General features: G+C 37.6%; 2 protein-coding genes across 2 annotated transcripts; both read right to left on the bottom strand.

Annotated features, from left to right (window-relative positions):
- Positions 1-27,477: 27,477 nt before the first annotated feature.
- Positions 27,478-107,410, bottom strand: TMPRSS11F (transmembrane serine protease 11F). Its single transcript, XM_055297446.2, has 10 exons — positions 107,351-107,410; positions 74,689-74,840; positions 67,259-67,377; positions 46,341-46,408; positions 44,489-44,652; positions 42,136-42,174; positions 40,785-40,986; positions 38,549-38,808; positions 33,841-33,983; positions 27,478-28,342 (listed from the first exon to the last, which is right to left on the bottom strand). Exons 1-10 carry the CDS (start codon positions 107,359-107,361, stop codon positions 28,184-28,186), a joined length of 1,317 nt encoding a protein of 438 aa, XP_055153421.1. The 5' UTR covers positions 107,362-107,410; the 3' UTR covers positions 27,478-28,183.
- Positions 37,059-37,761, bottom strand: LOC129492307 (putative synaptotagmin-14-like protein). The gene is given in 2 exon segments (XM_055297451.2): positions 37,059-37,356; positions 37,358-37,761. Coding segments are annotated over 2 exon segments (561 nt in total). The 5' UTR covers positions 37,621-37,761.
- Positions 107,411-144,179: the final 36,769 nt, after the last annotated feature.

Here is a 144,179-nt window from a genome sequence, read left to right as displayed (position 1 = left end):
TGGGATCTCATTAAACTAAAGAGCTTCTGCACAGCAAAAGAAACTATCATCAGAGTGAACAGGCAACCTACACAATAGGAGAAAATTTTTGCAACCTACTCATCTGACAAAGGGCTAATATCCAGAATCTACAATGAACTCAAACAAATTTACAAGAAAAAAACAAACAACCCCATCAAAAAGTGGGCAGAGGACATGAACAGACACTTCTCAAAAGAAGACATTTATGCAGCCAAAAAACACATGAAGAAATGCTCCTCATCACTGGCCATCAGAGAAATGCAAATCAAAACCACAGTGAGATACCATCTCACACCAGTTAGAATGGCCATCATTAAAAAATCAGGAAACAACAGGTGCTGGAGAGGATGTGGAGAAATAGGAACACTTTTACACTGTTGGTGGGACTGTAAACTAGTTCAACCATTGTGGAAGTCAGTGTGGCGAATCCTCAGGGATCTCGAACTAGAAATACCATTTGACCCAGCCATCCCATTACTGGGTATATACCCAAAGGACTATAAATCATGCTGCTATAAAGACACATGCACACGTATGTTTATTGCGGCACTATTCACAATAGCAAAGACTTGGAACCAACCCAAATGTCCAACAACGATAGACTGGATTAAGAAAATGTGGCACATATACACCATGGAATACTATGCAGCCATAAAAAATGATGAGTTCGTGTCCTTTGTAGGGACATGGATGAAACTGGAAAACATCATTCTCAGTAAACTATCGCAAGGACAAAAAACCAAACACCGCATGTTCTCACTCATAGGTGGGAATTGAACAATGAGAACTCATGGACACAGGAAGGGGAACATCACACTCCGGGGACTGTTGTGGGGTGGGGGGAGGGGGGAGGGACAGCATTAGGAGATACACCTAATGCTAAATGACGAATTAATGGGTGCAGGAAATCAACTTGGCACATGGATACATATGTAACAAACCTGCACATTGTGCACATGTACCCTAAAACCCTAAAGTATAATAAAAAAAAAAAAAAAAGAAATTAAAGTCTAGTTTCTCTTGCAAAAAAAAAAAAAAGATGCTGTCAATGAAAACATGGTGATAATTTGAATAATTTCATGACTTTGCTTTCTGCAATCTTATAGACTGAAAGACACATTCGTTGAAGAATATATAAAGCAGTATGGATTGTTAATGATCAGAGCTGGGAATTGCAGTTTGTCAGTAACAAAGTTCTGAGCTGGAAGCTTCTGTGTATGTGAGTTCAAAGATAACTTGAGTCGAGACAAAGACGTTGTGAACCCTTTACTTCACAAGGATCTTACTTCTCCTAGAAAAGCCTTCCCTGAAGGCAGCCACTTTGGCCACTCCAAGATCAACCACATGCTTTTATCATTTTATCTCTAAGCTCCAAGTCTCTTCTTTTGGGGGGATATTTTTTTTTTTTGCTTTCTTGTAGATATATATTAACAGTGTATAAATGTAGATGCATGTGACTATTACACAAGTGCCAATTTACAGACAGGATATTTTTCCACAAGTCTTCATAAAGAAATCCAAAATACACTACCTGATTTTAAAAGGATTATTGGTCAGCTGTCCAGGCCAAACTACAAGTCTACTTAACTCCTAATGTAACTGAATAAAGGTGCTAAGGTACTAAATTCCATGGAGCCATTTCACCCAGAAAGCTTTGCTTCCCTTTTCCTAGCCTAGGACCTATTTCTGAAAGAAAGTTCTTATAGAAGCAGAGTGATAACTCTCCTTTTACTAAAGGAAATTGTGGTTCTCTTTGAGGGACTGAACTTAGTCATTTGCTACAAGGAAAGCAACCTTTCATGGTGACTTAATATACTCTGATATGTGGATATCTGTCTGGGTATGCTATGACTCTTTTAGAATGACCATTTAATACCCAAAATGATAGAATATAGAACTGCTATTTAGGAAGTGCTAACGTTGTAGGGATTGTTGATATATTTTCCCATTTTATTCTCCAAACACTGCTGTCAGTAGAATTATTTGTCATCATTTTATAGATGAATAACTTGCTCTGAGAGCAATAACTTGCTCAATTCACGCAGCCAGTACGCAGAGTTAGAACCTACTGTGGCTGCTATGACTTAGAGCCTGTTTTCTCTGTTACGTCAAATTGCCCTTGAGAAAGATTCTTTTTCCTTCTTCAGAATAGGCTTCCTTTTAACCCAAATGAATAACTGTGGAACTTCAAGTAGCATAAAAGGTTAAGTGAAAGGTTTTATAAAATGAGTGTAGAGGTGGTTTTACTGATGTGAAGCTCCACCAATCTTCATTGCGATTATGTTTGAAATTTGATTTTGCTTTCATATCTCCTCCCTTTCCAAGGGCTTTAAATTCTTACATACTTTCAAAAGGTTAGAATTCCTTTCCTCCCCATCCCCACAGAGGTTCCCATAATGGTGGCCAAAGTAATGTCATGGAAAGGAGGCCTGTGAGATAAGTGTGTATGGAAAAATTAGTGACCATATTTGGGGTTGTTTGCAAACTTCAAAGGCTTTTATTTAATTTGATGCTTTTTTCTATGCTTCCAAATATTCTCTATATGTTTTAATTCTTGATATGTTATGTGTACACATATCTTCTTCCCCCTAAGTGTGTAAGATCCTGAAGATGGTGAATAAATCATACACAGCACTGGGGCATTTCTCAAATAGTGTTTCCAAGTAGTGGAGGGAAGAGAGGTTTCACGCATTCAAATAGATTTGGAAAAAATGGTTTAAATCAGCAGCCCCAACCTTTTTGGCACCAGGGACTGGTTTTGTGGAAGACAAGTTTTCCATGGACGGGGGTAGGGGGGATGGTTTGGGAACGAAACTGTTCCACCTCAGATCATCAGGCATTAGATTCTCATAAGGAGCATGTAACCTGGGTCCCTCGCATGTGCAGTTTACAATAGGGTTCATGCCTCTAGGGGAAGCTAATGCCTCTGCTGATCTAACAGGAGGGAGAGCTTGGGTGGCAATGCTCACTTGCCTACTGCTCACCTCCTGCTGTGCTGCCTAGTTCCTAACAGGCCATGGACAGGTACTGATCTGCAGCCTGGGACTTGGGGATCCCTGGTTTAAATGACGTTAAACAGAATCCTCACTTATGCAAGTCTTAGTGCCTTTAATGGTTTCAAATGAGATTAAAGATAAGCAGCTTTTCTTAGTTTTTTTCTATATCTGATAACTAATATAACCCCAGGGCCTAATACACCACCTAGCTCTTACAGACTTGAAAACTACTTGTTGAATTAGATTGAAATAAGTTTTCCAAATGTACTTTTTTACCCCCATCTCTACTGGGATGGGGGTAAAAAAGTATTTCTTGGGGCCAGGTGTGGTGGCTCACTCCTGTAATCCCAGCACTTTAGGAGGTCGAGGTGGGCAGATCACGTGAAGTTGGGAGTTCGAGAACAGCTGGACCAACATGGAGAAACCCCGTCTCTACTAAAAATACAAAATTAGCTGAGTGTGGTGGCACATGCCTATAATCCCAGCTACTGGGGACGCTGAGGCAGGAGAATTGCTTGGACCCAGGAGGCAGAGTTTGCAGTGAGCCAAGATTGCACCATTGCACTCCAGCCTGGGCAACAAGAGTGAAACTCCATCTCAAAAAAAAAAATAGGTATTTCTTGGGATGCTTCTGTTCCACAGAACAGTTTTGAAAAGGTGGCTCCAGATGTACTCATGGGATATCTCATGGTCAGATAGGTCAGCAGAAGAGGAAGAAACAAAGAAAACATTTTCTATTCCTTCTGCCTCTAACTCCCAGATATGAGTAGGGGTGAGGTGGAGCAAAGAGGGAACTGCAGCATTGAATAAAATACCACTGTGAATCCAGACCAAAGGTAATTCTCTGTGGAAAATGATAAAGAGATTCAGGCTGAGCTGAGTTCAAGGAACTCAGGGAAGGAAAGTTAGGAACCAAGAAAAGAAAATACTTCATTTCCTCACCTATCTAGAAAAATACCTTCATCCTGGTCCCAGGGACAGAAATTAAGCAAACTAACCAAAACAAAACAGAAAAAGGGAAAAATTAAAGCATAACTCGGGAGATTGAGGCTGAAGGGGACTGAGAGCACCTTTCCTGGGTTCCCCATGGATGTACTTCATCCCAATGGAGGGATACTTCAATCCCCTGCCACTTCAGGACAAACACACAGATACTCACTGTTGATCACATCTAGCCTGCCAGGCTGGAGTTACTCCAAGTTCCTGTAGCCCTGTCTTCCCTCTAGCATCCATCTGACCCTAATCAGTGAAATTAATTTCAGTTTCTTATCCCTTCTAGATCTCCCTGCCCTCACTCAGTTAAATGTCCCTCTCTAGATGTATCCTGAGCTATGACTGGCATTTAACTCCCTCTCACCTTGAGATATTCGCAAAATACAGAGTTTTATCATCCTAGCTTATAGCTGCAGAGGCTTTATTAAATAGCATTGAACTTAGAGTTTGAATTAATGTTAGAGCATAGTCACATATTAGTTTAAATTAATGTGACATGAGTGAACTGACTTCTGATTGGGAGTGGTATAGCATTAACAATAAGAGCCAAAATCTGGAGCCAGACCGCTTGAGTTCAAGTCCAAGTTGGCCACTTGGTAGCTTTGCAATGTGAGGCAAAGCATTTGGTCCTTTTGTGTCTTAGTTCTTCCATTTGTAAAATGCAAATAAAATTGATACCTATCTCATAGGATTCGTATGAAGATTAAATGCATGAATACATATTAAATGTAACCTACATAGAGTAAATAATATATAAATGTGAGATGTTATCATTCTTTTTATTGTTATTATTATTACATACTTGATAGAAATCAGCCATGCTGAGAAAATGAGCATTTTAGTGTGAGGATACATTTTTGTATGTAATTTTGATGACAGTAGCATTTTAGATTTTAAGATCATCTTGTCGTTGCCCCACAGGAGGGAGTTTAGATAGGAAAGGTATCAGGAAGTACCGGAACATTGTTAATGCAACACTAACCAACACAAAGTGTACTGCAGTGTGGCTTAGAATGACATAATAAAAGGAAGATGCTGTTTAATTAGTACAATATTAAAAATGGAATAAAGGGTTGAGCCACAAAGTAAAACTTATTATAAAATGTTCTACTTTTCTAGAAATGGTAGGTAGTGCTTAACATCATACAGTGTGTGTGTGTGTTTGTGTATGTATGTGTGTGTATGCACACTTAGCTTTAACATGTTTTGGCACTAGGTACAGTATCACCTATTAAAGTTTGTACGACATGGTATCAGGTTGGAGGTTTAGGCTCATGCTGAAATGATATGCCTGCGTGCAAAAGGAATTGTTTGTATTCAAATGCCTGTGTCAGCGTCCTGTACAACATAAATATGCCTTGACAAACTACTTCTATGAATTTACCAGCCATTACAATATTTATGATTTCTTCTTTGTCCTTTCTTTTGTCTGTCTCAGGATCCATTCAACTGTCCATCTATGCATCCATCCATCCATCCACTCATCCACCCATTTTTGTTTCCCACAATGTTTTAGTGGGCCTCTACTATATCTTAGGTGCCGTGTATGCTTAGGGAGGCAGGGATGAGTAAGACATGGTTTCTCTACCCTTATGCAATTCATGGTACAATCTTTAGTACTTTTGTCTCAAGCTGTGCTATGACATTGAAACTCATGAAGCATTGTAAACTTATTTTCTGTAAATATTTAAAATAACACAAATAACAAATTTCCATTAAGTTAACAAAAATGAGAGTTTAAGATTTTAAAAAAGAGGCCTTCTATAGGCATCTTGGTATTGCAGATATGAAACTACCTTTTAGGGTCAGTAGACTTTGGTGTCAGTCCTTGCTTATGACTCTAACATGTATCTTGAGAAGTTTATAAAACCTCTTTGATTTTCAGTTTTCCCCCCTGTAAACTGGTGATAATAAATGCTACCTAGAGATGTAAAGCCATGAAATGAGTAAATGAGGGACTCTAGCATAAGTCCTACTCTGGGTCAGGAGTTGTCATATAGGTGATCTCGTGTAATTGTTGCTACAGCTTGATGTGGTAGGCTTTATTATTAACATTTTACTCATGAGGAAACTTGGGTTCAGAGAGGAAAAGCAACACAAGTGACAGAGCTAAGGTAAGGGAAGGACTTATCTGTCTGATTTCAAAGCCATCTGTTCTGTTTGTAACCAGATCACCTTGATAATGGTGTAAAAAAGGCTTTAATAGTGTATATTCAGATCTTGCTTATATTACTTTCATATCTCCAGTGGGTCAATTTCTTGTCATTGCCAGAGATATTTTGGAAACATGTCTATGAATCTGTTGGGAATAGGAAGATATGGATAGCTTCAGTTTAATGTCCATAACTCTGTGATCTGAGGCAACATTTTCCCCCTATAAAATAGGGCAGGCATAGGGACTAACTCACATCAAGATTGTAAGAAATAAATGAGATAATCTGCACGAAATGATTCAAATTTAGTAAGTGTATAATAAATGGTAGCTGTTGGTGCATTAGAAATGAATCATCACCCACTGTGGAATCATAAGCTTCTCTGATCATAAATTCTTACAAACTAGGCTTCCAAGTACTTTATACACATTTCTGTCATCCTCTCTCCTTTATCTATCAAATTTTGTTCCTTATATGGCAGTGATATAGTTTGGCTGTGTCCCCACCCATATCTTAGCTTGAATTGTACATCCCACAATTCCCATGTGTTGTGTTGTGGGAGGGACCCAATGGGAGGTAATTGAATCATGGGGGTGACTCTTTCCCATGCTATTCTCATGACAATGAATAAGTCTCATGAGATCTGATGGTTTTATAAGGGGGAGTTTGCCCAAGCTCTCTTCTCTTGTCTACCACTATGTAAGACATGCCTTTCATCTTCTGCCATGATTTGAGGCCTCCCCAGCCACATGGAACTGTGAGTCCGTTAGACCTCTTTCTTTTGTAAATTGCCCAGTCTCAGGTGTGTCTTTATCAGCAGTGTGAAAACGGACTAATACAGTAAATTGGTACCAATAGAGTGGGATGCCACTGAAAAGATACCTGAACATGTGGAAGCAACTTTGGAACTGGGTAACAGGCAGAGGTTGGAACAGTTTGGAGGTCTCAGAAGAAGACAGGAAAATTTGGGAAAGTTTGGAACTCTGTAGAGACTTCTTAAATGGCTTTGACCAAAAACCTGATAGTGATCTAGACATGAAATCCAGGCTGAGATGGTCTCAGATGGAGATAAGGAACTTGCTGGGAACCAGAGCAAAAGTGACCCTTGTTATGTTTTAGCAAAGAGGCTGGTGGCATTTTGCCCTACCCCAGAGATTTGTGGAACTTTGAACTTGAGAGAGATGATTTAGGGTATCTGGAGAAAGAAATTTCTAAGCAGCAAAGCATTCAAAAGGTGACTTGGGCACTATTAAGGCATTCAGTTTTATAAGGAAGACAGAGCATAAAACTCCAGAAAATTTGCATCCTGACAATGCGATAAAACAGAAAATCCCATTTTCTGAGGAGAAATTCAAGCCAGCTGCAGAAATTTGCATAAGTAATGAGGAGCTGAATGTTAATCACCAAGACAATGGGAAAATGTCTCCAGGGCATGTCAGAGGTCTTCAAGGCAGCCCCTCCCATAACAGGCCTGGAGACCTAGGAGGAAGAAATAGTTTCTTGGGCCAGGTCCAGGGTCCCTCTGCTGTGTGCAGTCTAGGGACTTGTTGCCCTGTGTCCCAGTTGCTCCAGCTGTGACTAAAAGAGGCCGAGCTATATCTTGGGTCATGGCTTCAGAAGATACAAGCCCCAAGCCTTGGCAGCTTCTATGTGGGGTTCAGCCTGCAGGTAAACAGAAGTCAAGAATTGAGGTTTGGCAATCTCCACCTAGATTTCAGAGGATGTATGGAAATGCCTGGAAGTCCAGGAAGAAGTTTGGTGCAGGAGCAGGGCACTTATGGAGAACCTCTGCTAGGGAAGTGCAGAAGTGAACTATCGAGTCAGAGCCTCCACACAGAGTCCCTACTGGGTTGCTGCCTAACGGAGCTGTAAGAAGAGGACCACTGTCCTCCAGACCCCAGAATGGTAGAATCACCAACAGCTTTCACCATGCACCTGGAAAACTACAGACACTCAATGCCAGCCCGTGAAAGCAGCTGGGAGGGAGGCTATACCCTGCAAAGCCACAGGGTTGGATCTGCCCAAGACCATGGGAACCCATTTTTGCATCAGTGTGACCTGCATGTGAGACATGGACCCAAAGGAGATCATTTTGGAGCTTTAAGATTTGACTGCTCTGCTGGATTTCAGACTTGTATGGGGCCTTGAGCCCCTTCATTTTGGCCAATTTCTCTGATTTGGAATGGGTCTATTTATCCAGTGCCTGTCCCTCTGTTGTATCTAGGAAGTAACCAACTTGCTTTTGATTTTACAGGCTCATAGGTGGAAGGGACTTGCCTTGTCTCAGATGAGACTGTGGACTTTTGAGTTAATGCTGAAATGAGTTAAGACTTTGGAGAACTGTTGGGAAGGCACGATTGGTTTTAAAATGTGAAGACATGAGATTTGGGTGGGGCCGGGGCAAAATGATATGGTTTGGCTGTGTTCCCACCCAAATCTCATCTTGAATTGTAGCTCTCACAATTCCCACGTGTCGTGGGAGGGATCTGATGGGAGGTAATTGAATCATGAGGGCAGATCTTTCCCATGCTATTCTTGTGATAATGAATAAGTCTCAGAAAATCTGATGGTTTTATAAGGGGGAGGGGAGTTTCCCTGCACAAGCTCTCTTCTCTTGTCTGCCACTGTTTAAGAAAGATAATCATGCCTTTCACCTTCTGCCATGATTGTGAGGCCTCCCCAGCCACATGGAACTGTGAGTCCATTAAACCTCTTTCTTTTGTAAATTGGGTAGTCTCAGGTATATCTTTATCAGCAGCATGAAAATGGATTAATATAGGCAGAGATTTGGAAAAGAAGGAAAACAAATCAAGAAGAGGATGCTACAAATCAGCCTTTAAATCTGAATGATAAGCACATATATTTCAATTCATTGACTATAGACAGAACCCTATGGAGTGACTAGTATTGTGAATATTTTACTCAAATTATAGAAAACCTAGGAAATAACCTTCTTAACATCAACCCTGGTGAAGAATTTTTGGTGAAGTCTCCAAAAGCAATTGCAACAAAACAAAAATTGACAAATGAGACCTAATTAAACTAAAGAGTATCTGCACAGCAAAAGAAACTATCAACAGAGTAAACAGACAATCTACAGAATTGGAGAAAATATTCACAAACCACGCATCTGACAAAGGTCTAATACCTAGAATCCATAAAAAACTTAAACAAATCAACAAGCAAAAGACAACCCCATTAAAAGTGGACAAAAGATATGAACAGACACTTCTTAAAAGAAGACATACAAGTGGCCAACAAACATGAAAAAATGCTCAACCTTACTAATCATCAGAGAAATACTATCTCACACCCATCAGAATGGCTACCATTAAAGAGTCAAAAAACAGCAGTTGCTGTCAAGGCTGCAGAGAAAAGGGAATTTTTATACACTGTTGGTGGGAATGTAAACTAGTTCAGCCACAATGGAAAGTAGTTCAGAGATTTCTCAAAGAACTTAAGACAGAACTATTTAACACAGCAATCCCATTACTGGGTATATACCCAAAGAAAAATAAATCATTATACCAAAAAGATACATGCACTCATATGTTTATTGCTGTGTTATTCACAATAGCAAGACATGTAATCAACCTACATGCCCATCAATAGTGGATTTTTAAAAAATGTGTTACATATACATCATGGAATACTATGCAGCTGTAAAAAGTGAAGTCATGTCCTTTGCAGAAGGTGGAGGCCACAATCTTAAGCAAACTAATGCAGGAACAGAAAACCAAATACCACATGCTCTCACCTATAAATGGGAGATAAACATTGAGCACACATGGACATAAACATGGGAATAATGGACACTGCAAACTACTAGAGGGGGAAGGTTGGGAGGAGGGCATAGGTGGAAAATCTACCTGTTGGGTGCTATGCCTACTACCTGAGTGCAATATATCTATGTAACAAACCTGCAGATGTATCCACTATAGTGAAAATAAAAGTTGAAATTTTAAAAAATTAAATTAAAAAACAGTTATTCTTCTCTTAGAAATTACTAAAAAGAAAGTTAAGTTACCCTATTCGTTAAACTCAGGCTCTGGCTCTATTTTTCAGGTTGAAATTCCAGCTCCTTCACTTATTGGCTTGTGATATTGGGCTACTTTCTTCACGTATAAAATGGAGATAATATTACCTAAGTCATAGGATTGCTGAGATAATTAAATGCACCAACATAATGTAATATGTATATTATAGTTTGAATGCTTATTTATAGTAAGCACTATGAGTTTGCTGAAAACTAACCCAAAAAGTAATTTTTAATTGACAATTTATAACAAGTTTAGTAATTAATAACTAACATGGAGAGTTTGCTATTTTTATTTTAATTCTGAAGGTATAATTTTAGAATATATTAGGAAATGCTCATGGCAAATTAGAAGTTGATTAAAACAATAATCTGAAGTGAAATTAAAATATAAAACATGAAAGCTTACAAACGACCTGCCCAGGATCTTTTTCTCTAAACATGATGAGGAAGAGAATTCTGATTTTTTGCATTTATTAAACAATACTGAAAATAAAGAGCTATGGGAAAAACAGATGCCAGACTTCTGGGAACAGGATAAGAATCTCACCTGAAGAAGTCATTTGGTATTTTATCTTTTGTAAGAAAGATAATTGAGGTACTTAAGTGAATGAATCATTCAATTAACGAAAGTGTAGGAAAAAGTAGGTGTATGGCTATTCTTAAAGGAAAATTCAAACAGAGATTCACACCAAAACAGAAAGAATCCCTGCAATACAGAGAAGAGGGTGACAGGACCCACAGAGAAGACATACAAGGTTCATGATGGCAGAAAGAGCAAGGTTACAAATCGAATATGTTTGACGAGGCTTCCAAATAGTGTTTCTTGTTAATGGAGAAGTACGAATGGAGAGCATGACTGTAGAACATATTGTAGAATGACTGTAGGTGACACACAGGGTATTGTAACAATTGTTAACCATCTGCTTTGCCTCAGTCCTTAAGCCTACCTGTTGGTGTGACCTGACATCTGCAAATCTTCCAAGTCCTAAATTAATATTGCATGAATTTGGCTTAAAGAAACCATAACCATTCAATGTTTCCCACCATTTCCTTTCTTTTTCTTTTCTTTTCGTTCTTTCCTTCTTTCTTTTTTTTTTTTTTTTTTTTTTTGTGAGACAGAGTCTTGTTCTGTTGCCCAGGCTGGAGTGTAGTGCCATGATCTTGGCTCACTGCAACCTCCAACTCCCAGGTTGAAGTTATTTTCTTGCCTCACCCTCCGAAGTAGCTGGGCCTACAGGTGCATGCGCCACCATGCCCGGCTAATTGTTGTATTTTTAGTAGAGATGAGGTTTCACTATGTTGGCCAGGCTGGTCTCTAACTCCTAGCCTCAAGTGATTTGTCTGCCTCGGCCTCCGTAAGTGCTGGGATTACAGGCATGAGCCACCACGCCCAGCCTGTTTCCTTTCTTTATCAGCAGGTGTCACTGATGCCCGGAACAATGGCACTGACCACTGATTCTACCCTTGTAACTTACTTCCCTAAGCTGCAAACACTCCTATATATATATATATATATATATATATAAATGTTCATACAAAAGGACAGTTGGTGCCCATAGTTAGGAGTTTGATAGTTTAAAAGAATGATTTGGAGAATAGGAAATATGAAAAACTGGAAATCCTGTTTTACAATATCATGATTCTATAAACATGGATATGCATTTTCACATTCAATATACTTTAATAATTTAATAGTAAATTATTAATTTTTAAAATAATTTTTTAACAGTAAAACATTAATGCTAGATATTTACATCTGCTTGCCCATTCATTTGTTCAATAAATATTTATGGAGTACTGGTTATGTTTGAAGCATTGAAGACCCTTTCTGAGGGTCTCAGAGACTTTTTGTCAATTACTATGTGGTTACTGAAGGACTGATGCGAACATGCATTTTATGAGTGGGGAAGAAAGCCGAGTGAAGTTCACTAACTTAGTGGCCAATCTCGTATCAAATTATCATCTCTGAAATTCACCGGATGGAATCCTTGCCACCCAGACAGGCTGCAGTAGCTGATAAGGAAGACTCGATTCCAAGGAATTATAGCCATGATTCTGGCTTCTGACAGCCCTCTAGACCTGGAGACGTCCCCTAACTTCTGTTTTCCTCAAATTCCTTGCTTTAAAATGGGAGTTAACGATACTCGCGATACTTGTTCTACTTAGCCACAAGGCTGTCTTGGCTATAAAGGAAATAACATACATAAAGATGTTTCAAAAATAGTACAAGTCTAAACAATGGTGAAATATTATTATCATCATGGCTGTTTAAAAATCACTATTTTAACTGTATATAAAGTTATGCCAAGGAATCTTATTTTTTCATATTCTTTGCACATGGCATACCCCATTTTGAAAAACAATATCCAAATAATTCATGTATTTTTTCTTCAAAATGCAACAGGAAGAATTGTAGAGAATAGGCATGTTTTCCCAGCAGTGAGCTTGTTTTCTCATTCTCCCACGTGGAAGCCCTGGGTCTTCTACAATGCAGGCAGGTGTCTCTGCAGCTATTTACCTCTCAATCTGCATTAGTCCCACAAGGACCCACCATAAGGGACAAGTAAACACAGCAAAAGAGAGAACGCTATAGAAGCTAAATTTTGTCAATATTGCTGAGAGGAGGCTTGTTTTAAAACACATAAACACCCTCCTTCCACACGCACAAATATCAAAACCAATTAAGACACAATGTAATATAGTTTTTCATTAACCTTTTCTAAAATCTTAACTATTGAACTTGGCCACATGAAATAATGCTAACAATTTTTATACAAAAACTTTGATTTCAAACACAGAAATTAGTTAATCCAGGATGCTATAATAATTCCAGAAATTTTAAAAAACCCAATGCAGATTGAATCCTCTAAAGACACCTCACTAGCAGTCCTCTGACACATCAGGAATCTGGCCACTGACAGAGAGTACATCAAACAAGCCATCTATAAAACAGAATTGAACTTACCGATACATCATGTACAGGAGGAAGAGTATGATCTTGCAGGTCTGCACCCGCTGAACTCAACTTTCTAATCAACTATATGACATCTCTAGATGTATTAGAAGTCTACGGCTCCAAGAAATAAGGAAACAAATTACAAGTAGTTGAAATGAAACTAGTTTGACAAGTCTGAGCAGAGAAGTTTCAACCCATAGCAGGCCTTGAAGAAAGCCAGAGACAGCATAGTCCCAACAAGAAAGCAATATTTTTTTTGGTATGGACTAATTTTGTTAAAGGAGGAGAAACTGGTTACAAAGATTAGAATGAGAAATACCTTAGGAATGTACTAGAATTAAGAGTTTAAAGAAGATAATGGTAGGTGTATAAGTATCTTAAATAAACCGTCACGTAAAAGCTCTAGATAAAAACAAACAGATCTTAAAATCTAAATACATAATAAAAATATAACTCAGGAAATATTCCGTAAATTCCTGTTGAACAGCAGTTATCTTACAGAAGTATAGTGAATTTACTAGCATATAATAATTTTTTTAAATACCTACTTCTGAGAGTACAGGCAAATAAATTAATATAAAACTATATGTTTCCCCAAATGACTTAATGTGATAAACATTGAGAGACATTTACCAGAATGAAAGAGAAGAAATGAGCTTTTTCAGTTAGACAAACAACATATGAATACATGCTGTTCGTAAACAAATGAGACTAAAACCATGTTTGACCATGGCCTCATCTTGGTCCCTTTCCTTCTCCCTCAGAAGCAACCAGTGTTTGGAGAAGGGGTATTAATGCTTATCATGCATAAAAAACATTTATCACAATGTATACATTATAGTGCAGTTTGGTTGTATTCGTTTAACATTGTGAAGATCATTCCGTTTTGGGGAACACAGATCTCCTTTATTCTTTTTATTTTTAGAGACTGAGTCTCCCTCTGTCACCCAGGCTGGAGTGCAGTGGCGCGATCTCGGCTCACTGCAAGCTCTGCCTCCTGGGTTCACGCCATTCTCCTGCCTCAGCCTTCCGAGTAGCTGGGACTACAGGACCATGCCCGGCTAATCTTTTTTTTTTTCTATAGTTTTAGTAGAGACGGGGTTTCACCGTTGTTACGCAGGATGGTCTCGATCTCCTGACCTCGTGATCTGCCCGCCTTGGCCTCCCAAAGTGCTGGGATTACAGGTGTGAGCCACCGCGCCCGGCCCAGATCTCCCTTATTATTTTTACCAATTGCATGAAGGATGAAAATATTTAGTGTTTAGCCTTGATCATACTCTCATAACCAAATGGTACCCATTTAAGGGGGAACACTACTTTAAATAGAGGTTTTCCACAGTCGTTGCTTCTAGCACTTGGAGAAAGCACATTTGAAATCTTTTTTTTTTTTTTTTTTTTTGAGACGGAGTCCCGCTCTGTCGCCCAGGCTGGAGTGCAGTGGTGCGATCTCGGCTCACTGCAAGCTCCGCCTCCCGGGTTCACGCCATTCTCCTGCCTTAGCCTCTCCGAGTAGCTGGGACTACAGGCGCCCGCCACCACGCCCGGCTAATTTTTTGTATTTTTAGTAGAGACGGGGTTTCACCGTGGTCTCGATCTCCTGACCTCGTGATCTGCCCGCCTCGGCCTCCCAAAGTGCTGGGATTACAAGCGTGAGCCACCGCGCCCGGCCGAAATTTTTTTACACAGTACAGCAGAGAGCTTTAAGTGCATAGGCTCTCTAGGAGTGCCAAGGTTCAAATCTCAGAAGTTTCCATGTCTGTAAAATAGGAATAATACTAATTATCATCTTTTAGGGTTTTTGTGAAACATGTGTGAGTTAATGCTGTGCATGTAAAATATTTAAAATAGTGCCTCATGCAATGGAAGCACGACAGAAACATCGGCTATTATTATTCGGACTGTATTTCATTTGCATATGTTTTCTTACCTGATATTTAACAGATAAAACCTTAGTGAAGGTTATTCTATTGAACTATACAAGGAACACACATAGGAACATTTTTTTTTCCTTTCCCTCTTTTTCCTCCTTTTCTTCTGGCATAGTGCTTCATGGAATAGTCAACAGGGCATGGACTTAGAATGGAATTCTGACTCTGCTAGTTAATTTGAACAGGTTACTTAAATCCCTTGAGCATCAGTTTTGTCCTATTTAGAATGGGTTGATCCCATCTATATGCAGGACCTTTGTGCGTATTAAATTGCATAATGTATATGAAACTGTCTAGTACAATGGCAATAAACAACAGCTTCCACTGTGAGTGGCAGAAGTCCTCACAGACAGAGCTCTAACTTTGGAGAGAGATACACCTGTCTGCAAATCCTGGCTTTACTCTGTAGCTGCTGGTTGGCCCTTTTGTGTCTTAACTTCCTTGTCCGTAAATGGAATTAATAATAGCTTTCCAGACTATTGTAGGAATTATAGGAAACAATATATGCAAAATGCCCCTCACACTATCTGGTACAAATAAGAAGGGAATCATGGACTATATTAAGGTAAAATGATGACTGCTCTGAATGTCACTGTGGCAGAACATAAGAATTTTGTTCAGAATCTCTCTGTGCATCCTAATGCAATCTGGCTTCTTAGCTTTCTGTGTATTTCATTGCAGGAGTGTAGAAGACTAAATGTCTGAATATCAGCATAAACTCCAGAATTGGCAGTGGGAGTTTAATAAGCTATAGGCCAACAGGAGGCAATATGACATAGCAAACAAGAAACATACAACTTTGAAAGAACCAGAACCACATTTCTGTCTTCTAACAATTATGGATTTGAGTAAATTACCTAACTTTCTGTACTTAATTTTTCTGCTCTAAGAATAGTAATATATGTACAAATTAAATGAGAATAGTTCAATGGTGTTATGCTGAGTAAAAGAATCCAGATTCAAAAGGTTGCATATTGCATAATTCCATTCATATGACATTTCTAGAAAAGGCAATACCGGAAAGACAAAAACAAATTAGAGGTTGCCACAGTATGATGATGACAAAGAGGGCCTTTATCACAAGGAAATTTTGGGGGAGAAGAAATTTTTCTGTATCTTGTGGTGTTGGTTTTAAGACTATATGTGCCTGTCAAAACTCACAGAACTATTCACTAAAAAGGTAAATTTTATTTAATGTAATTTATACCTCAATAAAATTTACATTCAAAATAGAAAAACAAATGAAATTATAATTATTGCAAATAAACAGTACTCATCAAAGGCTAGCCATTGCCATCACGACTTTACATGCATTATTTAATACTTCACAACAGCCCTTTGGGGAGGAATTAACCTCATTTTACAGAAATAAAAACTGAGGCTCACAGATATGAAATAATTTGACTAGTCTCATATGTCTGTAAATGATAGAGCCAGCATTTCCTTCCAGGTCTTTCTGACACCAAAGGCTCTCCTCTTTATCATTTAGAATTACTATGTGAATGGTGCTTCATATAAATCTAGCTCTAAAAAATAATCGTTTTTTTTTTCCCCATCACCAGCTGATTATGGAAGTTGGTGGTGGGGGGGAATAGCAGCCCTTGTCTACTATTTATGTTTATCTTTTATGTTGTATCCCCTCAAACAACTACAATGTCCCAACATAACTTCCCTGATGTGATGGGAACAAAGATGTAAACTGGCATGATGGTCAGCAATCACATTTTTAGTATGGAGGTAATTATTTTTTGTTTCCCTTTAGGCATCTACTTGAGTAGCTCTCAATAATTCATAATATGTATAAATCGCCTGGACTTGTTTATGCCCAAACCTTACTTGTACAGTTGAAATTTATTGCAGAAAATCCTTCTTAAGATTGTTTTAAATTGTTAATAATGTAAATAGGCATGCTACTGCTTTCCTATTATCTCGTATTAATGTGCCATTATAATGAAAAGATACTACAGTGCATAGGAATTATGTCATGAGGCAATAGCAACATACTTTCCTTGAGGAAGATGTAAGATGCTTCTCTGACTGAGATTTTTCTTCAACTGATGTTATTGTCGTCCCTGAAAAGGAGAAATTACAAAACTGACACCAGGTAACAAGTAAGTATTGTCATGTCGTGAATGAAGAAGTGGGAAATAGAACATAGATTAAGAGTCATTGCACACAGTAGCTCAGACCCTATTGTGTTATGGTATTTCAGAGAAGCCTAATGTGGTAAACGTCATGGCATTCCACAGATTATTTGTTCAGTTCCTAGGGTATTCCTATGATGCACTTTAAGATGAAGACAGTAAAACAAACATCATTAAGATCTGCTCGTTACATGTATATCATCAACTCTTTTTTTCTTCAACTTTTATTTTATGTTCTGGGGTACATACGCAGGACGTGCAGGTTTGTTACTGAGGTAAATGTGTGCCATGGTGGTTTCATGAACAATCAGCCCATCACCTAGATGTCAAGCCCAGCATCCATTAGCCATTCTTCCTGATGCTCTCCTTCCACCCACCACCCCTGACAGGCACCCATGTGTGTTTCCCACTATATGTCCATGTGTTTCCATACTTCCATTTCCACTTATAAGTGATAATATGCAGTGTTTGATTTTTCTGTTCCTGCATTAGTTTGCTGAGGATAATGGCTTCCAGCTTCATTCATGTCCCTGCAAAGGAAATTATCTCATTCTTTTTTATGGCTGCATAGTATTCCATGTTGTATATGTACCACATTTTTTTTAACCAGTCTATCATTAATGGGTATTTGAGTTGATTCCATGTCTTTGGGCCATTGTGGATAGTGTGGCAATGAACATACACATGCATGTATCTTTATAATGTAATTAAATCCCATTTGTCAATTTTTGCTTTTGTTGCAATTGTTTTTGGAGTTTTTATAATGAAATCTTTGCCTGTGCCTATGTCCTGAATGGTATTGCCTAGATTTTCTTCTAAGGTTTTTATGGTTTGGGGGTTAACATTTAAATCTTTAATCCATCTTGAGTTAATTTTTGTATAAGGTGCAAGGAAGGGGCCAGTTTCAATTTCCTGCATATGGTTAGCCAGTTCTCCCAGCACCACTTATTAAATAGGGAATCCTTTCCCCATTGCTTGTTTTTGTCAGGTTTGTCGAAGACCAGATCTTTGTAAGTATGCAGTCTTATTTGTGAGTTCTCTATTCTGTTCCATTTGGTGTGTCTGTTTTTGTACCAATACCATGCTGTTTTGGTTACTGTAGCCATGTAGTATAGTTCGAAGTCAGGTAGCATAATGCCTCCAGCTTTGTTCCTTTTGCTTAGGATTGTTTTGACTATTTGGGCTCTTTTTTGGTTGCATGTGAATTTTTTCTTTTTTTGAGACAGGGTCTCATTCCATCCCCCAGGCTGGAGTACAGTGACATAATATCATCTCACTGCAGCCTCCACCTCCCAGGTTCAAGTGATTCTTCTGCCTCAGCCTCTGTAGTATCTGGGACTATGGACTATCTAGTAGGTGTGATTGATGTCAAATTTTGTTGAAGCATTTTCTGTGTCAATTGACATGATTCTATGTTTTTCCTTCTTTAGCTTGTTAATATGGTGTATTACATTAATTGATTTTCAAATATTGAAACATCCTTGCATACCTGGAATAAATTCCATTTCATCATGGCATATTCTTTTTAAATACTATTGGATTCAATTGGCTAAAGTTTTGTTTAGAATTTTGTGTCTAAATTAATGAGAGATAGTTGTCTGCTGCTTCCTATTTTTGTTGCGCTGATTTTAGTATCAGGATAATACTGTCTTCATCAAATGAATTAGAAAATGTTTTCCTTTCATCTGTTTTTTTTTTTTTGGAAGGGATCATGTAAAATTGGTGTTAATTATTTGAATATTTTGAAAAATTCTCCAGAGAAACCATTCATGCCTGAATTTTTTTAATAGAATTTTAATTACAAATTCAATTTATTTAGTAGTAGGAATATTTAAGTTATCTATATTATCTTTGCTGAGTTTTGGTAGTTTGTGGTTTTCAAGGAATTTGTCCATCTCTTCTAAGTTGTTAAATTTATTAATGTAAACTCATTTCTGGTATTCCTTAATTAACATTTGAGGGCTGCTAGCTCTTTTGTAATATTCCATCATTTCATTCCTGATCCTGGTGATCCCAATCTTCTCTATTTTAATCTTTGTCACTCTTTCCAGAAGTTTATCAATGTTATTGATTTTCTCTTAAACAGTTATTTTGTCACTAGTTTTTCTCTGTTGTTTCTTTGTTTGCAAATTTATTTATTTATTTATTTACTTTTTATTATACTTTAGGTTTTAGGGTACATGTGCACAATGTGCAGGTTTGTTACATATGTATCCATGTGCCATGTTGATTTCCTGCACCCATTAACTCGTCATTTAGCATTAGGTATATCTCCTAATGCTGTCCCTCCCCCCTCCCCCCACCACACAAGAGTCCCTGGAGTGTGATGTTCCCCTTCCTGTGTCCATGAGTTCTCATTGTTCAATTCCCACCTATGAGTGAGAACATGCAGTGTTTGGTTTTTTGTCCTTGCGATAGTTTACTGAAAATGATGTTTTCCAGTTTCATCCATGTCCCTACAAAGGACATGAACTCATCATTTTTATGGCTGCATAGTATTCCATGGTGTATATGTGCCACATTTTCTTAATCCAGTCTATCATTGTTGGACATTTGGGTTGGTTCCAACTCTTTGCTATTGTGAATAGTGCCGCAATAAACATACGTGTGCATGTGTCTTTATAGCAGCATGATTTATAGTCCTTTGGGTATATACCCAGTAATGGGATGGCTGGGTCAAATGGTATTTCTAGTTCGAGATCCCTGAGGAATCGCCACACTGACTTCCACAATGGTTGAACTAGTTTACAGTCCCACCAACAGTGTAAAAGTGTTCCTGTTTCTCCACATCCTCTCCAGCACCTGTTGTTTCCTGATTTTTTAATGATGGCCATTCTAACTGGTGTGAGATGGTATCTCACTGTGGTTTTGATTTGCATTTCTCTGATGGCCAGTGATGATGAGCATTTCTTCATGTGTTTTTGGCTGCATAAATGTCTTCTTTTGAGAAGTGTCTGCTCATGTCCTTTGCCCACTTTTTGATGGGGTTGTTTGTTTATTTCTTGTAAATTTGTTTGAGTTCATTGTAGATTCTGGATATTAGCCCTTTGTCAGATGAGTAGCTTGCAAAATTTTTCTCCCATTCTGTAGGTTGCCTGTTCACTCTGATGGTAGTTTCTTTTGCTGTGCAGAAGCTCTTTAGTTTAATTAGATCCCATTTGTCAATTTTGGCTTTTGTTGCCATTGGTTTTGGTGTTTTAGACATGAAGTCCTTGCCCACGCCTATGTCCTGAATGGTATTGCCTAGGTTTTCTTGTAGGATTTTAATGGTTTTAGGTCTAATATTTAAGTCTTTAATCTATCTTGAATTAATCTTTGTATAAGGTGTAAGGAAGGGATCCAGTTTCAGCTTTCTACATATGGCTAGCCAGTTTTCCCAGGACCATTTATTAAATAGGGAATCCTTTCCCCATTTCTTGTTTTTGTCAGGTTTGTCAAAGATCAGATAGTTGTAGATATGCGGCACCATTTCTGAGGGCTCTGTTCTGTTCCATTGATCTATATCTCTGTTGTGGTACTAGTACCATGCTGTTTTGGTTACTGTAGCCTTGTAGTATAGTTTGAAGTCAGGTAGCGTGATGCCTCCAGCTTTGTTCTTTTGGCTTAGGATTGACTTGGTGATGCGGGCTCTTTTTTGGTTCCATATGAACTTGAAAGTAGTTTTTTCCAATTCTGTGAAGAAAGTCATTGGTAGCTTGATGGGGATGGCATTGAATCTATAAATTACCTTGGGCAGTATGGCCATTTTCACGATATTGATTCTTCCAACCCATGAGCATGGAATGTTCTTCCATTTGTTTGTATCCTCTTTTATTTCATTGAGCAGTGGTTTGTAGTTCTCCTTGAAGAGGTCCTTCACATCCCTTATAAGTTGGATTCCTAGGTATTTTATTATCTTTGAAGCAATTGTGAATGGGAGTTCACTCATGATTTGGCTCTCTGTTTGTCTGTGATTGGTGTACAAGAATGCTTGTGATTTTTGTACATTGATTTTGTATCCTCAGACTTTGCTGAAGTTGCTAATCAGCTTAAGGAGATTTTGGGCTGAGACAATGGGGTTTTCTAGATATACAATCATGTCATCTGCAAACAGGGACAATTTGACTTCCTCTTTTCCTAATTGAATGCCCTTTATTTCCTTCTCCTGCCTGATTGCTCTGGCCAGAATTTCCAGCACTATGTTGAATAGGAGTGGTGAGAGAGGGCATCCCTGTCTTGTGCCAGTTTTCAAAGGGAATGCTTCCAGTTTTTGCCCATTCAGTATGATATTGGCTGTGGGTTTGTCATAGATAGCTCTTATTATTTTGAGATACGTCCCATCAATACCTAATTTATTGAGAGTTTTTAGCATGAAGGGTTGTTGAATTTTGTCAAAGGCCTTTTCTGCATCTATTGAGATAATCTTGTGGTTTTTGTCTTTGGTTCTGTTTATATGCTGGATTACATTTTTTGATTTGCACATGTTGAACCAGCCTTGCATCCCAGGGATGAAGCCCACTTGATTATGGTGGATAAGCTTTTTGATGTGCTGCTCAATTCAGTTTGCCAGTATTTTATTGAGGATTTTTGCATCAATGTTCATCAAGGATATTGGTCTGAAATTCTCTTTTTTGGTTATGTCTCTGCCAGGCTTTGGTATCAGGACGATGCTGGCTTCATAAAATGTGTTAGGGAGGATTCCCTCTTTTTCTATTGATTGGAATAGTTTCAGAAGGAATGGTACCAGTTCCTCCTTGTACCTCTGGTAGAATTCGGCTGTGAATCCATCAGGTCCTAGACTCTTTTTGGTTGGTAAGCTATTGATTATTGCCACAATTTCAGAGCCTGTTATTGGTCTATTCAGAGATTCAACTTCTTCCTGGTTTAGTCTTGGGAGGGTGTATTTGTCGAGGAATTTATCCATTTCTTCTAGATTTTCTAGTTTATTTGCATAGAGGTGTTTGTAGTATTCTCTGATGGTAGATTGTATTTCTGTGGGATCGGTGGTGATATCCCCTTTTTCATTTGTTATTGCATCTATTTGATTCTTCTCTCTTTTCTTCTTTATTAGTCTTGCTAGCGGTCCATCAATTTTGTTGATCTTTTCAAAAAACCAGCTCCTGGATTCATTAATTTTTTGAAGGGTTTTTTGTGTCTCTATTTCCTTCAGTTCTGCTCTGATTTTAGTTATTTCTAGCCTTCTGCTAGCTTTTGATTGTGTTTGCTCTTGCTTTTCTAGTTGTTTTAATTGTGATGTTAGGGTGTCAATTTTGGATCTTTCTTGCTTTCTCTTGTGGGCATTTAGTGCTATAAATTTCCCTCTACACACTGCTTTGAATGTGTCCCTGAGATTCTGATATGTTGTGTCTTTGTTCTCGTTGGTTTCAAAGAACATCTTTATTTCTGCCTTCATTTCATTATGTACCCAATAGTCATTCAGGAGCAGGTTGTTCAGTTTCCATGTAGTTGAGCAGTTTTGAGTGAGTTTCTTAATCTTGAGTTCTAGTTTGATTGCACTGTGGTCTGAGAGACAGTTTGTTATCATTTCTTTTCTTTTACATTTGCTGAGGAGAGCTTTACTTCCAACTATGTGGTGAATTTTGGAATAGGTATGGTGTGGTGCTGAAAAAATTGTATATTCTGTTGATTTGGGGTGGAGAGTTCTGTAGATGTCTATTAGGTCCACTTTGTGCAGAGCTGAGTTCAATTCCTGGATATCCTTGTTAACTTTCTGTCTCGTTGATCTGTCTAATGTTGACAGTGGGGTGTTAAAATCTCCCATTATTGTTGTGTGGGAGTTTAAGTCCCTTTGTAGGTCACTGAGGACTTGCTTTATGAATCTGGGTGCTCCTGTGTTGGGTGCATATATATTTAGGATAGTTAGCTCTTCTTGTTGAATTGATCCCTTTACCATTATGTAATGGCCTTCTTTGTCTCTTTTGATCTTTGTTGGTTTAAAGTCTATTTTTCAGAGACTAGGATTGCAACCCCTGCCTCTTTTTGTCTTCCATTTGCTTGATAGATCTTCCTCCATCCCTTTATTTTGAGTCTATGTGTGTCTCTGCACGTGAGATGGGTTTCCTGAATACAGCACACTGATGGGTCCTGACTCCTTATCCAGTTTGCCAGTCTGTGTCTTTTGATTGGAGCATTTAGCCCATTTACATTTAAAGTTAATATTGTTATGTGTGAATCTGATCCTGTCATTATGATGTTAGTTGGTTATTTTGCTCGTTAGTTGATGCAGTTTCTTCTTAGCCTCGATGGTCTTTACAATTTGGCATGTTTTTGCAGGGGCTGGTACCGGTTGTTCCTTTCCATGTTTAGTGCTTCCTTCAGGAGCTCTTTTAGGGCAGGCCTGGTGGTGACAAAATCACTCAGCGTTTGCTTGTCTGTAAAGTATTTTATTTCTCCTTCACTTATGAAGCTTAGTTTGGCTGGATATGAAATTCTGGGTTGAAAATTCTTTTCTTTAAGAATGTTGAATATCGGCCCCCACTCTCTTCTGGCTTGTAGAGTTTCTGCCCAGAGATCAGCTGTTAGTCTGATGGGCTTCCATTTGTGGGTAACCCGACCTTTCTCTCTGGCTGCCCTTAACATTTTTTCCTTCATTTCAACTTTGGTGAATCTGACAATTATGTGTCTTGGAGTTGCTCTTCTCGAGGTGTATCTTTGTGGCATTCTCTGTATTTCCTGAATCTGAATGTTGCCTGCCTTGCTAGATTGGGGAAGTTCTCCTGGATAATATCTTGCAGAGTGTTTTCCAGCTTGGTTCCATTCTCCCCGTCATTTTCAGGTACACCAATCAGACGTAGGTTTGGTCTTTTCACATAGTCCCAAATTTCTTGGAGGCTTTGTTCATTTCTTTTTATTCTTTTTTCTCTAAACTTCCCTTCTCGCTTCATTTCATTCATTTCATCTTCCATCAGCGATACCCTTTCTTCCAGTTGATTGCATCTGCTACCGAGGCTTCTGCAATCTTCGCATAGTTCTCGATACTTGGCTTTCAGCTCCATCAGCTCCTTTACGCCCTTCTCTCCATTGGTTATTCTAGTTAGTTATCCAATCGTCTATTTTTTTTTCAAAGTTTTTAACTTCTTTGCTATTGTTTTGAATTTCCTCCCGTAGCTCGGAGTAGTTTGATCGTCTGAAGCCTTCTTCTCTCTACTCATCAAAGTCATCCTCCATCCAGCTTTGTTCTGTTGCTGGTGAGGAACTGCGTTCCTTTGGAGGAGGAGAGGTGCTCTGCTTTTTAGAGTTTCCAGTTTTTCTGCTCTGTTTTTTCCCCATCTTTGCGGTTTTATCTACTTTTGGTCTTTGATGATGGTGATGTATAGATGGGTTTTTGGTGTGGATGTCCTTTCTGTTTGTTAGTTTTCCTTCTACCAGACAGGCCCCTCAGCTGCAGGTCTGTTGGAGTTTACTAGAGGTCCACTCCAGACCCTGTTTGGCTGGGTGTCAGCAGCGGTGGCTGCAGAACAGCGGATTTTCGTGAGACCACAAATTCAGCTGTCTGATAGTTCCTCTGGAAGTTTTGTCTCAGAGGAGTACCCGGCCGAGTGAGGTGTCAGTCTGTCCTTACTCGGGGGTGCCTCCCAGTTAGGCTGCTCAGGGGTGAGGGACCCACTTTAGGAGTCAGTCTGTCCGTTCTCAGATCTCCAGCTGCGTGCTGGGAGAACCACTACTCTCTTCAAAGCTGTCAGTCAGACAGGGACATTTAAGTCTGTGGAGGTTCCTGCTGACTTTTTGTTTGTCTGTGCCCTGCCCCCAGAGGTGGAGCCTACAGAGGCAGGCAGGCCTCCTTGAGCTGTGGTGGGCCCCACCCAGTTCGAGCTTCCTGGCTGCTTTGTTTACCTAAGCAAGCCTGGGCAATGGCGGGCGCCCCTCCCCCAGCCTCGCTGCCGCCTTGCAGCTTGATCTCAGACTGCTGTGCTAGCAATCAGCGAGACTCCGTGGGCATAGGACCCTCCGAGCCAGGTGCAGGACACAATCTCCTAGTGTGCTGTTTTCCAGGCCCATTGGAAAAGCGCAGTATTAGGGTGGGACTGACCCGATTTTCCAGGTGCCGTTTGTTACCCCTTTCTTTGACTAGGAAAGGGAACTCCCTGACCCCTTGCGCTTCCCGAGTGAGGCAATGCCTTGCCCTGCTTTGGGTCGTGCACAGTGTGCTTCACCGACTGTCCTGCACCCACTGTTTGGCACTCCCTAGTGAGATGAAACCGGTACCTCAAACAGAAATGCAGAAATCACCCGTCTTCTATGTCGCTCAGGCTGGGAGCTGTAGACCGGAGCTGTTCCTATTCGGCCATCTTGGCTCCACCCCCCCCTTTAAAATCTTAATGGATTTTCAGCATCATCTGAAATGATATCAGTTTACAATGACGTACTTTGCATTTTTGAGTAAGTTTTGAACATTAATAGAATTTTCAACTTTATTATTCATCTCAAAAGTCTCACAACAATGCCATAAGGTAGACAGCTTATGGTCCCATTTGGAAGATGGAAAACATGAGGTAAAAAACATTACATGATTCCTACAAAACCATTCAATAAGTCAGACACCTAACTAGAAATAGGACATATAAATTCTGTTAAAAAAAATCCACTTTTCCATTATTGGATTTTCTTATAACATTGCGTATTTATTTCTCTCATTTGTGCTTAAATATCATTGAACTCAATTGAATTAAGCACAGAAATATTTAAATCAGTATACACAGTTTCACAGATACTTATTCACAAAAATGTATCACAGTCTTATTAAATATAAATAAAATAACACAAAACACATATTCATGGTTATAGAAATTACATAGAGGAAAGTAATTTTTTGATAGACAGATATGCTTTCCTGTATCTACTAAAGGAAGTGTTTAGCTTTAATATAAAATATGTTCATCATCAATCAAGCCCATATTTAATATGCTAAACATTCTCAAAAACTTTAAATGTTTCTGTGCTATATGCAAACTGTAGGAGTTTAAGTGAAGGACGTGTAAGAATTTAAGTTTTTACTCTGCTTTCTCTGGTGGTATTTAGCTACTCCCAGTCATTGACTCAGAAATTCGATGACATTTCATTTTGAAAGAGGAAATGTGTATGATAAGCTTTTTGTGTTTATATCTTACTGAGATGTGAATAATAACCGGGAGACATTTTTAGTTGTATTTCTCTCATTTACATATATTACACATAAACACATGTACTTGTAAACTAACAACATTTTCCAACAATCACTAGGGAAATGAATAGTCTAGATTTTTCTCTAATAAATCAGAGCAGCAAATCTAATCTCACATTTGAGGTGTATAGATGAATACAGATGCATCTCTGTAGTCAGAACCATGGTGACAGATGATTGTAACATCCTATGACTACTTGTCTATAAGCAGACATAGTGCAAAATATATTAATGAGGCATAAAAGTGATTTTGAAAAAATTATAGTAGTTCACCGAATTTGCCTTACCATGTAATTAATTCAGAGTACTTTGAAATCAATTACATGGCTTTAAAGAAGCAAAGATCAATCTTTTAAAAGTATAGTAAGTTTTATTGACTCTAAAGCACATTATTAATGATAAATAGTAGCTAATCCATGAGAGACTACCGTGTGCAGACACTATTGCAAGTGTTTTACTTGTTTTAATTAATTTAATTCTCAAAACAACTATATGAGGTAGTACCACTTTTATTCCCATTGTAGAGGTGAAAGAGTTAATGAAGAGACATGTTAAGTAACTTGGGCAAGGACACACAGCTCCTATGAGGCAGAGACAATGTTTCAGCTTGAGGAGCCTGGTTCAAAGTCCATTTTCTATCACTATTGCCATAATTAGGATTTGGGCCATATGTAACACTTATTTGAAAAAAATTGAGCTCATTTATCTTAAAGCTTGCCAAGGCATTCATTTCCATATAACAAAGATTTATTCACTTCATAGTATATGCCAGGCACTGTCCTACATGCTTTACACTAAGCTTTACACAGATCAGCTCTGATATTCTGATAGACATCTGACCTGATACTATGATGGACATCTGACTTGTCAGAGAGCTAAAGACTTACAAAAGCACCAGTTGCCATATACTGATATAAATATTTCTAAGTAAATAAATAATTGGATAACTCATTCCATCAAAAATTAGAGTGCTTGTCCTGTTACTAATTATTTGAAACCAACTCTCCTAGCCTTCATCTGCTTCTTTTTATCCTCTTGTGCTCATGGAAAAACGTTCCCAAGAGTCGTCTTCTTTTTTTTTTTTTTTTTTTTTCCTTTCTGGGCCAACTGCAACTAACATATAGATGGCAAGATGCTGTTAAAGAACGAATCAGAAAAGCTTCTTAACAATACAACATGCTTCCTGAAGCTAGTGCTTAAGTGTATAACACTGTGTTAACAGCAAGTTCAGATACATTTAAAAAGTCAACTGTTGAGGTTAGTGATAGTGCTCTGTATTATTAGATATAAGCCCAGCTCAAGTCATATTGCAAATCCCATGCTTCTCCTTTCTTGCCCACTGAAGGTCCACTTATCAGTTCTAGAATGTTGAAGCCCTGAGTCTTCAGGGAAGACTGTTCTTTTTCACTAGAAGAATCTCACGTGCTCCAGGTATTATACAAGGTAAGATTTTGGCATTACTGGCAGCTCTTCATATCCTGTGGAAAATGATGTTCCCATCTTTGATTGAGGGAAACCACTTATTTATCTTACTAGGAAGTATCACAAGCAGTTTCCCTCGTGAGTAAGGAATAGGTGCTATCTGTCATTTGCTGTGTCTTCTTCCTTCATGGTAGAGGGGGTTTGGTCCTATGTACAAAAAGGCCACCTCAGGATATTAGATTTGTCTAGGTCTGAAGGGCTTCTTGACATCTAGCAAAAGCACTAATCCAAACTAAATGAATTTAAACAATACAAAATATGCAGGAGTATCAGCTTCGAGTGCCATGTGTGTAACTCATGGACAATCCACACTACATACCAGTCTTTGAGGCAATCCAATCTCGATACTTAGTTACTCTGGTGTAGACTCCAGGTTTTTTGGGAAGTGCACATGATTGTCCCCAACTTACTATACCTACAACGTACCAGATGTCATGATTATCATAAACCAGAGGTCCACCAGAATCTCCCTGAAATAAAAACATATTTTAAATTGTTAACTCTACGTTAATTCAGTAGGAAGGTATTGTAATCTGACGTTCACAGAGAAAAAAGGAAATTGGTACACAGACCACAGCCAGACTACAGACTATATAATGGGTCTCTCAATTGAATTAAAATTTTTGCTAAACTTTAAAGGGCATTGTTTTTCTTAGGAAGGCTAACATTCATTCACAGGAAATGGTTACATTATTTCTGTATCAGTATCCTTAGGTTGTTTTTTTTTCTAGTTTGACCAGGCCTGTTTAGTATGGTTTAGTAACTATGTATATAAATTGTTAAATGTGAGATTAGCATTTGGAAGCCTAGGTATACAATTTCAAGGATCTCTTCCAAATGCTGTCACCTTGATCGTATTTTATGGACCTATTCTTGGTCTCCTTTTCTTTTACTCACCTATTTCTAATTAGTTTTCTGGCTAAATTTTTATAAGCTCCTTTAAATCTCATTTGGAAAACAAAAATAAGAACAAAGAAGATTAAGTAAATAAACAAATAAACATGTGGTCGTTGTTAAAAGTGTGGTCTCAGCAGCTGAACTGCCCGTTTCAGGTCCAGCTCTATTAATTACTGGCTGTATGACCCTAGGTAAGATACTTAAGCTTTCTGTGCCTCTTCCTCACTTATTTATTTATCTGTTTCTTTAATTAACTATTTATTGAGTTCCTATTCTATGTCTGAGGCAATCTGATGTCTATTAGGGATAAAATGATGACGAAAATGACAGGCCTCTGTGCTCATAGAGTTTGAAGTTTAGGTTAAAAACAACAACAACAATATTAAAGAAGCCTAAAAACAGATGCAAAATGACCATTATGATAAGTACTATGGTAACATACAACAGGGAAATTTGACTGATAAGGAAAAACAGGAAAGTTTCCCCTGATGAGTATAATTGAGCTGGTATCTGAAGGAAGAACTGAGCACAAGGGAAGTGGGGGTCAGGTGTGTTACAGGCAGAGGGAACAGTATTACAAATGCTCTGTGGCATGAAGGAACCTGGCAAATGCAAGGGCCTAGAAAAGGAGGTGGGTGTAGAGGAGTGTGATGAATCTGGAAGGTAAGGAAAGACAAGTCCATGTAGAGCCTTGTAGGTCTTGTTTAGAAGTTTTTGTTTGTATCTTAAGACTAAAGGTAAGCCACTGAAGTGTTTCAGAGAGAGATCTGACATGATTAGCATTTTTTTTGGAAATGGTTCTGGCTCTTATTTGCCTAACGCACGAGATGAGCATAAGAGTAAAAATGAGGAAATTAGCAAGACAGCTAGTGTAGTTGTCTGGTCAAGGGAGGAAGGAAAGGAGCATGAACGAGAGGCAAAGAAAGGAGAAATGGTGATGCAGAAATATTTAAGAAGGTAAAACAACCTATTAAGACTGAATCATGAAGAAGTGGAAAACCTGAAGAAATGGAAAACCTGAACAGATCAAAAATAAGTAAGAATATTGAATCAGTAATTAAAAAGTCTCCCACCAAAGTCAAGTCTAGGACCAGATGGCTTCACAGTTCAATTCCACCAAGCATCTAAAGAGCTAATACCAATCCTTCTTAAACTCTTCCAGAAAATTTAAGAGGAAATACTCCCGAACTCATTTGACAAGGTAAGGATTACCTTGATGCTAAAGCCAGATAAGGACCCTACAAGAAAAGAAAATTATGGGTCAATATTCCTGATAAACATAGGATGTAAAAATCCTTAACAAAATACTCACGAGCCAAATTCAAATAGATTAAAAGAATCATTCATCAATATCAAGTGGGATTTATCCCTCAGATGCAAGAATGATTCAATATATTCGAATCAATAAGTGTGATTCATTACATTAACAAAATGAAGGCTAAAAACCATGATCCATTCAACAGATGCAGGAAAAGCTTTTGAAAAAATTCAACACGCTTTTGTAAGAAAAACTTTCAACATAATAGGTGTATGTCAAACACAATAAAAGCCATATATTGGCTTTTGTTATTAAAGCCATAGTGAAAAATCTAAAGTGTTTCCTGTAAGACCAGGGACATCAAAAGGATGTCTACTCTGATTTCTTTTCAACGCAGTTCTGGAAGTTGTCGCTAGAGAAATTAGGCAAGAGAAAGAAATAGAAGACATTCTAATAGAAAAGGAAGAGATGAAATTGTCTTTGTGTGTTGACAACATGATCTAATAGATAGAAAACCCTAAAACCAACAAAAAGCTGTTAGAAGAGATAAACAAATTCAGTAAGTTTGCAGAATACAAAATCAATATACAAAACTCAATAGTGTTTCCATACACTAACAGTGAGCTATCTGAAAAGGAAATTAAGAAAACAATCCATTTACAACAGCAACAAAAAATAAAACACTTGGGAGTAAATTTAACTGAAGAGGTGAACGCTTTGTATACTGAAAACTATAAAATATAGAAGAAAGAAGCTGAAGAAAACACACAAAAATGAAAAGATATTCCATGTTTATGGATTGGAAGAATTATCTTTGTTAAAATGTTCATTAAAATGTTAAAATTGTCATTGTTAAAATGCAATCCCTACCAAAATTCCAATGCCATTTTTCACAAAGAGAGAAAACAATCCTTAAATCCATATAGAAGCAAAAAAACCTTGAATAGTCAAAATAATTTTGAGCAAAAAGAACAGAGCTAGAGGCCTTACACTACCTGGTTTCAAAATGTCTTATAAAGCAATTGTAATCAACATAGCATGGTACTGGCATAATAACAGACTCATCAACTAATGGAATAGAAAGCCAGAAAAAAACACATATATTTATGGTCTATTGATTTCTTGACAAAGATGCCAAGAATACACACTGAGGAAAAGATAGTCTATTCAATAAATGGTGCTGGTAAAATTGGTCATCTACATCAGAAGAATAAAATTAGGTTGGGCGTGGTGGCTCATGCCTGTAATCCCAGCACTTTGGGAGGCTGAGGCAGGTGGATCACTTAAGGTCAGGAGTTCGAGACCAACCTGGCCAACATGGAGAAACCTCGTCTTTACTGAAAATATAAAAATTAGCCAAGCGTGGTGGCACATGCCTGTAGTCCCAGCTAGTCAGGAAGCTGAGACAGGAGAATAGCTTGAACCTGGAAGGCAGAGGTTGCAGTGATTTGAGATCGTACCACTGTACTCCAGCCTGGGTGACAAAGTGAGACTCTGTCTCAAAAAAAAAAAAAAAAAAAAAAGGAGAAGAATGAAATTAGACCCTTACCCTTACACCATGCACAAAAAGAAACTCAAAATGGATTAAAAACCTAAACTTAAGACCTGAAACTATAAAACTACTAGAAGAAAACAGAGGAAAAGCTCCATGACATTGGTTTGGGCAAGGATTTTTGAATATTACCTCAAAAACTTGGGCAACAAAAGCAAAAACAGGCAAATGAGATTGTATCAAACTGAAAAGCTTTTGCATGGCAAACAAACAAAACAAAACAACAATTAATAAAGTGAAGAGACAACTCACAGAATGGGAAGACATGTTTGCAAACCATATATATATGGGCTTATATCCAAAATATATAAAGAAGTTTACACAATAGCAAAAAACAAAACAAACAAAACCTGATTTTAAAAAATTGGCAAAGGACTCAGATACCTCTCAAAAGAAGACATACAAATGACCATCACGTTCATGAAAAAAATGCTCAGCATTACAAATCATTAGGGAAATGAATTTAAACCACAATGAGATATCTCTTTACTCCTATTATAATGTTTTTTATAAAAAAGATGAAAGTCAAGTATTGAGGATGAAGAGAAAAGGGAACCCTTATATACTCTTGGTGGGAATGTAAATTAGTACAGATATTATTGAAAACACTATGGAGGCTCTTTATAAAACTAAAAACAGAACTACCATATGATCTAGCAACCCCACTTCTGGGAATATATCCAAAAAATTAAAATCAATATGTCAAAGGAATATCTGTACTCCCATGTTCACTGCAGCATTATTCACAATAGCCAAGATATGGAATCAACCTAAGTGTTCATCAATGTGTGAAGAGATAAGAAAATATGGTATATCTACAAAATAAATATTATGCAGCCATAAAAAGAATAAATTCTGTCCATTTGGGACAACATACGTGAATCTAGAGGACATTATGCTAAGTGAAATAAGCCAGAAAGACATACACTACATCATTTCACCTATATGTGCAATCTAAGAAAGTTGGATTCATGGAAGTAGAGAGTAGACTGATGATTATCAGAGTCTGGGTGAGCCTAGGGGGGTGGAGAGTGAGGGAAGGGGGAGTTGCTAGTCAGAGGGTGCAAAGTTTCAGTGAGGAGGAATAAGTTTTGAGATCTACTGCAAAGCAGGGTGACTATAACCAATAATACTGTATTATAGATTTCAAAATAACTAAGAGAGTAAATTTTAGATGTCTATCACAAAAAAAATGTTAAGTGAGGTGACAGATATGTTAATTAGCTCTACTTAACCATTCCACATTGTATACATGTATCAAATGTCACATCGTACTCCATAGATGTAATACAATTATGATTTATCAGTAAAAAATAATGGACAGTGAAATCTGAGATGGAAAAGTAGAAGATGGAAGAAAGGAAATGATTAATGAACTGTGAGAAAACAGAGTAATCAATGGACAATAGGTGTCCATGAAGTTGAAAAAAGACTGTTTTTCATTCAATCAGTCATCACATATTTTCACTAGTCTATTTCAGGTGCAGTAAATAAAATAGATTAAAATATGTCTTCCTCCATGAAGTTCACATTTTAGTTAGTGGAGAAATAGGCAATAAACTAGATAAATACTGGATGGTGACAAAGGCTAAGGAGAAAAATAGAACAGAGAACAGACACAAGGAATGTACATGTAGGTTGTGCGTGCTGGGAGCGAGAGTGGGTAGACTAGGGTATAACATAGTGAGTGTATATAGGGAAGCAGTAGTTAAAAAGCAGGGGGGAAACACTGGGGGATGGTAGTCAAAAAGGAAGATGCAAATGAGCATTTTTGGAGATGGAGCAGCTTTGGTAACGAGGCCCATAGTGTGACTCTAAGAGGACGGTCTGAGGTCGCTGAATAGTATAGAAGATCACTGGAGAAGAGGAGGTCCAGGAACTAGAAGTCCAGCGTTTAAACAGGTCAGTGTTGCTAATGCAGGGCTTGGAATGGAAAGAAAACCTGTTTCAGCTGTCGCTGTCATTAAAAAATGTGAGGGGCGACGGGAAATGACTGGGAGGCTGGGGGATGAATATGGATAACTATAATATTGCTTTTATCTCATTACATTAAATGAAATAATGTATAAAAAGTGCTAATTTTTGGCTTAGCATATATTAAACACTCAGCACAATTATTGTTATTGTTACGATTATTAAATAAACTCAGTTCTCGGTGTAAGAGATGCCATTTTTTTTCTCCTAGGTAAAATATATGCCAAACACAGAAATAGCTAATGGAAAGTTTCCTCATAAACTTTTGGCCTTGACTTTAAACTTACCTTACATGCATCTATTTTTCCTTCCATGAATCCAGCACATAGCATTCCTGGAGTTATCAGGCCATCATACACATCCTTTCTGTTACACACATCAGTGCTTATGGTTTCCACTCTGGCTTGCCGAAGTGCATTTTGTATAGGTCCTATTGCACAAATGGACAAACAAACAAATAAACGGTATTCCTCAAAAACGACTGCATCTGAGACATAAAAGACACATAAATTGTAGCAAAAGCCAAAGATTATTTTATTAACATTAGCTATCATCTTATTTTCTGTGTCATAAATGTCTGCATGCAAGGAACCATAAACATACATGTCGTAGTATTATATCACCTCTGTAGATCTTTCAAGGATATTAGGAGCCTTAAAACTACATGCAAAATATTACATATGCATGCATTTTTTCATGAGGAGAGGGTCCATAGTCCTCATTAGATTCTCATAGAGGTCCATAACACTGATCTTGTCCAACTGCCACATTTTCCATATAAGGAAACCATGGCCCCTGGAAGTTTATTGACATTCCTAAAGCTATTCAAGTAGAAACCAGCAGACAGCTGCACAGATCTCTTCACCCTACTCTACTCTGTCATGTACTATTTAGGGGTGTCTCACAGCATGGGAAACAAAATGAATGCCCAATATGTGCTAGTGATCTGATAACAACACAGAACAGGGCTGGGTGTTAGGAGGAGAGGATACTGCACAGTTGAATACAGAAAAGAAGTAGTTTAGGGCTCTGGGTTGAAGCTGTTGGTGAGTAGCCCTGAGCTCGCTGTAAGAGACTTTTAAGAACCTCTCACAAAGCCAAGTTGGATATGCATGGAGCATTTGGAAAACTTTTCATATAATAAAATTCTGTCAAAAAAAAAAAAAAGCTAGATTAAGATAGATAGATTAGCAGTAGTTGGCTGGGCGCGGTGGCTCACACCTGTAATCCTACCACTTTGGGAGGCCGAGGCAGGCGGATCACAAGGTCAGGAGATCGAGACCATCCTGACTAACACGGTGAAACCCTGTCTCTACTAAAAATACAAAAAAAAAAAAAAATTAGCCGGGCATGGTGGCGGGTGCCTGTAGTCCCAGCTACTCAGGAGGGTGAGGCAGGAGAACGGCATGAACCTGGGAGGCAGAGCTTGCAGTGAGCCAAGATGGTGCCACTGCACTCCAGCCTGGGTGACAGAGTGAGACTCCATCTCAAAAAAAAAAAAAAAAAAAAGATATATTAGCACTAGTTTTTTTTTTTTCAGGATATCCTTGATAGAAATATAAGTATCTCTTTTTTTTTTTTTTTCAGGTTCTAATTCTTACTTGTTTATTTTAAAAATCCTGGAGAAAGCTCATTGATGTAACAATAAAAGATGAATTTTTCGCTTTAATGCAGCCCTGTAACACACATTCTCAAACCTCATGTCATCCAATATAGCTTTTGTATTTTTTCTTACAATTCATGTGTATGAATGCATACAGCTGCCTTTTTTAAATGAAAAAATACAGAATTTCATGGTCTTTTTGGATTTCTTTTAAGGCCTTTCAGTATAGCCAAGCTGAAGTAATATCTATGCATTGTTTTGTTATTACGGTAATAACAAGTTCTAGTTTATAATAATATATAGTACTTAGTTGGGACAAGGAGCAATGATATACTGCTTTTTAGTAACTGGTAAATAGTATGTTTTTGTCTATTTTAACTAGAAATGAGAAGGAGAAAAAAGAAGCTATTTTGAATATATATAAAACATACTCTAATAAAGTATATGCATAAAATGATATATTAGGTAAGAAGCAAAATTATAAAGAAAACAGCTTATAATATTCCTGATTGATTAGAGTTCCTAAATATAAAAACAAATGAAAGTGACCTGCCATTAAAAAATTAGCACATTATACAACTTTTACATACTTCGGAGGAAATAAAGATCTTGCCACACTGTTCTGAGGAATCATTGCATTTATAAAAATTGAAGGCTTAATTTTGCAAATACAACTTTCAAGCTGTGTGAGCAAATTGAACTTACATGAAAGGTACAAGATAACATCACGTTGAAGAACGTTATCTGTAAATTTCATAAAATCTAGTCACAAGTTACTGGAAACTTCATAAGGAATCTCAGAACTGTTTTTAACATGATGTTCCGATTCAAACTGAGAACTGCATAGTCTTTATATCACAAATATAAATTGAAGTAAGAGTGAAGATTTAGAGGGAGAACAGTTTCTTATTTTAGATGCTACCTGCTTTACGCAGTGTTGGTTACTAAATACTCAGAGCAGAAAATTAAAATTGAATTGTTTTTCATTTTCTACAGTTTATCTGCTGTTTTCAGTTTGTAAAAAAAAAAATGTATTTTCACATTACTGCAATTTTTGAAGAGTAAATCACTGAAAGAAATTTTAAAGTAAAGTCCTGCTCTACTAGCTTCCTACATTGGAATACAAGAATACAGGAAGTGCTTTCAACAGAAAGTTACGTAGTTCTACAGTGCAACCTGTCTAAAGACTTGCAAGGGACCAGTACTGTGACTTTGTCTCTTTGGGTCAGGCAAAAGCAGAGGCAAATGAAAAATGAACTTTGAAAAAAAAACACATTAAAAACATTCCTGTATGAAAATGAATACTTGTTTGCACTTAGATTTAGTGCTATAGAGAGGAACTGAGGCACAATGAAACTAAGTGCACAAAGGGAACATGTCTGAAATAAAACAATTTTCAATGTGACTGAAACCCTTCGCCATTAGATGCGATAGGGTTGGAGGACTACTTTTTCATATCAAAGAACATTACAAACACCAGGGACTGGCCAAACTATGTTTTCTAAATAGTATGTAGAGTGATATTAAAATTACATTGCAACTAAAATTCTGGTTTTTAAAATCACTTATAATTTTGATTTTTCATAAAATGACTGGCTCTTTTGCTGAATTAAAATTAACTTCAAATCAAAACCATCTCATTAAACTTCTGGAGGACTGTTAGTTTAGCAATGATAATGTATGTTTCTCAGTTTCCTAAACAAGCTCTACCAGACACACATATTTTCCTCATTTATGTCAGTATTACATGTTCTTTCCATAGAACTTAAAGCATTTTGGTAAAAGGTTGAATATGATTCTTCAAAGAACAGCTCTTCTAATGGTGACTTGGTAGAAACAAACAGTAATGTTGTAATTAGAAATATGCTGCCTTGGATGGTAACTGTTTGCTTATTCTATTCATCATGACTCTAGCAACACCTGCCATCTACCTACTTGCCGTCCTTTTGACTCTTTCATTTCAGTCCAGTGATTGAGTTCTTCTCCAGAGCCGTTGAGACCTACATAAATCCAGCCTATCATCTCTTTTCTTCTCATGCTGCTTTTGTTATACACAGACAGTATGAGTGTCACATCAGAAAGCTGAAACAGGGCCACTTGAAAAACAAAAGTTTCCGTGTACACTGGCTTTGGCTGCCCTCTGCGGATGGATATCTTGCATTTGGACATCTCTTGATATATGGATTTCAGTAGAGTTAACATATGTATTGGGTGGTCTGTTTGCTGCCACGTTTTTTAAGTGGCTGCCTTTTATCACTTCTGCTGATAGCCTTCCATTTGTGGCATTATAAAGCAGGCTAATGAGAATTTCTGGAACTGAGCCGTCTTCAAGAGACTGACATGCGGATGCACTTTCACTACACGACATTTCTGACACGCTCATTTGGGAGTCACAGCCAAATTTTATCTTGTGAATTGTTCCTTGTACTGTATTCTGAACCAAGATCTGGAAGCCCTCTAACATTTTCAAAACAGAACTGCTTATTAATATAGAGAAAAAGAAGGAGCATCAAGATAATAAACACCCCAACAGCTGACAAAAATGCAACTGCCTCTGGAGATACTTTTCTAAAACAGGTAAGTTCATGTACTCCACAGGTTCTCTCTCCCTGACTTTTTTTCTTTCCACTGCTCCAGTTGAGCAGTTGAGATTTCTTTCTTTCTTTTCTTTCTTTTCTTTCTTTCCTCTTTCTTTCTTTCTTTCTTTCTTTCTTTCTTTCTTTCTTTCTTTCTTTCTTTCTCTTCTTTTTTTTCTTTCTTTCTTCTTTCTTTCTTTTGTACTGCACAGGTTCTCTCTTCCTGACTTTTTTTTTTTCCACTGCTCCAGTTGAGCAGTTGAGATTTCTTTCTTTCTTCTTTCTTTCTTTCTTTCTTTCTTTTTTATTTTTATTTTTAGTAGAGACAGAGTTTCACCATATTGGCCAGGATGGTCTTGATCTCCTGCCCTCATGATCCGCCCGACTCGGCCTCCCAAAGTGTTGGGATTACAGGCTTGAGCCATCACCGCTGGCCTAATCTTTTTCTTTAGAGTGAACTAGTACCTAGAAATCTTAAGTTCTGGTGTTTAATTTATACAATTACTAGACTTGATGTCTTTTAACACCCCTAGCAGGTTGGACACAGGAAAAAGATACAGATTTTATTGACTAATCAAAAAAAATGCTCAAAATATTTACAACCCATTTTAATATTTATGATCATCATAAATTGTAAACTCAAAAGACAGGGCCTGATTTTTACTTTTTAACCCACAGCCCCTGTTCTGCCCAAGGCCACACATATTGGAAAGACCATTACTTTCATTAAAAGCTTAAGAGGGATTCCTTAAGATAGATAGCTCGTTTGATCTCAAGACATTCTTGTGCTAAGAAAATTAGGTTGAAACTGCTCACCATCATCTACAATGGATCCAAATCCTGTGACGAACACACTTGTTTTAGGTGGCAACTTTATAGACGAATCTGGGAGGCAAACTCTCTGGACTATATTTGAAAACTCAACTCTGGTAGAGAGCTGAACCAAAGCAATGTCATTTTCATTTGTTTCTCTATGGTAATTCTCATGAAGAATAACTTTCCTCACGTTTCGTTTCACTGCGGGTGGTGTTATAGTTGCACCAAAAGTAGCAATCCATTGAGTTGGGTCTTTATTTCTGCAAAAAATTTAAAAGTAATATTGTGATGCTTGACTTAATTCTGTAAAAGAGACTGGGACTGTATTTCTTCCCAACTATCAGTATTATGCTCCTGAAACATTCTTTTGGTGAGAAAGTTTGTAGTTGATAAAATAATAGGAAAAAATAGTTTTTAAAATTATTACAATTATGTACAAATAATTAATAACTATGATTAATTTCCAATTTTTAAAGTTCTTGCTTGCTAGGAACTCTCCAGGTCCTTTTTTCCTTAATTTCAACAAACTGTGTAGAAATTAATTTTGATTTGTTTTGGATAATATACGTACCAAGAGGCATTTTCTCTCCATGTCATGTCTTCCACTGATTCTTATTTTATGACTCACTTTTTCGTTCTTATTTTACTGGGTTTTACTGTGGTCTTTGAACTGAAGTGTAATTTGTCTGCTTTGCAAACTTTCATGTATACACATGGTTTTTCTCCGCCCTATGCTCATATCCCTCCCTGATATACAAGGGCTAATTAATCCCAACTCAACGTCAGCTCCTACCGCCCATGGATCTGGCCTGGTCAGTCCCTCTTACTAGACTTTCAGTTCTCCTTTCACATAGATGCTTTTCTCTCCCACAAGGTTTATATCACCAGCAAATTCTGGCTAGTCCTATTATCTCTTCTTTACTTCCTTTATCAAGTACTTCTTTTATCAAGGTCACCAGTAATCTCTACTTCATCAAGCTCAATGGCCAATTCCCATATAGGTCTGTGATTACCCAGAACCTGCACTGGACCTACTGAAACAAGAATTTCAATCGCCACAGCTTGTATTCTTCACTAAATATTAAGTTGGAATTCTGGATTTATTTTTAATTTACATAAAGAGAGATCAGTTATAAACTAAAATGGAAGACATTCTCACAAAAACGGAAGTGCAAAGATTGGAGGATTGTGTGAATATGAAAAAATTAGAAAACCTTCACAAGTGAGTGGGACTCAAATTTACCCATAAGGCATAATGCCAGTTATTTCGGGAGTTGTAAATACACATATATAAGTCAGTCCCTTTTCTCTTCTCTTCTGTGAAGAAGCAACACATAATCACCTTAGTATCTTGGAACCATCTGGGATGTTACCCTTAGAAGGATGATAAAGCACCTCCGAGAATCACCAGGGATAGGCTCCTTTAATAAGGTGCAGGGTGCAGAAGCAGTGCCACTGGCCAGGCAAAGGGTCTTTATTTAGAGTATTGTCTTTGAGAGTTTAAAAGGAAAAGCTTTCTGTACCATGATGGTAAAACCTCAGAGAAGAAAGATGGTGTGTTCCTGACCTCTTGGGGCAGTAGGGTGCCTATGTATGTCTGTGTACATGAAGTGACACAGCTGAGTTTTAAGAGGTACAACCATGAAAGCCCAGAGAGATTTTGCTGGGCTGTACATAACCAGTCTTGAATACCGTGAGGGGAGTAAGACAAGGTAGCAGGTCTCTCCCACCTTCCACACACTTTTCTGGACCATACAGGCCTGCAGGGTTCCTAGAGAATGCAATGAGAAGAGAGAAGTTCAAGAGGGATACCTATGATTCTTTTCTTATTTGTAAAGTGATGGCAATGCTGACAGTGGGAAGTTAGAGGGATTAATTGGAAAAAAACAAAACAAAAGTAGCTGACTTTCTTCCTGAATATGTAAAAGAGATTAAACTTGTTACATGTGTAATAGTCTTTACACTAAAATAATCTACATATCATTTTATATAATATATAATAGGAAAGACAGCACTAGGTTCATGATGATAGAGGAAAATATATAAGAACTATAAATGACAAAAACCAACCATCAAAGACAGGGCATAGGGGAAGCATTATCCATTTGGGGGACAGCTGGGTCTACCCTGAATGGAGCAAAGGATAAACTGGCAAGACTGGACTCTTCTGACGCACTAAATCAGTGGCAGATGAGGACTGTGAAAAGAAGGCTCACAGCAGCCTTGGTTAACTTACTTCCGAAAGCAGTGAGCTGCTGTGAGCAGCCATGTGTTACTGATGAGGCTGGCTCCACACTGATGGCCTGACCCTATGAGCTGGAGGCTGGCCTGCCATGGCCATTCCCCTTCCATAGCTGTTTCCCGTCCTTGGACAATTCTTTGAGTAGAAGAGGATGCTGGTAATGGCATGTTTGAAGACGTCATCCTTATTCCACAGCCTGCCACAGAAATACATGATCATTCGTATTCATAAAAAGGAGGAAAAAAGTATATTCTGATTTGCTTTGGTTATAGACAATCCTTTGTCCCTGCTACCTTGTGAACCATTCATAGCACTCAGCCTTTGAGCTTATTTGATACAGGTCTTGCTGATCCTACTGAGGTTCAGAAGAAATGTTTACTAACATTTCAAGGCATTCAGTCCAGGAATTAACTTCTGTCTCTCCTTATAAAGCATATATAGATAATTCATTGAGCACCAAAAATGCATAGATCCTCTGCTATGTGTTTTAGATGTATTTATAGAAACATACCTTTTAGATGAGAAAATTAAGACTTGAAGAGGGAACATTGCTGGCAGTCACCCAGCTGGTAAGTGACAGAGTGGGATACAAAATTACGAGGATCCACACCAAAAGTAGCAGCAGGATCCTTATTACTGAGAGAGAGCCCAATACTAAATGTAGGTCATGATTTTCCCTTAACTAATGACTAAAGAGAATCAATTTATTGTGTTTGCAAAGCCCTGTATTTTAACAGATTTAAACAATATTGACTTTTTTGGTCTTTTAAAACTTGAAAGGCTAGTTTAAAAAAAAATTCTTCTTCCCTGATTTCAAACCCTCAATTGACTAGATTTCAAGTCAATCTTAAAGGAGAACTTAAAGTGTTACAACATTTTTAATGGGCGTGTTTGTCCACAATAGACCTTAACTATGTACCAATGCTGGAATGTGGGGTGCAGGGCAGGAAGAGGAAGAGAATGTACATAACAGATATTTCAATAAAAATGCAAGCAAATTAAAAAAAAATTAAAGCCTAAATGTTACCAGTTTAAAACACCCTCTTGAATTGGTAGATAATATTAAAACAATTATTTATAATGAATATTAATATAATATCTAGAATATTATGTAAGGTGTTTTTAACCACATCTCATAGGTCATATAAACTTAAAATTGTATTTGGTATAAATTTATAAATTTAAATACTTAAATACTAAAAATAATAAGACTAAGTGCTTGGTTTACAAAAATATAAAATAAGTCTTAAAAAGTTTGGTAAACTTTACTGCTAACTTTTCTATAACTTTTTTTCATGATCTTTTACTGTGAAATAAACAGTTAATTGTGGGTTTTGGAACTTACGACTGTTGAGAAGATTCCTCATCTTTTTGCTGTCAATAGCTGGAATAAGCAAAACATGAATTAGTTGGCAAAAGAATATATTCCCATTTTCATGTTACGTTGTTCAACTGGTCATTAATAGAAATGCAAATTATCTAAAGCATACATATTTCAAGAGAACATGAGATTTTTCATAATCAAGTAATATATAAATAACCTTTTACTCTGATTTTATTTTTGGTCCAAATTGTGTAATTTACTTTAAAATTAAATCAGAGAGCATTTTATTTCCTGATTTTGCTCAGGAAAAAGAAACAGAAATTAGGAAATTAGGAAATAATAAATAAAGATAAATGTCCCTGACTTTCTTTGGGGGCTCCAGTATAATCTGAGGCAGCAACCTCCAATTCCCATCACAATTGGTGTTTACCAACCTATGTGGTTTAGGCGTATTCCTAATGGCCAGTCTGAAATGGTAGCTCTGTGGAGCTAAATGCATCACAGACCACTGAGGGCCCAATTTCAAGGCCCTGATCTAACAGATTAGTAATTTAGTCAATGCAGGTTGATAACCTTGTCTCCCTGAGGATTCTCTCTTGTGAATGGCTTGGATAGTTGTGGCTCAGGCAGCAGGCACTAGAGGCATGAAGTTCTTTCACACACAACCAGTCCAGAGACTCCAGCCATACACAAACTTTCACTTCATTTTATGTTTCCCTTCTGTGACATCTTTTTTCCCTTCAAATTTATTCATTCATGTTCATTATAACTCAGCTACATTAGATGTTTGTTGGGTTAGTGATTGGTTTTCTGTTTGTCAGTGAGAACATGGAGAATTATGGTGATTTTATCAGGAACATTGACTTCTCCCCGAAAAGGGATGTGAGCCCCAATTCCTACTAGAGGTTTCATGGATATGTCTCTTTATTTAACAAATACATGTATGTGGCAGAAGAAAACATACACAGTTAAATCTTCAATATTGAGCATGGTCAGAGAATTTATTTTGGTATTAAAACAACTTGTATCATAAAAAATCATTGTATGTAACCAACGATGCCAAAATTTTTTTATAAATTGTACAAAAAGAAACTCTACAGCTGTAACAACTCAGTAAACATAATATAATGTCACTTTTGTAATGGATATTTTACTTTAGGATATATGATTGTGGCTTAGGCACAGTTATATCATCAGGAATTGAGATTTCCATTTATAGAATGCTGGAAAATACTTTGTTTTACTTTGGAATATAATTGATCAACAATCAAGGTGGATACCATGATCTCCCTTATTTCTAATTACTTCTTGAGAATGTAACAATATTTGTGGGGATTTATCTCAAAATATATTTAAAGAACTTTCCTGATTTCTAACAATAAAAGAATTAACTTTAGATAACTTGTTTCCTAAATAAACGCATGACTATTGGGAAGGGAGAAGTCTTTTGGGTCCAAAATACAAGCCCCTCTCCCATCTTTTTTTGTATTAAATTAGAAGTAACTAAACTTGGAAATACATAACAAGAAGCAATGAATGGAGCTGGAACATCTATCACATGTGACATATATGCTAGTGTTTGAGGGAGGGGAAAGAAAATAAAAAGATACAGTTCTTGCCCTTGACCTTTAAAATTTTATTTGAAACACCTTATTTTACTACCTTCAATTACATATTGGCATAGAAATCGGCTCGGGTTCCAACTAGCTGTAAGGTAGTTTGAATTTTAGTTTCCTAAACTTTTTGAATTTCCTTTTCTTCCACTTTGGGAGGAAAACAAAACAAGAACTTTCCTATTTCAATTCATGAGGAATAAATAACGAAGTGATGAAAAATAGTTTTAAGTTAAGTTGGAAACAAGCTAGAGAACCTCTTTACAGTTCATGTCACTGGCTCTTCCTACAGAGGTAAACCTTCATGAAGACGTCTTTCTTTGATACTATAAAAAAAAAAAACTCAGAACTGATCTGTAAAGACCTCTGTGAGTCACAATACCTGTGTCTAATTCTAGCCCCAAGGTTTGCTAATCCCATGTCTCACATCTTCCTTGAGTCTCAGCTTCTTTACCTGTAAAATGGCGAAAGTAATACTTACCCTTTGGAACTTTTGTAAGGACCCAATAATATATGATATGGAAAAAAGTTTAGAAATCTTATTAAAAGCCCTAGTAAAATATGAAAAAAGAAAAAGTTGTAATAGTAAATTTTGCCTCATAGTGGAATTTTATTTTAGTTTTATTCCATGCTGAGATTTTATATATATATATATATATAGCTTACAATAAATAAATATATATATATATTGCTTACAAAAATTAAAGAGGGTTATAAGAGGAGGGAACCGAAAAAGTGGCAAATAAAAATAAAAGACTTACGTGTGAGTCTAAATGATGGTTTGTTTATGGTCAAAGACAATTGTTTGGTCTTCAAACTTTGATATAAAGCCTTTTCAATTTTTTTCTTGATTTGTTCAGCTCTATCAGTAGATGGGTATCGAAATATGAGCACTATAAGAATGTCCACACCTTGTTCATCTGGACTGAAGAACAAAAAAGCAGATAAAAAATGCCATTTATCTAATTATTAATGACTTTAACCTATTAGGACTCACATTAAACTTAAAAAACATAATGCATGATACACATGCATACCAGATTTTTAAATTGTCTCTAGATACAGAGATTTAAAATGAGTGTATAATAACCAGGAAGTGGTGTAAGCACTGCAGAAGAAATAAAGATGGCATGCTGGAAATACTGGATAAAATACATACCTGAAAACAGCTGTTCACTGCCCTTACTTAACTCACAGTTTAGAGGGGTTTGCGGGAGGAGATGTTCGTGAAATCATGCTTCGTACATACTTAAAAGGTTTGCTTTTTAAGGCATTTTGAGCAAAAGCTGTAACTAATGTCATTATTCTTTAGAAGTGGTGAGACAGGGAGGATCCTTCTGTTTACCAAACCTAGTTTCCTTTGTCTCCTGAGCACAGAGATAGATTCCATTTCCTGGGCTTTCTTGAGGTTTACTGAAACTTTCTAATGAATCTGGCCGATGAGATATGAAAAGAAATAATGTCCCCCACTTCCAGGTCTGGCTTCTAATAAAACCTCTCATAGCATTTTCCTTGCTCTCACTCTTCTCTTGTCTGCCAACCAGATGCAGAAGGTCCAGTGGGCAATTTCATTTCATAATCTTGATTGGCACCCACACTCTTGCCCCAACTTCTGACTCTTTGGACTGTACCATAAAAAGGAAATAAACCTTTACGATATTAAAGCACTGACATTTTGGGGTCTGGTTGTCTGTTAATAGATAAATGATTAAAGAAAGCAGTTATAAAAGAGAATCATTTGATAAACAGCTCGAATATATAAATTCATATTGTGATGTGCAGGGTTAGAAAGCCTCAAGAAATCTTTTGAGAATGAATTTAATTGGACAGATAAAAGAAGAAAGGAAGAAAAGGAGAAAGGGAAAGAAGGAGAGAGGGAGGAGAGAAAAGTGGAAAGGAGAAAGAAAAAAAGTCAAGAAGGTATGAAAGAAAGAAGTGCAAGAGAAAAAGGAAAGACATGGATTCCTTAATCATTTAACCATATTTATATTTACTTTATCACCAAGAAGTGAAGCAAACAAACAAATATTACAAATATATATATATAAAAAGAGAGAGATATATATATCACTATGGAATCTAAGCTTTTTAGACAACATGTAAAAACATATTCAGGGTGGATTCTATAATTTTAGTCTCTGTTAATAAATTAATGATTAATTTTTGTATATTATTTTTCACCAAAGAATCAAAACGAAAAACCATTTTAAACTAACAATAAACATGCACTGTCATGAAAGAAAAACTTTACTGCAAAGAAAGTCCTTGTCTGATGGTGGAGTAGGCTTAAAATGAGGAAAATGGAAAAGACGTTAAGTTCTACTTAGCCCCTAGCTTAAGAGACCGGGGAAAGAGGGAATGTTAACTGTGTCATTCCCCTGTTTCTTGTATTTGTTTCCTCTTTTTCTATCCAATAGCTGAGATTTTCTTGTCTCAAAGCACCTTATGACTTTCTATTGTGATTGGGAAATAGGTAGGAACCCTTGGGCTGTTCAAGATTTATGAAATCTCTGTGTTGCTGTAAAGACTTGCTCAGGGCAGCTAAGCAATTAGGTTCATCAAATACCTCATCTTAACAGTATTAACTTGAAATTATAAACCAAATTTACATACCTTAATTTGATAACATGAGATTTGATAAATCGACCGCCTACAGAAGAATGTCGAAATATCCTAGACATCTGATTTTTAAAAAATAAGTATTAGTCTTCAGAACTTAAAAGTAAAATAGAAAAATAATTTTTTAAAAGAAGTATTAGTCTTAAGAAAAGTGTTATTCCTTGTCTTATCTAGAGACTTGGGCAAAAAAAAAAAAAAAAAAAGATTTTCAGCTTATTCCCCGTCATGTTAATGGGTAGATTGACAGTAGTAAGACTAAACCTGGGGTCTAATCTTTGTGGAGCCAAATAACCACAACAAAATTGTTCAACTTTGCTAAGCCTCTGTAAAATGGGATAACAACAATATCTGCCTTATACAGTTGATTTGAGAATTAAGTGAAATTATATCACACATTTTACACCTTGTTTGGTATCTACTAAGCTATTGATGATAGTTTTAAATACTGTCAAGTAAATTAAAAGTACATGCTATTTTTTAAGGCAGCATCTTTATTTCTAAGAAAGCCTACCTTGTTTGCTGCACTCATCCCAAATATGGCATCTCATCCAGTATTGATAGAATTTGTTGATTTCTTAAATGATTATGTCATCACTAGACCATTTGACATGACTTGAAATGACTTCTGCCATGTGACTCTGACACCCTCACTTGTTAATCATCTCTGTGAGAGACAGGATTTCACAACTGGTACTATGCTTGGGAATAAGTTTCACCACACTCTTATACCATCAGCATTTCATTACTTAGCTTTTCCAGTCTAAGCCATTGGAACTTTTTCAGTATTCAGGAAACGGATTTCCTAAAGGGTTCTGACTCCAGCTGGCTATTGAGGCACTGCCTTTTTGTCAAAAAAGCACTGGGCTAGCTGGGTGCAGTGGCTCACGCCTGTAATCCAAGCACTTTGGGAGGCCAAGGTGGATAGATTGCTTTAGCCCAGGAGTTCCAGACGAGCCTGGGCAACATGGCAAAACTCCATCTCTACCCAAAATACAAAAATCAGCCAGAGTCATAATCTGTCTCAAAATAAATAATAAATAGATAAAAAAAATTTTTTAAAGCACTGGGCTGAGAGTTATCAGTCAGAATAACAGGTCGATGTAAGTTTACATAAGATCTATTTCCATGGTAAATTTTGCCCCCAATTTCTACATCCTGTCAGAGGAGGGAAAGTCTCCCTCCCCACAAGATTCCTTCCTCTCCCTGAGTCTTCTAATGTAGTAATAATGCCCAGTAGACTTTACCTCCTAAATGTTAAATCCACTTCCCTTGATTCAATCTCATTGCTATGGTCTCAAATCAGCTCCTTAGAAACTTGTATTTGGGCCTTTGCAGCAGCCTCCTCATGGCATGTTGATGTGGTTCTACCCTATCTTCTGTCCCCTCAGTTGTTCCCTCTGAATGCTGCAACCAGGATGATATCTTTAAAATGCACACCTGAGTATATTAGGCCCTGCCTCAAGTTCAGTATTTCCTTCAACACAATCTTACCCCTTCATTGGCCCCTACTTTGCCCCATCCCTACCTTCAAAGTCTTCTCTCTCTCTCTCTCTCTCTCTCTCTTTCATTTTAAGGTGTTTATTTTGTAAAAGCTTATATGGCAATATCCTAGACAGGACTTGAACAGGTACTTAATATATACTCAGTGACAAAATTAAGCACATTAAGAGAAACAAAACTAGGTCACCAATAACAATTTATAGGACAATGAACCATTTTCCTGGAAGAAGAAAGATATTCAACGTAAGAAAGAATAGGCCAGGTGCGGTGGCTCACGCCTGTAATCCCAGCACTTTGGGAGGCCAAGGCGGGTGGATCACGAGGTCAGGAGATCGAGACCATCCTGGCTAACAAGGTAAAACCCCGTCTCTACTAAAAATACAAAAATTAGCTGGGCATGGTGGTGGGTGCCTGTAGTACCAGCTACTTGGGAGGCTGAGGCAGAAGAATGGCCTGAACCTGGGAGGCGGAGCTTCCAGTGAGCCAAGATTAGGCCACTGCACTCCAGCCTGGGCAACAGAGTGAGACTCTGTCTCAAAAAAAAAGAAAAAAAAAAAAGAAAGAATAAAGAACACTTACAGCAGGAAAAATCAAATTTACATACTTAGAAATCATGTTACAGTTAACAGACAAAAGTTTGCTTAAAGTTATACCTCCTTTCTTGATTTCCATTAAAGTAACACAGTTTCTCAGAATAATCATGGAGACATCACCTTTCCACCCAGAGTTGAGAGTAAAACCACTGTCCAGATAACAAGGTCTCCTTCCACGCTTAATATAAGGCATATAATTACCATTTCTAATTGAAGGCTGGTGATGATTTTTCTACTTTAACTATAGTCATTGAAAACTGTTATTAAAATTCCTGCTAAAAGGATAGCAATAGCAACAGCAAAAGCCATTCCACAATAGAAAATCAACTGCCTCAATGTCAAAACATCCCCAACAGAGGGCACTGCATATTGGGTGTTTTCTTCCATCAGTTGTGTGATCTGGCGCTCTGGTCTGACAATATCAGGCAAAATCACTCCATCTGTTACTTCTCTTTCTGGGATAGCTCTGTTGGGGTAGCTACGGCCTCTTTGTACCCTTTGAGACTAGCTCAAACCTGTGCCTGCTCTGCAACTCTGTTCTAGTTTATTCTGAAGATGTACACTAAAGAGAAAAGGTTTTGAAAGACATGCTCAATCCAGACCAGAGTCCTATTATCCAAAGTTTAGCAGCAAACATCAGAGATACTCCCAAGGGAAAACAAAAAAGGTTTTCCCATAACCAATAGCAGTCAAGATAGAACCAATCTTCCATTTTCCTGTGCCTCTCACGACTCCACCAAAGGTACTTGCAAGTGCATCAAATAGATGAAGAGGAGCAAAAACAGGCATCACTTGGCTCACAAAGGGAAATAATATCTTTGTCAATGGTAAATACATAGGCAACCACACTCTTCAAAACAACAGTAAAACACTTGACGCAAGTGTACACACACTGGCACACAGGAGAAGAGTAAAGTGAGAACACCGAGTCTGCTCATGATTCCTTGTTCCCACAGCATTGCCCACTCATACACAGGTTGCCGCACCAAAGCCAGGGGGCAACCATGTAGACTACAAAGGCCAGTTCACAGATGATGATGCCCTGAGCTTCCAGCTCTGTCACATTAATCAGTCCTGCAAGAAGGGTTCCAATTAAAACAGTCTGTCACTCAATATATACCATGAGCATACTGGGATAGCCAGCTGGATGTAGGCGCCCCACTCCTGGGAAAAGTCCCTAGTCCAACCTCCCCAAGTATTGATATGAGTTATTTTTCCACTACATGTAGAGGAAAAGAAGTGCAGACAGGAAGAACTGGGAAGTGGTGTTGGCCCAGGCAGATTCTAACCCTCTAAGTTCCACAATCTACAAGCAAGAGTGCATTGAGGCCCACATAGACTGCATTCTCTGTGATTCCAGTGGTAACTTAAGGCAAGATGATGCCCTGACTTTTGTAAATATCTCCTCTGCAGCCAGAATGGGAATGCTGCTGGAAGAGCAAGAATGAAAATCATCACATAAATTTGGACCATCCTGGTGATGTCAGGATCCGCTTAACAGCAGGAAGATGCTGTCAGTATTGAGAAAGATGGCCCAGCAAGGAAAACAACACAGCATCAAGATAAGGATTCCTCTTTGAAGTATGGTCCCCACACATTTTAGGTTCTTGCCTACAAAGGATTGAGACACTAGCTTGTCACAAGGGGAGGCTAATCCAGCTTTAACCGAAATACCAGTATTATTCACAAGTGTAACACTATTCAACTTGACTGCCCAGATGTCCACAGAACATGGGATGGATGATGCAAATAAGAAAGACCATCAACTGTGCAAGGAACAGCAGGCTTTGAGCAAGGGCTGCCAGCTCCTGCAGCCTAGCACCTTAGGTATTGGGCGGTGTGCCAGCAGGCTCCACACCATCCCAGATGGTAGCCAGGACTCCACGCCATTGAGTGGAGAGGGTTCCATGGCAGCCAGGATGACCACGTTGGGAGATGGAAGACGGAAGTGGAGATAGGAGGCTTGGCTAACCTGCCCTGCCCTGTTCTGCCCACTAACAAACCCACTACAGGCACAGCCCTCCCAGGAAGCGGTGGATGGTCCCCTGGCCTTTGGCCACCCCCATCCCACCCTTACTCCCACTTGCTTACCTCTTTTGTAACCCCCTCCCCTGAGCCTGGTCCAGCTGGAGAGGGGCCAAAACTCTTATCTACTGATTTAATTGCTCTTTCCTAATCACAGTAGGCTGGTTCACACCTCTGTGACTGTGCACATTCATTTTCCTCTTCCTACGACTTTCCCGCCCCCCGGCAAATTTCTTCAATTACAACCTTACCTTACTTGAGAAACTCTAATGAGAAGTTAGCTCTAACTTGCCCTTCTCAAAGTTGAACACTCCTTTATTTGGGCCACCTTGTCATCTTGAATATGATTTTATTACATTAATAGCAATTATCACACTGGTTTACAATAGTGTCTCTCTCACTCTAGACTATGAACTGTGTAAGGCGGGGAGTGAGATTTATGTTTGTATATCCAATGCTCCACACATTGTCTGGCCCACAGTAAACACACAAGCCATGTTTGACAAATAAATGAGTGAATGAATAAATGAATTAATGAATTAAGAATCAACAATATGGTAAAGGAAAGAAGATGGTAACACATTGTTTTATCTGCAAATCGTGTTGCCAAGTGAAAGTAGAAATCTGTGGTTATCTGCAGAAAGGTGGGACCCAGGAGGCCCCAGTGGTGACCTCACATGTTTGGGTCATTCCTCAGGTTTGGATCAGTTCTGAGTCATGACACTTACAATTTCACTAAGCTTCTCTGAGCTCATTTTATTTCCATTACTCAGGGAACAGGAAGAAAAGGTGATTTTTATATCTCTAGCACTTCTGATAAATGTCCTCTGAAATTCTGAACTGTGTACATATGACACTTTGGGGAAGGATTAGGAGTCTTATTATATTAGAGTATAAGAAAATATCAAGATTCAATTCAAACTAAAATGTGATATTAACAAACCATGGTCCCCCAACGCATCAACCTCTATTTAAAAAATGGCATATTCTGATGTAGTAAAATGCTGGTGTGAGCTTTACTAAAAGCTTACAAGTATTAATTCCGTACTGCATGGCAGGCATTGGACTGATTCTTTTGTTTTAAACTCACACTACCCTAGGAGGAAATGTATCATTCTCATCAGCTCCATTTGATAGATGAAGAAACTGAGACTTAGGATATATAATCTTGTCTAAGTTGGCACAGGAAGTGGTGGCTCTGTAATATGAACCCAGGGAAGCCATCTTTAGATCTTGTGTTAAGTGCATTAAGTGACTTTGACAACCTTGAATTAATTACATATTTGAAGACAGATGTTAAAGTTGGTGGGAGACAGGCAGGTAGGAAGGTCATGGTGAAGGAAACCCTTAAAGACGCCCTCAAAGGCATCTTTTATTCCCTGAATATAAATCTCCTAAGAGATAATCTCTTCAGAGGTTGTTTACTGCTTCTAAGTTTAACAGGGGTAGAGGAGCTATTCCTCCCCAGATACCTAATCATTGTTATAACTAGTTTCTGGAAAGTTTAACTCGTATTTACTTTTTTCTGTTGGAAACTCAGTAATATGATGCTTTTAATGTGATCCAAACTACAAAAACTAATTGTATCCTTTCCCTTTTTACAGTTCAAACCTAAGAATAGATCATTTTACTAGAGATTATTCTATATGAAACAAGATAGTGTGCTCATGGTAAAATGGGTGAAAAAACTTCACCTTAAAATCAGATACCAATTGTAGTCTTTGGTTTGAACTCCAGCATTAAAAAACAAAATAACATATTTGAAACAATACATATGGCTCTGACTAATTAGCTTCATACCACCCAGGTACTGTTTTTGGTAAGTTTGAGCTTGCATCTTTCCTTTGGTTGTGAACTGAATGCAGATTAAGTCCGCAAGGAAGATCAGTAGTTACTGCATGCCAGGTAGGGAATCCCTTTTGAGGTCCACCCATGAAAATAATCAGACAGGTTATGCAAATTTCCTGTTACTGTCAAGGGAATATGTGCTAGCAGAGGGCAAAAACACCAACAAAACTGATTCTTTTCCTCTTTCCTCTCCAGGAAAGCTTCCTGCTGACTCAAAGGGATTTTTCTTCTTCTGAACTCCTATTATGGGAATGGATGAAATCACTGACAGAGCCACAGAAGGAAACAAAGCAAAGCCAGGATCATGAGCTGGGTTATCTGGAGGCCGAGGCCAATGGGGAATTATTGCTTGCAGTCACTTATCAAGCAAATAAACTTTTCCTTCTTTCCTATGAAATTTATTTAAGAAGCTGAAATTACTTACATGATAATGAGTTGTGAGAAAAGAACTGTAGCAGATATTTGTCCTCTATCCAAATTGCACTGAGTGGGGAGGTGTAACCATGCCCCAGCTTCGAGAATTGACTGATAACAGTTCACACCTGCACTTCTCCAGAGGACTGTCCTTGTCCGACCTGAGCACCTTGTTCAGTAACATCTGGTAGGCTACGCTCCACCTTACCTGGGCAGATCCACCGGTGTCAGACAAACAACCCAACCCTCTAATTTCTGGGAAGAATCACCTCCGTGATTAATCTAAGCTCCAGATCTCCCAGAGAAATCATGCTGAGGCTACATTTTTGAAACTACATCTTTATCTAGCTTCTTCCTTTGCCCTTTCCTGCTGTCCTCACTTCCTTATGAATTTTTTTCTGAAAGATCTTGATTAGTAAATTATTTAATCAAGATCCCCTAGTCATAAGTTCTGTGTTTTGGAATATAACCTATACAAAAATAAATTAATTGGTACTAGATAATGCTCTGCTATGCATCTATTTCAATGTCTCTATTCTTTGGAAGTTCTGTCATCACACATCCCCAAGTTTTAGATAAGGTTTTTAGCTAACAGCCAGGAAAAGATTCAATAAATTTAAATGAAAAAGTGTTTTTAAAGGTAATATTTATTGTCTCTAAAGAAGTTTTTGTATTGCAAATATTAATCTCTTAAAATGGAGGGGAACGAAGAATGAAAAAAGAAATATCTTTAAGATGTCCTTTTAAAACATAGTCCCTCAAGCTAGTTGTTGTAGTTTTAGAATATAAAGAGCCCAGTAAAGATGGTTTCAGTGAGAAGCTATTATTGAGAAATGAGATTAGAAAGTTATGGAGTCAACATCTGTAGCCTTTTGATACTGAAAATTCTGCATAGTGGATGGAAGTCATGAGAATTTTCCAGTCTTTATTTTGGAAATCACTTACCTATCCAACTATAATAACTGTCATGTCATTTATAGTATTATCTTTTTGGATTGTCCTGAGCATTCAGTTCCAAAGTGAAGTCAATGTATCATAGAACATATGGAAAAATTCCAGAACTCGTGTTTATATTTATTTTTATCTAAACAAACAATTTTTTACAGCATTGGCTTTGAGGTGTGGAATCTTAGAAGAAGTACATTAATTACTGGATGCTCCCAAGGCGAAAATGGAGACCAGTCTGTTAGAAAGATTGCTTGTCCTAGGATATGTACTTGATAAATCATTCCTGCATTCCATTTAGTTAAGTAGCGATACTTCACACATTAATTTTAAGTAATTAATATTAATTTAATCACACTAGCAAGTCTCAGTATGTAAACAATTAGTATCTTGTTTTAATTATCAGAATAATCATTTTTTTTAACTTTGGCAAAAACGATGGAGTACTGTAAAAATATAAATCCAGTTTTTAAACAAAACAGTTCCATGCAAACTCTACCACACATATGGCTTTCATGTGGCTTTTGGGCATAGAAAGATGGTAGAGACAGATAATCTTCAACATTTTTGCTGAAGAACCATGATTTAAAGTATTAATATATCATTAAAGTGGATATGTTTCACTCACCTCCTCTCTTTGCCACCAATGAAAAATAACTGAGATCTTGTTGGGGGAGTGGCAAGACGGCTGCCCAGATACAGCCAGAAAGGAACTTTCCCACTGAGAGAGACCAAAATATTGAGTAAGCCAACATACATCAAACAGATCTCTGGGAGAGAAAACACTCAGAGTTGACAGAGAGGCACTGCAGACACAGAGGCTGAAGATGAGGAAGCTGGCAACCCTGTGTGGTCTTGCGGGATGTTAGGACTAGCTCCCGGCCCTGAACAGCACCTAGGGAAGGGGTGACTGAAGTGACTGTGAGGCCATTCACTCTTGCTGAGGATCTCTAGGATCATACCTACAAGAGAGCCCACGAGCCCCGTAGACACTTGAATCGGCAGGGGATCTGCCTCGAGAGTCGGCAGAGAGAGCTCCTGCCTGCATGGGTCCCAGAGGGTTTTGCATGTGGGGCAGCTACAGCCAAACACGGCCACAGGAACCCATCCTCCAAGGCTCTCCCCCTTCCTCTACTGACTGCAGGGCCAGGAGAGAGCAGGGCTGCCTTTCTCATGAGACTGGGGTGTGTCTCTTCTGTACAGCGAGCTGTCCACCAGCCCCTCCCAAGGATGCTACCTGGCTGCTCCCACAAGAACATGCGCACAGCAGAACCTCCACTGCCCAGTACGAGTGCTTTACTGGTTTGCGAGCATATCCGCTCCCCAAGCAGAGCCAGTCTCCAACCCCAAGAGGCCAGAAGACAAAGCTGCAGGCTCAATCTCAACCCCGTCGGGTTAGAGCACATAGTTCAGGAGTGCCAAGCTGAGATCTGTGGCTGGTGCTTGAGCAGGGGAAGAGCCCCCACTCTCAGAACACTGAGAAGAGTGAGACATGGATTCATGGGCTGGTACAGAAGCTGGTGTGCCTCCCTCTACGGGGATAATCCAGAAAGAGTGTGGCCTGTCTGACAGCCACTGCCTCTGCCCAAAGAAGCACCATAGCTCCGGACACCTAATAGCCCAGTGATCTGGGTAGAGAAGGCTTGGGACAAAACCAGCTGGTTGGGCCAGATACTCAGAGAGCAAACAGAAGGAAACTTGGGTGAGGGAGAACAAGCTGGGCAGGCCCCACAGCTATCTGCTGGGCAAAAAACTGTGAGCCATGAGCACCACATAAGCTGCATACCCATGACAACACCACCCTGCCCAGAGATCCCCCACCCTTGACAGTAGGTCAAAGCATCAACAGACCACCTTCAGATATACCCCACAATCTGCTCTTACTCCACCAAGCTTCCACAACATTGCAGGTTTCTTGGCAACCTAATCTTTGGCTTGGACTATCACTAGTAGAGGCAGGAACACAGCCTGCCTGGGCACCCCTTGAGGCTAAGGAAATGAGGGCATGGTGCCAGTGATTAAAGGGGGCCCCCTAAGGCACAGGGATGGACCTGGTAAGAGCATCATCTCTCTTCAACGCCACAACCACAGAGCACTGTTGCAAACACACTGAAATACACAAGAGCAGGGCAGCTAACAGCCTATCTGCCAGTCATTACTCTTAAGCACCATCTACTGGATCACAGTCTTAATTGTAACACCAACAAAATTCTTCCAGAACACATGCTTATGAAACCCATGCAAGAATCTAGCCACAAATAAAGACCAGTACAGAACTCTGGCCCTCTGAAAGTACCAAGAAATGAAGACAACAGACTATACTCAAATTATACAACAGCCCAAATCTCAAGGGAAATAAAGAATGAAAAAAAAAAGCCCCATTCAAACGACAGCAAATTCAAAAAGATAAAGGAACATGAGACCTCTCATATGAAAAAGAATAGGTGCAAGAACTCTGGCAATTCAAAAAGTCAGACTGTCTCCTTGCCTGCAAACAATCACCCTACTTCCCCAGCAATGTTTCTTAACCAGATTGAAATGACTAAAACTACAGATATAGAATGTAGAATCTGGATAGCAAGGATATATTGAGATGCAGAAGAAAGTTGAAATCCAATCCAATGAGTCCAGTAATATGATCCAAGAGGTGAAAGATGACATAGCCACTTTAAGAAAGGACCAAACTAAACTCCTAGAATTGAAAAATTTACTACAGGAATTTTATAATACAGTTGGAACAACAGAATAGACCAAGCTGAGGAAAGAATCTCAGAGCTCGAAGACCAGTTCTTTGAATCAACTTAGGCAAAAATAAAGAAAAAAGAAATTTTAAAAAAGAACAAAACCTCCAAGAAACATGAGATTATGTAAAGAGACCAAACCTATGACCCACTGGCATTCCAGATAGACAAGAAGAGAGACAAACAACTTGGAAAACATATTTAAGCAAAGGATCCACAAAAATCTCCCCAGTCTCACTAGAGAAGTTGACCTGCAAATTCAAGAAATTCAAAGAACTCCTACAAGAGGCAATATAAGACAACAATCCTCAAGGCATACGGTCATCAGATTCACCAAGGTCACTGCAAAAGAAAAAAAAATCTTAAAGGTAGCTACAAAGACAGGTCATGTCACTTATAAATGGAACCTCATCACGCCATCTCAGCAGAAACCTGATAAGCGACGGGTGGAGCCAAGATGGCCGAATAGGAACAGCTCCGGTCTCCAGCTCCCAGCCTCAGCGACAGAGAAGACCGGTGATTTCTGCATTTCTGCTTGAGGTACCGGTTTCATCTCACTAGGGAGTGCCTAACAGTGGGTGCAGGACAGTCGGTGAAGCGCACTGTGCGCGAGCCAAAGCAGGGCGAGGCATTGCCTCACTCGGGAAGCGCAAGGGGTCAGGGAGTTCCCTTTCCTAGTCAAAGAAAGGGGAAACAGACGGCACCTGGAATATCGGGTCAGTCCCATCCTAATACTGCGCTTTTCCAACGGGCCTGGAAAACGGCACACCAGGAGATTGTGTCCCGCACCTGGCTCGGAGGGTCCTATGCCCACGGAGTCTCGCTGATTGCTAGCACAGCAGTCTGAGATCAAGCTGCAAGGCGGCAGCGAGGCTGGGGGAGGGGCGCCCGCCATTGCCCAGGCTTGCTTAGGTAAACAAAGCAGCCAGGAAGCTCGAACTGGGTGGAGCCCACCACAGCTCAAGGAGGCCTGCCTGCCTCTGTAGGCTCCACCTCTGGGGGCAGGGCACAGACAAACAAAAACTCAGCAAGAACCTCCACAGACTTAAATGTCCCTGTCTGACTGACAGCTTTGAAGAGAGTAGTGGTTCTCCCAGCACGCAGCTGGAGATCTGAGAACGGACAGACTGCCTCCTAAAGTGGGTCCCTCACCCCTGAGCAGCCTAACTGGGAGGCACCCCCCCAGTAGGGACAGATTGACACCTCATTCAACCAGGTACTCCTCTGAGACAAAACTTTCAGAGGAACTATCAGACAGCTGAATTTGTGGTCTCACGAAAATCCGCTGTTCTGCAGCCACTGCTGCTGACACCCAGCCAAACAGGGTCTGGAGTGGACCTCTAGTAAACTCCAACAGACCTGCAGCTGAGGGGCCTGTCTGGTAGAAGGAAAACTAACAAACAGAAAGGACATCCACACCAAAAACCCATCTGTACATCACCATCATCAAAGATAAAAAGTAGATAAAACCACAAAGATGGGGAAAAACAGAGCAAAAAAACTGGAAACTCTAAAAAACGAGCACCTCTCCTCCTCCAAAGGAACGCAGTTCCTCACCAGCAACGGAACAAAGCTGGATGGAGGATGACTTTGATGAGTTGAGAGAAGAAGGCTTCAGACGATCAAACTACTCTGAGCTACGAGAGGAAATTCAAAACAAGAGCAAAGAAGTTAAAAACTTTGAAAAAAAATTAGAAGAATGCATAACTAGAATAACCAATGGAGAGAAGGGCTTAAATGAGCTGATGGAGCTGAAAGCCAAGTTTCCAGAACTACGCAAAGATTGCAGAAGCCTCAGTAGCAGATGCGATCAACTGGAAGAAAGGGTATTGCTGATGGAAGATGAAATGAATGAAATGAAGAGAGAAGGGAAGTTTAGAGAAAAAAGAATAAAAAGAAATGAACAAAGCCTCCAAGAAATTTGGGACTATGTGAAAAGACCAAACCTACGTCTGATTGGTGTACCTGAAAGTGATGGGGAGAATGGAACCAAGTTGGAAAACACTCTGCAAGATATTATCCAGGAGAACTTCCCCAATCTAGCAAGGCAGGCCAGCATTCAGATTCAGGAAATACAGAGAACGCCACAAAGATACTCCTCGAGAAGGGCAACTCCAAGACACATAATTGTCAGATTCACCAAAGTTGAAATGAAGGAAAAAATGTTAAGGGCAGCCAGAGAGAAAGGTCGGGTTACCCACAAAGGGAAGCCCATCAGACTAACAGCTGATCTCTCAGCAGAAACTCTACAAGCCAGAAGAGAGTGGGGGCCGATATTCAACATTCTTAAAGAAAAGAATTTTCAACCCAGAATTTCCTATCCCGCCAAACTAAGCTTCATAAGTGAAGGAGAAATAAAATACTTTACAGACAAGCAAACGCTGAGTGATTTTGTCACCACCAGGCCTGCCCTAAAAGAGCTCCTGAAGGAAGCACTAAACATGGAAAGGAACAACCGGTACCAGCCACTGCAAAAACATGCCAAATTGTAAAGACCATCGAGGCTAGGAAGAAACTATAACAACTAACAAGCAAAATAACCAACTAACATCATAATGACAGGATCAGATTCACACATAACAATATTAACGTTAAATGTAAATGGGCTAAATGCTCCAATCAAAAGACACAGACTGGCAAACTGGATAAGGAGTCAGGATCCATCAGTGTGCTGTATTCAGGAAACCCATCTCATGTGCAGAGACACATATAGACTCAAAATAAAGGGATGGAGGGAGATCTATCAAGCAACTGGAAAACATAAAAAGGCAGGGGTTGCAATCCTAGTCTCTGATAAAATAGACTTTAAACCAACAAAGGTCAAAAGAGACAAAGAAGGCCATTACATAATGGTAAAGGGATCAATTCAACAAGAAGAGCTAACTATCCTAAATATATATGCACCCAACACAGGAGCACCCAGATTCATAAAGCAAGTCCTCAGTGACCTACAAAGGGACTTAAACTCCCACACAATAATAACGGGAGATTTTAACACCCCACTGTCAGCATTAGACAGATCAACGAGACAGAAAGTTAACAAGGATATCCAGGAATTGAACTCAGCTCTACATAAAGTGGACCTAATAGACATCTACAGAACTCTCCACCCCAAGTCAACAGAATATACATTTTTTTCAGCACCACACCACACCTATTCCAAAATTGACCACATAGTTGGAAGTAAAGCTCTCCTCAGCAAATGTAGAAGAACAGAAATTATAACAAACTGTCTCTCAGACCACAGTGCAATCAAACTAGAACTCAGGATTAAGAAACTCACTCAAAACCGCTCAACTACATGGAAACTGAACAACCTGCTCCTGAATGACTATTGGGTACATAATGAAATGAAGGCAGAAATAAAGATGTTCTTTGAAACCAACGAGAACACAGACACAACATACCAGAATCTCTGGGACACATTCAAAGCAGTGTGTAGAGGGAAATTTATAGCACTAAATGCCCACAAGAGAAAGAAGGAAAGATCCAAAATTGACACCCTAACATCACAATTAAAAGAACTAGAAAAGCAAGAGCAAACACATTCAAAAGCTAGCAGAAGGCTAGAAATAACTAAAATCAGAGCAGAACTGAAGGAAATAGAGACACAAAAAACCCTTCAAAAAATTAATGAATCCAGGAGCTGGTTTTTTGAAAAGATCAACAAAATTGATGGACCGCTAGCAACACTAATAAAGAAGAAAAGAGAGAAGAATCAAATAGATGCAATAACAAATGAAAAAGGGGATATCACCACCGATCCCACAGAAATACAATCTACCATCAGAGAATACTACAAACACCTCTATGCAAATAAACTAGAAAATCTAGAAGAAATGGATAAATTCCTCGACAAATACACCCTCCCAAGACTAAACCAGGAAGAAGTTGAATCTCTGAATAGACCAATCACAGGTTCTGAAATTGTGGCAATAATCAATAGCTTACCAACCAAAAAGAGTCCAGGACCTGACGGATTCACAGCTGAATTCTACCAGAGGTACAAGGAGGAACTGGTACCATTCCTTCTGAAACTATTCCAATCGATAGAAAAAGAGGGAATCCTCCCTAACACATTTTATGAAGCCAGCATCGTCCTGATACCAAAACCTGGCAGAGACATAACCAAAAAAGAGAATTTCAGACCAATATCCTTGATGAACATTGATGCGAAAATCCTCAATAAAATACTGGCAAAACGAATCCAGAAGCACATCAAAAAGCTTATCCACCATGATCAAGTGGGCTTCATCCCTGCGATGCAAGGCTGGTTCAACATACGCAAATCAATAAATGTAATCCAGCATATAAACAGAACCGAAGACAAAAACCACAAGATTATCTCAATAGATGCAGAAAAGGCCTTTGACAAAATTCAACAACCCTTCATGCTAAAAACTCTCAATAAATTAGGGATTGATGGGACGTATCTCAAAATAATAAGAGCTATCTACGACAAACCCACAGCCAATATCGTACTGAATGGGCAAAAACTGGAAGCATTCCCTCTGAAAACTGGCACAAGACAGGGATGCCCTCTCTCACCGCTCCTATTCAACATAGTGCTGGAAGTTCTGGCCAGAGCAATCAGGCAGGAGAAGGAAATAAAGGGTATTCAATTAGGAAAAGAGGAAGTCAAATTGTCCCTGTTTGCAGATGACATGATTGTATATCTAGAAAACCCCATTGTCTCAGCCCAAAATCTCCTTAAGCTGATTAGCAACTTCAGCAAAGTCTCAGGATACAAAATTAATGTACAAAAATCACAAGCATTCTTGTACACCAATAACAGACAAACAGAGAGCCAAATCATGAGTGAACTCCCATTCACAATTGCTTCTAAGAGAATAAAATACCTAGGAATCCAACTTACAAGGGATGTGAAGGACCTCTTCAAGGAGCACTACAAACCACTGCTCAATGAAATAAAAGAGGATACAAACAAATGGAAGAACATTCCATGCTCATGGGTTGGAAGAATCAATATCGTGAAAATGGCCATACTGCCCAAGGTAATTTATAGATTCAATGCCATCCCCATCAAGCTACCAATGACTTTCTTCACAGAATTGGAAAAAACTACTTTCAAGTTCATATGGAACCAAAAAAGAGCCCGCATCACCAAGTCAATCCTAAGCCAAAAGAACAAAGCTGGAGGCATCACGCTACCTGACTTTAAACTATACTACAAGGCTACAATAACCAAAACAGCATGGTAATGGTACCACAACAGAGACATAGATCAATGGAACAGAACAGAGCCCTCAGAAATGATGCCGCATAGCTACAACTATCTGATCTTTGACAAACCTGACAAAAACAAGAAATGGGGAAAGGATTCCCTATTTAATAAATGGCGCTGGGAAAACTGGCTAGCCATATGTAGAAAGCTGCAACTGGATCCCTTCCTTACACCTTATACAAAAATTAATTCAAGATGGATTAAAGACTTATATGTTAGACCTAAAACCATTAAAATCCTACAAGAAAACCTAGGCAATACCATTCAGGACATAGGCGTGGGCAAGGACTTCATGTCTAAAACACCAAAAGCAATGGCAACAAAAGCCAAAATCGACAAATGGGATCTCATTAAACTAAAGAGCTTCTGCACAGCAAAAGAAACTATCATCAGAGTGAACAGGCAACCTACAGAATGGGAGAAAATTTTTGCAACCTACTCATCTGACAAAGGGCTAATATCCAGAATCTACAATGAACTCAAACAAATTTACAAGAAAAAAACAACCCCATCAAAAAGTGGGCAGAGGATACGAACAGACACTTCTCAAAAGAAGACATTTATGCAGCCAAAAAACACATGAAGAAATGCTCATCATCACTGGCCATCAGAGAAATGCAAATCAAAACCACAGTGAGATACCATCTCACACCAGTTAGAATGGCCATCATTAAAAAATCAGGAAACAACAGGTGCTGGAGAGGATGTGGAGAAATAGGAACACTTTTACACTGTTGGTGGGACTGTAAACTAGTTCAACCATTGTGGAAGTCAGTGTGGCGATTCCTCAGGGACCTCGAACTAGAAATACCATTTGACCCAGCCATCCCATTACTGGGTATATACCCAAAGGACTATAAATCATGCTGCTATAAAGACACATGCACACATATGTTTATTGCGGCACTATTCACAATAGCAAAGAGTTGGAACCAACCCAAATGTCCAACAACGATAGACTGGATTAAGAAAATGTGGCACATATACACCATGGAATACTATGCAGCCATAAAAAATGATGAGTTCGTGTCCTTTGTAGGGACATGGATGAAACTGGAAAACATCATTCTCAGTAAACTATCGCAAGGACAAAAAACCAAACACCGCATGTTCTCACTCATAGGTGGGAATTGAACAATGAGAACTCATGGACACAGGAAGGGGAACATCACACTCCAGGGACTGTTGTGGGGTGGGGGGAGGGGGGTGGGACAGCATTAGGAGATACACCTAATGCTAAATGACGAGTTAATGGGTGCAGGAAATCAACATGGCACATGGATACATATGTAACAAACCTGCACATTGTGCACATGTGCCCTAAAACCCTAAAGTATAATACAAAAAAAAAGAAAAAAAAAAAAAGAAACCTGATAAGCCAGAAGAGGCTGGGGACCTATTTTCAGCATCCTTAAGGAAAAGAAATTCTAACCAAGAAGTTCATTCCCTGCCAAACTAAGCTTCATAAGTAAAGCAGAAATAAAATTATTTTTATATATGCAAAAGCTAAGGGAATTCGTTACCACTATCAGCCTTACAAGAGGTCCTTAAGAGAATGCTAAATGTCAAAATGAAGGAACAATACCAGCTAACAAAGAAACACATTTAAGTACATAGCCCACAGACATCATAAAGCCACTATACAATCATCTACAAAACAATCATCTAATAACATGACAGGAACAAAATATCACATATCAATACTAACTTAAATGTCAATGGTCTAAATGTCCCACTTAAAATGCATACAGTGGCAAGTTGGATAAAAACACAAGATTCTACAATCCGCTGCCTTCAAAAGAACCATCTCACGTGTAATGACACCCATAGGCTCAAAGTAAAGGGATGGAGAAAGATCTGTCATGCAAACAGAAAACAAAAGCAGCAAGAATGGTAAAGAAGGAAAAACAAGGCCATTACATAATGATAAAAGGATCAATTCAACAAGAAGACTCAGCCATCCAAAATATATATGCACCCAACATTGGAGCACTCAGATTCATAAAACAAGTCTTCTAGACCTACAAAGACTTGGACAGCTACACAGTTATGGTGGGAAACATCAACAGTCCCACTGATAGCATTACACAGACCATTGAGGCAGAAAACTAACACAGAAATTGTGGACAAAAACTTGACACTTGACCAACTGGACCCAACAAACACCTGCAGAATACTACACCCAACAACCACAGAATATATATTTGTCTCATCTGCATGTGGAATATACTACAAGATAAATCAAGTATTTGCCCATAAAACAAGCCTCAATAAATTAAAAAAAAATCACAGCAAGCACACTCTCATACCACAGTGCAATAACAATAGAAATCATTACCAAGAAGATATCTCGAAACCACACAACTACATGGAAATTGAACAACTTGCTCCTGAATTACCTTTGGGTAAACAACAAATTTAAGGCAAAAATCAAATATTTCTTTGAAATTAGGGACAGTAAAGGCACAAGACATCAACATCTTTGGGATGCAGCTAAAGCAGTGTTAAGAGGAACGTCTATAGCACTAAACACATACACCAATAAGTTAGAAAGATCTAAAATTAGCAATCTAACAATGCACATAGAGAAACTAGAAAAACAACAATGAACCAACACCAAAGCTAGCAAAATAAAAGACAATTAAAATCAGAGCAGAACGAAACTAAATTGAGACACAAAAATCTGTAAAAAAAGATCAACAAAACCAAATTTGTGGTTTATTGAAAGAATAAACAAGACTGATAGCTATCTAAATTAGAGAAAAGAGAGACAATCCATATAAGTACAATCAGAAATGACAAAGTTGACATTACAACCAATCCCACAGAAATACAATCCCACAGAAATAGTCTATTATGAACACCCCATGCATGTAAATTAGAAAACCTAGAGGAAATAGATAAATTATTGGTAACATATAACCTCCATGATCGAACCAAGTAGAAATTGAAAACCTGAACAGACCAATAATGAGTTCTGAAACTAAATCAGTAATAAAAAACCTACAAACCAACAAAATCCCTGGACCATACGAATTCACAGCCAAATTCTACCAGACATACACAGAAAAATGGGTACCAATCCTACTGAAATTATTCCCAAAAAATCAGGAAGAAAGGAGTCCTCCCTAATTCATTCTACAAAGCTAGCATCATCCTGATACCAAAATTTGACAAAGACACATGAAAAAAGAAAATATCAGGCCAATACTCCTTATAAACATATATGCAAACATCCTCAACCAAATACCAGCAAACCAAATCGAGCTGCACAAAAAGTTAATTTGCCACAATCAAGTAGGCTTTATTCCTGGGATGCAAGTGGCTCAACATACACAAATCAATAAATGTGATTCACCATATGAACAGAATTAAAAACAGCATGATCATCCCAATAGATGCAGAAAAAGCTTTTAATAAAATCCAACATCCCTTCATGATAAAAACCCTCAACAAACTAGGCATTGAAGGAACATATGTCAAAATAATAAGAGCTATCTATGACAAACCCACAGCCAACATCACACTGAATGGGCAAAAGCTGAAACCATTCCCCTTGAGAACTGGAACAAAACAAGGATGCCCACTCTCTCCACTCCTATTCAACATAGTACTAGAAGTGCTACACAGAGTAATGAGGCAAGAGAAAAAAGTAAAAGGCATCCAAATAGAAAAAGAAGTAGTAAAACAATCTCTCTTCACAAATGATATGATTCTATGTATAGAAAACAAAGACTTCACAAAAAATGCTCCTAGAATTGATAAACTTCATTAAAGTTTCAGGATACAAAAAATCAACATAAAACAATTAGTAGCATTTTAAAACACCAATAATGTTCAAGCTGACGGCAATATCAAGATGCAATCCCATCTACAATAGCCACAAAAAGAATAAAATACCTAGGAATACATCTAATCGAAGAGGTAAATGATCCCTCCAAGGAGAACTACAAAACACTGCTGAAAGAAATCAGAGATAAAACAAACGTTGTCTCATAAACCTGATCATGGATTGGAAGAATCAATACCATTAAGATGACCATACTGCCCACAGCAATTTAGAGATTTAACACTATTTCTATCAAAGTACCAAGATCACTTTTTACAGAATTAGAAAAAAAACTATTCTGAAACTTATACGGAACCAAAAAAGGGTCCAAATCACCAAAGCAATCCTAAGCAAAAAGAAAAAAGGCAGGGGCATCACAGTACATGAACTTTTAGGGAAATGATTTTCGATTTAAAGTTGTGCATCCAAACTTTCAACTGAGTGAAATATAAAATACAGGATTTTTTCAGTATGAAATAATTCATAAATTTTACATCCCATGAACTTTTTCTTAGAAAAGGTACTTGAGGGCATATCTTACTATATCAACGAAAACATGAGATGCAAGAAGCAATGGATCTCACAAAAGGGTGCAGTCCTGTCTTGGTTAGGTTTACCTTTGTAAAGTGGACCTACAGCGCAACTAGTTGAAATGGAGCAGGAAACATAAGGTTTTAGAAAAGAAGATTTAAAGAAATATCAAGACCTTGGAAATGTCTGATAATACAGTAAAATGGTAGAGGTGTTACACACACACGAAAGAGAGAGAAAATATATTCATACTTAATTCCAGGAACATTATTTGAATGGCATAAGAACTGTGGTAATAATTGTAAAAAACAAAAACGCCATTTGAATAGCCATGGAAATGGAAATGCTCTTATTGCTTTTCAACATTTAGAATCAACTTATGTAAATAACAGGGTAAATTGTAAATATTTTCTCACATTGTGAATAATACAGAGAAAGGATAGTATAGTGAGGGAGAATGGGAATGCTAAAGTTCTCATCTTTTATTAAAGGAGATCAGTGTCTAAAGCTAACCATAAAGAATCATATTAACATAGTGCTCTTCCTATTTGGCCATTAATTCTTGGTTCTAGAATAACTCTTATAAGTTTAAAAGACTACAATCGAAGCTAATATACTGAATTTTGCTAAACAAATCTATGATCTCCATAGCCATGCTTTTCATGGGACAAAAAATGGAAGACTATTCTCTCTGCCTTTCTGCTATGACAGTTAAGGAGATGGCTCACCCAATATACTTAAAAAATTAGAAATAACTTGATAAATACATAAGCTATTTAAAAAACAAAATACGTGAGTCATAACTAGATTTCAGATTAATATCAAGAATTATAGATATACCATGTCCTTTTATATAATCTTTTTAAGTGCTGTCAAAATAAACAAACTGGTAAGCTGATTGTGGCAACTCTATATTCTTATGTTAAAAAAGAATAAAGAAAATGAATCAAAAAAGATAAAATCAAGAGTTAAAAATAGAGAAACATTTGTTTCAACCAACAATTTCTCAGGAGTTAATTAGTTGCCTACTCTAATCTACTATATACATTTGATGGTGCACACAGTATACTGAATATTTTATACATATTAAGTAATTTAATCCTCACAACTATATGACTTACATACTATATTGTCTCCATTATACAAAAGAAGAAATTGAGACTAAGTTCCTATATAACACCCACATTCAAACTGACGCAAAAGACACATTAATAAACATTTAAAATTTCTGTTGAGCTCACCGTTCTTTCAATCTGATGACTCCTTTCTATAAACTCTCTTGAAGATCTTATGCCATAATTTTCTTTATATTTGATATTTGTGACTTTAAAAGAGGCAAGGTAATAGAAAGACTTATCATCTGAAACGTAAAACAAACAAAAGTCTCATGGTTAAAGGTAATAAGTTGTTTTGTCCCCTATGTCTTGCCCACACCTGCTAAATAGGCTACAATAATGTAGTTTATTTCTACTTAGTGCAAAAATTCTTGCAGATACTTTTCAAATATTCTGTAATTTCACCACTGCTGCTGGTTAAAATAAAAAATTCTGATCCCAAAGTACTCATACATAACACTCCATTTATAGATATTTATGCATATCAAAATATTCATAAAATTGGACATGCAACATACAGTGGAAAGACAATATCGAAAGCAATTGCTGAAAGTCATGTAAATGTCATCAGTTCCCTCAAAGAATTGCTAACAGGTATATCAGACATAAGCTGTATTATGAAGACACACTGAACAAACTGTCAAATATTTTTATGCTACTGCTAAGCTTACTTAAGTAGAAGTCCATATTTATTGTTTTCACCTTCTTTTTTTCCCATTCACTCCCTAATTCTCTGCAATCTGTTCCTAACACACCACTAAAGCTGTCTTTGTCAAGGACAACCGTTGTAATGTCTTTCATGGTTTTGTTTGTTTGGTTTACTCCTTGATTTCCTTGTAGCCTTCATCATGTTCCCTGAAAACCTATCTTTGGTTTTATGAAGCCATCTTCTAGTTTTCTTCCTTCCTCCCTGGCCACATGTCGTGGTTATCTTGGTGAGCTCTTTATTTCCACCCTTCTCCTTGGCATTCAAAGATTCTATCTTTGACCTGGTCATATTAAGTAGTTTTTGGTCATCTTAACTGGGATGGCCTTACCCACTAACTATTTATTGATGACTCCTAAATTCTTTATCTTCAGACCAAATCTTTGTCATGAGTTTCAATTCTGCATCAATGACTTCAGAAGACTGCTTATTGAACATTAAATAGGCACCTCTAATATATTTCCAAAGTGAAATAATCATTTACTCCCTCATTTACTTAACCTGCTCCACTTCCTGTATTTTCTCTTTGTGAACAGCTCCAACATCCACATGGTCACCCAAGGCTTGGTTTCATCCTCATTTCCAATATCCAATTAATTTTTCAGTCTTTAAATCCTGTAACTATAACCCATTTAATCTCTAATCTCTCTCTCTCGCTCTCTCTTTCTCTGTCTTTTTGAGATGGAGTCTCACTCTGTTGCCCAGGCTGGAGTGCAGTGGTACCATTCCAGCTCACTGCAACCTCCACCTCCTAGGTTCAAGTGATTCTCTTGTCTCAGCTTCCTGAGTAGCTGGGATTACAGGGGCACACCACCACACCCGACTAATTTTTGTATTTTTAGTAGAGAACAGTTTCACCATGTTGGCCAGGCTGGTCTCGAACTCCTGACCTCAAGTGATCCATGAGCCTTGGCCTCCCAAAGTGCTGGGATTACAGGTGTGAGCCACCGCACCTGGCCAAATCTCCAATCTCTTACTGCATTTTAAACATTCATTTTAAAACATTTTTTAAATGTTTAAAACATTTAAATATTCATTTAAATTTTTTTAAATGTTAAAAACAAACATTCATTTAAAAACATTTTTTAGATCATAAATGCTATATCAGAAAATCTGGAATGACCAGAAAATTATATACAAGATAATAAAAATCTGTAACTGTAATATCTAGAAGTAATTGATGTTATAATTTTGGTTTTTATTTATTCTGTTAAAATAATTATTTTACTTGGCTGAGATAGCTTATCACCACAATTTTGTATCTTTTTTGTTCCACTTACAAAATTGATTCTAAGCATTATCTTACTCCTTTAAAAAAATACATTTTGTTCATTCAAAATGAGATGTCAAGAAATATGAATCAGGGTGACATTTTACCACAACCGTTTACAATCTATTTGGCTGTTTTGCTGACAATTTTTATTTATTTATTTTTACTGATGGATGCGTGGATGAATTAATCAATATTTACCAAGTTCCTAACATACACTAAACTCTGTCTAATCAGCTCTCACATATATTATCTTATTAAATTTAATTAATTCAAGCTACTTCTCAAGGCACATCTTGACAAGATTTCACAATTAAAGTTTTATTACAAAAAAAGATTAAAATTGAGATTGATCCCACAGTGACAGAGCTATTCTATTAATTATCATATACATATCCCTATATTGTCTGTAAGAATTTCCCTGTTAGGCAAAAGCATATTCTGGAATCACGTAGAAGTAAAAGTGATTTTAATACATGTATAAAAGTTATATATGAAGCATAACTGTATTAGTCACTATACTATAGCAATTATGTTAATGTTGAACTTTTGTATTAATTAATAATACCTTTCCTTTACTGAATTGTCATTATATGCAGAGAACATGATATTTGCCATTTATTGAATCTTTATTATATGCTCAGCTCATTTCACCAATGAAGAAATTCAACATTAAATAAGGTTTTACAAAAGATCAATTAGGAAGCCATTGTAGAAATCCAATTTAATAATGGCAAATATTTGTGAGAACATGCACTGTGTGAAAACACAAATCTAATTTAATCATCACAACAATTTTCTGAAGTAAAAATAATAGTATACCCCTTTACATAAGAGTACTGAAGCTTAGTGAAGTAGAAAAGAAGTTTGCTGAAGATCACCTAAGTAATTTATGGTGAACCTGAGATTAAAACCAGGTATGCTTGGCTCTTGGGATTTCATGGGAGAATAACATTTTGTGGGAAAGTAAAATCCCTACATTCCTGGAAGTGGATCCAGCCCTATAGAACAGGAAGACAAGTGATGCTATCTCAATGCAAATTTTACTCTTTAGGTTTTCAAGAAACCAAACTTAAAAAACAGCTTTAGATAACTGGGTTTCTGGATTTTGTTAAAACATATTTCTAAATACTAAAATCTTTAAAATATTTCATGCAACTCTATAAAGCATACTTTTTTTATCCCATAGCAAGTGGTTTAACAATTGATTCTTAAAAATCCTGAAAAAGTTATCTGGGTCATGAAAATGCTTGTTGAAAATATAATTTACCATATAATTCCAGTAACTAAACAACAAAACCAACAAACACAAAAAATACTGAGACAACTGGCAAATTCAGTGTTTGAATTTTTTTAGTTAGTGTCATATTTCATATGAATGGTAGTGAATGGTATTTTATTCATTAATCTCAAAAGAGCTTTACACAGTTATGAAAGCAGCATTATATATATATATACATCATTATAATACATAAAAATATATGTATACGTATAACACATAATATGTATTATATATAAGATTTGTGTATACATATGTATGTATATAATTTTTCACTGGAAGAGGATATTTCTAATACATACAACTGACAATGAATATATATATCCAGAGAGAACTCTTTGAAATCAATAAGAAAAAACAGATGACTCAATACAAAATGGGAAAACGACTTAAAAAGGCACTTCACAATAGCAGAAAATCCAAATGACCAACTGAGACATGGACAGATCCTCTACATCATTGTAGAACAGATAAATGCAAATTAAGATTACGAGGATAATGCTATAACCTACACCAAATTGGCACATATAAAAAGCTATGGCAACACTAAGTGTTGGTGAGGATATGGAGCAATGGGAACTGAGATGCAGTGCTGGAAGAAAACAGTTTGGTATTATCCATGATGATAAAAAAGCACATGCCCTGGCCAGGAGCGGTGGCTCATGCCTGTAATCCCAGCACTTTGGGAGGCCAAGTCGGGGAGAGCACGAAGTCAGGAGTTAGAGACCAGCCTCATCAACATGGTGAAACCCCATCTCTACTAAAAACACAAAAATTATCTGGGTATGGTGGCGGGTGCCTGTAATCCCAGCTACTCGGGAGGCTGAGGCAGAAGAATTGCTTGAACCCGGGAGGCAGAGGTTGCAGTGAGCCAAGACTGTGCCATTGCACCACAGCCTGGGCGACAGAGCAAGATTCCATCTCAAAAAAAAAAAAAAAAAGCATATGTCCAATGACCCAGTGGTTCTGCATCTGCATAGTTTCTAGACAAACTGTTGGATGTGTGTACCAAGATCTATGTATAAAAATATTTACAGTAGTATTGCTTTAATGACTAAAACCTGGAACAACCCAAATGTCTATGAGTATTTGAATAGATAAGTAAATTATGGAATATTTAAGATAATGAACATCAGTCAATAATTAAAAAAAAAACAGACTAAAGCTACCTTCGACAAGGCAGATGATGCTTGCAACAATGTTGAGTAGATGCAAGCCTCAAAAAAGTATGTACAATGCTGTTATATTCATTTAATGTTCAAATAGGATTTCGTTTTAAGACATTTTCTTTCTCTTTGAGGAAATAATAAGAATCCAAATGGAAATCCTGAGGATAACAAGCACACATTAATCTAAATGTCTTTTCATCATGTCAAGTAACAAATAGAGACATGACTTCTATCAAGCATTTGATAGTCCATTAATAACACAGTAATTGTTTTTTAAAATGATACCAAAGTAGCATTGAAAAATTTTATGGAGTTGTAAATATAAAACCTGAGAAGGAAAAGGTAGCTCCTGATATCCAAGAGCTGAGTTTTGGTATTTCCATTGAACATCAACATTAGACAAAGCTATTCTGTGACCATAATCGACGAAGACAAAAAAAAAAAGGACCATTCCATAATACGTCTGAACTCAGACAAAAACAAGAACACTGTCTAAAACAATAAAACAACACAAAAATGGGACATCTCCCTATTTTAGCCAATAGGAGCGACTACTGTTTCTCTACCAAATTACAGCTTCAGCCTCACTTCATTGTGAACCTTCTAAATAGGATTTAGTAAGATACTCGATCATAGCATTATTTCAGGTTTCTGGCAGCAATCAGATAAAATCCAGTTCAGAGAAAAGATCCAGTTCCTTCAACCCTCCCCCTGAATCACCTAAGACAAGCCAAAATCTTAATAGTGCATTCGTTTGAACAATGTTTTACTACGCAGCCTGTGGTTCTCCATGGCATATGTTCTTTTTCCCTTGTATATATCTGAAGATGTATTCTTGTGATCTCTGGCTGAAGGGCACTGATAAATCAACCATATTCAAAAGTCACTGATTTTATTAATTCTTATTTTAAAATTGCCCAGTTTTAAAAACAGTGGATAATTGGTAAGAATTATAATACACTGAAAGCCGATCATTCATAATTACTAAGATCTTTAGAATAAAAATAACTCCATCAAATTCACTTCCATCCTGGTGATGTGACTTTTACCACTATGTCTGCTAAAATCCTTATTTCTATTGTGATTATTTAACAATTATTGATAATTTTTACTCCACTGTCTTTCAGATCTATTCATGTACAATCTATAAAAGTAATATTTTAGAAATAATTTGTCCTCTGTTCTTTCCCTGGTTACTAGAATGTAATTTTCTTCCTTGAATTCCTTCTGCTATAAAAACAGATATGTTCCTTTTAAAAACAGCATCATCTTATATATCTCTCTTTTATCCCATTCTACTTGTTTAACTTTTGTCTTTTCCTAAATGTCCATCTGCAGCCAGGCAACTTTTAAATTATCTGCAGTCAGGAAAGTCTTGGAGCTAGAACGCTCAAATCCTTGGGTGTTAACCTCTGTATTAGTTGTCTACTGCTGCTATAACAAATTACTGTAGGTTTGGTGACTTAACACAACACAAATTTATACTCTTACATTTCTGGAGGTCATATATCATATGTGAGTTTTACAAAGCTAAAATCAAAAAGTTGGCAGAGCTGGTTCCTTCTAGACGCTGTAAGGGGAGAATTGATTTTTTGCCTTTTTCTAGAGACTACCCTCATTCCTTTGCTGATGGTCCCGTTTTACATCGTCCCATTCTCCTCTTGCTTTTGTTGTTCTTCCTCCTTTGACCTTCTTTCCTCCCTTTTATTAGGACCCTGCAGTTATATTTAGGACCTATCCAAAATATCCAGGATAATGTCCCATCTCAAAATTATTAGTTTAATGACATCTGGAAAGGCCTTTTTGCTACATAAGATTAACTAACATTCACAGATTCTAACAATTAGGACATGGACATCTTTGCATGGGAATGGGGCATTATTCAGCCTATGACAACCTCTAAGATTTTTTTAATGGCTAAAATGCTTTTTTTGTCATTATTTTTACTATCCCTTCATTTTTTTTCTTTTTTAAGCATTGGGAGTGAAAGGCATTTTAAAAACAAAACTATTTCATTACCTTCTAACCCAAAGAAAATACTAACAAAAGATAAAATTGTATAGAGTAACTTGGCTTATGCTTTCATTTTATGAGAGTCTAAGGAATGGGTATTATCAATCCCCCAATAGTGAGAGTAGGAAGGTAAACTGGGCATGTTGGACAATATTTCATTTCATCTTCGGATCTTTCAAATGTGGTTTTATTGCTATGACTGATATGAGTGTCTAAAATTTTAAGTCTCAATCACCTGTGATTAAAAATGCAGAAATCGGCCGGGCATGGTGGCTAATGTCTGTAATCCCAGCACTCTGGGAGGCCGGGTCGAGTGGATCACCTAAGGTTGCAAGTTCGAGACCCGCCTGGCCAACATGGTGAAACCCCAACTCTACTAAAAATACAAAAATTAACCAAGTGTAGTGGCAGGTGCCTATAATCCTAGCTACTCAGGAGGCTGAGGCAGAATTTCTTGAACCTGGGAAGTGGAGGTTGCAATGAGCCGGGATCGTGCGACTGTACTCCAGCCTGGGTGATAACGCAAGAATCTGTCTCAAAAAAAAAGAGGAAAATACAGAAACCAAAGATGAAGGTAAATGAATCTTAGCTGATTGTCATTTGGCTCATCTATGATACTGACTCTCCATTTTTGCATATATAATTAGGAATTAATACTGAGCTTTTCCTTCTTCCCACAGTCATAAAAAAAATCTGTTTTTTTTCTTCAAAAATAATGCTTGATCTTTAGCCCTTTAAAGGTATTTTTCAGATAACTCTTCTTAATATCCTGAGCTTTTCTTGAGGCAACTCATTAATATATTGATTCTGAGAAGAGTATACTAAACTGTCAGCACATTATGTAATTAGTTTTTATGCGAAAGATGATCTTTTCATTCTTTCTCTTTTTTATGTATTTCTTTTAGATATGTCTATCAATGCAATGCTTATTACAAAGTTAACTGGTTGGAAATATGTAACACAGAGCTCAATACAGAGGCAAACTATAATTTAACATAAGTAAAAGACTGGTAATTAAAATGTTAAAATCATGCAAATGTCACTTTTTATACAACAGAAAATTTCAAGACACGAAGTCATGGAGTACTTAGGCAATGGAACTGTGACCTGGATACTTACCCTCAACAACAAAATGAGTAACAATACCAATTGCAATTCCTATGATTGCTACAATTGCTAATGTGAAAAGAGCTAGCCGTACTGAGTCCCAAAATTGCTGCTTTCTTTGATATTCAACTCGTGAGAATTCAGCTTCTGAAAATTCAACAGGTCTGTGATAACAGAAAGAAAATAGAGACAGTAAAAATTCGTTATAGTCCAAGTTTATGTTTACTATGTTCCTCTATGAAAATAGTTTATACTGCTAAATAACAGTGAGCAACTTAGACCTTGAAAAGACCAGTAGGTTTTAATTTGCATATCCCCCCCCCCCCAAAAAACCCAATCACAGAGTGAGGTTTAGACAAAGTTCTGCTGATGTTGACATTCAAGTGAGGATATCTTCCCACTGCATTTTATCTGGCTTATTGGCAATTTAAAACTTTGGTAGTGAAACACAAAGACTGCTTTTAGATTTTAGTATAACTACTTTTAAAATAACCTTAACAATTTCTTAATGGCACGTTGTACAAGTAGCAACATTACTTTGGAAGACCTGATCATGGCTCTTTTCATTTACTAGCACCTTCCAGTGAAATAAAAAAATGGTGAATTGTACTTAGTAAGATTCCACCACTTATGAGCATCCTTCACTTACATTTGACTCACATGACCCCACTGGTGCATTACCTCCATCACTCAAAAATATCTTACCTCATTTATCTTTTTCCAACTTGAAAGTTGTTATTTATTTACTTTATTGTCTGAATTCTCAAATAAGATTCAATATTGTGATATTTTTCAAGTGAAATTTTTCTGTAAATGTCTTTATGCTTTTCTCTTTACTTAATATTTATTGTGAACTTGTTTCATTAAATGAGATCATGAAAAAGTCCTTAGAATAGTACCTACCACATCAAAATAATGTTTCAGAAACTGTTCTAGATCCCTAAATGTAAACAGATTTTAAGATAAACTCTTTGTCTTTGGGATGCCCACACTTTAAAAGGGGAAACAGACATGGAAACAGGTAGTTATTACGTAGTGTGAGCTGTGCCAAAATAAATTTGTACGAGAAGAGGGAGCACTAAACTTTTTGAAGGGTTGTGTCAGGAGATTTTATTAACAAAGTGACATGATTACAATTTTCAGGAATAAAAGCTCACAAGGTCAAAAAAAAAAGGACAGAGAAAATAGCATGTCGGGTGTTGGGGGGAAGGGAGGAATGTGAAACAGCATTCATTACTAATAGGGGATAAAAATATAAATAAAACATGACTTTTGTCCTCTAAGAATTTATTGTCTCAATATATGTTAAGATTGCAAGTCTTTCACAAGACTGCAATTCTGGGAAGAGGATATGGTAGAGCTGGTGGGCTGGGAGTCTCATAAGCCAAAGTAAACACCTGGAAATTTCCTCTGGAGGAGGTGGAAAGCCAATAGAAATTTTAATTAGATTGAAGAGTTTTGAAGATTTAGAAAAGTCACACAGATGTGAATGAGGATAGGGATTAGGGCAAGAGTGCAGACAGGTAGACCAGTTTAGAGGTCATATTGATGGTCCAGGAAGGAGACTGTGAGGACCTGAACTGAGGCTACGGAATGGGGTGGAGAGGAGGAGATGGATTTAGCTGTAGTTCTTGAACTTTGTTGAATGACTGATCAGCTGTGGGACAAGAAAAGGATTAATGGCCCACTTGTTTGGATGTCCAGGTAAATGACTGTGACTCCAGGCAAGATGAGGAATATTAAAGGAGAATAGCGTTTCCAATAAAGACATCAATATAGTTAAGAAAGAGCAATTTGCTGTCCTTAGACTTGGGTCTGGGTCTGAACCAAGTGAAAAATATCTGTTTTAAGGCCTTTCTCTTTGACTCATTTTATTTTAGTTGTATCACTAATATGTTTATATGATTCTAATAAAGCAACTGTTAAGGTTAGAATTACATAACCTAGAGAAAAAATGAAAAAGTTACTATGTACCCATGTGAAATACCATTCTTCTCACCCATAATCGAAGTCTCTATTTCCAAAATCTATGGCAATAAGTAGTTTGAGTATGTAGCTTGTGAATATTATGGCTGCTGTAACTATTTTATTATTCCCATTACTTTTCCCCCCTTAGTTTTGTGGGTTTCACTACTGTACTCTGATCCCTTCAAGAATGATGAAATAACAAGAATCAAGTTTAATAAAATGTAAGGGGTTGATAGCCAAATATCACATCATGGTAACACTGCATCGTTGTAAAGGGACTTTTTAAAAAATCATAGTCGCATTTGAATTTAAAATAAGTTTCTTCTGCCTAGTGATTAGCTATTTTCAGTCTGATGTAACTGGAATGTTGCCTTCTGTCTAATGTGGAAGTTGAAATAAGTTTTACCAAATGCCCATTTATGTGTTTTGAAGTGTAGCTGGCAGGTACAGTATGCAGACACCAGACAAGTGCAAAGGAAGTGATGTTTACCCTAATTGCAGAAAATAAGGTCATAATAAAATAACAAAGTGTTCAGAAAATTGTTAAGAAATGTGTTGGTTAGGCTGTTGTGAAAAGCTTGTAATAAACATAATAAATAAAACAAAATATATTCAGGGCATTCTTAATTATGCAAGAAACTTTGAGATTTTTACTATATTTTAGATATATTTGTTAGATGTATAAATGGTTTAAGCTTTGAAAAAGATTATTTAGATGACATTTAAATTCCCTAATGCCTTTAAAATTCCTATGTTTCTCCTGATTTGTACATGACAATTTTTTGTTCATTTAAACCTGAATGAGTTGGATGCTAAATGGAACCTTTCAACAGCATTTTTTTTAGAAAAATAAATTTTACTGTGTATATTTAAAGGATATAGCATGATGTTAAGGAATACATATAGATAGTACAAAGGTTTCTATAGTGAAACAAATTCACTTATCCTTTATCTCACCCAGTAACCATTTTTTGTTTGTTTTTGTGGCAACAGCAGCTAAAATCTACTCATTTAGCATGAATCCTACAAGAATACAATTTTATTACCTATAGTCCTCATGTTGTACATTAGATCTCCAGACTTTCCATCCTACATATCTGCTGCTTTGTATCCTCTGGCTGACATCTCCCCATTTAATTGCCCCTGTAACCACTATTTTGTTTGCATCTCTGTATTTTTTATTTTTTTAAAATATTACACATCTGAGAGATAATGCAGTATTTTTCTCTCTGTTTCTGGCTTATGTCACTTAGCTAATATCCTCCAGGCTCATCCATGCATGGCAAATGGCAGGATCTTGGTTTTTTGGGGGGCTCAGGAAAATTCCATTGTATATATTATTTACCACAACTTCCTTATCCATCTGTCTGTCAATGGACACTTAGGGTGTTGCCGTATCTCAGCTATTGTGAATTATGCAGCAATGAACACGGGAGTGCAGATATCTTTACCAGATGAAGATTTCATTTCCTTTGGGTATAAGCCCAGAAGAGAGATTGCTGGGTCGTATGGTAGTTATATTTTTAATTTCTTTAGAAACCTCCATACTGTTTTTTAAAATGTCTGTACCAACCTACACTCTCAGCAGCACTGTCCTAGGTTCCCTTTTCTCCACACCCTGGTCAGCATTTGTTACCTTTTGACTTTTTGGTAATGGCCATCCCAAGGCGTGTGAGGTGGTATCTCATGTTAGTTTTAATTTACTTTTTTTTGATGATTAATGATGTTGAGAACCTTTTCATAGACTGTTGACCATTTTTATGTCTTCTTTAGAGAAATGTCTATTCAGGTCTTTTGCACATTTTTTAATCAGGTTATTTTTCCCCACTATTGGGTTGTATGAGTTGTTTATAAATTTTAGATATTAACCCTTTCTCAGATATACGGTGGCAAATATTTTTCCCAATCTGTGGGCTGCTTTTTCATTTTATCAATTGTTTCTTTTGCTGTGTAGAAGCTTTTAAGTTTGATGTTGTTCTGTTTATTTATTTTTGCTTTTGTGGGTTGAGCTTTTGGTGTGATACCCCAAAAATCATTGCCAAGGCCAACGTCCAGGAGCTTTTACCCTATGTTCTCTTCTGAAAGTTTTGTAGTTTCTAGTCTTCTATTTAGGTCTTTTATCCAATTTTGAGTTGTTGTTTTTTTTTTTTGTAAGGTGTAAGATAAGGTTTTAATTGCATTCTTTTGCTTGTGGAAATCTTGTTTAATTTACCATACCAGTACCATTTATTGGTACCAATATCACTTATTCAGAAACTATCCTTTCTTTATTGAGTCCTTGTGATGCCCTTGTCAAAAATTAGTTGACCACGGCCAGGCACAGTGGCTCATGCCTACAATCCCAACACTTTGAAAGGCCAAGGTGGGTGGATCACTTGAGTCCAGGAGTTTCAGGCCAGCCTGGGCAACATGGCAAAACTCTGTCTCTACCAAAAAAAACTTAAAAAAATAATCAGGTGTGGTGGCACATGCCCATAGTCCCAGACACTTAAGAGGCTGAGGTGGGAGGATCACCTGAGCCCAGGAGGTCAAAGGAGCAGTGAGCTGTGATCATGCCCCTGCACTTCAGCTTGGGTGACAGAGTGAGACCCTGTCTCAAAAAAAAAAAAAAAATTAGTGATCATATGTGTTTGGATTAATTTCTAAGCTCTCTGCTATGTTTCACTGGCCTGTTTGTCTTTATGCCAGCACCACACTGTTTTGATTAACATAGCTTTGTAATACAATTCTAAATCAGAAAGTGTGATGTCTCAAACTTTTTCTTTCTCAGAATTATTTTGGCTACTCAAGGTCTTTTATGGCTCCATACAAACTTTGGGAGAATTTTTTTCTACTTCTATGAAGAATGCCAATGAGATTTCGATAGGGATTGTGTTAGATCTATGTATTTCTTTGGCTAGTCTGGACATTTTAACAATAGTAATTCTGATTCAGAACATAGGATATCTTTCCATTTATTGGCATTGTCTTTATTTCTTTCATATTTTATAGTTTTGGCATATAGATCTTTCACTTCCTTGGTTAAATTTATACTAGGTATATTAATTTTTAAATTTTTGATACTATTGGAAATAGAATTGTTTTCTTCATTTATTTTTCAATTAGGTTGTTATTTGTGTGTTGAAATAATACTGATTTCGTATGTTGATTTTGTACCCCGAAATTTTATAAAATTCACTTATTAGTTCTAACAGTGTTTTGTGGCGTCTTTGGGATTTATACATTTAAGATCATGTCAGAATAATTTTACTTCTTCCTTTCTGATTTGGATACCATTTCTTTCTTTTCCTTATATGACTGCTCTTGCCAGTAGTTCCAGTACTATCTTGAACAGAAGTGGCAAGAGTGGGCATTCTTGCTTTTTACAGATGTTGGTGGAAATGCATTCAGTTTTTCCCCACTGATTATGATATTGGTTGTAGGTTTTTCATAAATGGCATTTATTGGGCTGAGGAATTTCCCTTATGATGTGGTTTGGCTGTGTCCCCATCCAAATCTCATCTTGAATTGTAGTTCCCATTATCCCTACATGTCATAGGAGGGACCTGGTGGGAGGTAACTGAATCGTGGGGGTGGTTACCTCCATGCTGTTCTCATGATAGTGAGTGAGTTCTTACAAGATTTAATGGTTTTATAAGGTGCTTTTCCCTGCCTTCACGCTGTACTTCTCCCTGCCATTGCCATGCGAAGGACATGTTTGCTTCACCTTCTGCCATGATTATAAGTTTTCTGAGGGCTCCCCAGCCCTGCAGAACCATGAGTCAATTACACCTCTTCCCTTTATAAATTACTCAGTCTCAGATATTTCTTCATAGCAGTGTGAGAATGGACTAATACACCTTCTATTCTGAAACTGTTGAGAATTTTTATCAAGAAATAATGTTGAACTTTATCAGAGATATTTTCAATGAAGATAATCATGAGGCTTTTAGCTATCATTCTACTAATGTGATGCATCACATTGATTGATGTATGTTTGTTAAACCAGCCTTGCATGCCAGAGTTAAATCCCACTTGATCATGATGTATAATATTTTTGATGTGTTGCTGGACTCAGTATATTTTATTGAGCATTTTTGCATCAATGTTTATCTAAGAAATTTGCCTGTAGTTTTTTGTTTTTTTTTTCTTGTGATGTCTTTGTCTTCTTAGGTATCAAGGTGATGCTGCCTTGTAAAATGTGTTATGTGTTGGAAATGATTCCCTCTAGGTCTTTTTTTTTTTTTTTTTTTTGCAAGAGTTTGGGAAGTATCGGTATCAATTCTTCTTTAAATATTTGGCAAAATTCAGCTGTGAAGCCATCTGGTCCTGGGCTTTTCTTTGTTGGAAATTAACAACCTTTTATCATACTTTGTATTGCATCTATTTTAAAAGATAAAATTATGTTTGTTCTTTAGTTCTTTTGAAGGTGGAAATGTTTGTTTTGCTGTATTTTCTTTCTTCATGTTAAAGTAAAATTGGAATAAAAATGAGAAATATACAACTCAAACCCACTCTTCCATGTAAGTAAACTTTTTAAAAGTTAAACAGAAAATGTCTGTATATCCTCTAAACTAGTGATGGGTTTTTATGATTGAAATAAATACAAGTTGACTGGGTTTGATTCTGGCTTTGCTACTATCAGCAAGCTAGTTAAATTCTGTACTTCAACCTCCTCATCTGTAAAACGAAGAATAAAAGTCTTTCATGGCTTTGTCAGATCCAAAATAATACAAATAATAAATACCAGTAAATAATCGGTGGATAGTCCCGTTTCTTTCAAACCCTAAAGCAAAGGGATTTGTTTTGTTCTGTTTTTGGTCTTTTCTTTAAATATAATTCTTCAGATGACCTGACAGTTTATAGTTAAGAATATTTCTGTATTTTCTCCAGAGTAATCTGTATAATTACTGTTAAAGTTACTCATTAATATTATTTTTTAAATGTATAAAAATAAATGTTTCTGAATTTCTTGCAAAATGAACAAAATGACGTCTAGAAGCATAAACTTAAAGAATATAAACCTATCAGTATTTACTGCCAAAATTCTCTATTTTAGCTGCTTTAAGATATTAACCACTCAGCAGAATTAAAATCTTGATCTACAGGCTGAAGGTAAAAAACACAGAATATTTAAAATAAAACCGATACATCTGTTAAAAAAAACTTGTGGGATAATGCTTTATCCATTAATAATTCAATGTGGACACCAAATAAAATGACATTGTTGTGACATCACATTAATGTTGTAATGAGACATAAAATAACTATCATTATTATGTCCATATCATTAAAAAAATCTATTCAAATAAACAGAACACAGTAACTATTTCTATTTAACTATTTCTATTTAAATTACCAAAAAGCCTTTTGGTAATTTAAATAGAAATAAAACTTGAATAGTCACAGTAATGGAGTACACATCAAAACAGTCCAATGTAGTTCTGTGGATGGCAGTGGGATTCCCTTTGAGAGATCTCTTTCTATGGTAGGTCTATTGGCAATATTGCAAAGCATGAGTCAGAAACACTGGCAATGGAGACAGACAGTAAAAAGGAGGAGCTACTTGTGTTGTTACAGCATTGAAAACGATAGAGCCATCTAAGTCGTGATGATGCTGGTATTTTCATGAGGAGGCAAAATTTGCTTTGGACTCAATAAAAATTCCAAAGATAAGAAACACTAATCAGAGGATTGCAAAAAATGTCCTTGGATTTCTCAAAAGGCATATGAGGGCATATTCTACAGATGTCATTATGATAAGTGACTTCAGAAGCATCAAGAACTGGCAAAGTGGTGGGAAACTGCGGGGGAGTGGCGGTTACAACTATGAGTTAAGACATCAAAATTAGCTTCCTATCAGCTAGAAATGACTGGTTTGATAAAACAGTCAGTGAAGAAAGCTGAAATTGTGGAGTGTGGGCAGAAACTGCATAGCATCCTGCTCCTTTATTGGAATGTGTAATAGCTCTGTACATGGGGGAAAATATTAAATCTTACTTACATAATAGAATATAATGTAAAACATATAAGACATTTAAAGAAACTGGTTATAATAATTTCATGAGTTTTCTGAAATTTTCTTTGAAAACATTTTTTAGACCTTTGAGTTCTAGATTCAGTACAAGATCTATCTCTCTTTATAGCTGACTTTCAAAATCTTTATTACCATCTTGGAAGCACTACTCTCATGCTATGGTATCAGCAAGGTCAGCTATACCTCTGATAGTAGCTACACAGGTAACAATACTTAGTCACTTAATTTCATTCATACAAATACAAGGAGCATTTCTGCAGTTTTCTTGTATTAGAATGGTCACATTTTCCACCTCAAGAAGACTTTATAGTTACTATGACTGCCAAGTATAGTATTAATAAAAATAAATTTCATTCATTCATTTAACACATGTTCAGTTAGTACATGTTCATTGGACATCTACTATGTTCCAGACACTAATTTAGTTACTATGGGATATGGCCGTACTAAGGATATAGACTGCCTTTATGTGTCCCAATGGAAAAGACAGTTTGTGCAATAAACAAATCTATACATAAATGTCAGGTATCAAGTAAGAGGACAGAGAATAACCAGGGTACAGTGAGGGAGGTGGTAGGATTAAGGTGATCAGGGGAGATCACTCTGCAAAGGTGATATCTAAGTGGAGACATGATATCTAAAGATGGAGCCATGTAACTATCTGAGGGGAAAATGCTACAGCAAAAGAAATAGTCATTACAAGGACCCTGAGGTAGGAGCAGACTTGGTGAATTTGCAGAAGAGCAGAAGGTCAGTGTGGCCAGTAGGCAGTGTGCAAGTGGAAGAGGGAAGATGATGGGGTCAGAGATCATAATAGACCACATCATAATCCAGCAGGCCACAATAAGAACAATTTTGGTCCCAGCAATTTGAGAGGCCAAGGCAGGCAGATCATGAGGTCAAGAGATCGAGACCATCCTGGCCAACATGTTGAAACCCCGTCTCTACTAAAAATAGAAAAATTAGGTGGGTGTGGTAGCACTTGCCTGTAGTCCCAGCTACTCGGGAGGCTGAGGCAGGAGAATCGCTTGAACCCAGGAGGCAGAGGCTGCAGTGAGCTGAGATTGCGCCACTGCACTCCAGCCTGGAGACAAAGTGAGACTCTGTCTCAAATTTTAAAAAAAGAACCATTTTGGAGTTTTGATACCTGTGGATGGGACTGATCTTTTTTAAACGATCACCCTGTGGATAATACACTGGATGGAAGGCAGCAGCGAAGATGTGAAAAGTGGAAGCAGCAAAACTGATTAGGGGACCCTTGCAATAGTTCAGGTCTGAGATGATGGCTGCTTGGAGTAGGATGCTAGCAATGAGGAAATCAGAACATATAACTGGATTCAGAATATATTTTGAAGTTATAGCTGACAGAATTTGCTGATGAATTGGTTGTAGAACATGAGAGAAAGAGAAGAGTTAAGGAGGATGCCAAGGTCTTTAGTCTGTGCAGAGAAAAAGGATAATCCAGTGGATATGGAACATTTTGAAAATAGTGACATCGTTCTCAAATTAATGCTTATATACCACTCTAGGGTATAACACAGACTTAAAGCAAAGATGTTCTGGGATGGAGAGGGTGTACAGAAGTCTGCCAGTATGTAATCTGCCCACTGGAAGGGACCCCTGAGACACATTTGCAAGAATTAACTGCTGAATTTCACATGGACTACAATCGCTTCAGCAAAATCCTGAAGATCCTCCATGAGGGAGCCCTGGGCAGCATGATGTGTCACCCAGCCCCTACTGATGTCTCTTGCATTCCGTTCTCCAGCCTTTACATGCCATGTACCCAATGAGCACACCTTCAGTTTTCTAATGTCACCTCTATAAAATCTTTCCAACATATACAACTCCTGGGTAGGCTTTGACTTGTAAATAAGGAACCAGCATGCCATTTATTTCCTCTCTGTCCTCAGAAAAGATTATTGCTTCAGAAGAGGTAGAAAAGGCTGTGATGTAGAGAAGTTAGTCTTTCATAAAGGGACATGCTTCCTCTGAGACTAGCTGCAGTACAAATGTATTTGTAAGTATGGGGGTAGGGATTTGAAGGATTCCTTTTTTATTTTACCCAGGAGCTGACAGAATCACAGAATTTACAGTTAACTTACAATTATTCCACTTCAATCACCAATACTAACATCCACTTTATCAGAACACTACCATAATGTTGTCTAGCCTATTCTTCAAACCTTTCCTTCTAACTTCCTGAGAAAGCTCCCCTCACCTTTGCTTAGTCTGATGACGCTTTTTAGGCATGCATTCCCAAAGTTCGCATCTCCTACACTAACTATATTTTCTTAGGAACATTCAAAATGGATATAATCCATATGTCACATCTAATACAGTCAACAAGTTCTAATTGAGCACCTACTATGTAACCTAATGCTATTCTAGGTGCTGGGTATTCTCTAGTGAACAAAAGAAGGTCCGGTACTCCAGTAACAGAAATAAAATCACTTATACATTTACAGCTCCTCCCACCGTTTGGCCAAACCAGAGGGTTAAATTCTCTTATTACCTTGGTGAAAAATTAGGGTCATGCTGAGAAACCATATGCCACATATCTTTTATAAGTTAAGAAATATGAATAGGAATTTTATACTAGGTGGATATAATGATGAAAGTACAGCTCTCTAAAAATTTTATGTCTGCTTCTTTCATTCAGAATTTAATGCTTAGCTTTGTTTTAAATCAACCACCTAAATAATGTCTCAAAATTTGAAATAAAGAGCCAATAGTTTATGTTGAGTAAGTTTATATATTAGTTCAACTTAGTAACACAAAGGAAAGAAGGATGAGTTGGCCAAGGGTTTAAGTACAAAAGAGAAGTTATTTGTCAGGACTATATAAACATCCTTTAATAACATATGACCAAATCAAATCTTTATGATCATCCTACATGACCCTCCACTGGGCTTATTTCTGTGTTTGTTTTTAACATCATTAAAACAAGAAAACACTGGGCAATTAATTTGAAGTTGGTGAAGTGAATCCATGAGATAATTGATGACATCAAGATGAGGATTTAAATATTTGATTATACTTGGTACTAAAGAAATGTAAACAACAAAACATTAAATTAAATGCAGTACACTCTTCTATGTGCAGCATAAATATTTATGTGCTAATCAAGTATTCTCACAGCAGTAGCCTTGGGGGGAAATTCTTTTTATGTCTTACACATGTCTTAACATATTTGTATTCAACCTGAAGCATAGATACACATTAGATATTCCGTTTGGGCACAGTCCTTTCTACTTCTTGCCAAAAAGCCTTCATTTCTGGGAATACTTGTGGTTAATAACATCTCCTTAATGGCATGGGTTAACTAAGGTTAATGACCTTCCTTACTACACACATATACACAGAATGAGACTCACATGTTAATGGTGAGAAGCAGCAATGGAGAACAAATACAATAGTCATTTTAAATGCTATTTTAGATGCACGAAGGAAACTGTGAACCTCAGCAAAATCCACAGACTCAGACCTCTTCCTCCCCAGTGTTTAGCCATGGATATGTGGCACAGTAAAATCAAATCACCAGAACTGGACTGTCTTTACTTATGGTCTGCTCTGTGGGCAATTACAAGGCATAAAGTTTGTTTTGAGAGATTTAAGTTGAGAGATAGTATAACATACTAGTTAGAAGCCCAGATTCTGGAGTCCAGCTGTTCTATTTTAAGTTCCAACTCTGAGATTTATGAGCAGTATGATTGTAGGTAAGATACTGAACCTTTTTTTACCTCAGTTTTTTCATCTGCAAAATGGGTATAACAGTATCTACTTGATATATTTCTTGTGAAAATAAAATGAGATAATATATTTAACATGTCAAAAGTGCTATAAATGTTATTGCTATTATTAAAATGTTATCCACTCACTGATTTTTATTTTAAAACACTGAATGCCCAGGAATAATCAAATCCAAATGTCTTTGTTCCTCTTCGGTATGACCACTTTATTTTTGTTCTCACTTTAGTGAAATGTTTTTCTGCTTTCTTATTTAACTTTCTTGTCTTTAAAAATAAAATGGCTATAGCAGGAGTCCAAGGATGGGAATGGACAGTACAACTCTTTAACCATTCTTCAAAACCATAGTACTAAGTCTTTCGAAATAAACAAGACCATCATAAATTTCAATTTCATTTTCTTTTATGCCTTATTTAGGCTGAAGTCCATCAATTAGAGGCTGTTTTTATACAAATTCCATATAGCATTAAGCATGATGATGTAACATAACTAAATCTCAGTACTGTTCCCCCAAAACGTAGGTACAGTCCCTTTTTTATGTGACTTGTCTAGTCTACTTTTCCCAGTTGGAGCTCATGCATCTACTTTCACAATCTTCACCCATCTCAGTTTTATATTTCCAAAATGACTCTTTCTCATGCACTGAATCTCTTAATAAACACAGTCTTTCCAAAACTTTTGACTACTCCTGTGGTAACTCAGACATCTTTGCCTACTGTATTAAAAACAAAACAAAACAAAAAAACATGAAACAGATGGCCCAATACTTGTAGACAGCAGCTGATTTTACCACTTACTAACTGTATATGCTCTCTATACCCTTCAGTTTCTTCATCTGAAAAATGGTGATAATGGCCCTAAATTTCTGGACTGTAGTGAGGTTTAGGGACAATATAAATTAAGTGCTTAGCACAATGTCTGACAGGTAATAGGCTATAAAAGAAAACTATTATAATTATTATTCTTCATCAACTTCAAACTATAATTATCTCAATGAAAGTCCCCAAATGCCATCTTGAGGGGGAAATGAAATTTGTGTTATTTCTACTTCGCAATATTTTTCTGCCAGCATGGTGGTGGACAGTTGATACATTTTATCTCAAATTTACCCAATTCTTTTTAGTAGTTATTTAATAGCCTCATCTAATGATTACTTCAGTAAGGCTTAGAGAGACTAATTTAGGCAAGGTAAATTTGGCGAGTATTGGAACCAAGATTTGGACTCAGAACTATGATTCCCAATTCTCAATTATTTCTGTACTCTATAAATCTTCCTTTGATATTTAACCCATAGATAACTAAAACCAATGATTTGGGCTAAGTTCTATCTCATTATGTACTTACTTATCACAATGGAGTCTTAGCCTTTCTTCCTATTTCCACATTTCTCTGCAGCAATCCATCAGACACTCTGTGATTTGAGATATTTTGGAAAGCCTTTGATACTGTCTCTTCTGCTCAAATGTCTTCTTCTACCTACTGTCTACTGAATCAAGCCCACACTCCACAGCATGAACTCATACCTTTTCAGTCAAGCATTTATTATTTTCATTGACGTTTCAAGTTCAGTGAGTCTAGCTTCCCTACTGAACTGTCTTTGAGACTTTGAACATGCCCCCACACTTAACTGATCCTGCTCAAGCTGTGGACCCCATCGGCGCTGTTTCTTTCCTACTTCCCTACACTCAAATCCTATTCACCCTTCAAGATCCAGCTTAAATGTTACATCTCCATGGACCTTTTCTGAATCCCTAGTTAAAAGTGACATAATTTTATTAATGCCAAACCTATTTGGGGCTAATATTTTTATGTTATTTGTTGTGCTCTCTCTGCTAAGCTTATGTTCCTGTGGTGCCCTATACTTTTCCAACCTTAAATTAATAATAAAAATATAATTTGATTGAGCCCAGGAGTTACAGTACAGCCTATGTAGTGAGACTCCTGCCTCTAAAAAATACTAATAATATATCAATAAATAATCAAATATTATTATTGGTATCGATTCTAATATCATTTTTACCCAGCTAGACAGTAAACTCCATAGAGCATGAATAGTACCTATTTTGCTCATTGCTGTAACTCCAGTGTCTATCACAGTACCTGTGCCTTAGTAGTGTTTAATAAACATTATTGAGCTAGTATATAGACACTATAATCTACCTCATTTAATATTCTTTTATGCTAATAATTATACCTTCTCTTAGTTTATAATTTCCTAAAGGGCAGAATCTATAGCATTCTTCTCTATATCTCTTCCAGAGTTCCTAAATATGTGATTAAAAATATTAATAAATCTTCCCTCTACAAAATTTGCTCCATAGAAAGTAAAACTCTAAAATATTTATTTTTCTAATATTATACAAATATTGACCTAGTTGACATCTATAGAACACTCCACCCAACAACAACATAATACACATTCTCTTACACTGCATATGCAAAATTCATCAAAAAAGGGCACAATCTGTTTCATAAACATGCCTCAACAAATTAAAACAAATTAAATCTTATAAAGTATGTTCTTTGATTATAGAGAAATTAAATCATACCATAAAGGGTGATTCTGGTGAGGTCTCAGATAGAAATGAGAAACGTGTTATTGGACAATGGAGAAAAGGCTATTCTTGTAATAAAATGGCAAAGAATTTGGCTGAATTGTTTTTGTGTCCTAGTGTTCTGTGGAAGGTAGAACCTGAGTGATGAAATTGGATATTGGCCAAGGAAATATCTATGTGAATTGCTAAAGATACGGCTTGGCTTTTCTTGACAGCCTACTGTAAAATGAAAAATGTAAAAAAAAAAAAAAAAATGCAATATCCGTGAAGTGCAGTAAAGTGAATCACAACAAAAAGAAGTATGTCTGTATTAATATCACACAAAATCAACTTTAAATCGAGGGTTTTGCAAGAACTAAAGAAAGATGATACGTAATTATAAAGGGGTCAATTCATCAACATAACAAATGTTAAAACAATCCATAAATGTGTATGCAACTAACCACAGAGTTGCAAAGTACTTGAAGCAAATACTGTTATAATGAAGAGAAGTACACAAATCCACATTATAGTTTAAGACATCAACATTCTTCTCTCAGTAACTGATAAAGTAGACAAAAATTGATAAGGAAATAGTATCTATTAGCAATATTATCAACCATCTTGACCTAGTTGACATTTATAGAACACTCCACCCAACAACAGCATAATACACATTATCTTCCACTGCATATACAAAACTAATCAAAAAAAGAGCACAATCTGCGTCTGGGAAGTGAGGAGCGCCTCTGCCCGGCCACCCATCATCTGGGAAGTGAGGAGCGCCTCTGCCCGGCCACCCATCGTCTGGGAAGTGAGGACCGCCTCTGCCCGGCCACCCATTGTCTGGGAAGTGAGGACCGCCTCTGCCCGGCCACCCATCCTCTGGGAAGTGAGGAGCGCCTCTGCCCGGCCACCCATCGTCTGGGAAGTGAGGAGCGCCTCTGCCCGGCCGCCCCATCTGGGAAGAAGTTAGGAGCGCCTCTGCCCGGCCTCCCCGTCTGGGAAGAAGTGAGGAGCGCCTCTGCCCGACCGCCCCGTCTGGGAAGAAGTGAGGAGCGCCTCTGCCCGGCCGCCCCATCTGGGAAGAAGTGAGGAGCGCCTCTGCCCGGCCGCCCCGTCTGGGAAGAAGTGAGGAGCGCCTCTGCCCGGCCGTGCTGTCTGGGAAGAAGTGAGGAGCGCCTCTGCCAGGCCGCCCCGTCTGGGAGGTCTACCACGGAGGCCAGAAACAATGTGGGGGCTGGACGTGGTGGCTTACGCCTGTAGTCCCAGCACTCTGGGAGGCCGAGGCGGGTTGATCACTTCAGGCTAGGAGTTCGAGACCAGCCTGGCCAACATGGCGAAACATATGAAAAATACAACAGACAAACCAACCAACCAACCCAGCGACAACAAAACAGGTCTACCCTGGAGTCATACTCTAATTTTTTCTATTTTCCTCCCTTTCTGATCCTTTATCCCACTTTCTTTTTCTTCCTCTTCCTTCTCCTTCTTTGTCAAATAGAGGATTGAGTTATTATCATTGATCCATATAAAGTCCCTCTCTCATTTATTTTCTTTAATTCCCACTCCCCATTTCTATTCCCCGTCTTCCCATGTGCAACCTTCCTAATATGTTTGATATGCATCTTTTTGTTTGTATGTATTTTTAGAAAATGTTTATTGTTTTGTGTGCAAAAAAAAATTAATAATAAAAAAAGAAATTAAAAAAAAGAGCACAATTTGGTTCATAAACACACCTCAACAAATTTTAAAAAATAAATCTTATAAAGTATGTTCTTCGATTTTAAAAGAATTGAACCACAAGTTAATAACAGAAAGATATCTGGAAAATCCCCAAATATTATGAAATTAAACAACAAGCTTCTAAATGACTTAGGAATTAAAAAGATGTACAAAAAACTTAAAAAATATTTTGTTTTAAATGAAAACATAAAAAATTTGTGAGATGCACACAAGGCAATGATTGGGGAAAATTTATAGATCTAAATTCTTAATTAGAAAATAAGAAAACAATAATCAGCCCTACCTTAAGACACTGGGAAAAAACAGGGTAAAGTAAACCAAATAAAAGCAGAAAAAAGGAAATAATAAAGAAACTAATGAAATTGAAAACAGTAGAAAAGTCAATAGAAAAAAGTCAGTTCATTATAAATATATATAGAATTATTTAGAAAAAAAGAAGGCACAAATTTGCAACACTAGGAATGAGGAGAAAGATATTACCATAGACCTATTAAACATCAAAGAATGATAAATAAATGCTATGAATAACATTATGCCAATAAATTTGCTCATGTAGATAAAATGGATAAATCTTGAAATACAAAAACTTTCAAAGCTCATTCAGGAAGACACAGATGTCTGAATAGTACATACCTAAAAATAATAATATCAATTTAAACAGATTCTGCCAGAAAATAACAGATTCTGCCAGAAAATAGAAAAAAAAGGAAATGCTTCCAATTTTTTTAATGAATCCAGCATATTCTGATAACAAAACCAAAGACATTATTTTTAAAAATTGGACAAGTTAGAGTTTCCTAAAGGGAACTGGAAAAAAAAAATCAGATGAAAGCTCCTCTAAACAAGAAGTAAAAATCTTTAAAAAATGGAATTCAGGAGTACCTAAAACCGATATTATATAAAAACAAGTGAGATTTATCTTAGAACTACAAAGTTAGTTCAAAATTTGAAAACCAATCAGTATAACTCATAGTATTTACAGACCAAAAAACAAAACAGAAACAAAAACACTCCTATGTGATCATCTCAATATATTCAGAGAAAGCATCTGAAAAAAACTTAACCTTAATTCATTATTTAAAAAAAAAACAAAAAGAAGAAGAAGAAGAAAGCTTTCAACAAGCTAGGGATAGAAGAAAAGTTTCCTGGCCGGGCGTAGTGGCTCACGCCTGTAATCCCAGCACTTTGGGAGGCCAAGGCGGGCGGATCATGAGGTCAGGAGATTGAGACCATCCTGGCTAACACGGTGAAATCCCTTCTCCACTAAAAAATACAAAAAAAGAAAAATTAGCCAGGCATGATGGTGGGTGCCTGTAGTTCCAGCTACTAGGGAGGCTGAGGCAGGAGAATGGCATGAACCTGGGAGGCAGAGCTGGCAGTGAGCCCAGATCGCGCCACTGCACTCCAGCCTGGGCGACAGAGTGAGACTCCATCTCAACAAAAAAATAAAAATAAAAAAGAAGAAGAAGAAAAGTTTCTCAAGTACATAAAGCTCTTCTAAGGAAATCCTATAGCTAATATATGCAATGGTGAGACTGAATGCTTTCTTTTAAATCTCGGATCGGAGCAAGGATGTCTGCTATCACTCCTATTTGTATCGGAAGTCCTAGCCACTGCAATAAAGCAAGGAAAAGAAATATAAAACACACAAAATGGCAAGGAATAAATTGCTTTTATTAACATACTATAAAGAAAATCCTTGAGAATCTGCCATAAAAAGACTAATACGTAAGTTTACAAAAATCACAGAGGGAAAGGTCATACATAAAAATCAAACTATTTCCATATACAAGCATTTAACAAATAGGTACTGAAATTGTAAAAGCAGTAACATATACAATAGCACTGAAAACTATGAAATAATTATCTGTGAATCTAACAAAATTTGTAAAATATTTAAATGGAAAAAATTTTAAAGCATTTATGAAAAATAAATAAAACCTTAAAAATTGAGAAAGATATATTATGCTTAATTAGAAAAGTTAATCTTGTTAATTTGACAATTCTTTCCAAGTTTAACTGTATATTTTCAGCAAGAATCAACTATCAATCACAAAATGTGAGTCCTTCAGCTTAATAATTTATTGTTGTTCAAAATTATTTTGGCTTTTCTAGGTGATTTGCTTTTAAATACCAACTCTAGAATTGTTTCTTTCTTTCTCAGAAAAAAAAAACCCTACAGTTATAAAACTTAGAAAATACAGAAGAAAATATTTTTGACCTTGAAGTAGAAAATATTTTGTAGATAGGAAATACACACGTATTAGAATGGCTACAGTTTTTGTTTTTTTTTTCCCAAGGGAAAATAACTAGAATATTCATACATTGGTGTTGGGAATGCAAAATGGTACCTCCACTTTAGAAACTGGTTTGGCAGTTTGAAATGAAGTTAAACATTAAAAAATGCACTGATAAATGGAAGGACATTCCATGTTCATAGACTGAAAAAATGAATATTGTTAAAATGCCCATACCACCCAAAGCAATCTACAGATTCAATGCAATCCTGTCAAAATCTCAATGGCATTTTTCACAGAAATAAAAAAAAATCCTAAAATTCATCTGGACTCACACAAGACCCCAAAAAGGCAAAGCAATTTTGAGCAAGAACAACAATGCTAGAGGTACCACACTCCCTGATTTCATAGTATACTACAAAGCCATAGTAATCAAAACAATATGGCATTGGCATAAAATCAGACATATAGACCAATGCAACAGAAGAGAGAGCCCAGAAATAAACTCATGCATCTATGCCAACTGATATTTGACAAGGGTACCAAGAACACACAATGTATAAAACATAGTGTCCTCAATAAAGAGTATTAGGGAAACTAAACATCCACATGCATAAGAATAAAATTGGGCCCTATTTCACACCTTTCATAAAAATCAACTTGAAATGGATTGAAAACTTAAATATAAAACTGAAACATTAAAACTCTTAGAAGAAAACATAGAGACCAAGCTTCTAGATATTAGACTTGGCAATGATTTATTGGATATGACATGACACCAAAAGCAAAGGCAGCAAAAGCAAAAACAGACAAGCAGATTACATCAAACTAAAAAGCTTCTGCACAGTCAAGGAATCAATTAACAAATTAAAAGGCGGTCTACCAAATGAGAGAAAATATCTGCCAGCCATGTATCCGATAAAAAGTTAATATCCAAAGTTTATAAGGAACTCCTACAACTCAACAGCAAAAGACCAAATAATCTAGTTTAAAAACGGACAAATAGGCCAGGCACGGTGGCTCACGCCTGTAATCCCAGCACTTTGGGAGGCCAAGTTGGCGGATCACGAGGTCAGGAGATCGAGACCATCCTGGCTAACACGGTGAAACCCTGTCTCTACTAAAAATACAGAAAATTAGCTGGGCGTGGTGGCGGGCACCTGTAGTCCCAGCTACTCGGGAGGCTGAGGCAGGAGAATGGCGTGAACCCAGGAGGCGGAGCTTGCAGTGAGCCAAGATAGCGCCACTGCACTCTAGCCTGGGTGACAGAGTGAGACTCCGTCTCAAAAAAAAAAAAAAATGCACAAATGACCTGAATAGACATTCCATCAAAGAAGACACACAAATGGACAACAGGTTTATGAGAAGGTGAACAACATTCCTAATCATCAGGAAAATGCAAGTCAAAACAACAATGAGATATCACCTCACATCTGTTAGGATGGTTGTTAAGGTTGAATAGAAAGTTGGGTGTCTCCACTGAGAAACCCTTTGGGCTAGGGTTGGCTCCAAGTTCTCAACTGTCAATTCACTGAATTATAAAAATAACTATTAATTACTATTGATTCTTCAGCAAAATCCCCTTAAAACACATTCCTACATATATTTCACACCCAGACAGTCTCAATCAGATACTTCCATCTCTGTGGCTAAGGGCTGTTCAAAAATGGACATGCAGTTCAACTCTGGCCAGTGATATGTGAGGGATAGTTGGGAAATTGTTGAGAAATACTTCTTTTCTTCTAAAATAAGTCAAACTGAGAGACAACTCCTTACTGTTTTCTCTGAATATTGTTGTGTCCCAGTGTGACACCTGAGACTGCTACAACTCTATGAGAAGCAAGCTGCAAGAGAAACTAACCTGAGGACAATGTGGACTCACAAAGAATACCAAAGTAGAAAGACAGAAATAACCAGGGTCTCATATCACACATTTGAGGGGCTGGATCAAATGCCACTGAGAACAGCCCAGCTTTTGATATTACTATTATATTAAATAACAATTTTTCATATTGTTAACACCAACCAGTGTGAGGCTGAAGTTTTAATTAATTGCAATTGAAAACACCCAAATGAATACACATACTTAAACATTAAGTCCCATAGCCTCAAGAATCTTCCAAAAATATGGAAGGCTTTTTATCTGAAACTTCAAGAAAGGTTTTAATTCAAACTGTATTATAACATAATTTTGGATAGTTCAAACAAGGACTTTTCTATTACACGTATACAAAAACAGTTTTAAAAAAATACTATAACCCACCAAAGAGAGAAACTTCCTGTATATTTTATGCAATTTAAAGCACCCATTACATATGCTTGATATACTAATTACAATATATTTCTAGCAATTCTTTGATAACAGGTCTTTAGTCATATGCTTGGTAAGTAATTCTGAGATTTCTTAATTCATTCAAAAAATACTTATTGAAAATTTTTGCTGGCTGAAGGTGAAATGGTTAACCATACATACTCAAGGAGTTTATAGGCTAGGGGGAAATACAAATATTAAAAAATGTATATGTAAACAACGTAATAAAAATGGTAACAAAAATGAAAGGTGCTCTTATATGTCTATAACAAGGAAATCTTATCTAGAGTAAGGGGTCAGGGAAGGTTTCTCGGAGAATATTTAAATGAAGACCTGAAGGATCATCTAATTAGGGTGAAAGCAAAAGAATGAGTTGCACGTCTCATTTTAAATCAAAAGCTAGAAATAATTAAGCTTAATGAAAAAGTCATGTTGAAAGGTAATACAGGCTGAAAGCTGGGCCTCTTGTACCAAACAGCCAAGTTATGCAAAGAAAAAGTTCTTTGAGTAAATTAAAAGTGTTATTCCAGTGAATAAACAAATGATAAGAAAGTAGAACAGTTTTATTGCTGATACGGAGTAAGTTTTGTGGGCTGGATAGAAGATCAAACCAGCCACACACAACATGTGTTAAGGCCATAGCCTAATCCAAAGCAAGGCCCTCTCTTTAATTCTTTTATTCTATAAAAGCTGAGAGAGGTGAGGAAGCTGCAGACAAAAATTCTGAAGCAAGCAGAAGTTAGTTCATGAGATTTAAGGAAAGAAACCATTTTCATAACGTAAGAGTGCAAGGCAAAGCAGCAAGTGTTGATGTAGAAGCTTCAGCAAGTTATCCAGAAGATTACTTAAGATCCCTGATAAAGGTGGGTAAACTAAATAACAGATTTTCTATGTAGGCAACTTTCATAGCTAGAGAGGACAAGTCAATGCCTAGCTTCAAATACCGGCTGACTCTCTTGTTAGGAGCTAATACAGTTGGTGACTTGAGGTTGAAGCCAATGCTCATTTCCATTCCAAAAATTCTAGGGCCCTTAAGAATTACGCTAAATCCACTTTTCCTGTGCTCTGTAGAGGGAAGAACAAAGCCTGATGACAGCACATCTGTTTACAGCATGGTTTACCAAATATTTTAAGTCCACTGCTGAGACCTATTGCTCCAAAAAAAGAGAGATTCCTTTCAAAATATTACTGCTCATAGACGATGCATACCTGGTCACCCCAGAGCTCTGAAGGAGATCAATGTTGTTTCCATGCCTGCTAACAGGAGTCTATTCTGCAGCCCATGGATCAAGGAGAAATTATGACTTTCAAGTATTGTTATTTAAGACATACATTGATAAGGCTATACCTCTTAGTAGCAACTGAATGCCTTCTGGAAAGGATTTACCATTCTAGATGCCACTAAGAACATCTGTGATTTAGGGAGGGAAGGTCAAAATATCAAAATTAACAGGAATTTGGAAGAAGTTGATTCCAACTCTCATGGATAATTTTGAGGGGTTCAAAACTTTGGTGGAGGAAGTAACTGCAGATGTAATGGAAAAAGCAAGATAACTAGATTTAGAAGTGGAACCTGAAGACATGACTCAAATGCTACAATCTCATGATACAACTTGAACAGATGAAGAGTTGCTTCTTATGGATGAACAAAGAAAGTGGTTTTTTGAGATAGAAACTATTCCTGGTGAAATGCTGTGAACACTGTTGATATGAAAAGAAAGGGTTTAGAATAATACATGTGTGTAGTTGATAAAGCAGTGGCAGAGTTTCAGAGGACTGACTCCAAATTTAAACAAGTTCTGCTCTGAGTAAAATTATCAAACAGCATCACAGGCTACAGAGAAATCTTATTGATGAAACAAGCCTCATTGTCTTATTTTAAGAAACTGTCACAGCACATCAACTTTCAGCAATCACCACCATGATCAGTTAGCAGCCACGAATATTAAGGCAAGACCCTCACCAGCATAAAGATTATGACTCACTGAAGTCTCCAATGATTGTAAGCATTTTTTTCATCAATAGAGTATTTTTCATTAAGGTATGTGCCTCTTTTAGATATAAGTTTTTGCACATTTAATAGACCACAGTATAGTGTAAACATAACTTTTACATGCACTGGGAAATGTAAAAAATTTGTGGCACTCACTATTGTGATATTCACTTTATTGCAGTGGTCTGGAATAGAACCTGCAATATCTTCAGGATGTGCATGTATTAAGTCTCACCTCCCCTTCTATATGACCCACCCAGCTGGCTGGATCCATACTTCTTAGGTCTATTCTTTTTATAGTTCTATGAGATATCTCAATGGCCTCTCAATTAATTCTGTTTTTTAAAACTCAAGTTCAATTGTTTCAACCAAAATAATTTTAACCACCCACATCTAACAGCCCATAAAATGTTTCTTAAGGAATCGAGGCGGGCGGATCACGAGGTCAGGAGATCGAGACCACAGTGAAACCCCGTCTCTATTAAAAATACAAAAAAATTAGCCGGGCGTGGTGGCGGGCGCCTGTAGTCCCAGCTACTCGGAGAGGCTGAGGCAGGAGAATGGCGTGAACCCGGGAGGCAGAGCTTGCAGTGAGCCGAGATTGCACCACTGCACTCCAGCCTGGGCGACAGAGCGAGACTCCGTCTCAAAAAAAAAAAAAAAAGGAATCAAATTCTGTTACTTGTGACTGAGAATGTGAAAACACCTAAGGAGACAAAAACAGAATTAAAATAGTGACTGAAAAAGAATTCATAAATTGTCCAGTACCCTCTCTTCTGAAAAATGTTATATTACTTATTGATGTTGAATATTTTTGGTATGCTATTCCTAGAAATAATTCAATATTTTGTCTCCTATTCAAAGCTATATTAATTATAATACATTTGAATTTATAATAAACACCAGTTCTATTTTATTTTATATATATATATATATATATATATATAACATGGAGGCTAAACAGAATGTGCTATGGCTATGCAGTTTCTGGCAAAATAAGTAACCAAATACATAAAAATAAATTTTAAAACACAGTTGTTTTCAATAAGCAGCCAATGTTCTTCACTTAGCTTCCTGTATGATTGATTTAAATATTTGTATCTCAGTGGTATTTTGCAATCCAATTCAGGGGGAGGAGCTGTGATGAAGACATAATTGTCCTAGAGAGATGTGATCAACAATGTTCACAGCTAATATAATCTGCATATTAAATAAACAAAATTAACATGTCCCAGAATCTGCCTGTCACATTTCTAAAGGGCCATGTGTGAAAGAGGTAATCGGTATGTTAGAGTGCTGCATACGAAGACCTTTGAGAGCTTCTCATTCTTGGAATGCTCCCTTCTAATGCCAAGTGGCCTTATCATTGCCCAATCAACTCAAAAAACAACGCAAATGATATTTCTTAAGGTTTATAATTTTTAAATAACCACTTTTTTTATTTTTGAAGATTTGAGTATGTATTAAGTGATTCATTAAGACCTAATTAATTGTTATAATAAAATCACCTAATTCTCAAGATGTTTAAAAAGATATACCATATAGTATAGGATAACACAGAATAATTACATTTTAACTGTTGAGCTTTAAAAGAAAAATACCTTACAAACCATGTGTATAGTTAAAACAATGTAAGTATTAAACTTTGTGTAAGAATACCTAAAATTCTATTATGGAATTTCATATTCTGATAGACCCTACTTTTATTTCCATAAGTAGATCAATAGAAATTTACTTCTCTATTTGCATGAAAATCCATTAATTCATTATAGTACTGTATCTGGCTACAGATAAAATTCTGAAAAATAATTACAGCCAGGAAGAAAAGCTTATTTCATAGCTGTATGAATGATAATACCAATATTTCATTAAGTATACCGAGGGATTTGGAATCTAGCTTTCATGTATTTTCTCCTATGCAGTTAAACATTGTAAATGAAACAATGGTTTTCTCAACATTAGCATATGAATCAAAGAACATGCAATTCTAATAGGTAAATTCCATTCTAAATAATGTTTATGTCATTTATTCTAATGCATAGATAACACACAATTCAAGCAGATAAACCACTACCAGGCATCTATCTAGAACAACTCCTAATACATGCCTGTTGAATGAAAAACTTCATCTTACTTAACATTTATTAAATTACTTCCAGAAAGGCAATCATGAATATAGAACACTTTATTTTTATTAGTTTAGACATATGCACATTAATGCTGCCTGAATTCCTAATCCACTTTAAAAAAATGTTTTTGAGGGAACGTTAGAATGACGCTTTAGTCTGAACTCTGACTTACCATTGTCAGAAATAATACCTACTTCAGTTTGTTCAAGTTGGGAAGTGAGGTAAGAACATAGTCACAGTTGCCTTTACTATGTTCCTTGATGATGAACCGCAAGTCTATCTTAGCCATGCAAATTTCCAGGTAATCTCGAAAAGAGTCAGGGTAAATAAATCCCCACAATACAAGAGAGCAGCTAATAATCCATTATCTTCTGTTGCCACAGTTTCGTTAGAAGTAATGTTTCACATTCTTCTAAAAGCTGCTGTCAGTAGGAGAAATATGGTAGCTAAGCAGCTGAATGAATTAAAATGAGAATAAATTAATGGTTTTGGCAGTTTTGAAGAAGTAGTACACTGACTAAATGCTTGCTGCTCTTATTAGATCAAAAAGTAAAGAACACAAGAGCAGTCCTAAGCAAGAATTAGTTGCCCAAAAAGAGCAAATCATGAGCGCCAAGAAATCTAAGTCTATGTCATCTAAAGAGGGCACATTCCTTGAGTTAACTTTACTGAAAAAGATTCTGCTCATTCTGTGAAAAAGTGAAGGTATTTGTCTCAACCATTTTTACCTGATAATATCCGAAGAGCCCAACCACAATATCCCATGAGTTAATATTTTTTAAAGTGATATGATATACAAGGTATGAAACAAAATAAATTGATCTTTCCTTTACCTAGCAGAAATCATGGCCAAGTACCATACAAAGCAGCTGAAGTTTGAGATTGGAAATTAAAGTATAATCTGGGCCATCTTGTTATTTGACAAAGCAAGATGATTATGGAAGAATGAATGATAAAAGGGAGGGGAAGGTAGGCAGTAGGGCCACAATGGGACAGGAAATGTCTCACTGATTTGCTAGAGAGGAGAGATAGATGATACTGCTGACGTGGTTTCAAGGTGGTGTCTATGCTAATATGGCAAACCCAATCCTTAACAAGCCTCTACAATCTATTCAAGTCTATACATATGACTGAAATAATGAATTCAGTGTCAAAGATAGGAGTATCACAAATAACTTATATTTAATCTATTTTTAAAAACCTTTATCAAGGTCGGGCCCGGTGGCTTATGCCTGTAATCCTAGCACTTTGGGAGGCCGAGGCAGGTAGATCACCTGAGGTCAGGAGTTCGAGACCAGCCTGGCCAGTATGGCGAAACCCCATCTCTACTAAAAATACAAAAATTATCCAGGTGCGGTGGTGCACACCTGTAATCCCAGCTACTCAGGAGTCTAAAGCAGGAGAATCACTTGAACCAGAGTCGCGGAGGTTGCAATGAGCCGAGATTGCACCACTGCACTCCAGCCTGGGCGACAGAGTGAGACTCTGTCTCAAAAAAAAAAAAAAAAAAAAACCTTTATCAAGATAAAGCTGTAGGGGCCAAGGGCATGGTGCCTCGCACCTATAATCCCAGCACTTTTGAGCTCAGGAGTTCAAGAAAACCGCGTCTCTACCAAAAATACAAAAATTTAGCTGTGCGTGGTGGTGTGCGCCTGTGGTCCCAGCTACTCCGGAGGCTGAGGTGGGAGAAATGGAGAATTATCGTTTGAGCCTGGGAGGCAGAGGTTGCAGTGAGCAGCGATCATGACAGAGCAAAACCCGGGCAACCAAGCGGAAACTGCAGTCTTAAAGAAAAAGATGAAGCTGTAGGTTATTTTAGTTTGTATTGATTCATTGATTCTCTTGTTATTTGACATCAATGTATTGCACTAAAGGCCTCATTCATTTGGGGTCCTTCTGCCTGCTCAGGTTTATTTGCCTAATTATAAAAAGAAGCAGTGCAAAGCAAATACAACAATCTGTCAGTGGGCATAAGAGTAGCAGATTTATAAGCGTTAAGGCAGTTGTTTGGCACCTTGTAGATCAAACGATTAACTAGATTTTGTTTTTTTCTTTTTGCTTATAAGAGTATCTAGACACACCCTACATTCTGTTTTGCACTGAGTTGTTTTGTTTTGTTTTGTTTTTCTATTTTCAGAAGTGAATGCTTGCCAACTTGCTTTTATCTTATCTGTTGGAATGTGTCTTCAAAGTAGTTTGACATTCTAAGTATCTAAATCAGCATTTTTTTTTTTTTTTCTTTTTACATAATACAAAAGACTTTTCAACCCTTGATACTTAGTTTTGAGAATCATGCATTGGGAATGCTGCATTGGTCATTCCATATATTATATTCTATAAAAAATAAAACAAGACCAGGAAAAGACTTCATAAATTTGAACCATATGAAATTGCCTGTATTCAATGGTTTTTTTAACCTACAAATGGGGCAATTTCATATGGTTCCCACTTGTACATTATACTGTATATTTTTATAGTTATATTTTAAATTATTTTTATTTTATATAAACTACTGAATATGTGGGCTGCTCCCATCACCTGATAATAATGCTATATAAATTGTTGAATTCTTTAAAATACTCTACATTCAAATTTTAAGCAGTAATCAATTAATTATAAAATTTTCTAAACTTTGCAAAAAAAAAAAGGCAAGTTAATAATACATTTTAAATAATGGCCAACTACAGAAAATTAGTTAAGAGTCAAAGTTTAGTCATATATGACACTGGAAGAAAATATAATACACAGAATCTGAAATAGTAAATGCAAACATCTCTGATTTGTCTTTGAATTGAGTTTTGAACCTGGATTTTGAATATGAATGTTCCTGAAATGCTAAGTTGAATGTGCTTCATAATAAATAATGAATCCTTATAATGCTTGCATGATCCAAGGGTATAAAAACTTTCTTGCTATTTGTCCCTAAATATTCATTCGCTATCCTAATACACCCAATCCCACAGTCCAAAGACACAATATTCTTTTTTAAACCCTACTGCAAATAACTGCTTAAAGCAACGCAGACTTATCTTCTTGGTCAAGATACTGGTTTCCATGCTGTCTTCCTACATTTGTTTTATAGTGTTAAGAGGTCCTGCTTAGATCTTCCCAAGACTTCTTTAGGTGCAATGGGAAGCTATGCCAGTATTTAATGTTTTCAAAATGCATTTCAGAAATTTAGCCTTCATTTTCCTGCAGATAAACAAAAATAGGCACTAAAATGTTATCATATAAACTGGGGATCTACTTTTTAAAAAGCTAGCCATTAAAGAAATAAAGTGAATTAGCAACATTTTTTGGAAAAAGTACAAAATGTTTACTTCATACTTATCAAAGTCATAATTCATATATATTTGCTTAATCATTTATCACGTTTCCTCCTCTTCCTCCTATGGTGTTATAAACACCATAAAAGTAGGGATTCTGTTTGTTTTATTCATATATGTGTGTATGTGTGTATTTGTTTATACGCATCTGATATGTGTATATACACACAGGATATATACAAACACATATGTCTACATATATGTAGATATATACATATGTGCATAATGTGCTACTAGTATACTATAAGCTAAATTAAATATTTGTTGTATTAATGAATAAATGAAACTTTAAAATCTAGTCTATAAGCATCTATCTGATGTTTTTATCTCTTCAACAATAAATCTCCATCAGCACAACAACTTAAGTTTATTTAAAGTACACTCTCTCTAGTTTTCAGCTTTTTACTTACTTTCTGAATTACTGAATCTCAAATATCTCACAGGCCTTCTTTGAGAAGATATGTAAGATATGTGCATACGTAGATACATAATAAACAGTAAAACTTGAAATTTTCACTTACTCCTAACCTTTCCTCTCTTCTCAGTATCTGTTCTTTGGTTTTAGCCACATGAAATCATAAGCCAATGTACAAAAGTTGAGAGTCTACAATGTGACAGGCAATGTGTTTGACACTAGCAATAAAGGGAGGGAGCTCTCTGAGCAGAGAAATATAAATGAAAACAAATTAGCATACAAATAGAAGAGTGCCAATGGAAGTATACACAATGTGTTACATATGTTTGAAGAGAGGACGGCTGTACTTCAGGAACAATTAAATCTGACAAAGGGCTAATATCCAGAATCTACAATGAACTCAAACAAATTTACAAGAAAAAAACAAACAACCCCATCAAAAAGTGGGCTAAGGACATGAACAGACACTCCTCAAAAGAAGACATTTATGCAGCCAAAAAACACATGAAGAAATGCTCATCATCACTGGCCATCAGAGAAATGCAAATCAAAACCACAATGAGATACCATCTCACACCAGTTAGAATGGCCATCATTAAAAAGTCAGGAAACAACAAGTGCTGGAGAGGATGTGGAGAAATAGGAACACTTTTACACTGTTGGTGGGACTATAAACTAGTTCAACCATTGTGGAAGTCAGTGTGGTGATTCCTCAGGGATCTAGAACTAGAAATACCATTTGACCCAGCCATCCCACTACTGGGTATATACCCAAAGGACTATAAATCATGCTGCTGTAAAGACACATGCACACGTATGTTTATTGTGGCACTATTCACAATAGCAAAGACTTGGAACCAACCCAAATGTCCAACAATGATAGACTGGATTAAGAAAATGTGGCACATATACACCATGGAATACTATGCAGCCATAAAAAATGATGAGTTCATGTCCTTTGTAGGGACATGGATGAAACTGGAAACCATCATTCTCAGTAAACTAACGAAAGGACAAAAAACCAAACACCGCATGTTCTCACTCATAGGAGGGAATTGAACAATGAGAACTCATGGACACAGGAAGGGGAACATCACACTCCGGAGACTGCTGTGGGGTGGGGGGAGGGGGAGGGACAGCATTAGGAGATATACCTAATGCTAAATGATGAGTTAATGGGTGCAGCAAAACAACATGGCACATGGATACATATGCAACAAACCTGCACATTGTGCACATGTACCCTAAAACCGAAAGTATAATAAAATTTAAAAAAAATTTTTAAAAAAAGATGTGAAGGTAGGAGAAAAATTTCACAGTAACTTTGTTATATCTTGAAGGAAGACCATGGGGTCTCACTAAATGTCAGGAGGAACATTCATTGTAGGCAGTCAAAACAACAAATACATAGGCAGTCTCTCTGCCACACCCTTCATTTAGTTCTGCAAAAAGTGACAGTAGCACCATCAAGTTGCACTGGTCCACTCCAATGGTTCTAAATCGCATTTTCATTTTTTCCTCTTGCTTAAATCAACTTTTATTATGTAGTATGGAAATTTAACCTGGTGCAAAAGGCCCTTCATAGTCAGAATGATCACTTCAGCTTTATCTGACACCTTCCAACATCTATTTGTGAGTATATCTCAAGTCTCATGACCCTTGCAAGGGCTATGTTCTCTCAACCCAGAATACCATCTTTCTCCTACTACTAATTCTGCTTGCTTTTAAAAACTAAACAGTTATTACGTATTCAAAGAAGCTTTTATGAAATTGAATGTGCACCCCTGTAGCAGCATGTCAATATTTGTTTTTTCACATTGATCACAACGTACCATCAGAATGTGGCTTATTGATTTGCCTCATCACGAAGGTCTCAACTTGCTGATAACTATCTCTCTTATCTCTGCCTCACTTGCAGAGGGCACCAAATACAGGGACCCATGAAAAAAACTTAACCTACAATGTGGGATACTTTAAATAGTTCTCTAGTGCCTTAAGAATGTTAATGTGCTCTCCATGTTAACTAGCCATTAACTCTTTGAAATCATAGAATTAAGCATTCAAAAGGACTTCAGGGCTATCTAACACAGTGTATTAAAAAATATTTTTGACCATGACCCACAGTTAGAAGTGTTCAACCTCATGGCCTGGTACACATACTCATATATCTGAATCTGAATCTGAATCATATATCCATAATATAATATTTACACTAATACTTAAGATATAGAAAAAAATAAAATTAATACAAATCTTATTTTATTACTATTTAAATACACCACCAACAAATGAATAATACCAAAATAAACCAAAGAATAAACCAATAAACCAAAAATTGCTTTTAGCTATCCACAAATATTACTTCAAGGCCCATTAATGGTGACAACCTCACCCCTCATTCATTTACTTATAAACCTTCTCCACATTTCACAGATAAAAGTGAGGTCTTGAGAAGTACCAGACAAAAGAGTCCAAAGTTGGATCCTGAACACATCTAAATGCTGGTACTCTTTCTACTTCACCAAAATGAGAAAGACAGGGCTTTTGCTAAGAAGCTATAGTCTATCTGACTAATTCATTCTTTGAGACTAGATCCTTTGGGCAAAATACCTTTACTAATGAATTCAATAAACCCACTGTCCAAGCTTCTTATCTTTATACACAAGCTATATTTTTTCACAGAATATTTGTTTTAAAAGCAGATCTGATTTGAAATCTAATTAGCAAGAATATTTTAAATCCTCCAAATAATAAATGTTTGAGATGATGGATATGCTAATTACTCTGATCTGATCACTATATATTACATGTATTGAAATAGCACTATGTACCCCATAAATATGTACAATTATGATATGTCAACTTAATAATAAAACAAAAAAATCCTCAGAACTCTAATAAACTCTGGATCAAAGCTGATGAGGCTTCAGTATAGAAATTTCACGTTGTAATGATATTTTCAGGGTGGAAAAGTGAGTGTTTAGAGATGATGCCATAAGTTGGGAAGAGAAGAACCAGGCTGATAAAAAACACATACTGAAGAATTCTGAAACAAATTAGAATAAGAGAACTCCAAATTTTTCTAATTTTTTAAAGAAATTTTTAGCATATTATATTTATATGAATGTTAGTTAAATATAAAAGTTTTTTCTACTGTACATTTTGTCTTATTCTGTCTTTATCTTGATAAATAAGAAATATACTTTGTTGTATTTAGTAAGAAGTACAGATAATATGCTATATCATGCTATCATGATGGGTCTACATGGGAGATTTATGCATGAAATGGAAGTCTTCCTCAGGCTTATGCTGTCATTTGAAAGTAAATTAAGGAGGGCAGGAACACTCATCATTTAAGAGTGCCAGAGCCTACAGGCTTTAAGTATTTAGGTTAATTGAAGACAAGATCAAATGACTGAACAATTAAAATGATCACAAAATCATGACTAGGTTGGAAACATCAGTCAGTGCAGAACATGTGGGAAATTTGTGTCTGTGGAAAGATCAAGAACTTTTTAAGAAACAAGACTAGACTTAGCACAAGTTTGAATGAAATCATCCATCAAATATCAATTATTCCTTTCGAAGTCTATAAAACAATAGCCTGAATATTACATAAACATAAATATATAATACAAATTTATTTACCTTAAATTCCATAATTGATCAATTATTTTGGAGTTCAATTATGATGATACAGAGCCTAGATTTTGTTAATTTGATAATTATTTACATATAAGTATTTTAATTTTAATCATTTCACTCATGATATACACAATAACCTATCATAGTTTCTATTAGAGTTAAACAAATAAAAATTCTAAGACTCTCCTCTTAAATTTGTATTTAACTTTCCCAGAATATACATCAATGAGCAACACATGATAAAAATGTATACCATGCTATGGAACATGGAAAAGTAACTAAATGGGCTATATTAAACACTTTATTCTTTGAAGTGTAGGTTTTTCTAAATGTTTTAAATATTAATATAGTTAACTTATTACCTCATATCATTTCTATTTCTTTTATTTAGAAACAAAAAACACCACATTGGCCTCTGTTGTTCAAAAAAATTCTGATATTTAAAAACAACAACAATAAAACTTTAATATAAAATACAATAACACACATTAAAACTCTAATGTTTAAATCAATCTCCACCAGCCAACATCTGTACTACCTGTCTCAGGAATTGTAAACCTCTGTCCCCACTGATAACCTTTACTGAGAAAAGCTGAATACTTACGCGTACATCATGAACCCAGGACTGGGGCAGCTCCTATTCAGTCACCATCTGATCTGTATCAGCAGGTTAGGACTTGGAGGCTGCAAAATAATGACAGTCACTGGCAACAAGAAAGGAAACGAGTTTGACAGGTTTAGTGAGTGAGGTATGCAGTCTTCTAGCCTGATAAGAACAAGAACATGATCAATTTTGTGCCAACTGGCTCCACACAGTGAAGTAATTGTCAATATCCGCATAGAGAAGCTCCAAGTAGTAGAGGGCTCAGAATGTGCAACTTGTGATGATTCAGAAGACCACACTTTTCCAGTTGGGGAAGTATGATAAGCATCGAGGTGTGGCCCCAGTGTGCTTTCCAAAAAAAAAAAAAAAAACAACAAAACAAAACACACTAGAGCACACTGATGGCACTTCTTATTTGTTCATCAGAAATGTTCAGTCTCTTCCCTTTGAGGGATAACAAGGTGTAGTGGAGCGGAGAAGACCTGAGTTATGAACCAGGGCAGCTGTCTCAGCCATTATTCAGCTTATTGGGACTTACTTTCCTCCTAAGGAAAATGGCAGGACTGTATTAGCTTTTCTTAATACTGTCCATTTTAGCTCTAAATATAATAGAATGTATTGAAACAATTTATTTACCCCAAAAAAGGCAGAAAAGGAAGGTAAATATCAAAAGCAAAAACGTATTTTCTTCTTTCTTATTATTAGGGGTAACTTTGTCCATCTTAGTGGTATGAATTCCCCAGTATTTACAAACCGTCCCTTTAAATACTTTCATGTATCTATAGAGAATTTAGTATAAATACATGAACTTATAAAGATCAGAAAAGTTACAAAATAGAAATTACAATTTTAAGGGCTACTAAGGCTCACAGTCAAAAGATATTAAAGAAAAATGAAAAATTTGTATTTTGGTTGTACAGAATATCTTCATTTAAAATGCTAAAAATGCAATGTGCCTCTAATTGTTTCATTATAATGCTCTGCAAAGGTATTAAAAGGAACTATATTTTCCAAAACATTTGACAAATGAAAAAAATGAAACAGATTGTCAGTTTGTATAAACACCAAGAATATGACAAAAGACATATGACAATACAATTTTGAGTAGAACTAAAAATGTCTAAATAAGCAATTAATAAAATTTATCAGTCAGTTCACACTGAAAACTATAGCTTCATTTAGCAAAAGTAACTTTCATCTTTGGAGCATTACTTTTTTTCAAAAGTAAAAAATTCCAAAATCTAACAAAAAGGTGCTAGAAAAATTGTATTCATTTTAGTATATAAATATAACTGATTATTTTCATTTTTATATACTATATGTAGTAGTATTTGTGCTAATTTGAAATTAACATTGTGTAAATATTCTTTTTAAATGGTTTTAATGTTTACATTTAAGCATTTCACATTAATAAACTAATATTTTATAATCCTTATTTGTTAAAATTCATAAATATATTCTCAGCCTCTTATATCAGTAAATAATAATACAGCAGACAATAAGCTCTGTGGCTTAAATGAGGGAAATTAGGCTTTAAAAGAAACATGTCCAAGTAATTACAAGCAAGTCCAGCAACCAGCTTTGAGGATTCTGGATTAAAACATGTGGTATGTATAGATTTATTCTCTCAAGAAAATCAGTGTTTTCATATTGAATCACAGGACATGGTAGGGGGAACTTAGGAGATACAGCAATATTTACTTTAACCATGTTTAAAAAGTTAAAGATTACAGTAGAAGCTGTTTTATTTTTAATGGCTCAAAAATAGAGATTTAATTGTCTCCCATCGGAGTATTTTCTGTTTGGCCATTCTTTCAAATGATCTTTTATTTCAGTAGTTTTAAAGTTTGTGTTTATTGGTTTTTACTTTCCCCCTCCTTTGGCTTTCAGTGACTACGTAAAATAACTCATTTTTTTTCTCTGACATAATAGCTTTACCACAGCGGGGTGACAGTGTACCAGGCTACTAGATAAGATGCCTGGGTTCAGTTTCTGGCACTGGCATGAATTACCTTTGTGAAAATAGGAATGTTCTTAACCTTTCTACATCTCAGATACTCCCTCTGTAAAATGGAGATAATATTTGTCTCTAATTTAAAGGAGATAATAAATGTAAAGGACTTAAAATAGTATCTGTCCCATATTAATGTCCTTAGCACAGTTAGGTATTTTTTCTCACCCCTTTTTTTTGTGATTAGCACTATGTTGCTAATTGTTCTCAATAGACTTCAAAAGTGGTATTTTCTAAAGTCTTCTGTCTATATGGCTCTCTTTTCAGCAATATATTGTCTCAAGTTCTTTGCTTCAATTGTGATAAATAGGAGGAAGGGTATTAAGATGAATGACTAGAGGCACTTCACACTTGCCTCCTCCACTAAAAGTACCAAAATTAGTGAGTAATCACACTTTGAATAGGTCAAAAAACATGAGAATTTAACAGAAAAGTAACAGGGAATGCCAAAAGCAAGAAGAGGGGAGTGAAGATCACCTGCTCTGCCATTGCTGCCTAGCAGCCAAGAGACTCCCCAATACAGGGAAATGGTGAGAGACACTCAGAGGTCTAAATATCTACCGTGGGCTTTGGCAATCCTTGCCACAGCCCCTCAACCCTATAAGCCTTTAAACTAACATAGGGAGCTGCTGAGCGATTGTGTGACAGCACTACCCCAAGATGAAGCCCAAACTGGATTCCATAAATTCCTTGATACCTAAGCAGCTACCACAAGGTGCCATTTTAGAGCCCTACCCCCAAACAACTATGCGCTGTCCTAGAGCCCAGTGGTGCTGGGACTGAGGAGCAAGAGAAGCAGCAGCAGTTGCCCCTGTGGCACAGGCAGAAGCAATCATGGCATAATGCACACAGGGCTAAGATGCAAGTGAGGTGCCAGCTACCACAGCCGGGCCTGAGGAGTGGGCACTGTGGGGGCTAAGGCATAAGTAGTGCACAGATTCCCACCCACCAGCATAGGCTGCTATCATGAAGGTGGCACTGCCTCTGCCAGTGGCAGGGCAGCGGCACATCCACTGCCACTCCTCACTTGAGCATTCTCCCAATGGCCTAAGGATTGCCCTGGCATTGCCTACCACAGCCTATACAATCACAGACCAAAAAACAAGCCCGCCCCACCTGGATTCAACACCCTGCTACATGCCAGACCATACGGTATGGAAAACAGAGAATTACCCAGCCCAATACTGTTGGCACCTGAATACTCTTCTCAAGGGCCTGAGATTAAGCCTATCCACCTGCCACTACCACCATAGCTGACACCTACCTGCAAGCATCACCTGCAGGCAATCACCTGCAGGCCTGGAGACTGACTTATCCAGTTCATTGCAGCCACCACCAACACCAGTTCACACTGCCTAGGACCTAAGTGGTTGTCCTGCCACTGCCATCACCCACATCACATCAGCTGCACAGAAGCCTAAGAACTTGCCCACTTGACAAGCCCACTGTAGCAACTATCAGCATCTAAGTAAGCTACCTAAAGGCCCAAAAATCAGCCTTCCTGGAACCAATGGTACCAGTGTATGCCACCGTGGGGCCCAAGAACAGGTACATTTAGCCCACCATTGCCACCACTGGGGCCCAAAGACTGGCCTACCTGTGCCAGTCTCCAAAAAAACTGCACCACAGCTTCATTAATAACATCACTTTAAGCCACCAAGAAAATAACAGATACCACTGATAATATTTACAGCCAAATAAATCATACAGAAACTACACTAATGGACACACCGAGAATCAAGGCCAAAGTGCCTGAGTTATCAACACCATAGATTCAACCTCAGGAAAAAGTGCCCTCTATGACAGCAAATTCAAGAAATTCAAAGAAACAACTGTTACATCAATGTGCAGATATCAATGTTAGACCACAGAAAACATGAAAAAGCAAGGGAATATGTATTAGTCTCTTCTCATGCTGCAATAAAGACATACCCAAGAGTGGGGAATTTATAAAGGAAAGAAGTTTAATGGACTCACAGTTCCACATGGCTGGGAAAGTCTCACAATCATGGCAGAAGGCAAAGGAGAAGCAAAGGCACATCCTGTCTTACATGGCAGCAGGCAAGAGAGAGGTCATGTAGGGGAACTCCCCTTTATAAAACCATCAGATCTCATGAGACTTACTCACTATCACGAGAACAGCACAGGAAAGACCTGCTCCCATGATTCAATTACCTCCCACCAGGTCCCTCCCACGACACATGGGAATTGTGGGAGCTACAATTCAAGATGAGATTTGGGTGAGGACACAGCCAAACCATATCAGAATATGACACCTTCAAAAGAACACAACAATTCTCCAGCAAAGGATACCAATTAAAAAATAATTCATGAAATCCCAGGCACAAAATAAAGTTGATTCTAAAAATGCTCAGTAAGTCACAAGAAAATTCCAAAAGTAATGCAAAGAAATCAGAAAAACAATTCAGGATATGACTGAGAAATTTACCAAAGAGATAGATATCATACAAAAAGAATCAGACATATTTTGGTACTGAAGAACAACAATAGACTAGATCAAACAGAAAAATATCAGACCTTGAAGACAGGTCTTTTGAACTATCCCAGACAGTCAAAAATAAAGAACAAAATAAAAAAGAATGAGCAAAACTTTAGTGACCTATGGGACACCATAAAATGACAAAATATTTGAATTATCAGAGTCCCAGAAGGTGAAAACAAAAGTGTTTGAAAACCTGTTTAACAAAATAATAGATGAAAACTTCCCAAGTCTAGCAAGAAATATAGACAGCTGAAATAGAGGAGGTGCTGAAATCACCAAACAGATACAATGCAAAAAAGATTTCTGCATTACACCTTATACTCAAAAGGTCTAAAGTCAAAGAAAAATTGATAAATCTAAAAACAGCAGAAAAAAAAAAGTATCTAGTCACCTATAAAGGAACTCCCATCAGACTAACAATGAATTTCTCAGCAGGAACTTTACAGGCCAAGAGAGAATGGGATATGTTGAAAGTGTAAAAAAAAACAAAAAAACTTGCCACTCAAAAATATTATATCCAGCAAAATTGTCCTTCATCAATGGAGAAATAGTCTTTCCCAGACAAGGAAAATGTGAGAAAATTCATCACCACTAGGTGTTCCTATGAGAAATGCTCAAGGTAGCCCTAAAGCTGTAAGCAAAAGGATGGCATTTACTATCACAGGGCCACATAAGAGTATAACACTCACTGGTAAAGCAAATACAAAAATGAGAGAGAAAAAGAGCTAAAATGGTACCATTACAGAAAACCACCAAGCCACAATGACAACAAGAGAAAAAGAGAGGAACAAAAAATACACAAAACAACCTGAAAAATACACTATGATATAAACAAAACCAGACATATCAATGATAGCCTTGAATGTAAATAAATTAAATTTTCAAAGATACAGACAACAGATAAAAAACCATGACCCAAATATATGCTGCTTATAAGAAACACACTCTACCTCTGACAAACTAATAAAGCACTAAATCCAGGGAGAGGATTTAGCAATTCTAAATATATATGCGCCCAACACTGGAGGACCCATATTCATAAAGTGGGATTTATCCTAGGGATGCAAGAATGGTTTAAAATACATAAATCAATAAATATGATATATCACATCAACAGAAAATAAACATGACTCATCACATCAACAGAAGGGCAAAATCCAAAACCATATTATCAGTCTCAATAGACACAGTAAAAGCATTTGATACAATTCAACACCACTTCAAGATAAAAGCTCTCAACAAACTAGGCTTAAAAGGAACATACCTCAAAATAATAAAGGCCATATATGACAAACTGACAGCTAACATTATATTGAATGGAAAAAAAGTTGAAAGTCTTTCCTCTGAGAACTCGAATAAGACAAGGGGGTTCAGTTTTACTGCTCCTATTCAGCACAGTAATGGAAGTCCTAGCCAGAGCAATCAGAAAAAAGAAAGAAAGGACAATCAAATTGGAAAAGAGGAAGTCAAATTGTCTCTCACTGCAGATGACGTGAGCTTATATGTAGAAAAACCAAAAGTGTTTACCAAAAAACTCTTAGATCTGACATGCAAATTCAATGAAGTTGCAGGATACAAAGTCAACATACCAAAATCAGAAGTCTTTCTATACACCAATAATGAAATAGCTTAAAAAGAAATGAAGAACACAATCCAATTTACAATAACTACAAGAAAATATAATACATAGAAATAAATTTAACCACGGAATGGAAAGATCTCCATAAGAAAAACTACAGAGAAGCCTCTGCCAAGATGGCCGAATAGGAACAGCTCCGGTCTCCAGCTCCCAGCCCCAGCGACACAGAAGACGGGTGATTTCTGCATTTCTGCTTGAGGTACCGGTTTCATCTCACTAGGGAGTGCCTAACAGTGGGTGCAGGACAGTTGGTGAAGCGCACTGTGCGCGAGTCGAAGCAGGGAAAGGCATTGCCTCACTCGGGAAGCGCAAGGGGTCAGGGAGTTCCCTTTCCTAGTCAAAGAAAGGGGAAACAGACGGCACCTGGAATATCGGGTCAGTCCCATCCTAATACTGCACTTTTCCAATGGGCCTGGAAAACGGCACAACAGGAGATTGTGTCCCGCACCTGGCTCGGAGGGTCCTATGCCCACGGAGTCTCACTGATTGCTAGCACAGCAGTCTGAGATCACGCTGCAAGGCGGCAGCGAGGCTGGGGGAGGGGCGCCCGCCATTGCCCAGGCTTGCTTAGGTAAACAAAGCAGCCAGGAAGCTCGAACTGGGTGGAGCCCACCACAGCTCAAGGAGGCCTGCCTGCCACTGTAGGCTCCACCTCTGGGGGCAGGGCACAGACAAACAAAAACTCAGCAAGAACCTCCACAGACTTAAATGTCCCTGTCTGACTGACAGCTTTGAAGAGAGTAGTGGTTCTCCCAGCACGCAGCTGGAGATCTGAGAACGGACAGACTGCCTCCTAAAGTGGGTCCCTCACCCCTGAGCAGCCTAACTGGGAGGCACCCGCCCGTAGGGACAGACTGACACCTCATTCAACTGGGTACTCCTCTGAGACAAAACTTTCAGAGGAACTATCAGACAGCTGAATTTGTGGTCTCACGAAAATCCGCTGTTCTGCAGCCACCGCTGCTGACACCCAGCCAAACAGGGTCTGGAGTGGACCTCTAGTAAACTCCAACAGACCTGCAGCTGAGGGGCCTGTCTGGTAGAAGGAAAACTAACAAACAGAAAGGACATCCACACCAAAAACCCATCTATACATCACCATCATCTAAGACAAAAAGTAGATAAAACCACAAAGATGGAGAAAAAACAGAGCAAAAAAACCGGAAACTCTAAAAAACAGAGCACCTCTCCTCCTCCAAAGGAACGCAGTTCCTCACCAGCAACAGAACAAAGCTGGATGGAGGATGACTTTGATGAGTTGAGAGAAGAAGGCTTCAGACGATCAAACTACTCCGAGCTAAGGGAGGAAATTCAAAACAATAGCAAAGAAGTTAAAAACTTTGAAAAAAAAATTAGAAGAATGGATAACTAGAATAAGCAATGGAGAGAAGGGCTTAAAGGAGCTGATGGAGCTGAAAGCCAAGTTTCCAGAACTACACGAAGATTGCAGAAGCCTCAGTAGCAGATGCGATCAACTGGAAGAAAGGGTATCACTGATGGAAGATGAAATGAATGAAATGAAGAGAGAAGGGAAGTTTAGAGAAAAAAGAATAAAAAGAAATGAACAAAGCCTCCAAGAAATTTGGGACTATGTGAAAAGACCAAACCTACGTCTGATTGGTGTACCTGAAAATGATGGGGAGAATGGAACCAAGTTGGAAAACACTCTGCAAGATATTATCCAGGAGAACTTCCCCAATCTAGCAAGGCAGGCCAGCATTCAGATTCAGGAAATACAGAGAACGCCACAAAGATACTCCTCGAGAAGGGCAACTCCAAGACACATAATTGTCAGATTCACCAAAGTTGAAATGAAGGAAAAAATGTTAAGGGCAGCCAGAGAGAAAGGTAGGGTTACCCACAAAAGGAAGCCCATCAGACTAACAGCTGATCTCTCAGCAGAAACTCTACAAGCCAGAAGAGAGTGGGGGCCGATATTCAACATTCTTAAAGAAAAGAATTTTCAACCCAGAATTTCCTATCCCACCAAACTATGCTTCATAAGTGAAGGTGAAATAAAATACTTCACAGACAAGCAAACGCTGAGTGATTTTGTCACCACCAGGCCTGCCCTAAAACAGATCCTGAAGGAAGCACTAAACATGGAAAGGAACAACCGGTACCAGCCCCTGCAAAAACATGCCAAATTGTAAAGACCGTCGAGGCTAGGAAGAAACTATAGCAACTAACGAGCAAAATAACCAACTAACATCATAATGACAGGATCAGATTCACATATAACAATATTCACGTTAAATGTAAATGGGCTAAATGCTCCAATCAAAAGACACAGACTGGCAAACTGGATAAGGAGTCAGGATCCATCAGTGTGCTGTATTCAGGAAACCCATCTCACGTGCAGAGACACACATCGACTCAAAATAAAGGGATGGAGGAAGATCTATCAAGCAAATGGAAAACAAAAAAAGGCAGGGGTTGCAATCCTAGTCTCTGATAAAATAGACTTTAAACCAACAAAGATCAAAAGAGACAAAGAAGGCCATTACATAATGGTAAAGGGATCAATTCAACAAGAAGAGCTAACTATCCTAAATATATATGCACCCAACACAGGAGCACCCAGATTCATAAAGCAAGTCCTCAGTGACCTACAAAGGGACTTAAACTCCCACACAATAATAATGGGAGATTTTAACACCCCACTGTCAGCATTAGACAGATCAACGAGACAGAAAGTTAACAAGGATATCCAGGAATTGAACTCAGCTCTACATAAAGTGGACCTAATAGACATCTACAGAACTCTCCACCCCAAGTCAACAGAATATACATTTTTTTCAGCACCACACCACACCTATTCCAAAATTGACCACATAGTTGGAAGTAAAGCTCTCCTCAGCAAATGTAAAAGAACAGAAATTATAACAAACTGTCTCTCAGACCACAGTGCAATCAAACTAGAACTCAGGATTAAGAAACTCACTCAAAACCGCTCAACTACATGGAAACTGAACAACCTGCTCCTGAATGACTATTGGGTACATAATGAAATGAAGGCAGAAATAAAGATGTTCTTTGAAACCAACGAGAACACAGACACAACATACCAGAATCTCTGGGACACATTCAAAGCAGTGTGTAGAGGGAAATTTATAGCACTAAATGCCCACAAGAGAAAGCAAGAAAGATCCAAAATTGACACCCTAACATCACAATTAAAAGAACTAGAAAAGCAAGAGCAAACACATTCAAAAGCTAGCAGAAGGCTAGAAATAACTAAAATCAGAGCAGAACTGAAGGAAATAGAGACACAAAAAACCCTTCAAAAAATTAATGAATCCAGGAGCTGGTTTTTTGAAAAGATCAACAAAATTGATGGACCGCTAGCAAGACTAATAAAGAAGAAAAGAGAGAAGAATCAAATAGATGCAATAAAAAACGAAAAAGGGGATATCACCACCGATCCCACAGAAATACAATCTACCATCAGAGAATACTACAAACACCTCTATGCAAATAAACTAGAAAATCTAGAAGAAATGGATAAATTCCTCGACAAATACACCCTCCCAAGACTAAACCAGGAAGAAGTTGAATCTCTGAATAGACCAATAACAGGTTCTGAAATTGTGGCAATAATCAATAGCTTACCAACCAAAAAGAGTCCAGGACCTGATGGATTCACAGCTGAATTCTACCAGAGGTACAAGGAGGAACTGGTACCATTCCTTCTGAAACTATTCCAATCGATAGAAAAAGAGGCAATCCTCCCTAACACATTTTATGAAGCCAGCATCGTCCTGATACCAAAACCTGGCAGAGACATAACCAAAAAAGAGAATTTCAGACCAATATCCTTGATGAACATTGATGCAAAAATCCTCAGTAAAATACTGGCAAACCGAATCCAGCAGCACATCAAAAAGCTTATCCACCATGATCAAGTGGGCTTCATCCCTGGGATGCAAGGCTGGTTCAACATACGCAAATCAATAAATGTAATCCAGCATATAAACAGAACCAAAGACAAAAACCACATGATTATCTCAATAGATGCAGAAAAGGCCTTTGACAAAATTCAACAACCCTTCATGCTAAAAACTCTCAATAAATTAGGTATTGATGGGACGTATCTCAAAATAATAAGAGCTATCTACGACAAACCCACAGCCAATATCGTACTGAATGGGCAAAAACTGGAAGCATTCCCTCTGAAAACTGGCACAAGACAGGGATGCCCTCTCTCACCGCTCCTATTCAACATAGTGCTGGAAGTTCTGGCCAGAGCAATCAGGCAGGAGAAGGAAATAAAGGGTATTCAATTAGGAAAAGAGGAAGTCAAATTGTCCCTGTTTGCAGATGACATGATTGTATATCTAGAAAACCCCATTGTCTCAGCCCAAAATCTCCTTAAGCTGATTAGCAACTTCAGCAAAGTCTCAGGATACAAAATTAATGTACAAAAAACACAAGCATTCTTGTACACCAATCACAGACAAACAGAGAGCCAAATCATGAGTGAACTCCCATTCACAATTGCTTCAAAGAGAATGAAATACCTAGGAATCCAACTTACAAGGGATGTGAAGGACCTCTTCAAGGAGAACTACAAACCACTGCTCAATGAAATAAAAGAGGATACAAACAAATGGAAGAACATTCCATGCTCATGGGTTGAAAGAATCAATATCGTGAAAATGGCCATACTGCCCAAGGTAATTTATAGATTCAATGCCATCCCCATCAAGCTACCAATGACTTTCTTCACAGAATTGGAAAAAACTACTTTAAAGTTCATATGGAACCAAAAAAGAGCCCGCATCGCCAAGTCAATCCTAAGCCAAAAGAACAAAGCTGGAGGCATCACGCTACCTGACTTCAAACTACACTACAAGGCTACAGTAACAAAAACAGCATGGTACTGGTACCACAACAGAGACATAGATCAATGGAACAGAACAGAGCCCTCAGAAATGATACCACATAGCTACAACTATCTGATCTTTGACAAACCTGACAAAAACAAGAAATGGGGAAAGGATTCCCTATTTAATAAATGGTGCTGGGAAAACTGGCTAGCCATATGTAGAAAGCTGCAACTGGATCCCTTCCTTACACCCTATACAAAAATTAATTCAAGATGGATTAAAGACTTATATGTTAGACCTAAAACCATTAAAATCCTATAAGAAAACCTAGGCAATACCATTCAGGACATAGGCGTGGGCAAGGACTTCATGTCTAAAACACCAAAAGCAATGGCAACAAAAGCCAAAATTGACAAATGGGATCTCATTAAACTAAAGAGCTTCTTCACAGCAAAAGAAACTATCATCAGAGTGAACAGGCAACCTACAGAATGGGAGAAAATTTTTGCAACCTACTCATCTGACAAAGGGCTAATATCCAGAATCTACAATGAACTCAAACAAATTTACAAGAAAAAAACAAACAACCCCATCAAAAAGTGGGCAGAGGACATGAACAGACACTTCTCAAAAGAAGACATTTATGCAGCCAAAAAACACATGAAGAAATGCTCATCATCACTGGCCATCAGAGAAATGCAAATCAAAACCACAGTGAGATACCATCTCACACCAGTTAGAATGGCCATCATTAAAAAATCAGGAAACAACAGGTGCTGGAGAGGATGTGGAGAAATAGGAACACTTTTACACTGTTGGTGGGACTGTCAACTAGTTCAACCATTGTGGAAGTCAGTGTGGTGATTCCTCAGGGATCTAGAACTAGAAATACCATTTGACCCAGCCATCCCATTACTGGGTATATACCCAAAGGACTATAAATCATGCTGCTATAAAGACACATGCACACGTATGTTTATTGCGGCACTATTCACAGTAGCAAAGACTTGGAACCAACCCAAATGTCCAACAACGATAGACTGGATTAAGAAAATGTGGCACATATACACCATGGAATACTATGCAGCCATAAAAAATGATGAGTTCGTGTCCTTTGTAGGGACATGGATGAAACTGGAAAACATCATTCTCAGTAAACTATCGCAAGGACAAAAAACCAAACACCGCATGTTCTCACTCATAGGTGGGAATTGAACAATGAGAACTCATGGACACAGGAAGGGGAACATCACACTCCGGGGACTGTTGTGGGGTGGGGAGAGGGGGGAGGGACAGCATTAGGAGATACACCTAATGCTAAATGACGAGTTAATGGGTGCAGGAAATCAACATGGCACATGGATACATATGTAACAAACCTGCACATTGTGCACATGTACCCTAAAACCCTAAAGTATAATAAAAAAAAAAAAAAAGAAAAACTACAAAATACTAATGAGAGAAATCAAAGAGGACACAAACAAACCAAAAGACATTCTATTCTCATGGACTGGAAAAATTAGTATCTTTAAAATGATCATACTGCCGAAAGCAATCTACAGATTCAATATGATTTCCATCAAAATACTGACATCATTTTTCACAGAAATAGAAAAAAGAATCCTAAAATTTTATGGAACAAATAAGAGCCTGAATAGACAAAGCAATCCTGAACAAAAAGAGCAAAGCTGGAGGAATGACACTACCTGATATCAAAACATATTACAAGGCTGTATTAACCAAAATAGCATAACGTTGGTGTGAAAACAGACACTTAGGCCAATGGAACAGAATAGAGCACACAGAAATAAATCCAAATATTTAGAGCCAACTGATTTTCAAAAATGGTGCCAAGGATATACATGGGTGAAAGGGCACCCTCTTCAATAAATGGTGCTGGAAAAATTAGATATCCATATGCAAAAGAATAAAACTGGACCCCATCCTTCACCATGTACAAAAATTAAATCATAATGGATTAAAGACTTAAACATAAAACCCAAAACTACAAAACTACCAAAAGAAAACATTGAGAAAACATTTTGTGACATCGATCTGGAAAAAACTTTATGGCTAAGACCTTAAAAGCATTGAGAACTAAAACAAAAATAGACAAATGGGAATATATTAAAAAGCCTCTGTACTGCAAAGGAAACCATAGTCAGGAGGCAACCTGTTAAATAGGACAAAATATGTGCAAAATATTCATCTGACAAGACACTAACATACAGAATTCACGTGGAACTCCAGCAACTGAACAACAGCAAATAAGCACATTAAAAAGTGGGCAAAGGCAGGAGTTCAAGACCAGCCTGGGCAGCATAGTGATACCCCATCTGTACAAAAAGTAAAATAAAATAAAAATTAGCTGGGTGTGGTAGCATATGCCTGTAGTCCTAGCTAGTTGGGGGCCTGAAGCAGTGGGGTTGCCTGAGCCCAGGAGTTTGAGGTTACAGTGAGCTTTGATTGTGCACTCCAGCCTGGGTGACAGAGTGAGATCCTGTCTCTAAGAAAAACAAAAACAGTAACCAAAAAAAAAAGTGAGCAAAGGATATGAACAGGTAATTCTCAAAAGAAAATATATAGGCTAGGTGTGGTGGCTCACACCTGTAATCCCAGTACTTTGGGAGGCCAAGGCGGGTGGATGATGAGGTCAGGAGTTCAAGACCAGCCTGGCCAACATGGTGAAACTCCGTCACTACTAAAAATACAAAAATTAGCCGGGCGTGATGGCGGGCACCTATAATCCCAGCTACTCGGGAGGCTGAGGCAGGAGAACCGCTTGAAACCAGAAGGCAGAGGTTGCAGTGAGCCGAGATCATGCCAACAGGTATTTAAAAAAATCCTCAACATTGCTAAGCATCAGGGAAATGCAAATCAAAATCACAACGAGATGTCATCTTACCCCAGTTAGAATTGCTGTTATTTAAAAATAAATAAATAACAGATGATAGAGACGATACAGAGAAAATGGAACTCTTATATACTGTGAGTGGCAATGTAAGTTAGCATAACCACTATGGAATACAGTATGAAGATTTCTCAAAAAACTAAAAGTAGAACTGCCACACAACCCAATAATCCCACTACTGGGTATCTATGCAAAAGAAAATAAATCAGTATATCAAAAGGACACCTGCACTTGCATGTTTATTGCAGCACTATTCACAATGGTAAAGGTATGGAGTGAAGCTACGTGTTCATAAGCAGACAAATGGATAAAGAAAATGTGGCATATATAAACAATGGAATACTGTTAGGTCATAAAAAAATAGTCATATCATTTGCAGCAACATGGATGGAACTGAAGGTCACTGTGTTAAATTAAATAAGCCAGGCAGAGAAAGACAAATTCCACATGTTCCCATGCAGATAGAGAATAAAGTGATAGATACCCATGGCTGGGAAGGGAGTGAGTGTAGGATGGGCCAATGAGGAGAGGTTGGTGAATGGGTACAAACTTATAATTAGATAGAAGAAATGAATTCTAATATTTGATAGTAGACTAGGGTAACTATAGTTGTCAACAATATATTGCATATTTCAAGGTAGCTAGAAGACTTGAAATGTTACCAACAAATACAAATGATAAATACTCCTCAAGGTCTTGAATATTCTCAAATACCCTGATGTAATCACTACACATTCTATGCATGTAGAAAGCACTCATATGTATCCTGTAAATATGTAAAATATTATTTATCTACAAAAAGCAGGGTAACAGTTTATGTGTGGGAGGTGTGAGGAAGGTACATGGGAATTCCTTGAACCTTCTGTTCAATTTCATGATAAATTTAAAATACACTATATTCTGAAAGAATATAGTATATTAAAAACAAGCAAAAATGTGATAAATGATTAAAACATTGAACTATTAGGTCCTATTTCGTGTAGCATGTGAAGATTTTAAAAAGGGTGATCTTCATACGGCTTTACAAGCCTTCATAAAACAAATTCTGAGGGTTGACAGGCATTAGTAATTTATACTATAAAAGTGAAATTACTATACATGAATTTTATTTCATTAGCATTCAGCACCCTTAGTTAGACACATATTGCCACATGTGGGCCAACACCACACTGTTTTTTTGTTTTTTTTTTTGTTTTTTTTTTTTCAAGACAGATTCTCACTCTGTCGCCCAGGCTGGAGTACAGTGGCATGGTCTTGCCTTACTGCAACCTCCACCTCCCAGGTTCAAGCGATTCTCCTGCCTCAGTCTTTCCAGTAGTTGGGATTACAGGTGGGCACCACCATGCCGGGCTAATTTTTGTTTCTTTAGTAGAGACGGGGTTTCACCTTATTGGCCAGGCTGGTCACGAACTCCTGACCTCAAGTGATCCGCTGGCCTCGGCCTCCCAAAGTTCTGGGATTACAGGCATGAGCCACCATGCCTAGCCCACACTGGTTTCTATTGCTGCACTGTTGAATGATTTATTATCAGTCAAAAAATAATGCATGTTTGATGCAATACATCAATAAGGAAAAGTCAACAATAAAATGACATTACACCAGGATGTCAAGGGGAGAGTTAAGATATTGTCAAATTGACCATGTTTCTTCAAAATCAAAGAAATTTTTTTAAAACCCCAACATTTAGAATAGGCTTTCTAAAAGGATTCTGTGCCCTTCCCTGTAATTTCGGACTTTAAAATAAATTAATTAGATGTTTAATAAATGAGTCATCAGCAAATAATTTAATTTATACCTACTAATAACCTAAAGGTTGGCCTTAAGTTTTGCCTTGTGCTTGTGATGCAATCAATGTACTATTTTTCCACTGAAGAAAGAACATAAGAGAATTTAGTGCAGAATCACATCTTTCCAAGTACGAGCAATCAGATCCAAAAGATGAGCATCCAGAAGACGCAATCTTGGAAAGAAGAGGTCACCTTCAACGGAGACAGAGAGTCCCATGAGTTAGAATGAATGAGTCATAGGCCTGAGGAAAGGGAGACCAAATTGGGTGGCCTTTATTAGAAGAATTGATATGATTTGTCTCAAAAAACTAAGACAATAAAAATTGGAGAAACTCACTATAAAATCTATTCGTTTCTATGGATCACTTCCATTTGCTCAATAAATTCTGGAACTGAGAAAAACATAATGTATGTACATTTTAACTCAAAAAGTATGTCTTGGAACACATCAATGTTCAAGTCAATAATTTGTTGTCAGATCTTAATTGTTTCTTTTAGAAAACTTTATTTTTAAGCAAAACATATATTTTACACATAAGAGAAAAAGATCACATTTGAATTATCAATATATAACTTAATTACTTCATTATAACCATATTCAAAGGTATACATACTCTATTATTACTCGAAGGTAAAGTGTGAAATGGTGTCCTTGCTGATAAATACGTGTAATAGTACCTGAAACAATTTATCAGTTTTAAGCAGTACAGTGAAACTGCAGGAACTGACTTACACAGCATTCTTCGGTCTCCTCCTAGTTTTGGGGGTTTCTGTTTTCCAATAGATTTCTAGCTGAACTCTATTGTTTATTTCTCCTTCCAACACACATTCATGCTCACTAAAGACTATACTTGCCCATAAAAAGCATTTTCATAATATGACTATTTTTAAAAATCTTTTAATGGCTCTCTGTTTTCTACCTCATCAACAATATATTCAACGAACTTCAAAATTTTTTTTTTTTTTTTTTGCCAATGCTTGCATTCATGTTTATTAAGACACAGCCAAGTGAAATGTGTCAGCTCCTCTTTTTTTTTTTTTTATTATTATACTTTAGGGTTTTAGGGTACATGTGCACAATGTGCAGGTGTGTTACATATGTATCCATGTGCCATGTTGATTTCCTGCACCAATTAACTCGTCATTTAGCATTACGTGTATCTCCTAATGCTGTCCCTCCCCCCTCCCCACACCCCACAACAGTCCCCGGAGTGTGATGTTCCCCTTCCTGTGTCCATGAGTTCTCATTGTTCAATTCCCACCTATGAGTGAGAACATGCGGTATTTGGTTTTTTGTCCTTGCGACAGTTTACTGAGAATGATGTTTTCCAGTTTCATCCATGTCCCTACAAAGGACACGAACTCATCATTTTTTATGGCTGCATAGTATTCCATGGTGTATATGTGCCACATTTTCTTAATCCAGTCTATCATTGTTGGACATTTGGGCTGGTTCCAACTCTTTGCTATTGTGAATAGTGCCGCAATAAACATACGTGTGCATGTGTCTTTATAGCAGCATGATTTATAGTCCTTTGGGTATATACCCAGTAATGGGATGGTTGGGTCAAATGGTATTTCTAGTTCGAGGTCCCTGAGGAATCGCCACACTGACTTCCACAATGGTTGAACTAGTTGACAGTCCCACCAACAGTGTAAAAGTGTTCCTATTTCTCCACATCCTCTCCAGCACCTGTTGTTTCCTGATTTTTTAATGATGGCCATTCTAACTGGTGTGAGATGGTATCTCACTGTGGTTTTGATTTGCATTTCTCTGATGGCCAGTGATGACGAGCATTTCTTCATGTGTTTTTTGGCTGCATAAATGTCTTCTTTTGAGAAGTGTCTGTTCATGTCCTCTGCCCACTTTTTGATGGGGTTGTTTGTTTTTTTCTTGTAAATTTGTTTGAGTTCATTGTAGATTCTGGATATTAGCCCTTTGTCAGATGAGTAGGTTGCAAAAATTTTCTCCCATTCTGTAGGTTGCCTGTTCACTCTGATGATAGTTTCTTTTGCTGTGAAGAAGCTCTTTAGTTTAATGAGATCCCATTTGTCGATTTTGGCTTTTGTTGCCATTGCTTTTGGTGTTTTAGACATGAAGTCCTTGCCCACGCCTATGTCCTGAATGGTATTGCCTAGGTTTTCTTGTAGGGTTTTAATGGTTTTAGGTCTAACATATAAGTCTTTAATCCATCTTGAATTAATTTTTGTATAAGGTGTAAGGAAGGGATCCAGTTGCAGCTTTCTACATATGGCTAGCCAGTTTTCCCAGCACTATTTATTAAATAGGGAATCCTTTCCCCATTTCTTGTTTTTGTCAGGTTTGTCAAAGATCAGATAGTTGTAGCTATGCGGCATCATTTCTGAGGGCTCTGTTCTGTTCCATTGATCTAGGTCTCTGTTGTGGTACCAGTACCATGCTGTTTTGGTTACTGTAGCCTTGTAGTATAGTTTAAAGTCAGGTAGCATGATGCCTCCAGCTTTGTTCTTTTGGCTTAGGATTGACTTGGCGATGCGGGCTCTTTTTTGGTTCCATATGAACTTTAAAGTAGTTTTTTCCAATTCTGGGAAGAAAGTCATTGGTAGCTTGATGGGGATGGCATTGAATCTACAAATTACCTTGGGCAGTATGGCCATTTTCACGATATTGATTCTTCCAACCCATGAGCATGGAATGTTCTTCCATTTGTTTGTATCCTCTTTTATTTCATTGAGCAGTGGTTTGTTGTTCTCCTTGAAGAGGTCCTTCACATCCCTTGTAAGTTGGATTCCTAGGTATTTCATTCTCTTTGAAGCAATTGTGAATGGGAGTTCACTCATGATTTGGCTCTCTGTTTGTCTGTGATTGGTGTACAAGAATGCTTGTGATTTTTGTACATTAATTTTGTATCCTGAGACTTTGCTGAAGTTGCTAATCAGCTTAAGGAGATTTTGGGCTGAGACGATGGGGTTTTCTAGATATACAATCATGTCATCTGCAAACAGGGACAATTTGACTTCCTCTTTTCCTAATTGAATACCCTTTATTTCCTTCTCCTGCCTGATTGCTCTGGCCAGAACTTCCAGCAATATGTTGAATAGGAGTGGTGACAGAGGGCATCCCTGTCTTGTGCCAGTTTTCAGAGGGAATGCTTCCAGTTTTTGCCCATTCAGTACGATATTCGCTGTGGGTTTGTCGTAGATAGCTCTTATTATTTTGAGATACGTCCCATCAATACCTAATTTATTGAGAGTTTTTAGCATGAAGGGTTGTTGAATTTTGTCAAAGGCCTTTTCTGCATCTATTGAGATAATCATGTGGTTTTTGTCTTTGGTTCTGTTTATATGCTGGATTACATTTATTGATTTGCGTATGTTGAACCAGCCTTGCATCCCAGGGATGAAGCCCACTTGATCATGGTGGATAAGCTTTTTGATGTGCTGCTGGATTCGGTTTGCCAGTATTTTACTGAGGATTTTTGCATCAATGTTCATCAAGGATATTGGTCTGAAATTCTCTTTTTTGGTTATGTCTCTGCCAGGTTTTGGTATCAGGACGATGCTGGCTTCATAAAATGTGTTAGGGAGGATTCCCTCTTTTTCTATCGATTGGAATAGTTTCAGAAGGAATGGTACCAGTTCCTCCTTGTACCTCTGGTAGAATTCAGCTGTGAATCCATCAGGTCCTGGACTCTTTTTGGTTGGTAAGCTATTGATTATTGCCACAATTTCAGAACCTGTTATTGGTCTATTCAGAGATTCAACTTCTTCCTGGTTTAGTCTTGGGAGGGTGTATTTGTCGAGGAATTTATCCATTTCTTCTAGATTTTCTAGTTTATTTGCATAGAGGTGTTTGTAGTATTCTCTGATGGTAGATTGTATTTCTGTGGGATTGGTGGTGATATCCCCTTTTTCGTTTTTTATTGCATCTATTTGATTCTTCTCTCTTTTCTTCTTTATTAGTCTTGCTAGCGGTCCATCAATTTTGTTGATCTTTTCAAAAAACCAGCTCCTGGATTCATTAATTTTTTGAAGGGTTTTTTGTGTCTCTATTTCCTTCAGTTCTGCTCTGATTTTAGTTATTTCTAGCCTTCTGCTAGCTTTTGAATGTGTTTGCTCTTGCTTTTCTAGTTCTTTTAATTGTGATGTTAGGGTGTCAATTTTGGATCTTTCTTGCTTTCTCTTGTGGGCATTTAGTGCTATAAATTTCCCTCTACACACTGCTTTGAATGTGTCCCAGAGATTCTGGTATGTTGTGTCTTTGTTCTCGTTGGTTTCAAAGAACATCTTTATTTCTGCCTTCATTTCATTATGTACCCAATAGTCACTCAGGGGCAGGTTGTTCAGTTTCCATGTAGTTGAGCGGTTTTGAGTGAGTTTCTTAATCCTGAGTTCTAGTTTGATTGCACTGTGGTCTGAGAGACAGTTTGTTATAATTTCTGTTCTTTTACATTTGCTGAGGAGAGCTTTACTTCCAACTATGTGGTCAATTTTGGAATAGGTGTGGTGTGGTGCTGAAAAAAATGTATATTCTGTTGACTTGGGGTGGAGAGTTCTGCAGATGTCTATTAGGTCCACTTTATGTAGAGCTGAGTTCAATTCCTGGATATCCTTGTTAACTTTCTGTCTCGTTGATCTGTCTAATGCTGACAGTGGGGTGTTAAAATCTCCCATTATTATTGTGTGGGAGTTTAAGTCCCTTTGTAGGTCACTGAGGACTTGCTTTATGAATCTGGGTGCTCCTGTGTTGGGTGCATATATATTTAGGATAGTTAGCTCTTCTTGTTGAATTGATCCCTTTACCATTATGTAATGGCCTTCTTTGTCTCTTTTGATCTTTGTTGGTTTAAAGTCTATTTTATCAGAGACTAGGATTGCAACCCCTGCCTTTTTTTGTTTTCCATTTGCTTGATAGATCTTCCTCCATCCCTTTATTTTGAGTCGATGTGTGTCTCTGCACGTGAGATGGGATTCCTGAATACAGCACACTGATGGATCCTGACTCCTTATCCAGTTTGCCAGTCTGTGTCTTTTGATTGGAGCATTTAGCCCATTTACATTTAACTTGAATATTGTTATGTGTGAATCTGATCCTGTCATTATGATGTTAGTTGGTTATTTTGCTCGTTAGTTGCTATAGTTTCTTCCTAGCCTCGACGGTCTTTACAATTTGGCATGTTTTTGCAGGGGCTGGTACCGGTTGTTCCTTTCCATGTTTAGTGCTTCCTTCAGGAGCTCTTTTAGGGCAGGCCTGGTGGTGACAAAATCACTCAGTGTTTGCTTGTCTGTAAAGTATTTTATTTCTCCTTCACTTATGAAGCTTAGTTTGGCGGGAGAGGAAATTCTGGGTTGAAAATTCTTTTCTTTAAGAATGTTGAATATCGGCCCCCACTCTCTTCTGGCTTGTAGAGTTTCTGCTGAGAGATCAGCTGTTAGTCTGATGGGCTTCCCTTTGTGGGTAACCCGACCTTTCTCTCTGGCTGCCCTTAACATTTTTTCCTTCATTTCAACTTTGGTGAATCTGACAATTATGTGTCTTGGAGTTGCCCTTCTCGAGGAGTATCTCTGTGGCGTTCTCTGTATTTCCTGAATCTGAATGCTGGCCTGCCTTGCTTAGATTGGGGAAGTTCTCCTGGATAATATCTTGCAGAGTGTTTTCCAACTTGGTTCCATTCTCCCCATCATTTTCAGGTACACCAATCAGACGTAGGTTTGGTCTTTTCACATAGTCCCAAATTTCTTGGAGGCTTTGTTCATTTCTTTTTATTCTTTTTTCTCTAAACTTCCCTTCTCTCTTCATTTCATTCATTTCATCTTCCATCAGCGATACCCTTTCTTCCAGTTGATCGCATCTGCTACTGAGGCTTCTGCAATCTTCGCGTAGTTCTCGAAACTTGGCTTTCAGCTCCATCAGCTCCTTTAAGCCCTTCTCTCCATTGGTTATTCTAGTTATCCATTCTTCTAATTTTTTTTCAAAGTTTTTAACTTCTTTGCTATTGTTTTGAATTTCCTCTCGTAGCTCAGAGTAGTTTGATCGTCTGAAGCCTTCTTCTCTCAACTCATCAAAGTCATCCTCCATCCAGCTTTGTTCCGTTGCTGTTGAGGAACTGCGCTCCTTTGGAGGAGGAGAGGTGCTCTGTTTTTTAGAGTTTCCAGTTTTTTTGCTCTGTTTTTTCCCCATCTTTGTGGTTTTATCTACTTTTTGTCTTTGATGATGGTGATGTACAGATGGGTTTTTGGTGTGGATGTCCTTTCTGTTTGTTAGTTTTCCTTCTACCAGACAGGCCCCTCAGCTGCAGGTCTGTTGGAGTTTACTAGAGGTCCACTCCAGACCCTGTTTGGCTGGGTGTCAGCAGCGGTGGCTGCAGAACAGCGGATTTTCGTGAGACCACAAATTCAGCTGTCTGATAGTTCCTCTGAAAGTTTTGTCTCAGAGGAGTACCCGGTTGAATGAGGTGTCAGTCTGTCCCTACTGGGTGGGTGCCTCCCAGTTAGGCTGCTCGGGGTGAGGGACCCACTTTAGGAGGCAGTCTGTCCGTTCTCAGATCTCCAGCTGCGTGCTGGGAGAACCACTACTCTCTTCAAAGCTGTCAGTCAGACAGGGACATTTAAGGCTGTGGAGGTTCTTGCTGAGTTTTTGTTTGTCTGTGCCCTGCCCCCAGAGGTGGAGCCTACAGTGGCAGGCAGGCCTCCTTGAGCTGTGGTGGGCTCCACCCAGTTCGAGCTTCCTGGCTGCTTTGTTTACCTAAGCAAGCCTGGGCAATGGCGGGCGCCCCTCCCCCAGCCTCGCTGCCGCCTTGCAGCTTGATCTCAGACTGCTGTGCTAGCAATCAGCGCGACTCCGTGGGCATAGGACCTTCCGAGCCAGGTGCGGGACACAATCTCCTAGTGTGTCGTTTTCCAGGCCCGTTGGAAAAGCGCAGTATTAGGATGGGACTGACCCGATATTCCAGGTGCCGTCTGTTTCCCCTTTCTTTGACTAGGAAAGGGATCTCCCTGACCCCTTGCGCTTCCCGAGTGAGGCAATGCCTCGCTCTGCTTCGGCTCGCGCATAGTGCGCTTCACAGACTGTCCTGCACCCACTGTTAGGCACTCCCTAGTGAGATGAAACCGGTACCTCAAGCAGAAATGCAGAAATCACCCGTCTTCTGTGTCGCTGGGGCTGGGAGCTGGAGACCGGAGCTGTTCCTATTCCGCCATCTTGGCTCCTCAGCCTCAAAATTTTCTAAGAATTAAATCTATCCCAACTTCATTTCTCATAATAGGTCACATTATGAACCTTAAGTCTAACTAAGCTTTGTCATTTTTAAAACATGTTAATTCTCATTCTAACTTTGTAATTTATCTTCTATTACCACAGCCTCCTTCCCACTGGAGTATTCTCTATATTCTTTTCTCTCACTTAAATATGACACTTTGAAAAAGCTCAATCTAATTACCACTTCCTTAACGAAATGTCTGTGAGATTAGGACAGCAGTTTAAAGTGCAGTTCCTGTGTATAGACTGCTTGGACTCAAATCTTTGTTCTGCTATGAACTTTTTGACTTTGGTCAAAAAGACAAGAAAATTTCTGTGCCTCTATTTCTTCGTCTGCAAAAGAAAGATGAAAATAGCATTTATCTTTTAGAATAGTTGTGAGTAGCAAATGAAATAACGAATGTGGATGACTTGGAACACTAATAAATCACTTAATAAATATTACATCATTATCAACAATGACAACAGTTTAGTACTAGTAGCATATTATTTCATAACTCTTAGCCTCTCCGCTATAAGTGATAGATTTCTTGGAATACTATGTAAGAAATCACTTAATAAGCCAGGCGCGGTGGCTCACGCCTGTAATCCCAGCACTTTGGGAGCCCGAGCCAGGTGGATCAAAAGGTCAGGAGTTCAAGACCATCCTGGCCAAGATGGTGAAACCCTGTCTCTACTAAAAGTAGAAAAATTAGACGGGTGTGGTGGTGGGCACTTGTAATCCCAGCTACTCGGGAGGCTGAGGCAGAGAATTGCTTGAACCTAGGAGGTGGAGGTTGCAGTGAGCTGAGATCGCGCCACTACATCCTAGCCTGGGTGACAGAGCGAGGCTCCGTCTCAAAAAAAAAAAAAAGAAAGAAATCACTTAATAAATATTACATCATCATCAACAACGACAACAGTTTAGTAACAGTAGCACACTATTCCATAACTCTTAGCCTCTCCTCTGTAAGTGATGGATTTCCATCACTTATAATCCATGACATACAATTTAGCCCTTAATTATATGTGGATTTGTGTTATTTGCTATTGTCTTATGTATTACTCTAGTTTTGTCTCTTTAAGTACATTAAAAATCCTAAAGACTCTGGAAACAAAGCAATGACAAACCAAAGCTGGAGTCCGGTGTTAACAGAAGCAGTCTATTCTGGAGGTAGGAAATAAGCGAATACGTTACCTGTAAAGAATTTTAAAACAAAGTTGGTGTGGTTATTATGATGATCGCCTCTCATCAATAATTTTAAACAACATCACTGATAAAATATACCTCCATGCTGGAGGGAGACTACTGTACACTGACACCCTACCCCCACTCTTCCTCCTAAATCACTGCTCTAACATGACCCTGGCAGGAATTGATTTTTCCTGGTCAGTATTGGGGTTTCTGACACATCTGAGGGCAGCATTATTTTTCAAATTTTTTACTATGTTCTACAGTAAAAATATATTTTAAATCACAGCACAGTACACACATAGATACACATATATGTTTCACAGGAGTCATGTGACTACTAAAAGGTCATGGCACTGATTTTGAAAAAAATATTGCTCTAATTTGATCCTTAGCAATCCAAATTAGAACAACCAAGAATCTTTTCTAATATGAATTAGGTAGTTTCCCTGGGGTCCTGTGAACTAGATCTATTTCAACACTGAAACAACTAGACTTCTGAAACTGAGAGGTAAAAAACAGAAATGAAGGCGTTGATTTACTGTCCTGGGCCTTGTATCCTAATATGCATAAACAATAGATAATTGTGTATAACAAAGCTAATCCCCAGGCTCAGAGACGAGTACGATGGACTCCTCAGCTTTGTTCTATGGAATTTCTATTCCCAAGTGTGGCCCTAACCATCTCTCAATGTCTCCTCCATTTCTATTCCTCATCTAAAATATGCTTATTACTCTTACTGAATTCTAGCCAAATTTGTATTCAATTCGAAATTCACATAACAATGAAGCTCATCAGTGTCCATGCCTTTCTAGACCATGTGTTTTGTTTCATTCATCTCCAGTGAGTGTACTAACTCTTCAGTTATCTCTCTCACTATCTACCCATAAATCAAGTACCTGTCACTGAAGAAATTACTTTATGCCCGTAATTCATGAATGAAACCAGTCATGATGCAGTATTGGCTGGTCAGGATTTCCTCATGAAAGCTATATTAGAAGCCTAATTAACAGTAAGATGAGAAGTTTAGGCTTAATGACACATTTAAAATATTACAAATTATTCCTTCTTACCTACTCTCTGGTTTAGGAAAGAGACCAGTTGTAAACAGAGACTTAATCATTATTATACAATTTCCAGAAATGTATTTAAACAACTAAAATTTTATCAAAAAGCCCTTGGTAAATACTGAAAAGAGGATGATGTATTCTTAGTTGTACATGAATGACCATACGGTCACTTCACATCAACTAAAAAGATGACCTAAATCTGTTTCAGTAGGGACTGCAGGGATTCATTATAGGTTAATATGCATACTTTCACCGACTAGCTACTGTTAATATGGGCTTTTATTTCCTCTAAGCCATGGTTTCTCTAATTGTTTAAAATTAAGGATATAAATATTATTAACAGGTTTCTGTATGTTCATGATAATATAGCAGGAAATTATACAAGAACGTTTAACTATTAAAGCCTTGTAGGTAAAAACGCTATTTGCAAAAACGTGATTTTCTACATAGAAATTCCAAGCTAATTAAGAGGAAAACTGAACTAATAAAGAATTTCAAGGTAACTTGATACAAAAAATAAATATACCAAATTAAGTAACTTTAACACTATAAGCCAACTGTAAATAATTAAAAAATCATTTCATTCACATGACCAAAAATCATACAATAATAACCTTTGAAAATGTGAAGAACTCACGTAAAAAAAAGTTATATACATTTTTAAAATTTAACTTAAATTTATTTTACGTTCTGGGATACATGAGCAGGATGTGCAGGTCTGTTACACAGGTAAACGTGTGCCATGCTGGTTTGCTGCACCTATCAACCCATCACCTAGGTATTAAGCCCCACATGCGTTAGCTATTTACCCTGATGCTCTCACTCCCCCCACGCCCCCTGACAGGCTCCAGTGCGTGTTGTTCACCTCCACGTGTCCATGTGTTCTCATTGTTCAGCTCCCACTTATAAGTGAGAACATGCGGTATTTGGTTTTCTGTTCCTGTGTTAGTTTGCTGAGGATAATGGCTTCCAGCTCCATCCATGTGCCTAAAAAGGACATAATCTCATTCCTTTTTATACTTGCATAGTATTCCACGTTGTATATGTACCACATTTTCTTTATCCAGTCTATTGATAGGCATTTGTGTTGACTCCCTGTCTTTGCTATTGTGAATAGTGCTTCAACGAACATACGTAAGCATGAATCTTTATAATAGAATGATTTATATCCCTTTGCATATATGCCGAGTAATGGGATTGCAGGGTCAAATGGTATTTCTGGTTCTAGGTCTTTGAGGAATCACCACACTGTGTTCCACAATGGTTGAGCTAATTTACATTCCCACCAACAGTATAAAAGTGTTCCCATTTCTCCACAGCCTTGCCAGCATCTGTTGTTTCTTGACTTTTTAATAATTGCCATTCTGACTGGCTTGAGATGCTATCTCATTGTGGTTTGGGTTTGCATTTCTCTAATGATCAGTGATGTTGAGCTTTATTTCATATGTTTCTTGGGCATGTAAATGTCTTCTTTTGAGAAGTATCTACTTATGTCCTTTGCCCAATTTTTAATGAGGTTGTTTGTATTTCTCTTGTAAATTTGTTTAAGTTTCTCATAGACTCTGGATATTAGACCTTTGTCAGGCGGATAGATTGCAAAAATTTTCTCCCATTCTGTAGGTTGTCTGTTCAATCTGATGATAGTTTCTTCTGCCATGCAGAAGCTCTTTAGTTTAATTGCATCCCATTTGTCAATTTTTGCTTTTATTGTAATTGCTTTTACATTTTCATCATGAAATCTTTGCCAGTGCCTATATCCTGAATGTTATTGCCTAAATTTTCTCCTACATTTTTTATAATTTTGGGTTTTACATTTAAGTGTTTAATCTATCTTGAGTAAATTTTTGTATAAGGTGTAAGGAAGGGGTCCGGTTTCAATTTTCCACATATGGCTAGCCAGTTCTCCAAGCACCATTTATTAAATAGGGAATCCTTTCCCCGTTGCTTGTTTTTGTCAGGTTTGTCAAAGATCAGACGGTTGCAGATGTGCAGTCTTATTTCTGAGATCTCTATTCTGTTCCATTGGTCTATGTGTCTGTTTTTGTACCAGTACCATGCTGTTTTGGTTACTGCAGCCTTCTAGTATCATTTGGAATCAGGTAGTGTGACGCTTCCAGCTTTGTTCTTTTTGCTTAGGATTGCCTTGGCTATGGGGCTCTTTTCTGATTCCATATGAATTTTACAGTAGTTTTTTCTAATTCTGTGAAGAATATCAATGGTAGTTTAATGGGAATAACATTGAATTTATAAATTACTTTGGGTAGTATGGCCATTTTTACAATATTGATTCTTCTTATCCATGAGCATGGAATGTTTTTCCATTTGTTTGTGTCCTCTCTGATTTCCTTGAGGAGTGGTTTGTAGTTCTCCTTGAAGAGGTCCTTCACTTCCCTTGCTAGCTGTATTCCTAGGTATTTTATTCTCTTTGTAGCAATTGTGAATGGTAGTCCATGCATGATTTGGCTCTGCTCATCTATTGCTGGTGTACAGGAATGCTTGTGATTTTTGCACATTGATTTTGTATCTTGAGACTTTGCTGAAGTTGCTTATCAGCTTAAGGAGGTTTTGGGCTGAGATCATGAAGTTTTCGAGACACAGGATCATGTCATCTGCAAACAAGATAATTTGACTTCCTCTCTCCCTGTGTGAATAACTTTTATTTCCTTCTCTTGCCTGATTGCCCTGGCCAGAATTACCAACACTATGTTGAATAGAAGTGGTGAGAGAGGGCATCCTTGTTTTGTGCCAGTTTTCAAGGGGAATGCTTCCAGCTTTTGCCCATTCAATATGATATTGGCTGTGGGTTTGTCATAAATGGCTCTTATTATTTTGAGGCATGTTCCATCAATACCTAGTTTATTGAGAGTTTTTAACATGAAGGGATGTTGGATTTTATCAAAGGCCTTTTCTGTGTCTATTGAGATAATCATGTGGTTTTGGTCATTAGTTCTGTTTAGGTGATGAATTAAATTGATTTGCATATGTTGGACCAGCCTTGTGTCCCAGGGATGAAGCTGACTTAATCGTGGTAGATAAGCTTTTTGATGTGCTGCTGGATTTGTTTTGAAAGTATTTTATTGAGGACTTTTGCATCAGTGCTTATCAGGGATATCGCCCCGAAATTTTCATTTTTGGCTGTATCTCTACCAGGTTTCAGTATCAGGATGATGTTGGCCTCATAAAGTGAGTTAGAGAGCAGTGCCTCCTTTTCAATTGTTTGGAATAGTTTCAGAAGAAATGGTGCCAGCTTTTCTTCATACCTCTGGTAGAATTCTGCTGCAAATCCATCTGGTCCTGGGCTTTTTTTGGTTGGTAGGTTATTTATTACTGCCTCAATTTCAGAACTCATTATAAGTCTATTCAGGGATTCAACTTCTTCCTGGTTCAGTCATGGGAGAGTGTATGTGTTCTCGGAATTCAATCATTTCTTCTAGATTTTCTAGTTTATTTGCATGGAGGTGTTTATAATATTCTCTGATGGTTGTTTGTATGTCTGTGGGGTCAGTGGTAATATCCCCTTTACCATTTTTAGTTGCATCTATTTGATTATTCCCTTTTATCTTCTTTATTAGTCTAGCTACTGGTCTATCTATTTTACTAATTTTTTCAAAAAAAAAAAAACAGCTCCTGAATTCATTGATTTTTTAAAGGGTTTTTTGTGTCTCTATCTCCTTCAGTTCTGCTCTGATCTTGGTTATTTCCTGTCTTCTGCTAGCTTTTGGGTTTGTTTGCTCTAGTTTCTCTAGTTCTTTTGGTTGTGATGTTAGGGTGTTGATTTGAGATATTTCTAGTGTTGTGATGTGGGTATTTCATGCTATAAATTTCCCTTTTAACACTGCTTTCACTGAGTCCCAGAGATCCTGGTACATGGTTTCTTTGTTCTCACTGGTTTCAAAGAACTTCCTGATTTCTGCTTTAATTTCATTATTTACCCAGGAGTCATTCAGGAGGAGGTTGTTCAATTTTCATGTAGTTGTGTAGTTTTGAGTGAGTTTCTTAATCCTGAATTCTAATTTGATTGTGCTGTGTTCTGAGAGACAGTTCGTTATGAGTTCAGTTCTTTTGCATTTGTTGAGGATTGTTTTACTTTCAATTATGTGATCAGTTTTAGAGTAAGTGCCATGTGGTGCTGAAAAAAATATATATTCTGTTGTTCTGGGTGGAGAGTTCTGTAGATATCTGTCAGGTCCACTTGATCAAGAGCTGAGTTCAAGTCCTGAATATTCTTGTTAACTTTCTGTCTCAATAATCTGTCTAATATTGACAGCGGGGTGTTATAGTCTCCCACTATTATGAGAATCTAAGTCTCTTTGTAGGTCTCTAAGAGCTTGTTTTATGAATGTGGGTGCTCTTGTAATAAGCGAACATATATTTAGGATAGTTAGCTCTTCTTGCTGAATTGATCCCTTTACCATTATGTAATGCCCTTCTTTGTCTTTTTTCATCTTTGTTGGTTTAAAGTCTGTTTTGTCAGAAACTAGGATTGCAACCCGTTTTACATGATTTCCATTTGCCTGGAAAATTTTCCTCTATCCCTGTATTTTGAGCCTATGTGTTTGCACATGAGATGGGTCTCTTGAATCAAGCACACCAATGGGTCTTGACTTTTTATCCAGGTTGCCATTCTGCATCTTTTAATTGGGGGCATTGAGCCCATTTACATTTGAGGTTAATATTGTTATGTGTGAATCTGATCCTGTCATCATGATGCTAGCTCATTATTTTGCAGACTTGTTGATGTAGTCATTCCATTTTGTCATTGGTCTTTGTTCTTCAGTGTGTTTTTGCAGTGGCTAATAACATTTTTTCCTTTCTATATTGCTTCCTTCAGGAGCTCTTGCAAGGCAGGCCTGGTGGTGACAAATTCCCTCAGCATTTGCTCAGCATCTGAAAAAGATCTTATTTCCCCTTCACTTATGAAGCTTAGTTTGGCTGGATATAAAATTCTGGATTAGAAATTATTTTCTTTAAGAATGTTGAGCTGGGCACGGTGGCTCACGCTTGTAATCCCAGCACTTTGGGAGGCCGAGGCGGGTGGATCACGAGGTCAGGAGATCGAGACCACAGTGAAACCCTGTCTCTACTAAAAATACAAAAAATTAGCCGGGTGTGGTGGCAGGCGCCTGTAGTCCCAGCTACTTGGAGAGGCTGAGGCAGGAGAATGGCATGAACCCGGGAGGTGGAGCTTGCAGTGAGCCGAGATTGCGCCACTGCACTCCAGCCTGGGCGACAGAGCGACTCCATCTCAAAACAAAAAACAAAAACAAAAAAGAATGTTGAATATTGGTCCCCAATCTCTTCCAGCTTCTATGGTTTCTGCTGAAAGGTCTGCTGTTAGTCTAATGGGCTTTCCTTGTGGGTTACCTGGCCTTTGTCTCTGGTTGCCCTTAACATTTTTCCCTTCATTTCAATCTTGGAGAATCTGATGATTATGTGTCTTACTGGGGTTCTCTGGATTCCCTGAATTTGAATGTTGGCCTGTCTTGTTAGGTTGGAGAAGTTCTCCTGGATGATATCCTGAAGTATGTTTTCTAACTTGTTTACATTATCCCCATTTTAGGTATAGATTCAGTCACAGGTTCAGTCTTTTTACATAATCTCATAGTTCTCAGAGGCTTTGTTTGTTTCTTTTCCTTCTTTTTCTCTAATCTTGTCTGCCTATCTTATTTCAGCAAGATAGTCTTCAAGCTCTAAAATTCTTTCCTCTGCTTGATCTATTCAGTTATTCACACTTGTGTTGCATTGTGAAGTTCTCATGTTGTGTTTTTCAGCTCCATCAGGTCATTTATATTCCTCTCTAAACTGGTTATTCTGGTTAACAGCTCCTGTAGTGTTTTATCATGATTCTTGGCGACTTTGCATTGGGTTAGAACATGCTCCTTTAGCTCAGTGAAGTTCACTATTACCCACCTTCTGAAGCTTACTTCTGCCAATTCATCCACCTTGTCCTCTGCCCAGTTCTGTGCCCTTGCTGGAGAGGTGTTGCAATCAAGTGGGGGAGAAGAGGCACTCTGGCTTTTTGAGTTTTTGGCATTTTTTTCATTGATTCTTTCTCATCTTGTGAGTTTATCTAGCTTCAATCTTTGAGGCTGCTGAACTTTGGATGGAGTATACACGGGACTTTTGTTGATGCTGTTGTTGTTGCTGTTTGTTTTTCTTTTAACCCTGAGGCCTCTCTCTGTAGGGCTGCTGCAGTTTGGTGGGGGTCCACTCCAGACACTATTCGCCTGGGTCCCTCCCACACCTGGATTGTCATCAGTGGAGGCTGCAGAACAGCAAAGATGACTGCCTGCTCCTTCCTCTGGGATCTTTGTCCCAGAGAGGCACCAGCCTGATGCCAGCAGAAATACTCCTGTATAAGGTGTCTGGCAACCCCTGTTGGAGGGGGTTCTCACCCAGTCAGTAGGCATGGGATCTGGTACCCACTTAACAAAGCACTCTGGCTGCCCCTTGGCGGAGGGGGTGTGCTGTGCTGGGGGGAGTCCCACTTGTCTGGACTGCCCAGATTCCCCAGCGCCAGCAGGGAGAAAGACTAAGTCTGCTGATCCAGAGACCATGGACACCACTCTCCCCAGGGGCTCAGTCCCAGGGAGATCAGAGTTCTGTCCCTAAACCCCTAGCTGGAGTTGCTGAAGTTCCTGCAGGGAGGCCCCATCCAGTAAGGAGGGATAGGTCAGGATCTGGCCTAAGGAGGAAGTCTGGCCACCATCTGCCACAGCCACTGTGCTGTGCTGTGGAGAATTCCTCCTGGGTCCAAACCATCCAGTCTCCCTGCAGTGGGATAATTTAGGAATCAGAGAGACCGAGGGGTTGAGGAGGATACTTATTATTTATTATTTCGGTACACCGGCCCAGTCAGATTAACATCCAAAAAGACTGAGCCCCGAACATAGAGTCTGGTTACCTTTTAAGCATTTTGTGGGGCGGGGGGAGATCTGTGCAGAGGGAAGCATATTACAGAAGCAAGAAACAAAGACAGTTATTCAGTTGAGACATGCATTACATCATTTCTTACTTTTCAAGGAAAAACATGTTTTACAACTTGAGATTATCTGTTTAGTGACCTTGCAGCTGCACAGCTAGAGAAACAGAGTCTTCATAATGCCTCGGAAAGGGAGAGATAAGGCTCACCAGCCAGAGAAAAACAGGCAGTTATTTTTTAAAGGACTTTGGCTCTTTCTCGTCCTCTGGGAGAATTGGGTTTTCTTACTTACAACTGAGTTTTTGCTTAGATATTCTTTAATTTCTTTTAACTGTTTCATCCCCAGTATTGACAGGGGAAAACCACAGACTGGAGCTGCAGTGATGGCAGCTGCCCCTCCCCCTGGGAGCTCAGTCTTAGGTAGCAGGCAGCCACAGTGACGGTGGCCTCCTCTTCCTCGGGGAGTTCAGCTGTCCTAGGCAGCAGGCAGCCACAGGGATGGTGGCCTCCTCTTCCTCGGGGAGTTCAGGTGTCCTAGGCAGCAGGCAGCCACAGTGATGGTGGCCTCCTCTTCCTCGGGGAGTTCAGGTGTCCTAGGCAGCAGGCAGCCACAGTGACGGTGGCCTTCTCTTCCTCGGGGAGTTCAGGTGTCTTACGCAGCAGGCAGCCACAGTGAAGATGGCTGCCCCTTTGCCTGGGGAACTCCATAGTCTTAGGCAGTCTCCAGCCAAGTGGCTGCTGAGAATCTGCACAGTTCTATGCTTGGGACCCAAGGCCTCAGTGGCATGGGCTCACAAGAGGGATCTCCTGATCTGCGGGTTACACACATCCATGGAAAGAGCATGGTTTCCTGGGCAGGGTAGCACCATCACTCACTGCCTCCTTTGGCTGGGGATAGGAGCTCCCCTTGCCCCATGTGGCTCCCAGGTGGGCCATCACACCACCCTGCTTTTCCTTGCTCTCTGTGGGTCATGCCAATTTCCTACAGTCTCAGTGAGAGAACCTGAATACCTCAGTAGCTGGTGCAGGATTCACTCTTCTTGGTGGGTGCCTCTGACCACAGCTGTTTCTAGTCAGCCATCTTGTCCTCTCCCCCAGTTACATGCATTTTAAAGAGAAGATTAACTACTACAAAGATATGCAGAAAAATATTACAAAAGAAAAATATTTTTACAAGACAAACTGTGATTTTTATATGTAAACACTGGCAATATAAAATTGTTTAAAAAGTGTAGCAGTTTTAAGTAGGAAAATTCATATTAGGTATCAGGATGTGGAAGAGGAAGAGTAGAGAAGGGAACAAGTAGAGGTTTTCAGCAGGATAGAGAAAAAATGGGTGGCAAATAGTAAAACAAATAAAAGAAAGAAAGTGAGAAGAGAACACAGGAAATTCTGGGGATTACAATATTCAAATGTTCCTTTAGGTATAAATCTCAGAATGTTCTCTAATCATGGCTCTTCAAATATTTTTTATCTATAATCTTCAGAGGCTCCAGTTTAAATAGCAGCAAGAAAGAGGCAGAACATGACTGCCGAATAGAAGGCTCCACTGATTGTCCCCCAACAAGGACACCAATTTAACAACCATCTACACCAAAAAAATCACCTTCATAAGAACAAAAAATCAGGTGACCATTCACAGTACCTGGTTTTAACTTCATATTACTAAAAGAAGCACTAGAAGAGGGTAGAAAAGACAGTCTTGAATCACCAATGCCATCCCTCCCCCATCCGCTGGCAGCAGTGGCTATTTTTACTTGCCTCTCCACCCCCTGGAGTTCCACTTCAAGTGGGGGCATGAGTAAATGTGCATCTAACCTTTCCCCAAGTCTTTTTCATTCTCCTCATAATTTACCCACTAAGAAAAGTTCTTTTTTTTTTCTCCAGCATGGACTTACCTTATCATAACTTTCTTCCTTGAGGCAGTAATCCTGAGAGTTTAGTTTTAAATAAGGAAGGAAAATCCTTTCTACACTATGGAAGAAATGTTAACCTTGTCCTGGGGCTTGGCTCTAGAAATGATCATTGGAGCTAAAAGGATTTAGAAAATACTTTTTTTTATTTTCATGACAAAGCTTAGCTTTCAAATTATGGCTTTCCCTCAACTACAAGCAAATTTTACTTTGGATTTCAAAAGTTTTATCTTTTCTCTTACAAAATTTCCATTGTAAAATTCCTAACCCAAGGCAAATGGATATTCTTGGCATGATGGGGTGTTCTTCATCATGAAAAAGTGCAAAAGAGAAAAGCACAATGATGACATTTTTAAAATATTACCTTATTACATATACTTGTCATACTTTATTTCCCACAATACTGTGCTTTTTATAGAGAACATAATGAATGGAATCTTCTGACAGTAATACTATCTCCCATTTTTCCTTAAGTATGGAAACCACTAGATATTCTAGTCGCTCATTTTCTTCTATTTTTTTAAATTTTCCCTACTCCATCTGGAACCTCAGCTGAACATCTCCCCTTTAGACTTGTGTGAATTTAGGCTTCCATATTTAACTATGGCTTATCCTTTAACATATCAGTATAGTTATAGGAAACTTCCAGTTAAGAAATTTATAGGAAGTAGAGTATCCCAGTAAAAAGATCTTGCATTCTGGAACTCTCAGGATTTTTTCTTAAATCATTAACTCTCTTTTGCTTTTCTCTCTTAAAGGCAATAATGTAGAATACATTATTAGATTTATAAAAATATATATCCATTCAAAATCATGTACATAGAAAGTGTCTTTAAGTGATTACAGTATGAGACGGGCATCATAATATGAATGTGGTTAATGTGTGCCTTTGTTAGGCTATAGGTAAGAATAGGATAAGAAAACAAAGCAAGGTTGACATGTATAATATCTTTGGGTTTTTCCCTAACTAAGATCTCAAGTTTCTTGGGTGTGTTTTTTAAGGAGTTCTCTTGTGTTGAAATCGTTTATGACTTACAGTCCAATCAGAAATAGCTAAAGGACACACTGTTCCTCTCATTTGCTCACAGCACAACTATGATATACACATTCAAATCATGAGGAAAGTTGAAATTCATAGACACAATGGTATCTTTACTTATATATGAAAATAGTTTAATGATTTTCAACCTTAAATTTCCAATTATGAAAGCATAACAATCTAGATAAAAACTACTGATTTTCTATCATGTGCCATATGCCTAATCATATTATGTCTAATCCACAGAAGAATACTTGAGGTATTATTATCCCCCTTTAATGTATGAAGAAACCAATACTCAGAGAGGTTAATGACCAAATTCTAAGTCACACAGCTTGTAAGGGGTAGGGCCAAGATTTTAGCTTGCAGAGATTGACTTTTTCTACTATACTATGTCAGCTATTAATCTAGGGGAAAATGTTGATATATGTCGGTCTCTTCTCTGTACTAAAGTTTTCTGCATGCCTCCTCTCCAAAATTTAAGCAAAGGCTGTGAATTAACAGTAACTGCCCATATCTCTCACCTCTTTCTCTAATTCCACAAGTGTTAGGGCTGTTGAATCCCAGACAATGGATATGAGGCCTCTTAGGATCTATATGGCTGACTTCCTGACAGAGTTAACTCATTCTTGGCCTCACCACCTTTTTCTGAAAGATGATTTTTAAAAATTAGAAGAGATGATATCACAGAGAGATGGGATTAAGAAAGAGTCAGTGTAGAAGCCCAAATGTCAAATATCTATTGAGCAATTTAAAAGGAAATACAACCAAGATAAATAGTCAGCAGAAGCCAGACACAATCCCTGATACTCCAAAAAAGCTAAGCCCTCAGCTAAAAAGAAACCAATGAAAATAGTAAGCAAAGAAGCAAGCAGCAGACGAATGGATGATTCAGCTAAGGCTAATTTATCTCTCAAAAAAAATGTCCTTTGTCAGTATAAGAACTGATACCAGAGCATTTTCACAAAGACTACCTGTGATTCAACACAGCAAAGGAAGGACCATGACTCATGACTCACACAGTAACTGGAGAGACGCATCCCAGATATGAGGGGACAAGAACAGGATATGTTACTCTGATTCAAACTATTTTACCTTACCTCCTTAGTATAATTTTTTAGTTCTGCTTTCTCACTCCTTTAAAAAAGATATTACAGACAACAGGAATGGAGACAGTGGGTCACAACAGTAAGAAGGGGGATGTGTGATAGAAAAGAGAAGACATGTTCCTGCATGTGTGTGCGTGTAATAGAACAAGAACTTGGGAGGGGAGCAAAAATTACATGCTTGAGTGTTTTAAGCATTTTGTTTTGTGGCAGAGTACTGAGATATCAATGTCTAAGTCTATGGCATTGTTTATGGTAATGGTTTCATGGGTGTATACTTATCTCCAAACTCATCAAGGTGCACACATTAAATACATACAGCTTTTTTGTATGTCAATTATACCTCAATTAAAAAAAAGATTTGAAAAAAATTCCTTTATTTGTTATATATAGATCAGGCTAGAAACAGCGACAGGGGAAATTGGCATTAATCTGCCAACAGAGATAAAAAGTAGAGTCACCGGATACAAGATGCCCAACTGAATTTGAATTTCAGACAAAAGTTTTGTAGTATATGGTACATGCAATATTTGACATAATCCTATACCCCAGAACTGTACTGCCCAGGTCTTAAGGTTGCCACTTATTTTCTAGGACAAGCAATATTTAGGACATATTTATTATAAAAATTATTGTTGTTTACTAAAATTCAAATTTAACTGGGTGTCTTGTGTTTTTATTATAAAATCTG

This window comes from Symphalangus syndactylus, chromosome 10 (assembly GCF_028878055.3).
Source record: "Symphalangus syndactylus isolate Jambi chromosome 10, NHGRI_mSymSyn1-v2.1_pri, whole genome shotgun sequence".
In the NCBI taxonomy this organism is placed as follows: Eukaryota; Metazoa; Chordata; class Mammalia; order Primates; family Hylobatidae; genus Symphalangus; species Symphalangus syndactylus.
Note: the sequence above shows the minus strand (reverse complement) of the source record. Positions and strands in the feature narration are given on the sequence as shown.

Coding starts and splice junctions, on each gene's coding strand:
- TMPRSS11F (XM_055297446.2), bottom strand. Junction 46,409..67,258: donor GTCATCAGATTGAAAGAACG/GTGAGCTCAACA, acceptor TTTAAAAATCAG/ATGTCTAGGATATTTCGACA. Junction 44,653..46,340: donor TCTCATGTTATCAAATTAAG/GTATGTAAATTT, acceptor TTTGTTCTTCAG/TCCAGATGAACAAGGTGTGG.